This window comes from Eucalyptus grandis, chromosome 8 (assembly GCF_016545825.1).
Source record: "Eucalyptus grandis isolate ANBG69807.140 chromosome 8, ASM1654582v1, whole genome shotgun sequence".
Classification (NCBI taxonomy): domain Eukaryota; kingdom Viridiplantae; phylum Streptophyta; class Magnoliopsida; order Myrtales; family Myrtaceae; genus Eucalyptus; species Eucalyptus grandis.
In genome coordinates, this window is record NC_052619.1 from 47,982,838 (window position 1) to 48,127,016 (window position 144,179).

At 38.7% G+C, this 144,179-nt stretch overlaps 4 protein-coding genes, 2 long non-coding RNA genes and 1 other non-coding gene across 7 annotated transcripts; 5 read left to right on the forward strand and 2 right to left on the reverse strand.

Annotated features, from left to right (window-relative positions):
• The first annotated feature begins 22,544 nt into the window (after positions 1–22,544).
• Positions 22,545–29,464, forward strand: LOC104417366 (disease resistance protein RUN1-like). The gene is made up of 6 exons (XM_039298917.1): positions 22,545–23,235; positions 23,742–25,042; positions 25,824–26,919; positions 27,929–28,051; positions 28,161–28,231; positions 28,317–29,464. Exons 3-5 carry the CDS (start codon positions 25,978–25,980, stop codon positions 28,167–28,169), a joined length of 1,074 nt encoding a protein of 357 aa, XP_039154851.1. The 5' UTR covers positions 22,545–23,235; positions 23,742–25,042; positions 25,824–25,977; the 3' UTR covers positions 28,170–28,231; positions 28,317–29,464.
• LOC104414827 (disease resistance protein RUN1-like) lies at positions 22,628–25,039 on the forward strand. Its single transcript, XM_039300049.1, has 4 exons — positions 22,628–23,023; positions 23,157–23,239; positions 23,742–24,433; positions 24,513–25,039. Exons 1-4 carry the CDS (start codon positions 22,628–22,630, stop codon positions 25,037–25,039), a joined length of 1,698 nt encoding a protein of 565 aa, XP_039155983.1.
• A 3,536-nt stretch (positions 29,465–33,000) lies between the features above and the next one.
• On the forward strand, positions 33,001–34,169 carry LOC120286601. Its single transcript, XR_005545247.1, has 2 exons — positions 33,001–33,174; positions 33,518–34,169. It is a non-coding gene; the product is annotated as an uncharacterized LOC120286601 (long non-coding RNA).
• A 27,197-nt stretch (positions 34,170–61,366) lies between these two features.
• On the forward strand, positions 61,367–70,543 carry LOC104417367 (disease resistance protein RUN1). The gene is made up of 6 exons (XM_039300050.1): positions 61,367–61,420; positions 62,106–62,256; positions 62,516–63,038; positions 63,531–64,620; positions 70,322–70,411; positions 70,529–70,543. The coding sequence occupies exons 1-6, from the start codon at positions 61,367–61,369 to the stop codon at positions 70,541–70,543; spliced, it is 1,923 nt and encodes a 640-aa protein (XP_039155984.1).
• Positions 70,544–70,812: 269 nt separating this feature from the next.
• Positions 70,813–73,179, forward strand: LOC120286644. The gene is made up of 2 exons (XR_005545299.1): positions 70,813–72,052; positions 72,861–73,179. It is a non-coding gene; the product is annotated as an uncharacterized LOC120286644 (long non-coding RNA).
• Positions 73,180–82,568: 9,389 nt separating this feature from the next.
• On the reverse strand, positions 82,569–90,118 carry LOC104414828 (disease resistance protein RUN1). The gene is made up of 7 exons (XM_010026021.3): positions 89,843–90,118; positions 89,667–89,764; positions 87,969–88,500; positions 85,207–85,290; positions 84,898–84,954; positions 83,235–84,360; positions 82,569–83,105 (listed from the first exon to the last, which is right to left on the reverse strand). The coding sequence occupies exons 3-7, from the start codon at positions 88,439–88,441 to the stop codon at positions 82,848–82,850; spliced, it is 1,998 nt and encodes a 665-aa protein (XP_010024323.1). The 5' UTR covers positions 88,442–88,500; positions 89,667–89,764; positions 89,843–90,118; the 3' UTR covers positions 82,569–82,847.
• Positions 90,119–124,588: 34,470 nt separating this feature from the next.
• Positions 124,589–124,667, reverse strand: TRNAC-ACA. Its single transcript has one exon. It is a non-coding gene; the product is annotated as a tRNA-Cys (tRNA).
• Positions 124,668–144,179: the final 19,512 nt, after the last annotated feature.

A 144,179-nucleotide genomic window follows, 5' to 3' on the forward strand; every position in this document is an offset into this window, starting at 1 on the left:
CCTGTTGTCTTCCACTTGTAAGTTCACGTTCAACCATTTTTCCTTCGCTTTTAAGCTAGCAATGTGCATCCAAATGTGTTACTCGGATCAACGACGGTAGCGAGTCCCTTGAATATAGCACAAGACTATCCAAAAAAAATAAAAAATTGCCGAGGCAAAATAAGTCTTTTAAAATAAATCACAAGGAAAACTTATATATCAGAATTGACTGTTTGTTCCAGTCAGCTGTACACATCTGACGTATGGAGAGAGGACAATCAATACAAAAGAACAGGAGGTGGAGAGAGCTCGCACCGTACAATTTAATGTTGATTCTGTTATTTATACACACATCGACACAACGCACTATCAAAATTGCCTTCTATTTCTGAGGTATTCTATTTCTATCTACACCTTCATGAGTAAAAGAAGAAAAAAAGCAGCGGAGGCTAAAACCATCTCCCATTACCGATGCGCCTACCCAGAAATAGAATGCAGAGAGTTCCATACCCTCCAAATCGTGCATCAATCCACTAGTCATGTAGCTACTCCCGTATGGGTCTTGTAAGTTCCTTTTTCATGACGGCTTCTCTTGGATAGAACATAATTGCCAGCACCAAAGAGAATGTAAGGCCAACTATCCCGCTGAATGGTTGGAAAGGATGAGTCCCCGTTATCCAAAGGGGGAAATTGGGGTTGTAGATCAAAAAGCCACCTGATTGGAGTGTAACTTGAGACTAATATCCCTGCACGGAGCCCAATTGGAACACAGAGGCTACCTTCACTAATTTGTCGAAGCCCGGCCAAGCTTAGTGGTAAGAGCCACAGCCCAGGTATTGCCCATGGAGACCTGAAATGCGGCGGATAAGTCAAGTATCTTTGATGTTGACTCAAAGGGAAGATCAGGTTATAAGAAAATTGATCAAGTACATGATGGAAACATGAACTAGGTTCGAAGCAGACGCTTTAACCTAAAAGAGAAAGGATGAAAGATCAAGCTAAGAAGAAAGAACGTTGTCCTCATTGTAGCTGCTAAAGAATGTGACATGACAATAACAGATCTAAGCCTTTCAAGAAGGCAAGTTTGGCAAGTCATAAGTTTGCCTTCATCGTCAGAATGTTTATTATGTAAACTTCTCTCGATAAAAAAAAAAACAAAAAATTTGCAAGCATGTTCAATCTAGAACCAAGATTTCAGTAAGAACAGTTTAGCAAGTGTTGCATGATTACTTCAAAATAGAAAAAGGTGGTCACCAAGTTACAACCTGATTTCGGGAGTGCTGATTTGCTTGTCATATTTTGAGTAACATGCTTTTCCCCGGAGCCCAATAGACATTTTCCCGCAACAAATGAAGAACAGAAAACTGAAGCATGACTTAATTAAAGCAATGTACGTCCGGAACAGGAGAATGCAAGCCTTGACAAAATAATTCCCGGGTGATATCCAAGATCAGCAGCAATGTCTTGATTAACCATGATCTGAAAAACAACTCTTCCACAAGGGCAACGAAGTTGCTGAACAAAGACCTCGACCAACCAAGATGAGAATTTGCCCATATGACTTGAGCCTTGTCATGGCATCTAAAGACGATGAATGAAGAATTGGAGGCCAAGAAAAACTCACGCAGCCTAATAATGAATTAACATACTGTATGGACAAAACAAGCAAAATTCCCCCAACCAAACTGCTAAAAAAAGCTTGGATCTGCAAACAAAAAGCTGAAATGAGCTCATTAAGAAGAAATCCCTGGGAAACATCTCATGCATAGCAACTCTGATGAAGTAAAGCCGTGCAGCACCACGAAGAATTTTTAAAAAGAGAACGAACTGCAATGAATCTTAGGTCAGTAGCAAAGGCATATAAGAAGAAACCAAACAGCTGGACTTGTTTGAACCACATTATTCAAGCTCGTGATATTCAACTCACTGCATTAGCTTTTCAAATGGAACTTGAGTTTACTAAAATTTGCTTTGAATGGTATGCAAGCCAAATCTAGTATTTAGTGACTGTTATAATATGTCTAATGGCTTTTATTATGGCATTTACACTCTATCCATGGTCTCTCTCTCCCCCTCCCCCAAAGCACACACTATTTTTTGGATTGGGCTCCCTCACTAATCATCTTTTCATCAAAGTTTTTGTTCTTGTTCAACTCTGCTCTAGTTAGTATCTTTAAAGAGAACATGAAACTCAATGACTTGTCGGTGAAACTTCTATAGGCGGGGAAAAAACCTAGGACCAAAACCTGTTTTGCAAATTCCAATCCCGTTTCATGAAAGGCCTTATGTACTTCCAATAAGCCATTTCTGGTTTCAGGATTGCCACCACTCTGTAGGATAGGAAATAACAATGGATTACTATATATTCTTCTAATCTGCATAAAGGAGAGATCACAAAGCAAAATACATGCACGCACCTTTGATATCACAATAACTAGGGTAGAAGAGGGCTTAGGACCAAGGTGCGCACTTTGATGGTCAATTCCAGTCGGATCTGTGTTGTCAATGAATCTAATCTGCCAAAAGTAAAATTGAGATATCATCTAGACCGTCAAAAGTCAAAAAGTCGCTAACACAGGGTATTCACCCAATGTGCCGAGACTCATAACTAAACATTCATCCATAGCTTGTAACTTTACTTAAATCTGATGCGCAAAATCTAAAGGACGAAGACAGAAGACCTATGTACAGTTTGATCAACCAAAGTAGATCTTTTTTCATTGTGCATAAGTGAATCAAGCAGCATATACACTTGCTCCAAATAATGGAGGAGAAATGTGAGCAGGAAGTATACAGGGAAGGGAGTTGGATCATTTTCATATCTATAGTGATGAACTTGCAACGAAAAGCCCAAAGTGGAATGATATCACGACTAATCCAAGTAGGAAGAATAGCATTAAGAGAACTGCTCACTTGAGGGAAGAGTTGCCAAGACTTGAGAAATAATTTTAACTAGTAGAAACGGCAAGAAAGGATGAAGACAAACAAGCCACCACCAACTCATCTACAATGTCTGAAGACACCTTCAATGGAGGATTATCGGGAGCCAATGCCTTTGCAATAAACTGTGGCCCAAGAGTTGAACCCCCAATTCCAACTGAAAGTACTTGAGTAAAGCGATCCACGGGAGAAGTAGGAGGGGGATTAACTTGCAAATTAAGCATCAAACATTATCAAGTCAATCATTGCGTCCGTGTCCAATACAATCAGCTTGCACCCTAAAAAAAACTGAATTTCATGCTGACATTAATCGGGAAAGCAGTAGTCATTTTGAAACTACTGCGTCTCAGAGTAGGAAATTTCCATACACAGTCATTTCAAGTGACTAATTCGTTAATGAGCTCTCATCTATTCCACTAGAAACCACTTCAATTTATCCTCAGCTCACGCTTTCGGGAGCAACTAAGACAATGTTCACATTTACCGAAATCTGACACAGGCAACTACGATAGCAAACCGATAAAAAAAGAAAAAAGAAAAAAGAAAAGCAAGAAACTACAGCCTCTCTTACCACACAGAGAGCAACAATGAATGGAATTCTAGAACTGACCTTACCACTGACCACGTCGGTAGCGAAATTGCAGATGGCGTCGAGTGTGCTCTCAATTTGCACCTTTAGGATCGGGTTGGCCATCGCGATCTACAAGCTCTGTCTTCCTCAACCAGTGGTGCCCAACCATGTGGCCCTCGTTCGGGTTTGCCATCGCACCCTTCTCCAGCTCCTCCATCGCCTTGAACGCAGCCTGGAACTGGGGCTCCATCTCCTTCATGAACTCGTCCGTGAAGCCGATCCAGCTCACGTCCAGGAAAAGCCGTAGCTCCTAATGCTGGTACAGCCGATTCACGTACCTCATCCATAGCAAGCGGAATCCTTCTCCAACCCATGCCTCTCCTTCTTCTTCACGCCATCGACCCCGCCTAGGTCTGCGGAGATCTCCCTTGCGACCGAGCGGCCTAGCATCAGAATCAATGCCTAGTCAGCGGTGGGGAGCCTGGTGCCGCTTGGGAACGAGACCGAGGCCGCCTCCCTCCTGCCAGAGGCCGATGGCTTTGCGGCGGAGGCTGGCGGGACGGGGAGGATGAGCAAATGCTAGAGACGGAGGATGCCAGAGGCGGATGACCAGCGAGGCTTTTGGGCAGGCGTAGGTGGAGCCAAAGACGAGAGGTGGAGGAGGTGGGATGCACGGAGAAGGATCCGAGAAAATATTAAGTGGTTTCAAACTACCATGTCACTCGTCTACCTGGCGTGTGTTTTCCATTCAAATTGCGCCATGTGCCCATGACATGGAATTAAAAAATTTGAATCCTAGCGCTCATTTCTCTCTCCTTTAGACTGAGTGTAGGACTGCCATAAGTAAAATTAATGCATTGCCTTCTCTCTCTTTCTTTGTAGAGATGAGGTCCTCCTTCGGGACCTCTCTCTTCTGCAACAAAGGCCTCCATCTCCATCCTCTCCTCCTCTCCCTTCCTCCTTCTTCATCTTTCCGCCTCCTCATTGTCTTTTCAGCTCCGGCTCCAAAAACCACCCACCGGCCTCTCGAATGCTCCTTCGTGTTCTACTCTTAGTTCGATCCTGATTTCCGGCTTGATACGTCGCCAATGATTTTGAAGCGGAACTAGGCTGCGAGGAGGAGGCTAGATATTTTAGTAGTAGCACTAAGTTCTGGGGTTTTGACGACGGCTGCAACGGATATTGAGGCAGAGGGCTAGAGAGGACTATGGACAACATATGCGAGCATGAAGATATGTGATGTGCTTAAACTTCTTGTTTGTCTGCTTCATCATCCGTTGGGTCTATATTTGCAAGCGGCGATGCAAAACAGTTCTATCCTTCTTTCTTGTTCTTTAGTCGGAGCCCTTCTTTTAATTTTTTTTTTCCTCATTTTATGTTTGCTTTTCCTTTTCTAAATGTGAGGATTCTACAGAAAAAATCTACCTTCCTGCTTAATGTTAAGAAGTATTATTAAGCAGGTGGAATCACGAAGCTTGATTTTGGGACTTATACACAAAAATGCTTAAATGAATTTGGAATTCGTTTTCGCTTAGTCTTAATTTTGAGCGGTAGTGATACTGCTGCAACAAGAGCCACACAAGTGATGCTTAAAGGGGATGATCACTAGTTCAAGTTAATACTTTGGCCTTCCACAAAGCTATTCCGGGTTAAAATTTCACCAATGATACATGATTAAAAAGAATAATGGAGTCATAATATTTTAAAAATCAAAAGTCTACAGATTAGGCTAATCACCAATAGAGGTGATGGTGGGGGCACTGTCAAAAAAAGGAAGAGCGCACATTTAAGGAATGCGTCATTGGAGATACCACAAATAATTTTCTTGAGAATATAGGCTAAATTTGTGGGCAGGTGATTTCCTATCGTCAAAGATTTGGCCATATCAATACTGTCAAAACAAGGAAGCATATAGAGATGAATTTCTTCAAGTGATCAAGCGTGCATGGAAAGAGTTCAGTATTAGATATGGCAAAAACAAACTAACAAGGCACCCGTTTACTCAACCAAGAAAAAGAGAAGAATTTGTTCCAACTTTTGAAAGACAATCTCAGCAATTAAGCACAAAATAACAAAAAATAAAGAGGAGACGTGGCCAATATTCTACGTTCACTTTGCCTAGCCTTTTCCGCCATTAGGCCTTGATGGTCACTGCTCCGTGCCATTACGATGTCAACACTCCTCCCAACCAAGCCAAGTCCGCTTCATTCCATTCGATGCCATCAACGTGGCCATCATTGCAGCAACGAGTTCTGAGCCACGCTAAACATAAGTTTCCACCAAAACTAGAGAAACCAGCCAGTCCGGCCAAGGAAAGGAATATGTCGGAACATAGTCGAAGGCTAATGGCTTTGCCATACTTCTCTCTCTCCTCTACCAAAGAGGAAAACAAGAGAGAGAGAGAGAGAGAGAGAGAGAGAGAGAGAGAGAGAGAGAGAGAGAGAGAGAGAGAGAGAGAGAGAGAGGCTCCTCCGCCACAATAGCCCTTGTAGCCATTGCCAGAATTCCAAAACTCAGTGCCACAACTGAACTATCCAACCTCCTCCTTGCAGCCTAGTTACAATTCAAAATTGTTGGTGACATATCTGAGCCGGAAATGGGGATCGAACTAATAGTAGAAGATGAAGGAGAGTTCGAGAGGCCGGTTGATTGTTTTTGGAGTTGGAGACGGAAAGACGAGGAGGAGGCGGAAAGGCGAAGAAGAAGGAGGAAGGGAGAGGAAGAGAGGATGGAGATGGAGGCCTTTATTGCAAAAGAGAGAGGTCGTGAAGGAGGACCTACAAAGAGGAGAGAGAGAAGGCAATGCATTAATTTTTACTTGTGTCAATCCTTTACTTAGTCTGTAGGAGAGAGAAACAAGCGCTAGGATTCAAATTTTTTAATTCCACGTCATGAGCACGTGACGCAATTTGAATGGAACATGCACGTCAGGTAGGCGAGTGATGTGGTGGTTACAAACCATTGAATATTTTCTCCAAACAGAGGAAGTCTCAGTCATTCTTTGTTCTTTTAGGAGGAGAGAGAACCCAAAAAATTCAAGTGAGGAGAGATATTTTGAGCGGGGTATTACGCATTTATTGACCCTTGACTCGTCCTTTTTTCTGTAGCGGAGCAAAGTTGAGCCATCCGATAGGTAGCCCTTCCATTTTCCATTAGGTCCCGCTCACGAGACACGTGTCGGTATCTCATTGATAGATGCGCACCACGTGAGCGGATGACGTGGCACGCTCATACCATTGAATATTTTCTTAGGCAAGGAGAAAAATGGACAAAAGTAGAAAAATGACAAAGCTGTGCTCTTAAAAGTTAACCATTATTTGGATTTTTTTTCAAATAAAAGTACTAATATCATTGAGGGTGTGAAAATTAGTTGAACCAGCAAGTCTTTTGGTAGCACTTGTAGGTGTAAAATCATAAATACACTAGGCACGGTGCCGAAATACGCTCTTGGATCGCTTACGGAGGTGGATTAGTTAAGGTGAACGAAAGCTGGGGAGAATGAGGCTGCATTTGTTTGTATTTCTTTTTTTATTATTATTTTTAAACACTTTTTCTGTTTTTTGTTCCTTGAACAAAAAGGAACAGAAATGCGTTTGGACGTTTTTCTGTTCCTTTTTGTTCTTTTGTTCCAGGAACAAAAAAGAAACAGAAACAAGAAACACAAATTTTGTGTTTCTTGTTTTTTACAAACACAAATCAGAAACAAAAAGGAACAAAATTGTGTTCATTTTTTATTTCTTGGATAGTGCTCGAACAACGCCTCTCTCCCCCCCGCGACGAGCTTCTCCTCCTGCGACCTGCGACGAGCAACGAGCTTCTCCTTCGGCGACCTGCAACGAGCTTCTCCTCCTGCGACCTGCGACGAGCGTCTCCTCCTGCGACGAGCATCTCCTCCTGCGAGTAGAGAATTCCATCGTCTTCTCCGGCGCCGACAGTGGCCTCTGTCTCGACAGCCGCTACTCCTTCACCAGGTAAACGTGGTTACTGCTCCTCCTTCACTGATTGTCTTCACTTCGGCGGGAGCTCGAGTGTTAGGGCTCGCTCGAGCCAGCGCTTGCCTAGATCTGCGAGCCGCTTGCTCGAGCGAGTCTCACAGATCTGGGCGAGCGTTGCTCATCCAGATCTGCGATAGCAGCTCGTCTGCTCGCTCGAGATCTGGGCGAGCGAGCAGAGCAGCGAGCGTTGCTGCTGCTCAGGCTCGAGCGAGTAGAGCAGCGAGCGTCGCTGCTGCTCGAGCTCGGCTCGAGCGAGCGAGCAGCGAGCGTCGCTGTTGCTCAGGCTCGAGCGAGCAGAGCAGCGAGCGTCACTGCTGCTCAGCTCGGCTCGAGCGAGCGAGCGAGCGTCCCTGCTGCTCGGGCTCCAGGCCGAGCCGCCCGTGTGTGTCGAACTGGAACCATCGGTTCTTCTGCCGTGCCCAATGGTGCTGGCACCGGTGATAGGGAAAGGGCACGAAACGGGCCAAATATCTAGCCTTTGCTGGCGTTCCTCGACACCATGACGAGTTGCTGTTCTATTGATCTTTGTCCCGCGATCCCATTGTTACGTGGCAAAAAACGATGCCCTATCTAGGCCAATATCTTCCAGTGGGTATTTTCCTAGTCTTTCTCCATTTATTGATCTATTAATGTCAATCGAAGTAGTTAGCAAGAATCATGCAAATGCCTGAATCGAGCGAGCGAGCAGCGAGCCCCGCTCTGCTCTCTCGAGCGCTCAACAAATGAGCATAGAAGTTATTGTTGCCAAGCGAGCGTCTGCTGCTACACTTTTCATTGTGTGTGGACTATCAATTGACAACATCGGGCATGACAAAATAGCCTTTTATCACTCTCAAAGTTCTATACATTATTGTTTCTTTAATCTCAATCTCTATGACATCATGTAGATCTATGGATTTGTGGCTGAATATATCAAAGTGATGTGAATCAATGTCGAAGTTATTGTTATTTATTTTTCTGCCTTTGTGTTAAAGCTTCTCAATTTGCGTTTTGTCCCATATTGCTTGGATTTGGTCTAATATTAGTATTTTCTGTGTGTCTCTATGAACCCTTGCGACTCAGCCACATTTTGATCCAATCGGAAGTCGAGGAAGAAAAAGGAAAAATGGGTGTTAAAAGTGAGAAAGACAAAAGGAAGAAGATGACGCCCGAAGAAGAGAACGTGTAGAGGGGTAGACTAAAGGGGAGGAGAAAAATAAAAGTGAAAGAAAAGAAAAGAACAGAAAAAAAAGGCACGTGAGAAGAACAACGTTGTCGACTTGTTCATTTAGTACATTCTTTGTGAATCTATAAGAACAACGTTGTTCGACTTTTTTTTTTTGTAGGAATGTTGGGGATTATACACTTATCAAATCCAATGTGATGTTTCCGACTTTTGTAATTTTGTTTTTAAGTATTCACTTATCAAATCCAATGTGATGAAGTTGAACGATGAACTATATTACTTCATTATTGTGATGTTATGTATGAAAGGGTCTACGTAGAGATCTATGCAGTATTCTTCTTTTAGGTAGCTCTTATTGTGGGATTTTACTTACGAAATTTTGTTCCAAGTATGCACATGACCATGTTCAAAAGTTTGTCTTCACCAACCATGAACAAAATTAAATTGATGAGCATTTCATTAGAGTGATAATGCAATACCAAGTTTACACTTTATTGAAAAAAAAGGCACGTGAGAAAAATTTGGAACAAAGTTTATTTATAAAATTTTCTTTAGAGTATGCACTTATAACCATGTTCAGAATGATTGACTTTACTCACCATGAACAAAATTAAATTGATGAACATTTTATGATAATGAGAATTAAAAGTCAAGTTTACACTTTATTTAAAAAAAAATAAATGGGAAAATTTTGATACGAACTTAAAAAAATTTCTTCCGACTAAGCAAATATGATCAAGTTTAGAATGTTTGTTTTCACTTAATATGAACAAAATTAAATTGATGAGCATTTCATGAAAATGATAATTCAATACCAAGTTCACATTTTATTTAAAAAATAATAATTGAATAGAAATTTTGTACATTACCAAACGTGTTTTTTTTTCATTCCGAAAACAGAAATTTTATACGATTCAAACGTGTTTTTTTGTTGAAATTGTTAAGAACAAACACTTTTTCTATTTCTGCATTTAACAATTTTTAAATAAACGCAAACAAACGCACCATGAATTGCTTGATCGTCAACCCGGCCTTGAAATTAGAAGGAGGGACCCTAAACTCATTTGAACTCTCGAGTCCAAGCCCACATGAGCCCGGCTGCTTGATGAATTTGGCCATTACCCCTTCGGCCTGGCCAACACTTACGTGTGAGATATTTATGTGCCATTCCCGATGGGGAGACACTATCGAAAAGAAAAGTGATTAAAGAGGAGCAGCTTCGGCCGGACCCAGACAAGGGGCAAAGAAGGCTCGACCGAGCATGGAAAGGACGAAGAGAGGAAATAGACTTTAGCCGGCGCTCATCAATGGAAGTGAATCTCAGCTGGCGAAAAGAAGGGAAGGCCAATTTTGGCCACAAATTCACATAATCTCGCCAGCAGAGGGCACACATTCTCAGTTGGACAGAATATGTTCGGCCATATATTCACATATTCTCTGGATAGAACTCATGGCTGAACGCATTTCGCGCAAGACTCATGGCCAAAGAGAACTCACTAGGCCAAATACTCTTTGATCACGCACATGCCAGGTGAAGACGAGAAGATACTCGGCTGAGATCGCATAGACTCACGCTAAACATGTTCATGAGAGGACGTGAGAACAAAAACAGAGATTGTATACTCAAAGGAAAAAAAAAACAATTCGTCATAATGCCGATTCAAGTAAAACCATAAAACTCCAGATCAGGTATGATGTGGTTATCGATGAGCTACCGATGCTAAAATTTTCTTATCGATCAGCCTTTGGCTGTGCTCTCTGCTTCTGAAATCTGAAGAAGAGGACGAGCACGTTTCACAGTCAAATGCATGCGAGCGTTTCTCACAGACCCGTGACCGAAGCAAATCTCAAAGTTCTAGAAGGACTATTGTCAAGCTCCGTCGGTGAGCAAATAGCAACCACGACTCCATTCCCAATCAGGTAGGCACTCCCTCGAATATTCTGTCTTTCCCTGCTATTTGGGAATCAAGGACATTGAGTTCAATTGACAAATTCGCAGCTCAATCGTGTGGAACCGAGACTGATCTGTGAGAGATAATGATTATTTAGAGGTTGATATATCGTGTCTAGACTGTAAATGACATTGAATCCTATTCTGGAATTACTTTTTCAAATTGCATATCAGCCGTTCGACAAAATGCCTGAATGGAGTACTAAAATGGATTTATGAAATTCGACAATTAGAGCCTCCTTTTATGCTCGATTTGTTCTTAGATTGTTGAAATTGATACTAAATCTGTGTTTCTCTTTGATTTTGTAGCATATCGTTAGATGAACGAGTCGGCTGTGATACACCTCGGCGAGACGCCATTCCTTTAGCCAGAGAAAGGCCACGGTTAGAGGCCACCACAGTCAATTCTTTCTTCATCGTTTGAATGTGCATATGTGTGTTTGTTTTTCTAGAATTGGTTATCGTTTGAGATGTATGTTCTCGGTTATCTTGACGTTGCTGGGACTGGTATGGTGTTAGCCGAAGATGATTTGGTGATGGTGGGCAACATTGGATATCGACGGGGGACGGTTTGGAGTTCTTGCGTGAGTTCGTTTGATGAAGTTTCAGTGTTGAGCTCGCCGCGTTGGAGAGCTCTTGGTGAAGTCTCGGGAGGGAAGAAGGGCAAAAAAGGAAAATAAAGAAAAAAAATTAGAAAATAGAAAAATAAAAATAAAAATCGAAAATATAAAAAGAGGCTGCATATGTTGAATTCGGGTTGGGTCAAACTTATAGGCGGACCGGGCTAGAATTATCAAAGGACTAGGCCGAGCCGAACAATTAATTTCAATGTTTGGGCCATACTCGGGCCAAGCTCTAAGTTTGACCTGAGGTTACACTCCAACCCAGACTGCTAGGGTCTGGGTCAGGCCAGTGGTTGGCACCGAGTTAGCCGAAGTCCATTTTCTAAAATTAAAAAATAAAAAATGGAAAATTTAAAAAAAATTAAGAATTTTTTTTAGAAATTAGATACTAAGAAGGTTTTATTAGATTTTGGTTTTAATTCTAGTTTTAAACTAGTTTAGCATAAAAAATGTGAAAATCTTTTGATGACAATCGGACCTAAAATTAAATAAGCCTTTACGACTTTACAAGATTATTTGTGAATGATTTCTTTTTTAGAGACAAGTTATTGTTTGTGCACTTTCTTTTACTTTACTTGATTGTACACTTTCAAAACATTGGTTTTTTTTTTTCTTCTTTTTTAGAATGGTTAGGATGCATTTTAGGATTTTTGATTGGTAAAAGACTGCCCTAACACTTTGCTTAGCAAATAGTCAAGTTTAGATATCAAAATGGCACTAGTTAGATCATTAGTGTAATTAAGTCCTTGATCCTTGAATCTCTAGTTCCTTAAGAATTAAGATGAAGCTCCCACGTCTCAATTGGTTTCTAATCGACCGTAAATGACTAGAGGCGACTCTTAAGAATATTTAGATTGTTGAGAACTTAAAAGAAATTGCGTGTTAGGTGAGGTATGACATTATTGATTAATGAACCTTTTCTTAGATAGTTGAAAAAATGATTTGTTCGAATTGTATTTTCAATGAACCACTAGGACTATCTCTTCTTGGACACTTCTAAACCTATATTCTCGAGCTTGGCCCCTCGGCGAGTAAATCACAACAGAGATCATGGTGTGATTTTGGAGGAGTAACCGTTTCCTAGAGACAAGTTGTTGTCATGGCAACGTGAAGATGTGGAGCCAAAAATCATGAAGACAAGAAGATGTAGTTGAAACCCCCTAGAGAACTGCATGTAGGCAGTTCTGTTCTAAATACTGTATAAATTAATGCTCGTATAATGTTGGTTGTTCTTGTAATGTAGATTCCCCTCAGAACAAACCACAAAAACTTGTTATTCTTCAATTCTCATACACCAATTGTAATTTTCAGATGTTTTGTCATTAATTAAATTCAGATGTGTATCTTAATTGTAGCTTCCAGATCTTCATTGTCGATTCAATTCCGGCGTTATAACTTTATGTCATTTTATTTTGTTGCTGATCGGCCAAGCTTTTTATGTCATTAGACTTCATCGTTGATTAAATTCCAATGAAAGTTGTTCTTGGTGTTCCATTGATACAACACATGTCTGGAATCACCACAAAACTTGTCTCATTTTAAAAAAAACTAAAGAATGAACTTTGTTTATAGATATCTCATTGTTGACCAAATTCCATTGATACATTTTTTGTTTAACGTCTGGTGAGACTTGTGTGGTTCGAGTTGAGGAACTGCGATGGTGAGGACAAGGAATCTGTTAGATACTTATGATGCCATTGGCAACAATTAGTTGCTGCAACATGGCAATGACGAGATAAGGCATTCTGAATCATAAACCACTCAAGCATAAATCATGTCCCCAACACAAATCACAAATTGGTACTGCTTACTCAAATCTACAGTCCATTAGCACTTTGGTATATGGGGTGGAGGGTAGATTTAAATCAAGAGTACTGGTTTGACATTTTTCGTTAGACGAAAATTAATTTGGATAAATTTGTTATAAGAGTATCAATTTGAGATTTTCAATGGTAGGGAAAAAAACAACCAAAAAGCCCAACTATATCCATTGTAACACATTTAGCATAAACTTTTTTTTTTAGACATAAAAAATTCTAAACTTATACTCGTGGGATGTATTTAGCCTAAACTAGTCCTAGATTAAACCGTACAAAGTTTTTTGAAAGAATTTATGTTGTTGTGTATGCTAATACTTAATAAAACACTAATTGAAATTCCATGGTATATATTATCCATGGATAGGATAATTACGTTACTTTTTCTATTAATTCCTAAATATGCGATATTCAATCTTTAAAAATGCTAGAGCAATTTCTCATAGAACTTTTTATTTGGCTTGAACAATATGACAAGATTTATTTCTTCAAATAAAAACCAATGCTCTCTCTCAACATTTTTTCCCCTCTAGTTGCTCAATTCATGGAATGTGATCTAAACCGCATCATTATTAAAGAGGAATAACATGCTGTTAGGTTAGCAATGTTCCAATAAAAATTGATGTCATTGATTGTGCATCGACTATGATTTCAAATATAATATTAAGTTGAAAAATTGTTGATGAAGCGCGAGAGGTGACAAAGAGGAATCTCTTTAGTTAGGCTATAGCAATAAAGCAAAGGCATTGGCTAAACAAAGTCAATGCCATTTGTGAGTATCCACTAGTAATAGGACATTCTGTTGTCTACGAGGAAGTAATAAATAGGATCTCGATCAAAACGTGGGATCTGAAATATAGTCGACGAATAAATAATATGATTGGCTGTGAGAAGCCAATAAAACTAAGTTCACAAGGGGGGAATAATTTACATTTATCAACTAATAGCCGAATTGGTATTAGTCGAGTCAAAAAGTACTAACATCAATTCACTAAGTTTAAGTGAAATCAAATCCATTAGAGGGACAAAAATAGCTGGAACAATTATTGTAGTCAAACTATTATGAGGGAACAATTATCAAAGGTTTGATGGACAATTGCGGTCAAGCATTAATTGAAGTTGAGTCAATTAGTTATTGCAGTCAAGCTCCCAAGGGGATCAATTATACCATCAAATATGGAGCCGAAATTTGATTTCAATGAGTGCAAATAGTTATTATGAGAGGCTAGCCACCCATCGGAGTATACAAAGAGCACGTGAGGAAATGATGCGCACAAACATCCGAAAAACAAGATTTACTGCGCATGAGGAAATGACACGCACAAACACCCGAAAAACAAGATTTACTTCTGTCAATGCACTTGTTTACAATTTATTTTCGCTCGTTTCACAGCGATTTATTTCTAATCATGCTAGTTGTTTATTTCTTTTTATCCATCAACACGTGCCCTCATTCCTTTGGAAAGACGTGTTGTCATCAGTCGATTCATTTCATCAGTTTTTAAACCCATTCATCAAGTGTTTTGTTCATTTTTTGGTGCATGGTTGTTTGTCAAATTGACGTACAAGAATTGTGATATTTGACTAAGATTGTCGATCAATCAGAGCGCAATAGTTCCTTCTATCGAATCAATGAAACGGAGAAGTATTTTAGCTTTGAACTGGATTGGCACAGACTTGGTCAGTGATCCTCACTGTAATTCCTACTCACAATCATAGGAGCAAGTGGTCTCATGTGAATTCTCAGTACACGTTGTGCCAATAGGATTTACAGCTTTGATTCATCAGTAAATGTTGAAGTAGTTAACTTTCAGTTTTTACGTGTCTTCAATAATGTAATAGTGGAGTCCTAGTCAATAGGAAATGGCTTGTTTTTGGGAGTTTGTTTCTACACATGTTCTGGTTAGTGGGGTATGTTAGTGGGTCTTTGTTGTTGTTATTCTGTAGCTATTTTCTTGCTACCTGGTTTGGATGCTCTGCCTATTTAATAGGCTTATGTTCTGATGAATAAAGTAACAGAGTTACAGCAACAATTCTCTTGTGTGTCTTCTTCTCTGAGTCTATTTGATTAAATTTCAACAGTAAAGCCATTTGATATTTGTCTGCTAAACTTTGTCGTGGAACTTTAAGAGTTTCTTACTTAAGGAAGTCATTGCCGGAGTTGGCTTGGAATGGATATATCCACTACGGTTGGAAGTCTTGGAATTAAGTTTAGTTTGGTGCACTTCTTGTTCCTTTTTTTTCCTTTGGTTTTTCCTCTTGAAATGTTGTCGAAGTTTCTGTTATAGCTTGTCCGAATCGAATCATATAATTAGTCGATTCAAATGGCGTCGGCTAATAATATGCATCATTTCAACAAAATTCCAGCAGTATAGTGAATGAATGCTATGGGAAGATAAGAAGACTAAGAAGCCCATCCATGTTTTTCGGATACAGAATTTCTTCACCTTTTCCTCTTCTTTTTCGGCAAAAATGGGAAAAGAAGAAATTGCTGCCCCAAGTTCAAACAGACTGATTTCTGATTCTTATCATCCATGGAAAGACTCACGGTACAACGTTGGACCTTGGAACTGAGCATATAGAATGGATGATTATATATGTTTAGGAAATTTATGGTGTTTCATGTATGTATTATCATGCATTTTTTTGGATATGCTTTTCCTCCCCGTTTTTTTTTTCTTTGGTCGTATTTCCTCCCAGTTGGTGCAGGGCCAAAAAATCATTCTGGCTTAGAGAAAATGAGACCTACAATGAAACATTTACATGCTCACTTAGTGGACAGTTGCCTTTAGGATCATGATCGAAAAAAAGCATGTTAGTTGATGATCGAACGAGGTTAGATACCGAAAGGGCACTAATCGTTTGATTAGTGTAATCAAGTCTCCGAACCTAAATTTTCTGGATACGTAGGAAAAGAAGGTATACTCCCGTACGTCACTTGGTTTCTAGTCGACCCGAATAGACTAATGGCGACTCTTTACTACAAAATTCTTATGAACACCCCAACGTTGCGTGAGGTATCGGTTTGGGAGAGCCCGTGCCTAATCACGGACCGTGAACCTGTCTTTAGGTAATACCCCTAAACCTATTCCCTCCCCCAAGGGATAGGTCGCGACATTAAGCTAAAACTAAATTCAGCCCCTATAGTTGTGATGGCTAAATATACGAGCCTCTAAAACGAAGTATACTTTTTGGTTCCATACTATTAAGAAGGATAAATTTTAGGGCTTTGTTACATGATTTTAGCGTCACAGCTTTTTTTTTTTTTAACGAAAACTCAATTACTTTTGTCTTATTTTCATTGAAAATCATATGAAAATATCAAATTAAGACTAATTACTAATTGGTGATTTCTACATTTAGAAATTTGCCTGATTTGATTGACATTTCCATTAAGAATAATTTTACACCGTATGCAACAATTGCATCTTCATTTTCAGTTCAAATCCGTATACACATATTCAGGACCATTCTTTGGAAAAACAGGCACTTTTAAATCTTCTAACTACTACTTAACTCACTATTTAATAGGCAAAATATTTTGAAAAGTTAATCGGAATTCTTTCAATTCTAGCAATCCTAACAAGTTCGCATGACGTTGATTGTAAGGGGCTGTTGGTATAGGGGGAAGGCTATTAGTATTAAGTGTCAAACTCAACTCTAAAATATTAAGGGCCTTTAGAAAAAGCTCCTTCAATTATCGGTAATAAAACAACCAATAGCAATTATAAACACTTACACACACATAAATGTGCGTGCATCAAATTGAAAATCCACGTCATTTAAATTTTAGTTAAAATGGAAATGTGAAAAATCATACTTAAGAACACGAACTAATTTTATCGCAAAAATAAAGTACATGGGCTACAGGTCTACCTTTTTCATCTTTTTGGTGGTCCTAAGCATGTTCGACTATAAGAAGAGTAGAGAAAATAGAGCTAGACCGAATTGTGGTCATGCTGAGAAGTACTATGACTTGTATTTTTGGTAATATTTATTATAAAATTACAATACCTAAAAATTGGATTAAGTGAATGTACGTTTAATCTAATATTTTATTATTGATATTGCTCTATCATTTGAGTAAAGTAAACGCAATATTAACTGGAGGATTTGTATAGTTTATCATTATCCTTTTCTAGTTGATGATGCTCGAAAGCATATAATTTATTATGTATTTTTAAAGAAGGTAGACTTTTATCTAGTGTTTTCATTTTCAAACAGATTGAGAATTCTAGTTTATACCACTTCCTATAATATTTTAATTCATTTATCTAAGCACTCCTATCTTTCTAATTTGAACCTGGAAGGAGTTTTCATATGAAGGAAGATCACCCAAAGTAATCTATTTTGCAAAAAGAGAAGGCCTATCGGCATTATGAAAAGGTAGGAAATACCCTTGTCTTAAAAACACCCTTGGCGTGCATGTATGTGTTAATCCATAGATGATAGGCTGAGTTATTATATGCGTTAATTATATTAAAAAAATAGGTTATAAATAGATTTAAATATAATATTGGTGTTAAATGTGTTATAACTTAAAACCAAATCTATCTCTAAGACTTTTTCTTCATTCTCTCTCGCCCTCATTTGATATTGCGTTCACTCACTCCACACTCTTACTCCAATTTGGGTATAATTTTTTCTAGATTGGGTTAAATATGAAATATTTTGACAATATGAGTTGGATTGGATATGAGCCAGATTAGGTATGGGTCCTTAGATTTGTATTATATGGAAACGAGTCAAAACATGTTAAATGGTTCTATTTTTGGTTCGACTTGGCCTACCTATTTGATGGGTCTAATACAAGAGGGAGTATTTTTGTTATTTTGGAATATGAATTTATAATTCTAGCCTCACAATTATTTGAATTTCGAGGGGCCCACATGCTAAGCATGTGTTTACAAATGTCGCTCCATGAACACTAGGTAGGATACTAGGGGTAATTAGTTTCCAGTTCGAGTTAGTTTCACCTAGGAATTGGGAATCAGATCGAGAGAACCAGTGCCTAGTTTTTGGGACTGAGAATCGGATCGGGATAATTAGTTCTTAGTTTTTGGGACCATGGACCAGACCGGATGGTCTTGGGATCAAGAATCAAATTGAATCGGCCAGTTCGATCCAATGGAACCTATCACTTAGCAAAAAAAAATAATTTTTTTTAAAGGTACTATAGTTGTCACTATTTTTAAGAAATCGAAAAAAAGGAGTAAATCACCGCTTCCATTTTTATGGAACCGAGAACTGGATCAATGCCCCCGGAAACCAAACCAAATTGGTTGGTCTGGTTTGGTTTGAGCTGTTCCCAATTCGGTCGATCCAATATGCTCACCCCTATAAAATACTATTTAATCAAAATATACGTAAATTAGATCAATAGGCCATTTCATCTGGCAATATAAAAGTGATTTTGGCAGTCTAGGGATGCTCTATTCTTCGGGCTTAAGCAAGGAAGTCGGCAGATGATTTTGTGCTAAAAAGCAAAAGGTGATCAGTGTAAATTCACTTGCCCATCTGCAAGAGTCATTTGTAGTGGGCCAAGGCATAGATAAATTTATGAAAGAGTGCCTTAAGGATATTTATTCAACACTAATTAAATAAACTTTATAAGTTCCGCCCAAGATGGATTTTAGTGGTCCTTTATAAACCACTTTTAACCCATTTAGTAAGCACACTTTGGTCCTCCTTCGCCAATCTCATCTTTCTATTCAATTTTGTGACTCGTGACCTTCTCCCTTTGGTTACTTTGCTTCTGTAATCGTTAAGTTTTACTCAATCTCTAACTCACACAATTGCACTTTTGAGGAAACCCAAACTTTTGCTACCATTTGCACACTCCCGTCATAACTTGACCATCGAACTCCCTCACTATATAATTGACAAGTTGGGTTGGTTTATGGAGCAATCCATTTTTCAAAGGCAACAATTTAAGGAAAAAAGTTGATAAAACTAGATTTCGACTTGGGTTGAGTTTGAGTCAGATGCGAGATGAGTATGAATCACTAAATTTATATTGAATATAAATGGATCTATTTGGATCCGACAATGTCCGACCCAACCCACCCTTTATACTATTTAATGAAAAGATTGTTAATTAGTCCAAGTGATTGGGATCGATGGGCAATTTTACCCAGCAATATAAAAAGAATCTAATTGCGCTCTGTTTTTTTGTTTTTTTCTTTTGGTAAAGTCAAAGTAGAATTTCATTCGGTTTTGATAACATTTCATTTGCACCTACCCTCACCCTGCATCCAGAAAAGAGCTCGGCGAGTGGGTGGACAGACCAGCTAGGTTATGCATTCGTTCGTAACTTCGTATTCACCCCTAGTGCAAGGAAGTTGGCAGATGATGTTCGGCTTAAAAGCAAATGCAGATCAGAGTAAATTCATTTACCCACCTCCAAGGGTCATCTGTGGTGGGCCCGCACGTGCTTCCTGCATCTTCGTCAAACATTATTACATATTCAAATAACAATTATAAATATGCAAACCTACGGGAAAGGAATAAAGTAGAAACAAGACCGGTCGGCTCTGAAAAGATAATTTACGTTGCACGTCCCGGTGCATCGAGCGTCGTTATGTCCATAGGATTCTCTTCTTTTGTACTTCTTTTAAAATACCGCATGGTAAGATTCCAGGAGCCAGTCCTCTTGATCCGTTCCTTGTATTCATTTTATTGCATCGCCAAGACATAAATATATCCATAAAAAAGCAAATTCGAGTAATGAGTGTCTCAACAAGACTTATTCGTTACCAATTAAAGAAATTTTATGGTCTTTTTTTTTCCTCATATTATATTTAATCAATACCTCTAGAGTTTATTTGTTAACTGGTCAAATAGTACCTAATTTTCTTTTTCCGGAAAAAAATTTGCTTGGTAACTTTTTTGTTCCCAGAGCATAATCAAGAAATATACAAAAGTTGCTTATTTATTCCTGTGATCAATTCTAGAATCAAATCAAATTTTCTTCTCTCTCTTCTTTTCCTTTTCTCTTCTTCTTCCTCATTGCTAGTTGGGCGAGCTCGCCGAAGCCTCAACTAGGGTGAGGCCTAGCAAGGGTCGACCTCACCCAAATCTGGCAAGGCCGAGCCTTTCCAGGCGTCATTGCTAGCAACTATGAGACTCGGCCTCGCCAAGCCAGGGCAAGGCCGGCCTCGCATTGGTTGGGTGAGGTCAAGCCTTGCCGATGGCCAGGCAAACTTACCCAGCCACCTGCGAGGCTCTGGTGAGGTTGTTGGACCATACCCGATCGTCACCGATGGCTAGTGATCGGCTAGAGAAGAAGAAGACGGATGGAAAAAGAAAAAAAATAAGAGAAAAATAAAAGAAAAGAGAAAAATATAATAAGATTACTAAAAAATTAAAAGAAATTCTAAGTCATAAAAGAATTTAAAATTGTATCAAATGCCTTTCTATCCTAGAAGTAGAAAATTTGGATAATTACTAAACGTATTCAAATGCTCAGAAACTCGTCTAGGGAACATAATAAAAAAATCATTTGTAAGCAAAAATTATTTCGGGAAATAGAATGGTTACCAAATAAATCCTTAGTAGCTTGACCAAATCATAAAAAGAGAAGATTTTTTTTTTTTGGTTGAAAATTTTCAATTAGGATAAGAACTAAACTGGTTGAGGATAAATTCAGGTCAAACTTGGATTCTAGAAAAATTGATGACATAATATCAATTTTTAGTAAAAAGATTATTATCACTCATCTATGAGCTCACGTGACAATGTTTTGTGGTTAGAAGGTTGTCATGGTTAGTTCTTCAATATATGTAAGTTAATACAAAACCATAATTTGTCCCTGTAGCTTTGAACTTTTGATGGCTAAATATACAAGCCTTTAAAACAAATTATACTTGTTGGTCCCGTGCTTTTAAGAAATAACATATTTTAGGGCTTTGTTACATGGTTTTAGTATCACAGCAAGTTTCTAAACTATTTTTTTTTTTTAATGAAAAGTCAATTACTTTTGTCTTATTTTCATTCAAAATCATATGAAAATATCAAATCAAGACTAACTTTCAATTGTTGATTTCTACATTTAGAAATTTGCCTAATTATATTGACATTTCCATTAACAGATATACTTTTAAATCTTCTAACTACAACTTTAACTCACTATTTATAGGCAAAATATTCTGGAAATTCACTCGAGTCTAGCAATCCTAAAAGGTTCACATCACATTGATTGGAATGGGTTGGCATCGCAGGAAGGCTATTAGGCATCGAGGCTGTCAAATCTCAACTCTTAAACATGAAGTGCCTTTAGAAAAAGTTCCTTCAATTATTGGTAATAAAACAACTGATAACAATTATAAACACTTACACACATCTAAATGTGATGTATCAAATTGATAATTCGCATCATTTAAATTTTAGTTGAAATGGAAATGTGAAAAATTGTACTTAAGATCCCATCATGAATGGTACACATACTAATATTGCAGCAAAAACAAAGTACATGAACAAAGAGCCCATTTACCATACACTTTAGTGCCAAAAATTTCAAAAAGTACAAGTACCATAATCGGAGAAAAATAAAATATTTAAATGCCAATAGTGAGAAATTCTGGCCAAATTGCTAATGTAGCATTCTTCTGGTGAGATGAGTGCAAAATGACGTTGTGCAATGAAGTGCTCCGACTTGTGTGTTTGGTAATATTTATTATTAAATTACAACAAACCTAAAAATTGGGTGGGATAACTTTTAAATAGTTGTTATAACTATAGAGATGTCACGGCTATAAGGTGATTGTCAACCACCTTGTAAAGATTGCGACATCTATTTTCAAAGTTAAAGCTGCAATGATGAAAATGTACTAAAAATATGATGAATTAGAATATTCTGAAAAGTACAAGGACTAAAATGGTGACTTACATTTAGAGGCTTATATATGGAGGAGCCACATGACATAGCTAATATTGATTCAACAAATTCTAAGTAGAAATTTGATAGAAAGACTTAAATTATCACGCCAGAATAGTGTGATTAGAATCATAATCAAAGAAAGAAAAATGGTCAAAAGTATTCTTCCAAATATATAGGTTCCAGGAATGTAATTTTCCTGGAATTAATTATGGATCTAGTGTCATTTGCTGCTGTTGATATGTCCAAGAATAAAATATAAGATCTCATGTGGGGTTGTCTCAAAGATCGGGTGCTATTTCGACCGCACAGCTGTGTGCTATTTCGAATCCTTCTTGAATCAACGCCTAGACCTCACTTGAGCGTGCTGGAGGAGATGGAGCCCGCTCCCACGTGGTGCTTTACCCGTTTCTACCCCCACGGCAAAAACGGCAGGCCTCTCTCACGAATGAGAAAGTATGTATATGTATATACCACCTTCTCCGCTAAGGCTTCTAGTTCCCTCTTCTCTCCCCCACAAAGTAAAAATCCCAACATAACAAAAACAAAAACAAGAACCAAAACAAAAATGGTAAAAAGAAAAAAGCTCCTCTGCTCGGGCAAATAAAAAGGCATTTTCAAATTTTGCGGAATCATTTCGATATCCTTCGCACTTGAGAGTCCGACTTCGGAGGAGAAACTACGGGCAGAGTCAGTCGGGGCAAAGAAGAAATGCGTCGTCTCGTTCTTAGCAACCCTTTCGTGGCGGTTGTCGCACCGATCCTTCTCGGTGTGCTGGCGCACAAGGTTCTGAGTAAGAGGAGAGCAAGTGCGCTAAGAGACGCGGATGATCAGCATCCTGGTACGCCTAGTCCTCCGATCCAGCCGAGTGAAAATGACTACGACGTGTTCTTAAACTTTCGAGGCAGAGATACTAGAGAGCGCTTTGTCGACCACCTCTACTGTGGCCTCGTCAATGCCGGGATCTGTGTCTTCAGGGACGATGCTGAGCTCCTCAAAGGCGAGGATTTGAGCTCAAATCTTCAGGAAGCCCTTGAGAACAGTAAGATTTTCATCCCGATTATCTCTGAGAATTATGCTTCTAGTAAATGGTGCCTTGATGAACTGGTTCGCATGATGGAGTGCCAAAAACACTTGGGGCGGTTAGTGTTGTCCATATTCTACAAAGTGGAACCTGCAGATGTGCGATATCAAACGGGTCATTTTGGACAGGCATTTCATCGTTCTCATGGGTGTTTAGCCCAAAAGGTGGTTGTGCACAAATGGAAGCAAGCTCTTGGAGAAGTCAGTTCCTTATGAGGATGGGAAGTTGCTAATGGGTAGGTACTTTGACGATATCAACACCAATCAAATCGTAATTTTCTTTATGGATCCAATTCGTTCGTTTTAATGATGGAAGTTTTTTGCTATAATACTTTGCCTTCCTTTATGCAAGGATTTTCTAGCTTATATTTTGCTTATTTCTACCTACATAAAGGCAGCATTACTGCGTTTATCTTTACGAATAAGAATTTGATAATTACGACGACGGACGCCTCTAAAAGAACCAAAAATAAATAAAAGAAGAAGAAGGAGAAAAGGAGACTGCTTGAAAAGCTTCATTAGCCTCAATCTCTTTCTAATAAATTACGATATTTCTGAAAAGAAGTTATGAGTGGGTCTTGTGGAGCAACCACGGGATTGCTTTACCCCTTTCCTCTGAGCAAATAAAATAAGAAATGGCAGTGGCGAAAAGATTATAAGTTTTCCAAATTATCCCCGAGTTCTATTGTTTGTGCTATCGTTAGATAATACTTATGTCATTGAACTCATTTTTATTTGACAGGAGTGAAGGAGAATTGGTAGAATTGGTTGTGCACAAAGTTTTGAAAGAGTTGAAGAAAGCGGTGGAGTTCGTTGTTAGTGATTATCTGGTTGGCATTGACAGTTCTGTGGAGGAGGTTATGGAATTGGTAAATAAGAATGCCAGTGCTACCTTGCGTGTGGGAATTTATGGAATTGGGGGAATTGGTAAGATGACTCTTGCCAAAATCATATACAACAAGTTGTCCAATCAATTTGTGCATCGTAGCTTCATTGCAGACATCAGGGAATCATGTAATTGTAATGGTATTAATTACTTGCAAAATCAATTAATCTTTGATATGCAGAAAGAGAAAATTCAATTTTGTAATAGCGACGAAGGAATCAAGTACATATCATCTAGGTTAAAAGATAAGAAAGTTCTCATTATTCTTGATGATGTGGATACTGCTAATCAGTTAGAGGCTTTGGTTGGAAATCCTGTTTGGTTTGCGTCAGGAAGTAGGATTTTTGTTACCGCTAGAAATGAGAGTGTTCTTGATAGGACCGGAGTGGACATCAAGTACGAGCATAAGCAAATGGATGAGGAGCAATCTCTTATCCTATTTTCTAGACATGCATTTCAAAGAGACTATCCTCCAAGTGAAATTTTAGCTCTCTCTCGTTGTGTGTTATCTACAACGGGGGGAATTCCCTTGGCTATTGAGGTTGCAGGTTCATTTTTGCGTGATAAACCATCACCAATTTGGGAAGAAACAATACAGAAGATGCAAAATATACCTTCCATGGACAGTGCAAGCAAGGTCGAGGATAATTGATGTAGAAGTGAAGGAGGATCGAAGAAATGTGGAAGATGCGAATCTTGCCACGTATGGTCCTTCCATACTGCCAAGTGAAAATGATTATGAAGTGTTCTTGAGTTTTAGAGGTGTAGATACTCGAAGAGATTTCACTGACTATCTCTACAATAGCCTCATCGATGCTGGAATCCGTGTCTTGAGGGATGATGATGAGCTCCCCGTAGGTGAGAGATTGAGCGAAGAACTTATGCAAGTCATTAGGAACATCAACATTTTGATCCCAATTATCTCTGTAAATTATGCTTCTAGCAAATGGTGTCTTGATGAACTGCAGGAAATGCTTAGGGCACCTAGTGTTCCCTATATTTTACCAAGTGGAACCTGCGGATGTCCAAGGTCAAAAGGGTCGTTTTGGAGAAGCATTTCATTATTCCGGAAGGTGTTTCGATCCAGAGTCTACGGAGGAATGGAAGCAAGCGCTGATAGAAGTCAGCTCCTTACGAGGATGGCAGTTTGCTAATGGGTACTTCATTCTTTAACCAGCACTTTATTTACTTTGACGATGTCAACACCAGTCAAGTCATAATTTTTTATGGATCTGATTCATTCGTTTTAATGATGAAACTCCTTTACTATAAAATTTTGCCTTCCTTTATGCAAGGATTCTCTAACTTATATTTTGCTTATTTCTACCTACATAAAAGCAGCATAACTGTGTTTATTCTTACGAATAGGATTTGGATTATTATGATGACTTACGCCTCTGAAAGAACCCAAAAGAAGAAGAAGAAGACTGTCTTATTGGTTTAGTAAAATATTTTCCAGTGCTTTTTTTCCATCTCGAACACATAATTTCTATCTCGTACATCTGCGCAAAATAAAACAATTTTCTTATGCTGAGGAAACACATTTGTTCTTCATCTTCATGTCGAACTCCACTTTAGATTAATTAACATCATAGAACATAGATACTCAAAAGGGAAAATAGAAAAAAATACTTCCTATTATGATCCATATCCTTAATGGACCACAGATTTTGAACTTCTAGTCGGATCCTTAATATGTGCAGAACTTTAAAGCTTCATTAGCCTCAAATCTTTTTCTGATTAAGTACGTTTAGAGTAACCTTGAAAAGAGGTTATGGGTGCATCATGTGGAGCAACCACGGGATTGCATTACCTACTTTTATCTTAGAGATAAGATAAGAAATGGAGGTGGGAAAAAGATTTATAGGTTTCCAAATTATCCCTAAATTCTATTTTTAGTGCTATCGTTCATATCATTGGACTCATTTTGTTTGACAGGTCTATAGGAGAATTGGTAAGATCAGTTGTGCAATATGTTTTGAACGAGTTGAAGAAAGTGGTGGAGTTGGAATTTTTCTAAGAATTTGGTTGGAATTGATAGTCATGTGGAGGAGGTTATGAAATTAATAAATAATAGTTCTGGTGCTACCTTATGTGTGGGAATTTATGGAATGGGGGCATCGGTAAGATGACTCTTGTTAAAGTCATCTACAACAAGCTATTGAATCAATTTGAGCATTGTAGCTTCGTTGTAGACATCCATGCATCATGCAATCGCAATGGTATTAGTTACTTGCAGAATCAATTAATCCGTGATATATTGCGAAGAAATATTCTATTGCATAACACAGATCACAGAATCCGCATCATCTCATCTGAGCTTAAAGATAAGAAAGTCCTCATTATTTTAGATGATGTGGATACTGCTGATCAATTAGTGCCTTTGACTGGAAATCCTAACTGGTTTGCATTAGGAAGTAGGATCTTTGTTACCACTAGAGATAAGAGTGTTCTTAATAGGGCTAGAGTGGACATCAAGTATGAGCTTAAGGAAATGGAGAAAGAGAAATCTCTAATCCTATTTTCTAGACATGCATTTCGAAGTGACTCTCCTCCTAGAGAGTTTTCAGCTCTCACTCGTCTTGTGGTATCTATAATGGGAGGGCTTCCCTTAACTCTCAAGGTTATAGGTTCATTTTTGTACGGAAAACCACCAAAAATATGGCAAGAAACGATAGATAAGATGCAAGAAATGCCTCAAAAGGAAGTGCTAGAAAAGTTGATGATAAGTTATGAAGGATTGGAGGAGGATCAAAGGCAAATGTTCCTGGATATTGCTTGTTTTCTAATTGGGAGTGATGCAAGAGTTGCGTACCACATGTGGGATGCTTGTGGCTTTTCTGTGGAGGAAGGAATTGGAGTACTGAGATTTCTGTCGTTCATAAGTATTGGGAATAATCATGAGCTCATAATGCATGATCAAATGAGAATTCTTGGTAGGGAAATTGTGCGTGCAGAAAACTACCACAAACCTCATGAATGTAGTAGATTGTGGGATTACGAGGAAGCCTTGGAAGTGCTAGAGAGCAAAAAGGTAACTTTCTATTTTTCTTTTGCTCCCGTAATCTATGTTCTCTTGTTTTAAATGATGTCAGTTATTGTGCTGGTATTATATTATTGACGTGATTAGGAAAAGGAGGTTGCTCTTTCTTAGTAAGTACTGCAGTTTCTCCTCAAATTTCTACCTTTGTAGTTTAGAAAAGACATGACCACGAACAGCGAACCCACTCACGAACACAATGTAGATAACCGACCAGCGAATGCTTCGATGTAGATTTTTTCAGTTTCGTAATTAAGCCCAATGTAACTGAGGTGACTCTTATCCTGTGTGATTGTTAGCGAACATCTATGATATTGTTAACTAAATCCAAAATAATCATCCTCATTAATTTTGAAATTTAGTTAATGCAACTGAAATAGAATTATCAGTCATCCTCGTTGATTTAGTAAGTTATACATCAGTTATTTTGTTGTATTCGTAAGTCACTTGTTCATGCTCATTCATATATCATCTTAAATGACTTTGATAGGAATATTCAAGGAAGAGAAAAGGGGGAAAAATCACTAAAACGTACAAACTCCTCTTCCTTCATGTGATATTACAGATGTGCGCGCTCTTCTTCTTTGTTATTATTATTATTTTTTTTTTTGCCCCTACTAGTCAGAGAGCGCACAGATTGTTTGCGAAGACAAAAGGTTAAGAGAATAAGTAAAGAAAAAGCTACGTTGGAAGATTTGATTTATTTTCGAATGACCGTTTTCAATTATCGGGGATTGAAATTTTTTAAATTTGATTTTGAAAGTGTCGGTGAAATTGAAGAACCATCTCGTAAATATCTCAATAACTTTCAGTTAGGGTTTTGTCTATTGTTTAATGATGGCATTAATAAATTTTTGCATGGACTTTTATGGAAAATTTTAGGAATGAGTCTGAAACTGAACATTGGTATCAAGTTTACTGGTATATTAAGTAGAAATAATTGATATTATTTCACTGAGTTGGTAAGATGCAACATTTGTGATCCTCGATTATGTACTTGCAGGGAACTAGAAGGATTCAAGCCATTTGTCTAGAGGAAGGCAACTCTAATTTTATATATGATCAAGGGAGCTGCACATTTACGGATGAACTATTTAGAAACTTATCGAACTTGAGGTTTCTTCACGTGAGTGATGTGAATCTTGGCAGAGATTTTAGTGATTTATTTTCTCAGTTAAGATGGCTCAAATGGGGGAACTGTCCCTCAAATTTTAAAGCACGCAAATTTCATGCAGGGGAATTAGTCATACTCGATTTGCCAGGAAGCCCGATTTCAGATGTCTGGTAGGGATGGCATTCAATGATGGTATAATATAAAAATACATTCTTTTTGTTTTCTGTTGAGTGGGAATAACTCCTTGTTGACCCCCATGATATATTCTTTCTTGCAGATGGCAGAAAAGTTGAAAGTTCTCAACCTCACAAGTTGCCATTCCTTAAAAAGGACTCCTTACCTCTCGTCTTTTAAAAGATTGGAGATTTTGATCCTCAGAGATTGTAGCAACTTAGAGCAAATTGATAATTGTATTGGAGACATGGATAATCTCGTTTCCCTGGACTTGAGTGGATGTTCTGGTCTTAAGGAGCTCCCGCTTCAAATGGCTAAACTAGAACAATTGAAGGAACTTCTTCTAGATGAAATAGCAATGCAAGAAATACCTTCCTTCATCGGTTATCTAAAGAAGCTAGAGACACTTAGTGCCAGGGACTGCAAATCATTGATTGGATTTCCGGACTCAATAGGCAATTTGGTGAATTTGTCGACCCTTGTCTTATCAGGTTGTGTTGAGCTTGCAACACTTCCACACAGCATTGGGTCCCTTGAGAATTTGCGGTGCTTGTCATTGGGAAGCTGCCAACAATTGAGAGAGATTCCTAGCTGGATTGGCAATTTGAAATTGTTGACTCAACTGGACTTGAGTGGATGTTCACTTATTCAACAACTACCGCCTCAAATTGGTGAACTAAAACAACTGGAGGAACTTCTTCTAGATGAAACTACGATACAAGAAATTCCTTCCTTCATTAGTTCTCTAGAGAAGCTAGAGATGCGGAGTGCCAATAATCGCAAATTAACTCTTTAAGCTGTTTAGTGAATTTATCGACCCTTATCTTATCAAGTTGTGTTGAGTTTCCAGATTTCTTGGCAGCATCGGGTTTCTTGTGAATTGCTTATCATTGGGATGCTGTGATGGGTTGAGAGAGATCCCCACTCAATTGGGAAGTTGGAATTGTTGACTCGGCTAGACTTATCACGGACAAGGATCATGGAATTGCTTGAAGGGAGTTCTAGATATCTGTAACAATAGCATAGAAAAGCTACCATATGGTATTGGAAGGTTGAAAGAGCTCTAAGAGTTATATGCATGATAATGCTCGAATTTGGGAGGGGAATACCAAGCATCCGTAATCTTTCTTCTTTTAAGTTGAGTGCATTTTGATTTAATGCCCAATAATCTAGAATTTGTGTGGATTTTTATTCAAATGAGTAGTTTGTGATTTAGGTTGTTTTCATGATGGAGCAGAAGCTGCAGTATCATTTTTGGTCTCCGCCCATATGGTGAAGTTTAGGACCATATCGATGTTGTTGATGATAGTGTTGTCTACACATCTTCCTTAAATGGCACCCTATCTGCTACTGATGCTTGGAAGAATGTTAGGAGCAATAGTATTGAATAAATTTTATTGGAATATTTAAAATAAATTATACTGTTATCTAATAACTTAAGTTTTTAGAACAGTTTACATTGATTTTATAAAATTTCACATGATAGAATAGGTCACATTTGTCTCCCCAATTAAATTTACACGCTTAGTGCTAAGTAGAAAGATCAAATTAAGTGTGGGGGGGAGAGTGTGAGAATATTTAAATAATCGAAAAATAAGAATGAACTATAAATTATTTTAAAAGAAAATGAAAACTTGACTTTATTTTTTCGAAAGAAACCATGTAATATAAGGGATACCTAGCAGCTTGGGTTTCGATTGCAAGAGTTGAGGTTTCTCGTGTTGTGGAAAACAAGTAATTGGAAGATAAAATAAATAGAGAGAAAATCAATCGCATACCAAATTTATATGATTAAGTTGGTGGGACTTATTCTCCGAAGAGAGCACCAAATGATTTCACTATAGATCAAACGATGTAATGAAGATCTCGATTATACTTGAGTTACTCAAGCACTCTCATTGTATCTTAACTTACAATTACATTTAAAAACTCACATGTGTTTAGTCTTCGCAATTTTTTAGAAAATAATATCTCAATTTCACAAATGATATCACAAATCTTACCGCAAGATTCATGGACTTCAAAACACTTGCAATTTCTTCATGATGTAATTCACGAAGAAGCAGTCTTTTTAATACATTTTATTGAAGATTGTTAAATAATATCAATGTAATGTTTTTTCGTTAATTTTATTCTATGATTTAGGTAAGTGAGTGTAAGATGTGAAATATATACTTTCCGTTGTTAATTTTATTGTAGTATTTGGATTAAGTCAATGTAAGTTTAATTGAATTATTTCATTGTTGAATTTACTCTATTGGTTTAGTATAGTAAATGCAATATTAACTAAATAGGATTTGTGTATATATATATATTTCATTTTTTAGTCGGCGATGCTCGAGAGCACACAATTTATTATTTATTATAAAGAAGTTAGACTTTTGTCTAGTATTTTCATTGGCAAAACAGATAGAGAAATAGGATTAATGCAACTGAACCTAAATGAGTTATATTGGAATGCAGTCAATCATTTTGATCTTTTTATAATTTTTTTTATTTTACTTTATATAATTTTTATATGTGAATTCATTTTTGCTAGCAATTCTGTCACTCTAATTTGACCTAGAAGAAGTTTACATATTAGTGAAGAATGCTCAAAGTAATCTACTTTTGAAAAAAGAAAAGGCTAATAGGTATAATGAAAAGGTCGGAAATAACCCGGTATTGGAAACAGCCTCGCGCATATGAGTAATATTTTGGAATAAGAATTTATAATTCTCGCCTTGCAAGTATTTGAATTTCGAGGGGGAGGTGTGCAAATGCCAAGCATGTCCTCATAGCATCAGTCAACAAATGACTAGTCAATCACACACCAAAAAAACTACTATCTAATCAAAGATGCGTTAATTAATCCAAAAATCGTTCTGATTGATAGGCATTATGAAAGCAACTTCCGCAACCCAATGACGCTCTGTATCTCGTTCTCTCTTTGTTTTTTTTTTTTTTTTTTTTTGGGTAAAATCAAAGTAGAAGTTCATTTTGTAATGTCATTTCATTTGCATTTCACCTTCCACCTACCCTTTTGTAGATCAAAAGGTGATGGGTGTAAATTCAAGACCTCGGTGGGTTGGGGGCCATCAAGGTGATGTACCGTCCATCTTCACCCTTCATACAAGGCAGTTGGCACTTGATTTTCCGCTTCAAAGCAAAAGGTGATCGCTGTAAATTCAAGTGCCCATGTGTGGAGGTCGTCAGTGGTGGGCTAGCATCTGCTTCTTGCTTCTTAGTCAAGCATTAGTACAGTACAAATCTGCCGGTCCATGGGAAAGGGACGAAAGTAGAAAAATAATAAAGCTCTGCTCTGAAAAGTTAACTTATCTTTAAAAGAGTAAGCGTTTTTATTTAATTTTTTTTTTTCAAATAAAAGTACTAATATCATTGAGGATGAGAAGACTAGTTGAACCAACAAGTCTTTCGGTAGCACTTGTGGGTGTAAAATCATAAATACACTAGGCCGATGTGCTGAAATATTTTGAGATTGCTTACGGAGGTGGATTAGTTAAGGTGCACGGAAGCTGAGGGAGAATGAATTGCGTGATAGTCGACCCGGCCTTGAAATTAGAAGGAGGGCCCTAAACTCATTTGAATTCTGGAGACGAAGCCCACATGAGCCCGGCCGCTTGATAAATTCAGCCATTACCCCCATCGGCCTGGCCAACGCTTACATGTGAGATTCATTTGCCGTTCCCAATTAGGAAATACCATTGAAAAGGAAAGCAACCAAAGAGAAGCAACTTTGGCCGGACCCAGACAAGGGGCAAAGAAGGGTCAACCGAGCATGGAAAGGACGAAGAGAGGAAATTGACTTAGCCACACTCATCAATGGAAGTGAATCTCAGTTGGCGAAAAGAAGGTAGGGCTAATTTTGGCCACAAATTCACATAATCTCGCCAACAAAAGGCACACATTCTCAGTTGGACAGAATATGTTCGGCCACATATTCACATATTCTCTGGATAGACAGGGGAACTCACGGCTGAACACATTTCGCGCAAGACTCACGGCCAAAGAGAACTCACTAGGCCAAAAACTCTTGATCACGCACATGCAAGGTGAAGACGAGAAGATACTCGGCTGAAATTGCATAGACTCACGATGAACATGTTCAGGAGAGGACGTGAGAACAAAAACAGAGATTGTATACACAAAGGAAAAAAAAAACTATTCATCATAATGCCAATTCAAGTAAAAATTGAAAACTCGAGATCAGGTATGATGTGATTATTGATGAGCTATTGATGCCAAAATTTTCTTATCGATAACCATGATTATAGTTGTTGATATAGATAACAATTAGTCGACATATTGAAGGAAGCGAAGACATTGTTTAGAAGATATCAATTGAACAAGATAATATTCAAGAAAAGTAATTTCAAATGCCGTGGTAGCTAAGTTTATAACTATTAATGGATAAGGTAGATGAAAAGAGGGAACACGATGATTGAGATAATTCAAAGGCAAGATTGTTAACACCTGATTTTTCACAAATGCATCAAATATATATTTTGAAAAAAAATGGGGAAAGGAAAGGAAATAACAAAACTGGCCCAGTCAATCTTTTTCGGTCCAGTTCATTCGTCTCGGGCCAGACCATTTCGTTCTGACCCAGTTCATCCGCATAAAAGCCGATTTACAAACCTAATTTGGGCAGCCCAGGTTTCGTTCAATTCACTGTCTCAACCCAGCAACTGAAAAGTCCACAAAAATTAATTAAAGCCCGAGCCCATCCGAACGAAATAAATAAAAAATAAAAATAAAAAACCAAATCCAGCCTTTTCCTTTGACTGTGCTCTCTGCGCTTCCGAAATCTGAAGAAGAGTACGAACACGTTTCACAGTCAAATGCATGCGAGCGTTTCTCACAGACCCGTGACCGAAGCAAATCTCAAAGCTCTAGAAGGAATATTGTCAAGCTCCGTCGGCGAGCAAATAGCAACCGCGACTCCATTCCCGATCAGGCAGGTAGGCACTCCCTTCTTTGAATGATTCTGTTTTCCCCTTCTATTCGGGAATCAAGAACGTTGAGTTCAATTGATGAATTCGCGGCTCAATCTGTGGAACCGAGACTGATCTGTGAGAGATAATGTTTGTTTAGAGGTTGATATATCGTGTCTAGACTGTACATGACATTGAATACGATTCTGGAATTGGTTTTTCGAATTGCATATCAGCCGTTCGACAAAATGCCTGAATGGAGTATTGAAATGGATTTATGAAATTCGACAATTAGAGCCTCCTTTTATGCTCGATTTGTTCTTAGATTGTTGAATTGATACTAAATCTGTGTTTCTCTTTGATTTTGTAGCATATCCTTAGATGAACGAGTCGGCCGTGATACACCTCGATGAGACGCCATTCCTTTAGCCGGAGAAGACCGCGGTTAGAGGCCACAATAGTCAATTCTTTCTTCATCATTTGAATGTGCATATATGTGTTTGTTTTTCTGGAATTGGTTATTGTTTGAGATGTATGTTCTCGGTTATCTTGACGTTGTTGGGACTGGTCTGGTGTTAGCCGAAGTGGTGGCCAGCGAAGAGGACTTGGTGACGGTGGGCAACATTGGATGTCGACGTGGGACCGTTTGGAGTTCCTCCGTGAGTTCGTTTAATGAAGTAACAGTGTTGAGCTCGCCGCGTTGGAGAGCTCTCGGTGAAGTCTCGGGAGGGAAGAATGGCAAAAAGGAAAATAAAGAAAAAAGGAAAATATAAAAAAAGCGGCTGAATATGTCGAATCTGGGTCGGGTCAAACTTATTAGTGGACCGGGCTAGAATTATCAACGGACTAGGCCGGGCCAAACATTTAATTTCAATGTTTGGGCCATACTCGGGCCAGGCTCTAAGTCTGACCCAAGTTTAGACTCCAACCCGGACTGCTAGGGTCTGTGTCAGACCATTGGTTGGCACCGAGTTAGCCGAAGTCCATTTTCTAGAATTAAAAAATTAAAAATGGAAAATTTCCAAAAAATTAAGAAAAGAATTTAGAAATTAGATACTGAGAAGGTTTTCTTAGATTTTGGTTTTAATTCTAGTTTAAAACTAGTTTAGCATAAAAAAATGTGAAAATCTTTTGATGACAATTGGACCTAAAATTGAATAAGCCTTTACAACTTTACAAGATTATTTTTGAATGATTTCTTTTTTAGAGACAAGTTATTGTTTGCGCACATTCTTTTTATTTTAATTGATTGTACATTTTCAATACATTGGTTTTTATTTTCTTTTTAAGAATGGTTAGGATGAATTTTAGGATTTTTGATTGGTAAAAGACTACCCTAACACTTTGCTTAGCAAATAGTCAAGTTTAGATATCAAAATGGTACTAGTTAGATCACTAGTGTAATTAAGTCTCGATCCTTGAATCTCTAGTTCCGTAATAATTAAGATGAAGCTCCCACATCTCAATTGATTTCTAATCGACCATAAATGACTAGTGGCGACTCTTAAAAATATTTAGATTGTTGAGAACTTAAAAGAAATCGCGTGTCAGGTGAGGTATGAGTTTGGAAGAATTTGCGCTATTGATTAAAGAACCTTTTCCCAAATAGTTGAAAAGATGATGTGTTCGAATTGTCTTTTCAATGAACCACTAGGATTGTCTCTTGGACTCTTCTAAACCTATATTCCCGAGCTTGGCCCCTTGACGGGTAAGTTGTGATGGAGATCATGGTGTGATTTTGGAGGAGTAAGTGCTGCCTAGAGACAAGTTGTTGTCATGGCAACGTGAAGATGTGGAGCCAATAATCATGAAGACAAGAAGATGTAGTTGAAACCCCCAGAAAATTGCATGTAGGCAGTTCTGTTCTAAATATTGTATATACTCGTATAATGTAGGTTGTTCGTGTAATGTAGATTCCCCTCGGAACAAACAAACAAAACTCTTTACTCTTCAATTCTCATACACTAGTTGTAGTTTTCAGATGTTTTATCATTAATTGAACTTCGACATATATCTTAATTGTAGCTTTCAGATCTTCGTCGTCGATTAAATTTCAGCGTAATAACTTTATGTCATTGTATTTTGTTATTGATCAGCCAAGCTTTTTATGTCATTAGACTTCATCGTTAAATAAATTCCATTGAAAGTTGTTCTTGGTGTTCTATTAATAAAACTCATGTCCAGAATCACCACAAAATTTGTCTCATTTTAATAAAACTGAAGAACGAATTTTGGTTATAGATATTTCATTGTTGATCAAATTCCATCGATGAATTTTTTTTGCATGTCTAGTGAGACTTGTGTGGTTCAAGTGGAGGAACTGTGATGGTGTCGACAAGGAATCTGTTAGATCCTTACAATGCCATTGGCAACAATTAGTTGCTGCAACATGGCAACGACAAGATAAAGCATTTTGAATCATCAACCACTCAAGCATAAATCATGTCCCCAACACAAATCACAAATTGGTACTGCTTACTCAAATCTACAATCCAATAGCACTTTGGTATATGGGGTGGAGGGTAGATTTAAATCAAGAGTACTGGATTGACATTTTTCATTAGATGAAAATTAATTTGGATAAATTTGTTATAAGAGTATCAATTTGAGATTTTCAATGGTAGGGAAAAAATCACCAAAAAGCCCAACTATACCCATTGTAACACATTTACTCTAAAGTTTTTTTTGTAACATAAAAAAATTCTAAACTCATACTCATGGGATGTATGTACCCTAAACTAGTCCTAGATTAAACCGTACAAAGTTTTTTTTGAAAGAATTTATGTTGTCATGTATGCTAATACTTCCATAGTATATATTATCCATGGATAGTGTTGCGATTAAGGGCGAGCAATCGAACAAAATATAGACGGAAGAAGAAAAATAAATCGGACACCAGATTTACGTGGTTCAGTCGTAAAGACTTACGTCCACGGGGAGAACAGCAGCGAATTTCACTATAGATCAAGCGATACAAGGAGATTACACACTCAAGTCACTCAAACACTCTCTCGGTGTTTCCCAAACCCCAATTTAATCCAAACCCAAGTCACGGCACAAAATTATCACACAAGCTCAAAACAAACGCTGAAAAAGAACTCATTTTCTTGATCGCACTTCAGCTTGAAGACATGCGGCTTCTCCTTTTCTCTCGTACGGGTGCAGCAGCAACACCTTGAAAAAGAAGACCTCTTTTGCGGCTTCGTAGGGTTTATTTCCACATAGACTTCGGCCTGTACGTGCTGCAGCCGCAAAGAAAAAAAAACCTATATATATATAAGTATGCCCAAGGTCAAAGTTTGACCTTGGGCCCCACCAATTTCAATCTTCACGGAGGAACTTCACGCCAAAAGGGAAACCTATTTTATTATAATACATGTGCCTAGATTTCCTTTTTCAAAGGAATTCGAAACTGCAGGGGTTCCTTCTTCTTTATTTTATTCTTTTGTAATTCCTTCACGAGTCCACCAAATTTCGCATTTTAGCAAACGCTCAAACTCGAGTGATATTTAACAATCTCCACCTTGGCTCAACATTTGAGCCAAATAACAATCGCTTTGTAAAAATTCAAATTCTGCTGCTACTTTCCCATAGCCCCCAATGGGCTCAACCGCCACAGATATCATCCAAGTCCAAGCATCGCTTGAAGTTCGCCATAATTGAGGACCTCATCAGAATACCAACTCCACATGCACCTTTAACTGCTCCGCAAGGATTTTCTGACGCAACCTCCTTAACCGCAGATAAAGTAAAACCATTATTGCATCCATATCTATCAGGAGATCGAACACGTACCTTGTTAATTTCAGCAGTTACAGCAACCGTTGGCTCTGTAAGCTCCACCTCACTATAAACACCATCTGTGTCAATTACTTTGATAATGCTCGTACTCGCTACCTCAGGAGTCTCTGGTCGCAACTCCACCTCAAGCTGAACACCGTCCAGATCCATATTAACACTGCCACAAACACTCCTAGCCAGAAGTATTGGAGACTCATCAAGGGTAACTTTTCTGCTGTTAATAGGTGAATTTATATCCGAGCACCACAACTGATCGCCTCGCTCACCTTGTGCATAGCCATGGAATATGCACCTTACCCTCCAATGGAGCTTACTATTACTCACTCGAAAATAACACGGGCAACCAAACATTCTAAGAATAGAATAATCAGCAACATTACCTGACAACACTTCTTCAGGAGTCTGCCATTCAATAGCAGTTGATGGGGATCTATTCACCAGGCAGCTTACCGTACTTAGCACATCAGCTAGGATTCTCCTAGCAATACCAGCACTAGAGATAATTTTTCGGACCGTCTCTAGTAATGTTATGCTCATCAATTCTGTAGATTGTTGTGATTTATTGGCACTAGTGCGGTGTTTTAATATGCCTTCTTTCATGCAGAATTTATTTGCCAGCTCCGAGCAAAACTCCATGATATTGTCAGTCCGCACATGCTTGATCGACTTACCAGTCTCCCTCTCGATCAAAGCTCTTAGCTGCAAGATCCTGACACCAGCATCAAACTTATGCCTTGGCACAAACACCCAGGTCTTCCTCGAGCAGTCAAAAGACTCTCGAACAGATGCATCTGACGTCTCCGCAGCGAAATTTATCACTGTCTCACCTTGAAGTTTATACAGGCCATCGTGCTTAATTCCTTTCATTATCACCAAGGCATCTCGAACAACCTTTAGAACTCCACATTTTGAAGAATACCTGCAACTAGTTGAATCTAGGGCACCAAAGGAAATTAAGTTCTTTTTCAATTCTGGAACCTGCCTCACTCCAGCCAATGTCCTCATGATACCATCATGCATTCTGATTTTAACATCACCAACACCCAGAACATCGCACTCAGCGTTGTTCCCTAACTGGACTTTACCACTACCCATGCACTGATAAGTGATAAACCAGTTTCTATTTGGTGTGACATGAAAAGAATAATCGAAATCCATAATCCATCCATCAAGCGATGAATCATTAGTGACAGACAAGACATAATCGGCATTATATGCTATAGCTGCAACATTATCTGCAGAATCAACCATAATTCCCTTACCCTTTTCGTTCTTCAGCTTAAGGCAATCCCTTTTAAGATGCCCCCTCTTGCCACAGCTCCAACAGACAACATTAGCAGTCCTAGATTGACTACATCTATTCATATTAGTACTACCATTACCCACACGTGTTACAGATCTTCCTCTATTTTCACCTACTAGAGCACTAGATACAGATTCACCAGATTCTCTTCTACGAATGTCCTCGCTCAGAATCAAATCTCGAACCCCATCAAACGTCAAACTTGTTGACCTAGAGGAATTACTAACAGCAGTAACGGTAGTATTCCAACTATCAGGCAATGAGGATAATAGAATCAAAGCACGTACCTCATCTTCAAAATCAATCTCAACTGAACTCAATTGACTAATAATCACATTGAATTCATTGATATGATCTGCAACTGACGCACCTTCTTTCATCTTCAAGTTAAACAGACGTCGCATCAAACAAACCTTGTTGATCGCAAAGGGCTTCTCGTACATATCTGACAAGGCTTGCATCAAATCAGCAGTGGTCTTCTCCTTCAGAATGTTAAACGCAACGTTACGAGCCAATGTCAACCGAATAACACCCATAGCTCGTCTATCTAGCAAATCCCAATAAGCTTGCTTCATCATCTCTGGTTTCTCTCCAAATAAAGGCAAGTACAGATTCATCTAGTAAAGATAATCTTCAATCTGCATCTTCCAGAAACTAAAATCATTCCCATCAAATTTATTGATTTTTACTTTTACTTCTTCGGTCGCCATCGATTCGCTTCAACTCAGCCAAACCTAGCTCTGATACCACTTGTTGCGATTAAGGGCGAGCAATCGAACAAAATATAGACGAAAGAAGAAAAATAAATCGGACACCGATTTATGTGGTTCACCATAAAGACTGCGTCCACGGGGGGAGAGAGCAAAGCAGCGAATTTCACTATAGATCAAGCGATACAATGAGATTACACACTCAAGTCACTCAAACACTCTCTCGGTGTTTCCCAAACCCCAATTTAATCCAAACCCAAGTCACAGCACAAAATTATCACACAAGCTCAAAACAAACGCTGAAAAAGAACTCCTTTTCTTGGTCGCGCTTCAGCTTGAAGACATGCGGCTCCTCCTTTTCTCTCGTACGGGTGCAGCAGCAACACCCCGAAAAAGAAGACCTCTTTTGCGGCTTCGTAGGGTTTATTTCCACAGAGACTTCGGCCTGTACATGCAGCAACCGCAGAGAAAGAAAACCTATATATATAAGTATGCCCAAGGTCAAAGTTTGACCTTGGGCCCCACCAATTTCAATCTTCACGGAGGAACTTCACGCCAAAAGGGAAACCTATTTTATTATAATACATGTGCCCAGATTTCCTTTTTCAAAGGAATTCGAAACTGCAAGGGTTCATTCTTATTTATTTTATTCTTTTGTAATTCCTTCGCAAGTCTACCAAATTTCGCATTTTAGCAAACGCTCAAACTCAAGTCATATTTAACAGATAGGATAATGACATTACTTTTTCTATTCATTCCATAGTCTCCCTAGGAATCGAACCAAGACAAGCTGGGTTGGGTTGGTCCGGGTTGACCCTGGACCGATGCTCACCCCTAGTTGTCTAAGTTTCAATTCCTTCTTTAGGTGTATTGTACCGTCCAACACCTGCCGCTTTCGCTTGTACATGAGTAAAATAACACGAGTATGCGCAGGGGAAAAACGTCATTCTTGTTCTCTGATTCACCACCTACCGGAAATAGACAGCTATCCACGTCAAGGAACAAAAACATCGTTGACCAACTTGGTTCGGAAGCTCAGTTTGCGAACCGATCCAGTAAGACTGAAGGCCCAGTCTCTAGGGCAATTCTCGTGGACATACGGCCCATATTGCTTACCACGACGGAGTATGTAATTTCACTTCATTCATCTATTTTTGTTATTGACAGTTGAAAATTATGAATAGCAATACGATGTTTGAATAAGTTAGAAGGGGAAAAGGTACTGAATATTTGTACAAAAAGTCTAGCGTTGGAGATTATCAGATTTAATGTGAGAAACGAAAAGTCCTAAGTATATGTACTTGAATGCTTCAATGGATAAAGGCAGGATTAGAATCCAGTATTGTCTTTTGTTTTCAATACAATATCAGATTGTTCTTGAAATAACGAGAAATTCACTACTATATTTTATCACTCCACCATTTACCCAGTGCGAAAGCTCTCTCTCGCATGTGAGGTTCTTTCTCTTGTCTTCGGGGAGGTCTCTACGTCTCTCATGGCGTCTACCTTCCATATTTTGTTTTTTTCCTTGTCCAGTCGTTCTTGATTTTCTGTCCTCTATACACATTTTCCTTCTGTTTCAAACTGTTTACGTATTTTTCCTCATTCACATGATTGACAGTACCTAGAGTTGCTCACATGCCTTTCAATATTGCTTACATGTCATCCTTAAATTGCAAATTTCGATACAAGTTTCAAGATTTAATTGCATTTTTAATAAATGCTTGGGACTTATTTGAACCAAGCTCAGTTGCACTTTTTAATGAAGGTGTTGGACTTGACTGAATAAATTAGAAATTTTAGAATTCGATTTGATTTCGTATATAAAATTTGAGATTTGGGGTATGATTTTCTCCATTTTCTTCTTACAATTTGGTACCATTGACGTTGTTTGTACGCTTTTGTAGAAGAAGGTGACAAGTTATTGATAAAATAAAAAATGAAGAAGTGATTTTCATGAAGAAAATAATTATTTCCCTTATGGGACTAATCAATCAGCTTTGATTGCCGCAACCTTCCGCAGAATTTAATGAACTGCATGGTGATGGTTATTCCTTTTCAAGGAGGTGCTTATTTCTTGTGCTAGCTCTCTTAAGCTCTATGAATTACCATTTGAGTTTCCATTTCAGAGTCATTTATCAATTTATTCACTACCTAGAGTAGCGTCGCAAGTCCCCGCGCGTGCCTTGATCCGGATTTGTCTAGCGCACATCATTGCGATATTCAAAGCTGATTGGGCACGGGCCGTGTACCACTTGAATAGGGTTCACAGGCCATTACAAGGTTTCTTGGGCCGTGGTCCCTAATGTCAACCTCAAATGTGCCTTGTCTAGGTAAATTTATACAAGTGACAATGCTATGTTTACTCCTCTTAACTCATTGTTCGTGCAATTGTATTCTTATGTTTAACTTTGCACAATTAAGTCCCTTTAATTTGATGATTTTTTTTTTCACAATTTGATGAATCATATCCTTTTGGCATGTACACTTATTATATGCTAATATAACATGCTAATGTGGCTTTTTTTCATTAGCATTGCTTGCGGTAGATTGTGTTGGGTTTGGTGATGAATAGGGTTGTCGGAATGGAAGGTTTATTTTTGAATCTATTTGTTAAAGTGATCTTTGTCATCTGGATTTTTCGAAATATTTAATGCCAGTATATGTAGTTTTAACGTCATACATCTTCTTGAGAATGAGTTGAACTTATCTGAAATGGCTAATATGAGGAAACGTGTTTTATGTCTCCACATCGATGAAGAGTTGAACTTTGTTGGACTGACCTTGACTTAAGGTGCATCAAGTGCATAATCGATCAATGGGTTGAATTGATGCTTCTCTAGTTTTATGAAATGATGCCACGTAATCAATTTGACTTCTTTTTTTGTCGGTAATCAATTTGACTTGAACTGATGCAATATTAATCTGACTTTAAGATCAATTTGCAGGGGCCGAGGAAGGGTATCTGCGGCTGCTAAGGGCGCGTTTGTTAACGATTCTGTTCCCGGGAGCTGATTTTGACTAGAAATGATTATTTTTTATTCTATTCCCGGGAACTGATTCTGAGTAAAAAAGCGCGTTTGGTAACTGTTCAAAATTTTTTATTCTGGAATAGAATTGTGTTTGATACCGTGTTAATTGATTATGTTCCAAATTAATTTTTTAAAAATTTTTAAATAAATTTTAAATATTTTTTTTACTTTTTTACTTTTTTTTTCTTTTCTTTTTCCTTTTTTTTTCCATTTTTCCTATTCTTCTTCTTCTTCATTTGGCCGGCGACGCTCACCGGAGCGTCACCAGCCCTCGGCAAGGTCGGCCTTCGTCAACCGAGCCTCACCGGTGGCCAGGCAAGCTTCACCGGCAGTTGGGCGAGGCTCACCCAGCCATTGGCGAGGCTTGCCCAGCCACCGGCGAGGCTCGCCCGCCTGCCGGTGGCCGAGGCCGGCCTCGCCGGGGCTGGGCGAGGCCGGCCTGGCCACCGGCGACCGGCGGCGTACGTGGCGGCGGGCGATGGCGAACGACAACCAGGATGACAAAAGGGAAGAGCGAGGGTGATTCTTTTTATGATTCTCGGACGGAGAATCAATTTTTTTTTTTATTCTCAAATCTTGTCCAAAATTGTTCTCGGGAACAAAAATTTTACCAAACGCGATTCTCGTCCCAAACTGATTCTGGGAACAAAAAATCAGAATCTGGCACTGTTTGGCACGTTGCCAAACAGGCCCTAAAGGAGTTCTTTCTCTGATCATGGCAGAACCTTTGAGTCAACTACAGACAATATGCATAGAAGTACTCCTTCATAATTAGAATTTATATCGTTAAAATATGTTTTGAATTTAAACTTATAAACAAATTCTAATCTAAAAGTGCATGCGGATATTTGAGTCATATTTTCGTAGATATGGATTCCTTAATTTGGAAAGCCATATTAGACTTGGATGTTGCAGAATAATGGAGTTTGAATTTTTGGTCAGCAACTAAGAAAAGGAAATTAATTTCCACTACAAGTCGGTCCACGAAAAGCGAATGAGGAAACTAGAGAAATTGACTTCTATTATGATTTGGTCAAGATTCTTTACCATATATATGAAAATAACTATAGCATGATTGTCATAATTATTTTTTTCCTTACTTAAAGAGATATGAACCTCCGAGAAGAGAAGGCCATAACTTGCAACCTTTTTTTTTTTTTTTGAACAAATAACTTGCAACCTTAGCATGGCAAAAATAAGCCCCTGAGCATTATCTCTATTATCTTTCTCACCTTTTCATAGAGATATGGACATTGGGACCCTGGAGTGCCAAAAGTTGGCATGAATGGACACTTAAGTGCCAAAAGTTACGAAAGTGACACTTAAGTGTTAAAATCGAAGCAAAATGGATCACTTGAGTGCCATCGGCGAGAAAATTCGGTAGAAACGTTGACGTGGCAATTTTCCGGTGAGTTGCATGCAAAACGACGTCGTTTTGTATACCGATGTGGCTAAACTGTGTCAAACGATGTCGTTTTGGTGCTAACATGGTAAATAATTAATTAATTAATTAATTAAATTTTAAAAAAGGAGGGGGAGGGCTGAGCAGCCCTCGCCATCGCCACCTCCCCCTCCTCCTCCCCTCCTTTAAAAAAATAAAATAAAATAATTAATTTTAAAAAAAAAATTAATTTAATTAATTATTATATTAAAATCTGAATTATATCAAAACGACGTCATTTTTTTGTGTGGTTTGCTGAGTTAGTCTTCTAGCGAGCCATGTAAGGGAAAAATTAATAAAAAATTACCACGTAAGATTTCCTGCGAGGTTTGCTGGATGCGGCACTCAAGTGTCCTATTTTTCATAAAAAATGACACTTAAGTGTCAATTTCGTAAGTTTTAACACTTAAGTGTCAATTTATGTTAATTTTTTATACTTAAGTGTCCCTTTATGTCAAGTTTTGACACTTAAGTGTCTCTTTATGCTAAGTTTTGACACTTAGGGTGTTCTTTTGCGCAGAGATATGTGTTTAAGGTAGGTTTACCATCTGCGCTTGATGCCTCGAGGCACAATATACAGACTGCTGAAGAGCTCATCATTATTAACAAAGATTCTCTATTCTGCTTGGTGCTTTAAATGACGACTTAACGAATCTCCGATATTGATAAATTTCATAATTATCCTTATTCGCATTAGCAAATGATATATGGATGAGGTATCAAAGGAAAACATCCACGGAGGTAGAGGATCTCAATCCATTATGTCATTTGACAATACCTTTTTACTCATACTAGTGTTGGACGACGTGCCTACACGTGCCTCGGTGATATAAGTGTCTTTAAAGAAAGATCACAATACTTACACATGTGTCTTGACATTTATGCGAACCTTCCATTTTTTTCTCATTTCAAATTTACTAGACAACCACCTTGTACAAACTAGGGGTGTGAATCGGACCGGGTATACCCAGTTCCTGGATTGGCACACCCAGAAAACAGGGTCAGGAATCGGTTTCCAAAATACCAGTTTAAACCGATTCAGGAACAAGTTCCAAGTGATTACCCACCCGGAAACCGGTTCCTATACCGATTTTGGAAGTAGAGGTCCAAAACTTTTTTTTTCCTCCCGATTTCTATTCTTACTTCCGCAATCACATGACGTTTTTCCTCTTGACTCTCTCAAACACATACGGCACTCCTCCTTTGTCATTTCTCTTCCTTCCTTGCTTCCCTCCCTCATTGGCTCCCTCTCGCATTGTCTGATGGACGGACGATGTTTGTTGTTGCCAAATTCTTGTGTATCACATGAATTGGCTCACATAATTTCTCTTTTGTAGGAGGAGTTATACTTGCATAAATGAGTAGCTTTATGTAGTAATTGTGGGAATAAGACTAATATTAGCCCATGTTTGTTGCTAACTCTTTGCTTTATGATTTTATTTATTATAATTAGCTCAGAGATCCTTAATTTTTCGTTTAGTAAAAAATTACAAGTGCTTAATGTTTCAATACAAATTAGGATGATTATGTTATTTTCTCGCATATTAATATAAAATTAAAAGTTGTATGAGATATCAAGAGATTACAAAACATGTTATAGTGAAAACAGGGTTGACCCTGGAACTGGATTGGAAAAACAGGGTGGGTCGGATACATGGTCCAATATAAACAGGATCGGGTATAGGGTTCAGAAAATGGGTACTGGTTATAACAGGGTCGGGTATAAGGTCCAGGTCTAGACCCTACCCACCCTGGACCCGATCACCCAAACAAGGAAGAATGCCTTGTCGAAAAAGGAAAATGAGGAAGATTGCACTAACAAAAATCATAATTTTTCTCAAAGCAACAATATAGAAAATTAGGATAAGTAATTAAGAAATTTTTTTTGAATAAACAAAATAGCAATAATTAGAAAAAGTTTGGTAAAATTTGTTTTTTCACCATAGGCCCCTTGGCATTCATTTGTACTAGTATGCTTTGTCCCCTTTAAGTAGACCTGTTAAACTGGTGGTTGAATCAAGTCAAAAATGATTTGACTTAAGTTGACTCGTTTAACTCGTGTTAAACTCTATCCAAGTAAAACAAATTTAATGACTCAAATTTGACCTGACCATATTATTAAAACACTTCCATATTTAACTCAATTAAGAAAAAATCATACCCAAACTGAGGTAGGAGCACGGAGTAAGCGAATGTAAAATTAAGTGTAAGCGAGAGAGAGTGAAGAGAGAGAGAGAGAGAGAGAGAGAGAGAGAGAGAGAGAGAGAGAGAGAGAGAGAGAGAGAGAGAGTCATTGAGGTGGGTTGGGTCTAAATAAATTGTGGGTCAATTTAATAGTCATATTCTTATGGGTTTTATCATTCGAAACCAATTAATGACCTATTTACTATATATAACTAACCCATACAACAATAAATTCCATCAAATATATGTTAAGAAATGGGTCTAAAATCCATTTTGATAGATCCACCTTTAGGGAAGGACATGTTGGATTTAATTTTGTCATTGAAGTACCATTTGATTTTGTGAATAGCATCTATAAAATTTTAATTAAAGACCCCAAAAAAAAACCAAGAAGTACATGCTAGATTCATATACGACACATTTGATCCATGTGTTTTTCTCATACGATACCTTATGTGATTTTTATTTTGAATGGCAGATTTGCAATTGAAAAGTGGCATCTTGGCCATCAGGTGAAAAATACAAAATGACACGACTTGTGGAAGAAAGGACTACATTCTCAAAATACGAAGTCTATTCATCTTTCATAATTTTTAATGGTTTATGATTATTTTGTATTACTACATCAAAACTCATGAAAAAGGTCACAATAATAATTAGAAAGTCTAACTCAAAAGTCTAAGCTTATAAATGGAGAGAAAACATATGAATATAAAAAGCATACAAGATCAAACTCTAGTTTATGTGTGAAAGATATACTAGAATATTTAAAAATTAAATCATGTCTCAAGCTTTTAGAATAGTTGATAGTGATTCTACAAAATCTTAGAACGATTTCTTCCAATTTTAAATTGACCTTGTAACAAATAGATTGATTTATTGTATTAATTCTCAGTAAAATAGATTCATTGAATAAAATAGTCTAAGGCCAAAATTAACTCTAATACAATAAAATTGGATAGAATACGAATCGAAATATTTTTAACTTAAATATATATATTTTTATTTAATTTAAAACTCGATGCTTTAATCATCTTATCGGTTTACAATAAGCACATTGGAAATTATAACACGAAATAACTATAAAAATTTTATATTTAAAAGATATGATTACATCACTTAAATAATTTTTATTAATTGGATGATATTAATTAAATTTAGTGAACGTTATTAAAAGTAGAAATTTTATGAGGTTGATAAATTGATATATTGATTGCGTAAGTGAAAGGTGATATATAATCGATTATACCTAATCATATACGTATTTAGCATGTCCCATCACCCAAATTATTATTTGCATACTAATTCATTTTATTATTTCCCAGTTCAATTTGTTTCCTTGGATAAATGAGCTTATAAATAGGAGATAAAATTAAGAAATAAATAAATATGAAGAATCAATTATGTTTTCATTTTTGTTTTGAATAAGTTAGATTCTTATTTGATCCATTTAATCTCTTCATTTATTTATACTAAGCAGCTTGCCAAACAAGAAATAAGACAGCATATCAATAGAAAAAAGGCATAGGAAATTACGATGTGATTATTTAGAGGTCCACTGTTAGCGTGACACTAATCCAATGGTGAACGTGTAAGTTATTTTTTACATCAGCAATAGATCTAATAAAAGTCCATTAAGATATATGAATATAATCTGTCGTTGTCAAATTCACTTCACGGTTTTGATTAATTGTGTGTAAGATATGAATATGATCCTTATGATGTCAAAATTATAGCATGCCTTAGATTAAGTGAATGTAAGTTTAATTGAATATCTTATTATTGATACTACTATTAAGTAAAGCAAACACAATTTTACCTAAAGAGGATTTGTATGATTTATGTTTTGTTGCGAGCCGACAATTAAAGAGGTTAGCGTTTTCATTGTCAAACAGATTGATGTATAGAAAAAAAAATATAACACGACCATAACTGGGTGATGTTAGAATACGATATATTGTTTTCATAGTTTTATAATTTGTTCAATTTTACCCCATATCCTTTTTATATTATAATTCATTTTTCGTTAGCAATTTCATCTTTCTAGTTTGACTAAACTTGCACGTTCTATTAATTAAAAAGAAGAAGAGAAAACTAATGAACAAATGCTCACATGCTCCAACTGTGATCTCTCTCTATTCTCAGCCTTCGATGTTGGATTACCACATGCGCCTTGGCCCAATACTTTGAAAAATTTCCAACTTTAGCTTGTGTCCCAATTTTACCTTTTATCTTATAAAAAACCTTCAACTTTAGATCCAATTTAAATTCTACTCTATACTCTCTTTTTTTTGTCTTGTAAAAACCCTCAACTTTAGATTGAGTTTCAATTCTACCATAAGCTTTTTTTATCTCATAAAAAAACTTCAGTTTCAATTTTACTCTAATTTTTTTGTCTCACAAAAGATCATTAATTTTTACTTGAGTCCTAAATTTGTCTCTATTAACCCTCTATCAAAATTGCCCTTAGTGATTTTGCGCTAGGTCTTCGATTTCTTGTGTTTGGGAATGTTTAGTTGACACTTGGGACACTCATGCTCAGGAGTTTTTCATTTCTTGGCCGTAAAAGTTTGTGGCTTTTTTATTTTTATTTTAATGAAAATTGGGATTGGATGGAAAAATTGGGACAATTTAAAGTTGTGGGTTTTTCATAGTATACAAAAAAAAATTAAGGTAGAAATGGGACAAGATTAAAGTTGAGGGTGTTTTATGAGACAAAAAAATAAAAAATAAAGATAGAATTGGGGTTGAACCTAAAGTTAAAGATTTTTTTACAAAATTAGGTAAAAATTTAAATTTGGAGACTTTTTGCAATATTAAGTCCGTGCACGTGATGTTAAGGCTTTGTTTGGCAACTTGCCAAACAATAACAATTTAAATTATTTTGTTTTCGGGAGTAGATTTGGAACAGAAATTCGTTTGGTAATATTTTTATTCCCAGTAAATTTGGAACATAATCAAGAAGTAAAAAAAAAAAGTTGAATTTTTGTTCCTAGGATTAATTTTAAAATCTAAGCCAATCCATTTTTTTTTCTTTTCTCTTCTTTCTTCTTGTTCTTCTTCCTCTCTTCTCTTCTTCAATTGCTGCTTCTGCTGTCGTCATCGCCGTTGCCGTCGGCAACCAATCTGGCTAGGTTTGGGGATCTCACCGGAGGCTCGCTAGGCCAGGTTGAGGTCCGGCAAGGTGGGCCTCGCCGGGCCTCCCCGGCCATCAGCGAGCCTCGGCCAACGAGGCGTGGCCTTGGTGAGGGCCAACGATGCTTCAGCGAGGTCGCCGGCCCTTGTTTGGCCAGTTGTTGGTCATCCCAAGGCTGGCGACCGGCAACCCTTGAAGAAGAAGAGGAGAAAGGAAAGAAAAAAAGAAAAGAAAAGAAAGTAATAAAATTATTTAAAAATTAAAAGAAAATGATTTGAAATAGAAATTTTGAGAAAGGTGCTAAACGCAATTCTATTTCAGGAATTGAAATTTTGGACAGTTATCAAATGGCTTAAAATATTTAGAAATTATTTCCAGGAACAAAATAAAAACTATTTCTAATAAAAAATTATTCCAAAAAACAGAAATGTTACTAAACGCATCCTAAGTTGCCAATGACTCACGTGCTCCTATGCAGGTGCTTCAATCGAGAATCTGGGATCTAGCTCAAACAACTTGACATGCCTTTTCTTTTTATAGAAAAATAGAAAAGAAAGACTAACGACCAATACTTGTGCGCTCCTGCTGCCAACGCGCATAAGGCATCGACAAAAATATATCGATGGTCGGATTATGTAGAATATTTTGTTAATGAATGCCCACGCGACCCCTTCAATGAGATATTCAGACAATGAAAGTTCACTATTTTTATAGAAAAATAGAAATGTTGTTATGAAAAGGTTGGCACCGTTTATAGCTGTCGGTCAGTCAATGACTCGTCCATGAATAAACACCATCATTCGTTTAGTCAAAAGGCTGGCTCGCATGTTCAACCAGCAATAGAAAAAGAGATGTCCGCAACCCAATGAAGCCTTGTTTTTCGATTTTTTCTTTTGGTAGAGTTGAGGCAAAATTTATTTTCGATGGGTTCTGTCAAGACCTAATCTCGGGTGCACTACTTAGGGTTTGGCTAATGAATTACTAAGTTTAGACTTAGCTCAGGCTCTCCCAAGTCCATATTAATTCGCGACTTAGATTCAAGTTGAATTTTAATTAGGAGTCGCCACTAATCAATTTACGGTAAATTGATTAGACATGTAAGTAAAATAATGGGAGAATTATTTTATTTCTATAAACTAGAGATTTTGGGTACGGAAACTTGATTACATTAGATTTCTTTAATGCCATTTTGATACCATTCTTTTTACTTATAAAAATATCTTTGCAAGTAATGTGGATTTATTTTAATCTAAATCACTATCATGAAATGGGGTAATTAAACAATCAAATGACTTACACCAAAAGAAATAAACATACAAAGTAAACAATTATTTTTGGGTTTTCTCTTACTTTATATAACATGCACTTTAACTACATAACCTAACTTTATAGACAATCAATTTTGAACCTAACATGAAAATTATTTGACATGCACCTAATATTTTTGTATTTTTTATTATCAAAATTCGTATTAAAAAAACTAATTAAATTGTCTAGAAAGAATAATTTTATAATATGTTTTAGGGGTTATTGACTTAAACCCTATTCTATCTTAGAAAACTATTTAAAATAAAATTATTAAAATGTGCAAAGATTATCTAAGGCCTTATCTATAAAAAAAAATTATTTAAATCAATCCTAACCTATTCCAAAAACTATCTAAACGTGTAATCTAAAAAATGCAATCCTAACTTATGAAACCATCATTTTCTGATGCTAGATTTGAATTTTTTTTTTCAGTGTTTTCCAAAACAAGCACTTATCAGATAGACATTATAAACAAGACACTCAGGATATCCATCAAATGAATAATTAAAATCATCGAAAAAATAATTTGTTATCTCATGGATTAAATTAACGATTATTTTAATCCTAAACATCACAACATATAATAAAGTTCAAAATAATTAAAAAATTTGATCCGAAGTCTTACGAATCGAATTAATAATTATAATGATTTAAGAGTCAAAATATTATCAAAGCCAAAAAATCAATATAATTAAAAAATGATTCGACATCTTACGAATCAAATTAATAATTATAATAATTTTTGGCAACAATACTCTATGGATAATGCCTAAAATATTCAATATCACAATGAAATCAATCTGACTTTAGCATATTTAAATCAAATTGGATTAGCTCGGTATCTAATTTGAAGCGCGCAATCAAAATACGGATGGTGCTTAGCGTTACGACTTGACTTGGTGGACGTCGGACTTGTTGGAGGACGTCCGAGAGAAGCCAAGCACGGCAACGAAAGGGTTTTGCTAGTCGTGGTGGTATGCCACTTGGGAATTTATCAGAAACCTGCAAAAAAAAAAAAAAGGAGGACGGTGGAGCCGAACACCTGCTGCAGCGTTGGAAAGCGGGAGTCGGTGGCAACAAGCGTCGGTGACGGGCGGAGGGCGGGCGCAGCAGCAGTGGCGAGCGGACAGAGGTGGCATGGGCTGCTGGTGTGGCGGCGAGCTACTGCGGCCGAATGTGCAGGCGGAGGCGCGGCAGCAGGTGAGGTGCGAGCGTTAGGCGCCGAGCGCGGCAGCAGTGGTGGCAGGCGAGAACTCGAGGGGTAGCAGTGATGGCTGGCAAAGATGGTGGCACACGGACAGGGGTGACGCACGAGCAGGGGCGTGGGCGTCGAGCGCCGGCGCAGGTGCTGCTGGTTGCGAGCACCGAGTGTTGCGGCGACAGCCCCTTTCCGGCGATGGATGGAGAGCGGCAGCAGCAGCAGAGGCACCGAGGTGCAGCGACGAGCGGACGAGCTGGTTGCTATAGCATCGCAGAAGGGCGAGCGGTGCTCAGGCAGAGGGAGGCACGGGCAAGCGACGGCAGCAATGGGGAGGGGGGTTGCAAGTGGAGGCGAGCTGCTGTGGGCGTTGCTCGGAGGCGCTACAAGCGTCGCAGACGGCGACCAGCGACGGATGGGTGAGCGGTGCTCGCCGGAAGGAGGAAAGCGGCGGGCGGCCCACTGCGGGGCGGGGCGACCAGCAGCAGCTCTCCGAAGAAGATGACTCCTTTCTCTCTTTCCTCACGTCCCCTCTCTCCTTTTTCCTCTGACTTCTTCTTTTGTCTGCAGCTTGTCAGAGAAGAAGGGAAATTACCTTTCTTTGGCTTTTGAACGAGATGGGTTCTCTAAACCCAATGTCAACTTCCAAGCCCTTTCTAATACAATGAAAAAGGCATGAAAAATAGACTCGGTTGATTGTTTACAAAAAGAGCCCGGACGCTTCTCTTTTGTTTTCCACTCAAGAGGATAAAGAGAGAATCATAAAACCACTGGTCGTGATGGTTTTGCTGGGTGGGCTTTGGGCCTTTGAGGGAGAGGTTGGGAGTTTTAAGTCTCCGCGACGCAAGTTGCAAGGAGGCTGGTGGGCCATTAGGTGATTGACGCATGGTGCCGGGATGGTAGTCTCCTCGCTAGTGACACCATGGGGTTTACGTGACGGCTGTCGGCTAAGGTGGTTCTTCCAGCATAAAAAAAAAAGAATAATAAAAACAGGCCCGTGGTCTTTTGCAAGTAACTTGTTAGTTCTGAAACAATGTGAACCAAAGATTCCAGAGCACTATTATGATTATAATCGCCACGCCTTCTGGGTTCAAATGGGAGGGATACCTCCAAGGTGGTTGAGAGAGGAAGTGCTTGCTGATTTGGCTGAAAGAGTTGGAAGGGTTTAAGAAATACAACTGAAGGCAAGAGGAAATGGCCCAAACGAAAGCTAGTAAGGTGAGGGTAGATATGGATTTGAGTTTACCTTTAAAATCGGGGGCTATATTGGACATTGGGAATAAGAAGCTGTGGGTGGAATTTAAGTATGAACAACTTCCACATTATTGTTACTCGTGTGGGAGAATTGGCCACTATGTTATAAACTGTGAGGAAATTCCCTATGAACAGACTAAATTGGCAAAAAAATAAGGCAGGAAAGTACGGACCTTGGCTAAAGGCGGAAGTACGTGATCATAGCCCTCATTGGGAAGCCTTCTATGGTAAACTAGATACACATTTAGATGCTGAAGAAGTAGTTCCGGAAATGCTTGCATCAGGAAATGGCATGGAAAGAGAGGTCAGCAATGAATCGGAGACACGGGCAACTACACCTCAAAACAAGAAAAGAGTAGAATGTTTCTCTTCCCAATATGTAATAGAAGGTGCAGCTATGGAGTCAAGCAATAAAGACAAAGGGAAACAGATTATGTGCATTGATTTTCCTAAAGCAAAGATTCAGACAGAGGAAAACAACATCAACAAAGGTTTGAAGATCCAGAAAACTAAAAAACAGAAAAGATCAGCAGAAATAGCATCTGCTCATAGATGAAATGGAGCTTTTGGAAACCCCTGTTCAGATTGTTAAGGAAAGAAGAGATTGGGCTCTGGTGGCTAGCCCTAATAAGCCACCAAAGACGCCATGAAAATCATTTACTAGAACTGTCAGGGGTTGGGCAACCCCTTGACGTTCCAAGAGCTAAGGACTTTAGTTGCTCTCGAAAGGCCTACCATGGTTTTCTTAATGGAGACTAAGAACAATGAGTCAATGGTTGAGGATGTTATAAAACGCCTCAAGTTCCCAAATAAATTTCTAGAGAATCCAGAAGGCATTGCAAGAGGATTAGTATTAATGTGGAGTGACGAGGTGGAGTTAAAAGTGATCTCCAGCACCAAAGCTTTCATTGATGTTGAATGCCATGAGCTAACTAGTGGCTGTCACATGCGAGTAACTTTCCTCCATGCTCCTACAATTTACGGGGAGAGGCTACTCCTATGGCATAAATTAAGAGAAATACAATCATAAAAATTTCTTCCATGGATTTGTATGGGGGATTTTAACGAAATCTTATATGCTTGGGAGAAGGAAGGAAAAAGGGAAGCTGATTACTACCGAATAGCAACATTTCGTGAGCTGTTGAATGGTTGTTCCCTAATGGATATAGATAGCAAAGGCTATGCATTTACTTGGACAAACAACAGAGCAGGGAGGATTTGGTTAAAAAAGATTAGATCGAGTTCTTTGTACCATGGATTAGAGGGTGACCTTCCCAAATGCTGAAGTTCGAGCTCTCCCGGTGTCGGATCTAATCATAGCCCACTTCTTGTGCTGCACCCTGAAAGTAAGACAAAGAAAAAACAATTCAGGTTCGAAGCATACTGGCTGGATGAAGAAGAATGTAAGGAGGTTATTCAGCGAACATGGCATGAAAATGCTCTAAATGATAACAGCTTTTCAGCCAAAGTTCAAGATGTCTCTAAAGCTTTAGTAACATGGAGCAAAAACAAGTTCCCTAATGTTGCCATTCCCATAAAAGAGTTGAAGATGACATTAATAGAGATAACAAATAGACCCCCAGAAAGTTACAGCAAGGAGGAATATCGGCATATTGTGGATCAAACTGAAAAATTATGGAGACAGGAGGAAAAGTATTGGGAATTCCGGGTGCGCATCAATTGGCTAAATTGGGGAGATAAAAATACAAAGTATTTCCATGCCACAACAGTGCAAAGAAGGTAGAGAAACATAATTACAATGCTGAAGATAAATGAAGATACTTGGTGCAGGGAGCCAAATGCAATCAAGCAACATATCAGGGACTTTTATCAAACACTCTATGCAACGGGGGGTCCGAGGAATTTCAAACCAGTCCTTGATTAGTGTCCTAGTCCAGTCAATGATGAAATCAATGCACAGTTGATGGACAATGTGAAAATTGAAGAAGTAGAAGAAGCGGTATTCCAATTGGGTTCACTCAAAGCTCCAGGGCTCGATGGTTTACACGGGCAATTTTACCAGCATTATTGGGAGGAATTACAGCATGACGTGTTTCAGCTAGTACAGCTCTTCTTTGAGACAGGTATTATAGACCCCTCCCTAAACCAAACACATATTTCCCTCATATCGAAAGTAAAAAATCCAGAAAGCATAAATCAGTTCAAACCTATCAGTCTATGTAATTTTAGCTACAAAATCATAGCAAAAGTATTGGCAAATAGGCTGAAGAGATGGCTTCTAGAAATAATTAATCCTAAACAAAGTGCCTTAGTACAAGGTCGGCAAATTCAAGACAATATATTAATAGTTCAGGAAGTAATTCACCAGCTCATAATTAAGAAGAGAAAAAAGAAGTTTCAGGCCATTCTAAACAAGTCAGAGTCCCGATCATAGATAAGATAGGGAAATATCTTGGCAACCCAACGGATTGGGGGTAGTCAAAAAAAGAAATGTTCGCCTGGATCCTAGCTAGAGTAAACACGAAGATGGAGGCATGGAAAGAGAAAATCCTATCCAAAGCAGTTAAAGAAATGCTCATTAAAAGTGTCGTACAAGCTCTTCCTCAATATGCAATGTCAATCTTCAAACTACCCATCTCAATATGTAAAGCAATTGAAAAAAGGATTGCATCCTTCTGGTGGAGAACCAATGATACAAGGCGCGGGTTGCATTGGAAGAAGTGGGAAGTTTTGAAAATGAGAAAGGATGAAGGAGGGCTCGGATTCAAAGATCTCACAAATTTCAACAAAGCAATGCTGGGTAAGCAAGCTTGGAGGTTATCCCAATCTCCCTCAGCTATATGGAGTAGAATTCTAAAGGGGGTTTATTTTTCGAATGGGGATATGTGGAAGGCAGGAAATAGGGTAGCGCCCATCTTGGGGTTGGCAAAGTATTCTGGCGGGGAGAGAAGCTATTGAAAAGGAGGTGGAATGGAGAGTAGGTGATGGCTTGCCAAATGTTGATTTGTTGTTGATGACGATGAAAATGTCGTGTGTTGTAGAAGAACCTAAAAGCTTTTTCCAAAGAAATGTAGACACCAACCATGTAAAGATATGCAAAAAATCTCACTGCACTAGGATATTTTTCTTGTGTGCGCTCTCAATTTTCACTTCATAAATTTTAGGGAAGTGATGTCTAATGCAAAATCCGCAAATAACAATATGCACATGTCGTAGGTTAATAGATTCTTGGCTGTGAAATAGCTTATGCAGTGCCTAGTAAACTGAGAACATCACACCTGTCTTCATTCTAGAGATTGTTTTCACGATACTATTAACTTAATTAGGGGAAATCTAGTTAGGAAAGGGGCAAATAGGGAAAACAGAAGAAGCTTAGAATATTTTTTAATAGATCAAAAACCTAGTCTAGCATATTTCAATGCTTGAAGTCTCTATATAGTATACCATGAAACAATTGATGTGGTAGTGATTTGGGAGTGGTGAGAATGCACGAATTATATACTGAATGTTCACTGGGTATGCTTGAAAGTTTGGCTTTGAAAAACAGTCGAAGCAAATCCACGAGATCGAGGATTTTCTCCTTACTTGCAAGGAGGAAGGAGAACCTCCTTGAAATTTACTAATTTGAAAAAAAGATATTATTTTATATATTTTTTTCTATTATCTAACCTATTAATTTGTACTTGTCTAATGTTATTTTTTTTTCTCATTAGAAATGGATCACAATGATAGAGAGGAAATTTTCACCATTCTTATATTAGAGGAGATGAGCCTCCAAATGTTGCTTTTGTGTATGATGTATATGCTAGTAGTGTCCACTGCTGCAGAAAGGCACTATCGCAAGCATATATTGAAGGATCGGACATTTATTAGAATCCAAGCTCGTTTAGATCACCTTGACTGCCTCATTAAGAGCAATGACTTGAATTGTGTGGAACAACTTAGGATGGATAGACGTACATTTACTCTACTATGCAAGTTGGCACGTACAATTGGTGGATTAAAAGAAGATGGACTTGTAACTATAGAAGAACAAATGACCATGTTTCTACATATACCTGCCCATCATGTGAAAAATCGAGTCATCAAGTTTAGATTTATGAGGTCTGGGGAGACAATAAGTAGGTATTTTAACTTAGTTTTAAATGCGGTGATAAGAGTGCATAGTGTGCTTCTTGTCTCACCTGAACCAGTTCCAGAGGAATGTGCCGACGAGAGATGGAAGTGGTTTAAGGTATGTTTGTTATGCTATTTCGTGGACTAATTTAATACTTTAAAGAGAATGTTATTTTATTAATTTTATGTTTCTAGGGTTGCTTAGGAGCATTAGATGGCACATATATAAGGGTACATGTTCTAGAGGTTGATAAACCGAGGTACCGAAATAGAAGGGTGAGATTACGTCCAATGTATTCGGAGTTTGCTCACGTGACATGAGATTTGTTTATGTTTTACCTGGATGGGAAGGCTCAGCAGTGGATTCTAGAGTGCTTCGAGATGCTATAGTTAAACCCAATGGTTTAAAGATCCCCGTTGGTAAGATAAGCCTTTATCAATATATTGCATTATATGTATTGTAGGTTTTACAGGTTCTAAGACAATTAATAATATCATCATTTGTTATTAGGTAATTATTATCTTGTAGATACTGGATACACAAATGGGGAGGGCTTTCTTGCTCCTTATATAGGTACTCGATACCATCTATCTGAGTGGACAGAAGTTTGTACACCAAATTCACCCGAGAAGTACTTCAACTTGAAGCATTCTCAAGCTAGAAATGTCATAGAAAGATGCTTTGGTCTACTTAAGTTATGGTGGGCTATTCTTAGGAGTCCATCTTTTATCCAATTAGAACGCAAGGTCGAATAATCATAGCTTGTTGCCTTCTGCACAACTTGATAAGAAGAGAAATGGCTATTGATCCAATCGAGGCACAGTTAGATGAAGTTTACCACTATTGAAGATGTGGAAACAATTGATGTTGTCAAGCAGTCAGATCATTGGGCAACATGGAGGCAAAATTTGGCAATACAAATGTTTAATGAGTGGAATGCAAGTCGAGGACATGGAGGAGTTGTATGATTTTATATTATTTAAAAAAATCATTTGTTTTCCATTGTTGCAAGACTTGCTCTATAAGATGTTTTTTTTTTCTCATTTCTATTAGACATGCGTAATATGGTGTTGATTTGTCATTATTGAGACATATATTTCCTATATGATGTTTGAATTATGACTTTATCATTTTAAATTTTCTCTACCACGTTATCTTCATCATTAAATTTTCTCTACCATGTTATCTTCCATCATTAAATTTTCTCTACCATGTTATCTTCCATCATTAAATTTTCTACCATGTTTCTTTGCCTCTGTCTTTTATTTTCATAAATAGTTTCTGTCTCTTTGGCAAAAAACCTAGCCATGAACTTAAAAGAAGCCTTAAGTCAAGATAGTTTGCATCTACTACTTTATATGAACGTGAACATGAGTTTACTTTGGTCAAAATGCAGCCGATACTCAACAAATGTAATGTACTTTACAAATGCGAATTGTTCAGAGATCGTTCATTAACGTAATTAACTGTCATTGCATCCTCGTGACGGCTAGAAAAAAAAAACGAATGAACTTTGGACTTTATGCTTTGTTCTAATTGGCATTTGTTTAATTTGGTATTGGACCTATAACAAAATGGAAACAAATGAAAAACTTGTAAGAGGGAAAAAGAATTCATGTTTCAAAGTGAATATATATATATATATATATATATATATATATATATATATTGGGTAAAGAATATATTGAAATTGAGGTTATTCTAAAAACGTTTGATGTTAAAGGGGTATCCAAAAGATTATTTCAAAGGAACGGAAAAAATTATTACAATGCGTAATCATGAAATTTGATGAGAATCTATTAATTTGAAAAAGATATATTGTTTTGGATGATTTTGTAAATATTAAACCTGCAAATTTGTACTTGCCTAATGTTATTGTTTTTAAAATATCTGAATTTAAATCCGTAGTTTACCAAATGATAGATTAAATAAGATATGAAGATATCCGACTTTAAATTTGTAGTCCACCAAACAGTAAATTGGGTAGGATATGAGAATATCCAACTTTAAATCCGTAGTTCACCAAACAGTTGATGGGATATGAAGAAATTCATGGATTTCTTATCCTATCCTATCTAGTCATATTCTGTTTAGAAATTCGGACGACCAAACACAGCCTAAGATAATTGAGACAGGAATATTATAACAAGAAAGAAGAAAAATAATTTACTAAAGAAATTTTATAAGTATTCATGAATATTATAAATACTTATTCAACATTACTAAAGAAATTTTATAATTCTCAATGTACGGATTTTCTTTGTCATAATTATATGTAATGAACACTTTTAGTAGCTTGACCGAAAATTCATAAAAAGAATAAGTCTATTTGAATTTTTTTCAATAATAATAATAAAAAAGAAGTAAGAAATTCTTGGCCTCGATGGCAAGCCCAAATAGCCGTCAGCCTTGCCCTCAGTCAAGAAATGACTCATCTGATAAAAGATACTGGTCCAAGTCGTAGAGAGAGATGGACATTGCACAATATTACCCGGCAATTTAAAAATAGGCTTTCGCAACGCAATGATCTCTCTCTCTCTCTCTCTCTCTCTCTCTCTCTCTCTCTCTCTCGCTCTCTAGGGAACTCCAATTAGAATTTCATTTCGATTGATTACATTTCATTAGTATTTTATATACCATCAGGTAAATAAATCCAAAAAAGAAGGTTAGAAGGTCTTTATATAGGCTTTGTTTACTTCATGAAAAATGTGAAATTTTGGAGAATAGTTTTTAGGAAAATATTTTTCTAGAGAAATGACAATATTTTTTTTTATTTGATTGAAATCTGAAAATAAGTTAAAAATATTTTCCACCATTTGGTATAAAAATCTTGATTTTATTTTCTTAAGGAAAATTACTAAAACATTCGAATTTTTTTTTTTAATTTTCTTCCTTGACTAGCTGCCAATGACGGCAATGGCCGTTGACTAGTCATATGCGAGGGATGAGCTTGCCTAAGGCCAGCATGGTGATCGGTTGAAGGAGAAAGAAAAGATAAAAGATAAAAGATAAAATAAAATAATTAAAAATAAATTTTTAATGAATAAAATAAAAGAAAATTAAAAAATTAAAATAAGTTTAAGGAGCACGTGCTTGATTTGGGCAAAATATTTTCCTTAATTTATTTATTTTTGGTGAGTCAAACGTTGAAAAATTAGAAAAAAATTTCTTTATTTTGTGAAACAAAGGGAGCTTTATTTATTTTCTTGTTTCATTGGAAGAGAGCTTAGCGAGTTGGTGGTGACCGGTCAGCTCGATGAATTGTCCATCTTCACCCTCTGTCGAATGGATGTGAGCACATACGTTTAATTCAGAGAAAAGTGATGAGTGTAAAATTCACTCGGCCACTTGCAAGCTTTCTTTTAATTAAATTTGCGAGGTGGTGTGCCAGCATGTGCTTACAGCTTCTTAGCCTAGTCCATTTAACTTCTACCGGGTCGGCGCATCCAACGCGGTGCTCAATGATGCCACGTCAATTTTGATACAAGTTCATTTAACGAAGGATATGTCGCATTTGGGCCTACCTCTCTCTTTCTCTTTCTTCACTTACATGTTTTTACTTTTTAACCTTTTTCTCTTCTTCTTACTTTCACTCCACCATGGACAATAGTTCATGAGCGACACAGGTCGCATTTAGGCCTACCTCTTTCTCTCTCTCTTCACTTATACGCTTTTACTGCTTTTACTTTTTTTCCTTCTTCTTACTTTCACTTTACCATGGATGAGGTGAAGGCAGTGTCAGAGGGCCTTGGTCTCTTGGTCACACTCCACCGTGGACGACACACGTTGGATTTGGACAACAATGAATGTAAGACAATGGATTAGGTGAAGGCAGTGTCGGAGGGCCTTAGTTTCTTGGTCAAGGCAAGCATCGACGCAGAGGGTGTGGGAGGACTTGGATAGGAAGTGCTTCCAACCCAGTGCTTAAGTGATGCCGCGTCAATTTTGACACAAGTTCATTTAACGAGCGATATGTGTTGCATTTGGGCCTATTCTCTTTCTCTCTCTTCACTTATACGCTTTTACTTTTTAAAATTTTTCTCTTCTTCTTGCTTTCACTCCACCGTTGGTCAAGGCAAGTAGGAAGTGCTTCCAACCCGGTGCTTAAGTGATGTTGCGTCAATTTTGACATAAGTTCATTTAACGAGCGACATGTGTCACATTTGGGCCTACTTCTCTCTTTTTCTATTCACTTAGGCGCTTTTACTTTTTAACATTTTTCTCTTTTTCTTACTTTCACTTCATTTAACGAGCGACATGTATCGCATTTAGGCTTACCTCTCTCTTTTTCTATTCACTTATGCGCTTTTACTTTTTAACCTTTTTCTCTTCTTCTTACTTTCACTCCACATGGACAACATTTGAGCAAACACGTGTCACATTTGGCCTACCTCTCTCTCTCTCTTCACTTATAAGCTTTTACTTTTTTTTCCTTCTTCTTACTTTCACTTTTACTTTTCTCCTTTTTTCTTAGTTTCACTCCACCATGGACAACAACAGATGTAAGACAATGGATCTCTCTTCTCTCTCTTCACTTATACGGTTCTACTTTTTTCCCTTCAACGAATGTAGGATCTCTCTTCTCTCTCTTCACTTATACTTTTCTACTTTTTTCCCTTCAACGAATGTAAGACACTCTTCTCTCTCTTCACTTATACGCTTCTACTTTTTTCCCGTCAACGAATGTAAGACAATTGATGAGGCAGTGTTAGAGGGCCTTGGTTTCCTGGCCGAGGGGAGCATCCACGGTGCGGGAGGACTTGGATAGGAAATGATGGCGCTGGAGGCTAGAGAAGAAGTAGGTGAAGATGGTGGCGATGTGCCGGAGGTAATGAGCCTAAGCTCGGGATACGATCGACTAAGGTTCTTATCCCCAAAAGAGAACTCGCGAGATGAGAGCAGCCCCGGAGGCTTATAAACAGAGGTCGTGGCTTCTCTGAAGCAATGCGGGACATAACGTACGCCAAGTAAGAGAGTTTTTAGAAAAAAAGAAAGTGGGCTTTGTTCTTTTCCTAAAGACACAGTAGAGAGGAGAGAGACTCTAGGACGAATGAAGAGAGAGAGGATGCAAGGGTGTCTGACGTGTGAATCCAATTGTGACACATGTCACTCGTTGAATGGATTTGTATAGAATTGACGTGGCATCACTTGAGCAGCACGGAGAAAATATTGCATAAACTGAACCCACTTCAGCCGGACGATTCAGCAATTCACACGTAACGAACGTGGCGCGCGTGGGTTTTTCTTTCCCGACGCGCGTCTTTTTGTCACAGAAAGATCACAAATACATCTAGCCAACTCGTTTGCGTTTTAACATCATCACTCTCCTCTTCTTCTCTCTCGTCTCTCCGGGGTAGGCCTTTCACTCTCTCTCTCTCTCTCTCTCATGTTCTTTGATCAATGGAGGACATAAACGGCGCAGCCTCCAAGCCGCCACAGATTTCCGACATGTTCCAGAAATTTGCCCTCGGCGTCAAGGCCAAGACCTTCGAGTTCTTCGCCAACGACGACAGGAAACGCCGCCGGCGGCCGGCGGCGACTCGTCCGGCGAGTTCGGGCTGCTCTACTCCGCCGAGGAGGTCATCACCGGTCGGACGGACGTCGTCTTCAAGCGCGATCACTGCAGAAAGGAAACTATAGGCCGAGAGCTCGAGCGAGCTTGCGGTTTGTCTCCGGAGTCGACGGGATTGCCGAAGGAGCCGTGGAGAGAGAAAATTCCTTGTCGGGGAAAATGAACAGTGAAGAGAGAAAAATAGGAAAGAGGCTTTGCCTGTGGCACCCATCCTTGCAACGCGGCGCCGCTTGTCGATTTATGAATGGTTCGCCCTCATGGTGACGTGGAAGCGCCGGCGTGTGCAATATTTTCTCGACACAAAGGCGTTTCAAACATTGTTCCCGGATAGCCATTTCGATTTCCTTTTAGATTCAGACTTGAAGGAGAAATTGAGGGCCAAGAAAGATTCTTTCGCCGCGTTCGTCGCACCGGTCGTTCTATCTATGATCGCGTACGAGCAACTCCACAGGAAGAAAGCTTGTGAATGCGAGGTGTTCCTGAGTTTCAGCGGCAAAGGTGCTCTGAAGAATTTCGCCGATAGCCTCTACAAAGGCATGGTCGACGCCGGGATCGGTGTATTCAGAAACGACTATTGGCTCCCCCGACACGAGAAGATTGGGTTGAAAGCCATCAAGAGCAGCAAGATTTCAATCCTGATTCTGTCTCGAAAGTACGATTCCAGCAGACGGTGCCTCGATGAACTGGTTCAGGTAATGAAGTGCACGAATGATAGCTCGGGGCATGTAGTCTTGCCCATATTTTACAGAGTGAAACCCGCTGACGTCCGATGTGAAGTAGATGTTTGTGACCCAATGGTTGCGGAGGAACGGAAACAAGTGCTCAAAGAAATCAGCTCCTTGAAAGGATGGGAATCGGATGAAATCGCTGCTGGGTACTCAAATCTTTTTCACCAAAACCTTGTTAAGTTTCTTCTTTTAGCGAGATATTGCTTGTAGCAAAAGTGGGGTGAGTATAAACGTCATATGTCTGCACCTCTCCCTCCCTCTGTCCCTGTGTTTTTGTGATAGCTCTTATCATGTATGGTAAATTACTTTCTATTGTCATTCATAGTATATCTTTTTCAACAGGCCAACAATATCAAATTTTGATCCGAATCCACTAAATAAACAAATTTCGAAATTCATTAGCCACAAGTTTCTTTTAGTTCATTAGAAGTCGTTAGACTTCCAAACAAGAGAAGTTAACGGGGTTTGTCATTTGGAGAAATCCTCTGATTGCTATACCCACTTTTATCTTAGCAGATAAGATAAAATATGGATGCGGGGGAAGCGACAACTAACTTGTTTATTTGCTTTTATGCTCTCCTCAGATACAATATCAAATTCTTGTTGCCATGTATTTGAAATCTTGTTTTATTTGACAGGGATGAAGGACAATTAGTCGAATCGGTCGTCCGAAAAGTTTTGATAGAGTTGAAGAAAGCACTTGAACCAGTTATTACTGAAAATTCAGTTGGGATTAAAAGTCCCCTAGAAAAAATTATGAAATTTTTAGATAGTTGTAGTTCTACCCAATATGTTGGAATCCATGGAGAGGGTGGTGTTGGTAAGACAACTCTTGCTAAAATCATCTACAACAAGCTCTCTCAACGGTTCGACCATTGTAGCTTCATCCCCAATGTTGCGGAATCATGGAAATGCAAGGGTATTGAATATTTACGGAATCAATTAATCTTGGATATACAAAAAAAAATAGAGCATGGTAATGAGCAACTAAGTGCTACCATCTCATCGACCTTTAGAAACACGGAAGTCCTTATTCTTCTTGACGATGTGAATACTAATCATCAATTAAAGGAGTTAGTTGGAGATCGGAACTGGTTTGCTCCACGAAGCAGAATCATTATTACCACAAGAGAAAAGAGTATTCTTGATTGGGCTAAAGTGGACTACAAGCACGAGCATAAAGCAATGGAAATAGATGAAGCTGAGATCCTCTTTGCTAGACATGCATTTCGAATGGACTCTCTACCTGATAAATTTTCAAAACTCTCTTGTGAAGTGCTATCTACTGTTCGTAGGCTTCCTTTGATTGTTGAGGTTATAGGTTCGTATTTATGTGGCAAGAGTAAAGCATTATGGGAAGAGACTAAAGAAAAGTTGCAAGAGTCGCAAGAGTTGCCTCGGAAGGAAATGCAAGAGATTCTGGAGATACTTTATAACGCATTGAAATTTGAACAGAAGAAAATATTTCTGGATATTGCTAGTTTTCTAGTCGGGAGTGATGTGAGAACTGCATCCTGTATGTGGGACACCAGTGACTTCTATTTGGAGATTGAAGAACTGATATTTATGTCTTTGATAAAAATTGGAGATAATCATGAGCTTAGAATGCATGATGAAGTGAGAGATTTTGGTAGGAGTATTGTTCGTGAAGGACGTTGCAAGGAGGCTGACAATGGCCGTATACTGTGGGACTCCGAGGAATTTTTAAAAATTCTAGACGAAAAAGAGGTAACAGCACATCTTTCTTTTCCTTCCCGAGTCCACGTTTTCTTGTTTTAAATGATGTTAATCCTCTAAATAATGTTGGTTCTAGTTCTTCCATTTTATTGTTCTGCTCGCATTATATTATCGAAGTGAGTAGGACTAGACTGTTGTTGATTTTAGCTAGAAAGTGGTCAGTTTCTCCTCAAATCTTAAACTTTACACTCGGTCTGGTAATGGAAAGGATTAAGATAATGACCTCAAGAGAAAAGATAAAAGAAAGGAAATGGTATGATTTTATCATTGCTTGGATGCTTATAAAAGGAAAGCAAGGAAATGAAGAAAATTTGGTCATTTCATGTCGGACGATGCTGGGCTGACGGCACCGTTATTCTCCATGAATAACGGTGCCTTTTTCAACCATAAATGACCTTTGAGGGGATATTGGCAACCGGGTAGCAAATTTAGAAAGAATCTTGAAAAAATTTTGGACATATTCTTATTTCAAATAGATAAGGAAATTAACAAAAAGGAAATATACTTGATGTTTGTGACCTTTTTTTTAATAGATTTGAATAATTATGTAAATGTAAAACTCAGTTCTTATAGTGCGCTTGTGACCTAGGAAGCACCAACACTTTCTAGGAGCATTCAAGTCGTGTCAACACTCCGACACATGTCTGACACTCTTGGATACTCTTGGATATTCTCTGATGTTCGGTCAACACGTATCGGAAAATCCAACATTTGATCAACTTTCTTGATTCTCTTCGACATGCGAGTCGAGAATTTTAATATGGGAGTTTGAAATTCCGACACGTGTCTTATCGCGTGTTATTTGTCGATGTCGGTGCTACTTAACTTGCGACAATATTTTCACATATTATTGATATAAAGAAAGTCATATTAGTAACCCACATGTGTATTTCACTAATTTAATGAGATACCAAAACATTATTGAACAAGTAAAAAAAAATTTGTACACTACAATGAGTCTTGTTCTGGTATTTTTTGAACTTAGACATGATATATACTTATCTAGTTACGATATGTTAAATTAAAATTTGGCTAGCACAATGAAAAAGTTGGCTATACAAAATATACAAAAGGGGAGTGAGGCAAAAAGTTTAATCAAACAAATTTAGTATACTATAAATTTTAGTAATTGTAATTCATTTTGTTAAATGATGAATATAGTTTTTTCACGATTGCAAATGAGAAAAATGTTACACATAATGATGTTGTCAAAAGAAATCCTAAATTCATTTGTCTTATAATAAAAATGTTTGAACTAATCTTTTACATGGAATTTTGAATATTTCATTTTGATAATGCTTTCAATAAAGCTATCTTCAATTCCCCAAGATTTTCTTATTTTCTATTTTATTTAATCTAAAGAATCCTCTGTTAAAAAAAAAAAAAAATCTAAAGAGTCCCACTGAGTGAGATTCACAGATTTCTCAAGGAAACCTGACAAATAAGGGCCTGTTTGGTAACCATCCAAACAGTGCCAAATTCTGATTCTTTGTTCCCGAATCGGTTTCGGCCTAGAATCGCGTTTGGTAAATTTTTTTTTTGTTCCCGGGAGCAGTTGGAACAGAATCAAGAATAAAAAAAAAGTTGATTCTTGTTCCGGAACGAATTTGAGAATCAAAATCAATAAATTTTCTTCTTCCTTTCGGCCATCTCGCGACCGCCATCCACCATCGCCCGCCACCGTCCGCCGTCCGCCACCGCCACCGCCGGCGCCGGCCGCCGGTCCGGCGAGCTCGCCGAGGCTCGCCAGACCGGGCGAGGTCCGCGAGCTCGGCCGGGAGGCAAGCCCGCCACCGGCGAGCTCACCGGAGGCAAGCCCGGCCACCGGCGAGCTCACCGGAGGCAAGCCCGGCCGAGCTCACCGGAGGCAAGCCCGACCCACCGGCGAGCTCACCGGAGGCAAGCCCAGCCACCGGCGAGCTCGCCGAAGGCTTGCCCGAGCCACCGGCAAGGCTCGGCCTCCCGGATCCGGCGAGGCCGAGCCTCGCCGGACCCGGGCGGGCTGGCGAGCCTCGCGCCCCAGCCCCACCGGTGGCGGCGAGGCTCGCCCGGCCCGCCGGTGGCACCGGCAGCCTCGCCCAACCCCGACGAGGTCGGCCCGGCCACCGGTGGGGCTCGGCCTCGCCAGTCTGGCTCGGCCGAGCCTCGCCCGCCGGCTGAGCGAGGCTCGCCGACGAGGGCCCGCCTCGCCGAGGGTCGGCGACGCTCCGTGAGGTCGCCGGCCGAAGAAGAAGAAGAAGATGAGAAAAAGAAAAGAAAAAGGAAAAAAAAAGAAAAAGAAAAGAAAAAAAAGGAAAATGAAAAGAAAAAAATGAAAAAATGAAAAAAAGTAAAAAAAATTATTTAAAAATTAAAAGAAATTGATTTAGAACAGAATTAATGAACACGGTACCAAACACAATTCTATTCCAGAATCAGAAATTTTGGACAATTACCAAACGGCTTAAAATGCTTAGAATCAGTTCCCGGGAACAGAATAAAAAGAATCGGTTACGATCGAATCGCTTCCGGGAACAGGAATCGTTACCAAACGCGCCCTAAGTTGTCCGATTCCCTTGAAAAAATCTCGTGGTTGGGGGAGCACCGTTATTTTCCAAGGAGTAACCGTGCGGTCACCCCATCATTATTCTTTCATGTTTGGTTAAAGAGGAGAAAGAACGGAAAGGACTTTAATCATATTATCATTACTGTTTTGTCCTTATCAAAGACAGTTTTTTTTTTTTTTTTATACACAAGATCGGGGCATATATGAAGAGACACAAAAATATTTGTGTGTCTCTCTTAATCCACAAAATGACACAAATAATCCCCAAACTTCGACCTAATGTATACTATCATCTTTAAATTTTCAATATAAATGTATAAAAAATTTAGAAACCACATTAAATAAATTAAAAGTTCAAGGATGACATTATACATTGAAAAAAATTCAATAATCACATTGAATAAATTGAAAATTCATAGACAACATTACACCTTGGATTAAAATTCATGGATCGTTTGTGCAAGTATCCCTTCTTAATTCCTCAAGATTTGGAGAGATTTGAGGAGATTAGAAAGAGCAAGCAAATTTGGGATGCAAATCACTCCAAATGCCTTATGTTTTGGAACATCTTTCCCCCTTACATTTTGCAAGATCTTGTAGCTGCAGATGCCATAGCGTCGGGGTGTAATTTGACGAATGCTTAAATAATAATATCTCCTATTTCGATAAAAAAAAAAATCCCTTGAACTTAATCTCTCCTACCAAACTAGAAATTTTTTTTACATATATTCTCTTCCTATCTAACCCCTCCACCTTAACCGAGTGTTAAAGTTTACCAAGTCATGGCCCTTAATAGTGAGGTGGAGCTTTGCCCAAAATTGCATCCTAAGGAGCGACCAGTCCCCGTCCTCGCGGAACACTTACTGTTCGGCTTGGGCATACAATGATGTCGTTAATTTTTTCAAGTAGTTATTCAATTGAATATGTTAATGTAGTGACCAGAACTTTAGTTTAAACGTCCTTGCGGATATACGTGAAACTTGTGTTTTGTAAATTGCTTGAATCATAGACATGAAATAAGTAGATTAAGGAATCCTATGCTTTTACATTGTGGACAAATCAAGAAGCTCATTTGCGATAAAATAAGAAAAGCCAGTTACCGAAGTACTAAACTTAAGTCCCCTATTTTCATTAAAGTAGCTCATGGAAAAGAAGTTTCATGCAATTTCGTATCACTCGTAAGTAATAACGCACTAATTAATCTCTGCTAGAACAAATTAGACTTGGAGCATATAAACATTTCCTTTATATTCTTGAAAATTATGCTACTTAAATTTTTTTATATTTTCTTAATTATTAAAAATCTCTCGATCCCATGGGCTTGGCTTTACTTATTATCTAAGAGCACTTGCTAACAACATAACTATATATCAGCATAATGTAGAATTTGACTAGTGAATAATAAATAAAATAGAGACTCCTCTAGTACCTGAATTAAGAGAGAAAAAAAAACCTGACCTAGATAAGCCAAAATGGAAAAAGTATGCTCTTAGTTTTAGCCCTACTTAATTTCTCTCACTTATGGTTCGTGAGTCTTGTGTTTTATCAGCTTTAAGCAAAATACTAATACTTTTACATATACACTTTTCACTGAAACTTTTGAAGATATGTTCACTAGAAATCATAAAACTTGTTACGAAAATATAATTGAGTCTTAAAATTTACAAAAAGTGCAATCATGTTCTAAAATTTATCAAACTAGTACAATAGAGTTCTTCCGTTAACTCCATCCATTTAGACTAAGGAAAAATGCTGACGCGGCTCTTTTTAATATTTTTTCCTAACGTGATGATAACGTGACTAAAACATGAAACACAATGCTAAAATGATGATAAGATTTAGAACTTAATTATTTTTTTTTAATAAATTTTATGATTCAATTGTACTTTCGTAATAAGTTTTAGGACTTATAGTAAACATATTCTAAAAATTTTGTCTCCATCTTGTGCATAAAGAAAATTACCTATTATTCTGTAATGAAACGATTGATATTGGTATAAATACTTCAAATTTGACTTATTTCTTAGTATCTTTAGAATTTAGTGGGGCTATTTCCGCTCTCTATTTGACTACATCCTCTCTAGTTTTACCGCATAGATAAAATTGCCCTTAGTGGTTCTCTAATTAACATTTGTTTCCAATTTTGTTATTTTCCCATTATAAATTTTCTTAAGCTTTAAAAGCTAAACCTATTTCTATTTAGAAATTAAAATTACAATTGCTCTTATCGTTACTTGTCCATACTTTGCTCAAAGGCTCACCTTGCGGTGAATTTCTTATTTGTTAAATGTTGTTTGACAGTCCCTTATAGATAAATGAGATCAGTCTCATTAAAAAGATTTACCTCTAAAACTTCAACAGAGAACTAGGGCAGTACATCTGCAATACTGTACTAAAGGAGGCCTTCCAGTTACTTTTAAAAAAAAGACTCCTCTTAACTCTGGGATTCGCCCTAGTGGCCACCCTTTCAACATGGAAGGAGGAGGTGAGGGGTTCAAATCCCCACTTTCTCACGGAGGATGGGGGTGGGAACGCGTAAGTTTCAGGAGTGGATTTGAACTCTCACGCCTGGCAAGAGGCGAGCAAAAGTCTGAGAATGAGTGTAGAGTAGAAATAGAATAGGGCTGACAAAAAAAAAAAAAAAAAGCTCGATTCTATGACTTCGACCCAAAAAAAAAAAAACTCTGAATCTATGCCCTAACAAATTAGGTGTCTTGATAGTGATATGATTATGAATTTTAAGGACTATGTTTCAAAATCAGATTTCAAACATGCATAGCCTGTGCGTTTACATTAGTATATGTATGTTAATAGCAAAAAGAATATGCCAATTTTATTTTTTATTTTATTTATTTATTTATTTTTATTTTTATGAGAGTAATGTATGCACTCTTTTTCTTGCAATTTGAGAGCAAAGTCATACTACTTTCTTTTGTTCTTTTATTCGTAGGGAGCAGCAAATATTCGGGGCTTTCTCTTGACAAAGGCAACTCAAGGCAAACCGTTGACTACAGAAGTGAACAATTTAAAAATTTGGTGAGCTTAAGGTTCCTTAGCGTAAGTGACGCAAATTTTGTGGGAGATTTCGATATAATATTTTCCAAATTAAGATGGCTTCAATGGGAGAGATTTCCTGAAAAACTGAAGGTAGAGAATTTTGCTGTAAAGGAATTAGCCGTACTGGATTTCTCGAGAAGCATGATTTCTGAGGACTGGGAAGGATGGAAACTTATCAAGGTAAGGATGGGAAAGCGTTGTTTTCTTCTTCTTTCAATAAAAAACCACTTCTAGCTAACCCCATGACACTTTCTTTCTTGCAGTCAGCTGTGAAACTGAAAGTGCTCAACCTTACAGGTTGCGGTTCTTTAGAAAACACTATCTTTCTCTCAAACTTTGAACATATAGAGATTCTGATCCTCAGAAATTGTGACAAACTGAATACAATTTGCCCTTTTATTGGAATGTTGGAGACCCTCGTTTCCCTTGATTTGAGTGGTTGTTCGTCCCTCAAGGAGCTGCCACCAGAAGTGGGAAACTTGAAAGGACTGAAGGAACTTTTCCTAGATCGGACTTATATACAAGAAATTCCAAACAGCATGTGGTCCCTTGTGAATTTGCAGCGTTTATCGTTACAGAGCTGTCCAGAATTGAGACTGAACCGTGACTCAGTTGTTAAGTTGGAATCATTGGCTGAACTGGTACTAGCCCAAACAAATATTACTGAATTACCAGAATCCATAAAAAACTTGCAGAATTTGAGAATTCTGAATATTAGAGATACTGACATTGAAAGGCTACCGAATGCCATTGGAAGGTTGACAAAGCTCCGGGAGTTAGATGCTTCATGGTGCAGAAAGCTGGTTGAGGTAGACCTAAGCATCTGTGATCTGACTTCTCTCCAAAGCCTTGATTTGCGCGGTTGCAATAAGCTTCCAAACCTGCCGGAGCTTCCTTCCAACTTAACAGTTGTCAGTGTCACCTGTAAGAGTGCCAAATTGCCTTCATTTTCTCACTTGAGCCATCTGAAGCAACTACGACTTCATGACTGCATGTATCTCGTATCCATACCAGAGCTTCCTCCAACAACATTGGATCTTGAAATTTCGGGCTGTGAAGCTTTGGAGTTCTTAACCCCACAGGAGGCAGTTGAAGATACCAAAGTGTCATTGAAAAGGTTAGACATCATTCGCTGCAAGTCCTTGGGAAAACTGGACCTTTCCCAATTAAATCTTCTTAGTGTATTATATGCTCTGGATTGCGTAAAAATACAGGAAATTGAAGGTCTTGACAAATTGGATAGCTTGGAAAGCTTGACTATCCACGGCCAGTGTTTCAGAGGGTTGGACAAACCATTTTCGTCCCTTAGCGAACGGGCATATTTTCTGACCACAATGAAATGCTAGGCCTTTCAGATTTGGAGGTTCTTCATAGGTTTAGCGTTCTCGGAAGACTCGAACGTCTTTGGGCGCACTTTCTTAAAAAGGCAGGACCTTTCATATCTAGAGTGTTCGGAGATATTAAATGCTGAAAATTAAAAATATACAGTCATAATTTAAGGTCTCAATAAGTCATAGCTTTTGGAAAAGCTGAATATCTTTGAAAAGTTAGTGGACTCATGTTGCCTTCAGACCCTCAAAAGCGTTGGATATCGTGTCCAACTTGATCCGTACGGTATGATCGTGGAAAAAGTGCTAGATGATGAGAAAAAGCTGCTGATTGGACAAATAGATTTTCTGGGTGCAAGTTACCCAAACCAATGCCAGAATTATCTGGAAGGTGACTAGCGAAATCGTGATTCCTTTGATGCAATGATGCAGAGGCAGACGTGTAATAGAAGTTGAGATGATCCCCATTTTCCTAATAAAGCATGTCAAGCAGGTAAGCCATGTTTTTTTCCTATTAAAACATGTTAGATAGGCTCCTTTTATTTTACAAAATAAACTAATTAAGTAAATATTTTTCATCAAGTGGAGAGAATAATTTCCTTTTCTGAAAAGAGGAAATCCATTTTTCTTTTTCTTTCTTTCACCTCTAGACCAAGCATTTTCTTTCATCAAAAACCTTTTCCTTTTATTATTTTTATTTTTAAAAATTGAGTTTTTCATTATTTTAGTTTTTAATTCTATTTTCTATTTTCTTTTCTTTTGTTTTCCTTTCCTTCCCTTTTTTGGCTTCTTTCTCGGGCGAGGCCCAAGCTCACAAGCCTTAGGCAAGCTTGAACTTGTTGGATTAGGCGAGGCTTGACCTCACAGGAATCTAGCAAACTCAAGCCTCATCGGCCTATGCGAGGCTCACATTCACTTGTGGTCAGTCGCTAGCTATTGTTGAGGCTGACAACTGACTAAAAAGAAACAAAAAAAAAGAACAGAAAATACAAATAAAAATAATTATAAAATTGAATTTTATTGGTAATTTTTTTTCCAGAAAATCAAATCAAATATCAAATGGCGAAAATTATTTTTAGTTCATTTTTAGGTTTCAACAAACATTGAAAAATATTGTCATTTTCTAAAAAAATGACTTTCTGAAAAAAATATTTTTCAGAAATTTCACATTTTTATGAGTTAAATTAAGCCTCAATTTTCAATTGTATTTTCTGTTTGCAATTCTTTTAAGATAATTGTCTACTTCTCATTAGTATGTGTTGTTTGACAGTCTTGTTGTTTTCTGTCTTATATAAATTCAGGGAATAGTGGGGAAGATCTTTGGAGTCAATGTGATGCTTCAGCAGAACCTTTTTCCTCATCTTGCTTGGGGATGAAAATAGATCAGAAGGCCTTCTAAGTACGTTACTCGTCATTAGTCTTTAAGTAAGATCCTTCATCCTCACATGATTTCAATCATGGCCAGCATGCGCAAAAACGCAGATGCAGGACACATGGTTTGCTTTCACACACAATACCTAATGTGTTTCTTTCATTTATGCAGAAAAAGAAGATTTTCAATGTTCAATTGATTCTAGAATTCTGGTATTAACGACAAATACAGACGTTTGATTGCATGAACCCATCGTAACGTGCTGAGAATTCACACTTACAATCGGCAAGTACCGACGCAGCTTGTAGAAATATCTGACTAAATCCAAGAGGTTGGTGGCCTGTCTTGTCGAGGGATTTGACCAAAATCAACGTGTCGAACTCGGATGTCGAACTGCTTCTGGACATATTTTACCAAGTTGATACATCGGGAGACTCGTTACATTCTCTGGCTAACGTAAACTTCTTAATGAGTTTCGTCATGTGCTGAATTTAGAATATTCATCCAATTCTTCTTCTGGAGAACAATCACCTTCCCACTTTCTGTTATGCTAATTTTTTTTCTTAATTGATTGGAAAGATACTTTCGTTTCATTAAAGCGGGGCCCAATTACAAGAGCAAGGCGCATCGAACCCAAAACGTCCCAAAGAGAAGGAGGGCTTAAAAACCCAGCTTTGGGGAGGGGCATTACACCCGGAGGACTTTGTTACCCAATCCGGATATTGAGTTCGGGATTTGATCATACCTCCTTTGTCCAATTACAAAGGAGGAGTAGGTGTTCCACCATCCAAGGTTCTTTTCGACACGGGGCAGATTGGCTTAGGTACTACCTTCCATTTGAATAAATTCACTCTAGTTGGTAGTGCGTTCTAGTAGATACTCCATATGATTAAGCTGATTTTCGGGAGTGTTTTCAGTTTCCATATTTTACTACATAGAGTTTTGGGAGTTTGGTGTGAGGGTGAGGCTTGCTCCGTGTCGTCTAGTTTTAGTCTTGCCAAGTTGATTGTATCCGCTTTTACTGAATAGCATCCGGATTGGTCGGCAGTCCAAACGGCTTATCTCTTGTCAAGGTAGTGGGTGGAGAAATTGCTAGAAACTACGGGAAAATTATCAAAAAAGTCGTAAACCTCTTATAATTATGTCAATTCGGTTATAAACTTATTTTTTTGGCCAATTGAGTCCTAAACATTTTATAATTGTGCTAGATTAGTCCATCTAACCAAAATTGGTCGGTTGACACTGATATGGTAATCGGTTATCTCCGACGACTTTTTTTTTTTTTTTTTTTTTACATAATATATATTTTTGAGATATTTTATTAATTTTTTTTATCTTTTTTTTTTTCCTACTTGTCCTTTGTCCTCCCTCCTTCTTCCTTTGGCCTCGGCGACTGGGCAAGCTCGCCTCCCTAGTTGGCGAGTTCACAAGCAAGGTCCTCCCCCTCTCATGTCGTTGGGCACGAGCTCGTCGACTGGTGAGGCGAGTTCACCCTTGCCTAGTGATGTCTAGGCGAGCTCGCCTGGCTGCATCAATTTGGTGACTGGCCAGCCCTCCCTTCCCGGTCGGTTGCCGAAGCCAAAGGAAGAAGGAGGGTGGAGGAAGGAGGAGGAGCGGGGAAAAAAAAGAGAGAAAAAAAAGGATAAAAATTAATAAAATAAAATTTTAAGAAAATATTATTAAAAAAATGTCTCTAGCGCCGGTCGGGTGCCATGTCAACGCCGGCCGACCAATTTTTGCCGATGGACAACCGACTAATTTTGGCCAAATGGAGTGATTTGGAATAATTGTAAAAGGCTTATGGCTTAATTGGCCAAAAAAATGAGTTTAGAACTAAATTGACGCAATAATAAGTTTAGGATTTTTTTAATAATTTTCCCTAGAAACCACAGTTCATAAAATAATTTCCTTTTAGTACTTTGCTCCATAGGCATTTGGGGCTTGAGTGATTCTCTATGCTTGTTTTCACAACATAACTTTATTAAACATAAGGAGATCTCTAAAGCACAAACCAACTTTTATCTTTCCTTTGCGTCAATGTCTGCCATCTCTCCCAATGTAATCCGATGCATGTGTTTTCCACTGGAATGAAGCTATCTTTTGCTTTATAGCTTTGCATATAGATACTAGGATTTTGAATATGAATTGCCAAAAAATAAAATAAAATAACGAGTAGCATTCCCTGCCCAATTTTCTAAATCTTCTATTTTAGAACAATGTTTAATTATTTTAGTTCGAAAATAGGGACTCGGGCCAGACTCCTAAGCCCGGCCGGGGCGAAGGCCGAAATGACCCGTACGGTCGAGGTTGGGCTCACACAATGAGCCCAATCTGACCCAGCGCAGCTTTCCCCAAAGCCCTAAACTAAAGACTAGGCCCACGTTCCTATTCCGTCCGGCCCAAGCCCTTCTGAGTCAAAACTCAAAATCCTAAAACAAATGAGATAAGCCCAAGTCTCAACAAACAAAATCGAGCCAAACCTTATTGAAAAGAGAATTAGCCCGAACTATATTAAACCCATTTAAACATAGCAGCACTAGAACACGCCCATTACACATATTAAGCCCACATTAAAATCGTTTTCAAATAAAATGATCTATTTTCTGATTTTCCTTCACTATTTCCTTTTATTCATTCCTTATCACGCTTTCTTGCTCCTGGCGTCTTCTTCCCATCGTCTTCCTACTTAAAACTGTCAACGCTTACGCATGAACTTCAGAATATCAAAGCTCAACCAACGAAGCACACATCTCATCCTAAACCGAGATATACACACTTTATCGTCAATTACTCTCAATCACCGGACGACCACCGTCAGCCGCCACATTCATCCATCAAACCTCCACCGACGCAGAGAACAAAGACAGACACATTCTGATGAATGGACGTAATGAATGAATCGGTGCCACTGGGCTTTGAAATTAGCGCTCGGACCGCTGGTTTCTAGCGATGCCAATACAAAGGAAAGATAAGCAGAACAAATACATTCAGTTTCAATTTTAATAATAATGAAACATAACCAGAATTGGATCGGTGCACTAAGAAAATGATTGGTAAGAGGCATATTATCAAACAGTTGGTTGTCAGTTCGAACATATAGCGCAGAGAGAAGTTCGCACGAGTTTGGTTCTAGCATTTCGTCGAGCATGTGGCAAGCACACAGTGAAGAGAAAACATTGAATTTTTTTTAGGACTCGAACTCAGATCTTGACCCAAACAATCATCAAGAAATGCTCAACATCAACGAAATCAACCCCGATGCCCCATTGTCCTCTCCTTTTTTTTTTTTTTTTAAATGCCCGATGGTCCTCTCTCTTATCCTCTTGGCCGCCGCCAGCCACCTGGTCCATCAGCCGAGAATATGAGGCCAAAAAGGTAAGGGTTTCTTCATTTAGGGTTTCGTGTGGCCGGGTCAGAGGCGCTATCTCGAGAGGCGTGAAATTAAATAATTCCAATCCGATGTCAAATATCATGCTCTAATGATTTAACTAGCTCCCTTAGATTGAAATTTCCTAAATCAAATTCGAGGTCATTAAATTTCACTGTCTCTAAATTAAATGTCTAAAATAAGATTAGAAACTACTGAAATTATAATTTTTTTTTTTCTGGTCAAAGGTCAATTTCTTCGGTTTGACCAAAAGTCAATCTTCAGCCAATTTTAGGTAAATTTGAAATCTAAAGACATAATTCTATACACCTATGCTAAATTGACATCTATATACAATTGAGAAACTAAGGACGCGTAACTAATTTTAGTCAAGAAACTAGGCTTGTTGCCAACAAAAATTTCGATCTCGAATTTTCTACTTTTATAAAAATATTTTGACTGTCAAGGAAATTTAGGTGTCAACAAACTTTAAAACAAAATTAATAAAAAAATTATGATACAGTTAAGGAATAAGTTAATGTTGCAAGTAAATATCAAGTAATTGTTCTCAAACCAGTTAATGCAGAGTTTAATTGAGAGCTGACACAAAAGATTATAAGAAAAAACCAATTGACATTTATTTATTAAAAAAAAAGGATAAATGGCGACCGTCCCAGGTGAACTGCCGCAGTTCATAGTGTTATGTGTGATTCTAGCAAATTTTGGCGATGTGCCACAGTCGATGACCGACCAATTTCACAAACTTGAACTTTGCATTGGTGGACTCCTCTTATGTTGACCTAAGTTGACTTGGTTCTCATAGGACGATCCTTGACCCGGTAGCTCAAATAAAAGGGTCCTTGGTCAGTTGGCTTTGATACCAACTATTGAATTGTTTTGCCCACCTTTGGTATAAATCTTTACTATTAAGTGCACTCATACCATTGGCGAGAGCCTTGAAGAACGGTAGCTCAACATTGACGAGAGCTTTGAAGAAGATGTACCATATTCCGGTTTGTTAATATAATAGCGAATTTGGGTAGAAACTGACACGGATATGTTAATGTTCTCAACCGGAGGAATTATCCACAAGTCAATGCTAGATTTATAACTTGATTTTTCATCTAAAACTAAAAATAGGTAAACGGAGAGAAATGTTTTTTTTATGAGCTACATATTTATTGAGAATTGATCAATCCCAAAGTATCGATTACATAGTATGAAATTAGCCGGTGTATTAAAAATTATCAAATTTTCATAAGTAATTTCTTAACAGGTCCTCTTAAGATGCTAATTAATAAATTTAGAGTTTATAAAGAAGATAGTGTCAGCAAGTGTCTTTATATTATATTATTTAAGTACTAAGGTATTAATTGAACATAACCGAGTTTTGCAAGCATATTGGGTTGTTTAACAAATACTCCCAGTTGATGCTCTATAAAATAAAATAATTAAATAAATTAATGCTCCTGGTGCATCCTTTAATAAAATTTTATAGGGATATGTGCAACACAAGTCCTAAAACTTATAAGGAAAGTGCAATTCAGTCATAAAACTTACAAAAAGTGCAATCGAGTCCTAAAATTTGTCAAATTGGTTCAATTGAGTCCTAAAGTTAACACCGTCAAACTGAGTAACGGAAAATGCTGATGTGGTGCTGACGTGGCATTTTAAATAATTTTTTATTATACATGTGGCTTTTAACATTATTTTTATTCTTGTTTAAATTAGATTTAAAAACAGAAAAGAAAAAGATAAATTTATTTAAAAAAACAAAAGCGTGCAAAAAAATAAAACGGCACCGGTGGTGCCCGCCGCCGCCCATCGCCGGAGTGGCTAGTGACGGTCGCCGGCCCCGGCGAGGTGGCTGCCCTCGCTCGAGCGAGGCCTTGCCGGCCCCGGGCGGGCCGGCCACCTCGCCAAGTCGGGCGAGGACGCCCCGGATCTAGGGTCGGCGATGCTTGCCCAGGATCTAGGCATCCCCGACACTTGGATCGGGTGGAGTCGTCGGTGGCGGGCTGGGTGATGACGGTAGTCCGGTGCGCGATGGCGTCGGGGGTCGGCGGTAGGATGTCGGGAACGGTAGCAGCCCGGCACCGCAAAGGGTCACGGCTGTTTCTTGGGACGGCGTCGGGGCTACGGCGGCACGGCTTGGCAACAGCCGGTGCGGCGGCGGCGACAGAACCCCGCCCCCGGAACCCACTCACTCGGATCGGGCAGCATCGGGCACGACGTCGAGAGTGCGACGGAGCTGAATCGGCGTGCCCCGGATTTGGGCGAGCATGGCGACCCAGTGAGGGCCGGCGAGGCCTCTGCGGGAGGGCGAGGGTCACCGGCCCCTCGCGAGGGCCAGCGTGCCCAGATCTGGGCTTCCTCGCTCGACCTGGTGGGGGCGGTCGGGCCTCACCTGGGGCCGGCAAGGCCTCGCCCGGCCTCGCCTAGGGTCGGTGACCGTCGCCGGCCCCTCCGGCGATGGGCGGCGGCTGCGGTGGAAATGCCCGCGGTGCCATTTTCTTTATTTTTTAACAGTTTTGTTTTTAAATAAATTTTAGTTTTTCATTTTTAGTTTTAAATCTAATTTTTTTAAATTTTGAATAAAAAAGAATTTTAAAAAGCCACGTGGAAAATATAAATTTATTTAAAATATGACGCCAGCGCCACGTCAGCATTTTCCGTTAATAAATCTGACGGTGTTAATTTTAGGACTCAATTGAACCAATTTAACAAGTTTTAGGACTAAATTGCACATTTTTGTAAGTTTTAGGACTGAATTGCACTTTCCTTGTAAGTTTTAGGACTTGTGTTGCACATATCCCAATTTTATAAATAAGAATTCCGCTGGACCTGAGGATGGTGAGCTATACAAGTGAATCTTGCGTTTAGAGAAACATGGATCTCAACGCTCTATGATCTCTCGAGAAACGAACTTTCAGAACGTGAGAAATTGTAACTCCTTTTAATTTTTTGTAACTCCTGAAAAAAAAAAAAAAAGGGTCCGAAAATACAATATAAAGTAGCTTTCACGAGTTAGTAATTTAAAATCCATGACGAACGTGTCTTGCACTATTGAGGTGAAGGGCATAAACATTCACAATAGCCCGCAATGATGATGAAAAGAAAAAAGTTAATTTCTGGAAAAGAAAATTGTAATTGAAGCTAAGTACTTAATTTTAAGGTTATTACATTGGAATGGTTTTATACGACTCGTATATCAACCTGACATTATGTTTGTCGATTTTGGAGAAAAGGTTTCAAAATTTGATGAAAACCAAATAAGTTTAGTTTGTTTGGTTCGAGTTCGAGACCAAATGAAACCAAATTGTAGTCTCTACTCATCTTTTATTATTGCATTAGTTGTGTCGTGATGTTTATACAATCGTAATAATATCATTGAAACGTACTTATGAAACTGCCAACGTAGAAATACGTACTTAGCGTTTGTAGCAGAAAACATGAAGGGAAATTCAAATTGAAACAAAAGTAGTGGATAATACAAGAAAATCATAATAGACGACTCACGATTCGCTCATACCAAGATGCGGCATAAATAGAACACTCAAATGAAAATTTTATTACCACTTGTTGGAATTTAGCTCACTTATGCTAATACTGCCATGATGATCTTTGCCACTAATTTCTTGTTTAGCTCCAATGTTACTTGTTCGGCGTTATGATAATTGTATAATAAAGTTGTACTAGACAATTTTAGACATACTTGTACTGAGATAAAAGTATAATTAGAATTAATTTGCAAGAGATGTCTTTTGATGTCATGATATATTTTAGCATTGGAACTCCAATGTTAAGCTTACTAAAGTAAAAGTAATGTTGAGATGACTAACCTCTTAGAAAAGTGCTTATAAATAAACCAAAAGACAAAACTATAAGATTTAACATGAGCTAGGTAAAAACCAAATTATATCTCAAATGAGTTAAGTTTGAGCGTCACAATATAATATAACACTCAAGCAAAATAGTGTCTCCCACAGATCTTATACACACCTTTAGCACTCAACACATATGAAATACATAAAGAATAAGTGTATTATAAGTCCTAAAACTTTTTACGAAAGTATAACTGGATCATAAAACTTTTCATGAAAGTATAATCGACTTCTAAAATTTTTAAAAATTCAATTAAATCTTAAAACTCGTTACAAAAGTATAATCAAGTCCTAGAATTTTGAACAAAAAAATATAATCAAGTTCTAAAACTCATTAAATTAATCCAATTAAGTTCTTCCATTGATTGAACTATTTGAAAGTTGTAAGATTCCATTGCACTTTCGTGAAGAGTTTTAAGACTTAATTGAACTTTTGAAAGTTTTAAGATTCAATTATACTTTCGTAACAAGTTTTAGATGTACTTTTTGAAAATTTTAAGATTTCATTGCATTTTCGTAACGAATTTTAGGACTTAATTGCACTTTTTTAAAAAATTAAAATTTGATTGTCTTTCGTGACAAGTTTTACGATGCACGGATTCCTAGAGTGCCATAAGTTAGTATAAAGGGACACTTAAGTGCTAAAACTTACGAAATTGACATTTAGGATGAAACTTACGAAAGTGACATTTAGGCTGCGCATGACAACGCTTCTTAGTTGGGGAAGAGTTTTTTTTTTTTTTTTTTTTTTCCAGAAATAGTTCTTTTCTATTTCTATTCCGGAGAACAATTTTTGAATAAAATAAGGTATTTGGTAACTAAACAAAATTTGTACTTTATAAATTAGAAAAAGAATAGAAATGCATTTGGTACGAAAAAGTTTCTTTTTTGTATTTATTTGTTTTTTATTTTTGCTCATGGATCGTCGGTCGTTGCCGCCCATCCCGCCTGCTACACGAATCTGCGTTGCCGATCGTCACTTGGCGGCAATGGACAGTGGCCGGCGATGGATGGCAGCGGTGACGGTCGGCGGCAGGCGGTGGTGGATGGCGGGCGTTAGACGGCGGCAGTCAGCGATGGCTCCAGGCAGTTGGAGGTGGCTGCGGCAAGAGAGAAACAAAAGAAAAAGAAAAAAAGAAAATTGGCTTATTTCTATAAATTGTTTCCGGAACACGAAGCTACTTTTTTTTTTGTTTCTCGTTTCTATTCCAAAACTGTTCTCGGGAAAAAAAATAGAGAAATTGTTTCAGATGTTTTGTTAAAACAATTTCTATTCTTTTTTTGTTTCGGGGAACAAAAGAACAGAAATTGAGAGAAACATAAAGTTGTCATGCAGACCCTTAAGTGCCAAAGAAATTGATCACTTAAGTGTCACTTTGGCCAAAATCTAACGTGTCAATTTTTTCGGTGAAGTGAATGCAAAACAATGTCGTTTTGGTGCTAACATGATAACAAATTAATTAAATTTAATTTAAAACTAAATTTATTTAAAACATTTAAAAATAAAAGTAAAAATATTTAAAAAATAAAAAATAATAATAAAAGGGGGAGGCGGGCCGAGGTTTAAGCCCTTAGGCTGCCACCGCCTCCCGCCACCGCCGGCAAGGGCCGGCGACGGAAGGGGGAAGGTTGGCCGGTCGCCGGGCTCTAGCCGGGCGAGCCCTTCTGCTTAGGTCGAGTGGGGTCGCTTGACCCTGGCCGGGGCTCGGCGACCCAGCCCGACCCTCCCCTCTCCGTCGCTGCCCTTCTTGACGGCGGCGTCGGCCCTCAATTGCCTCCCCCTTTTTTTTAATTTTTAATTTTTAATTTTTTAAATATTTGTATTTGTATTTTTAGACGTTTTAAATAAATTTAGTTTTAAATTTAATTTAATTAATTTTTATATTAAATTTTTATCACATTAGCACCAAACGACACCGTTTTACATTCGTTTCGTCGGAAAATTGACATGTCAATGTTTTGGTCAGATTTTGGTAGTAATTAATTTCTCTTCGATTTTGGCAACACTTAAGTGTCCCTTTATGCTAACTTTTGACACTTAAAGCGATCTTTTGCCCAAGTTTTAGATATGCTTTTTGAAAGTTTAAGATGCAATTGCACTTTCTTAAAAGGTTTTAGAACTTTTATTGCACTTGACCTAATTCTTCAAGCTCTTTAATTTTCTCTTCCTTTGTTTCATGTACGGAAGCCTGTTGTCTTTTCTTAAGAGAATCTCTCAGGCTCACTTGAAATGCTCCTCATACCTGTAAAAATTACTGCTCTAAAAGGGCAAGCATCGATCCAATTTGGCTCCATGAAGATGCAACAAATTTCAAATTGCCTTCTCTTCTCCTAGACAAAATCATGGCACACAGGAAGTCCATTGAACGAGCTTTGTCTTCGTAGAGACAAATATAAAGCGAAAACTGAAATTGAATAATGTCTTGTTTATTCAATTATGAATATTATCTAAGCCTATTCATAAACTTTACAGAATGATGATCAATGATATGCAAAATCAATGGAACATGGCACACCCTCAGGAGATAAACGGAATCAAATGAGATATAAAGGATTTCTTAAATATATCTCTATCACGTGGCCTTAGGAATTGGGTTTTCTTTTCTAATCCAAGTTCCTCGGAATGCCACAAAACCATGCGGACCTCAAATCATGGTTCCCCCGGTTATGTAAAAAGGCCTTTGCGCACAGCAAGTATTGACAGGTTGTCTGGAGACGTAAGTTTCAGACTGGAGGCAGAACACTCTGGCCATTCAAACCATCCTAGCTTTCTAGGGAGACAGATAGGATCCCGAAAATTAGTCTTGACATTAATTATAATGAGGAATCTCAAATTTTTCAACTTTGCAAAAGCTTCAGAACGAATATCTATGGTTTCCGGATTTGGTAGTGCCAATACTATGGCATTTACTGCATCTGTCCCCTGCACACATAACAAAAAACCAATGGTTCTATCATATCTAGTAAACGAGTCCTACTCGAATCCAACCTCAACTTTTGGATTGGGCAAGGAGGAACAACAATCTGGTATGTTCATATCATATACTCTTACCTCATTTCTTGATAGTACGTCGATGACATCTTCCCGGCGCCACAATCTGCTACGTTTGGCAGCATCATGACGACATTCTCTGTCAACAATGTTTTTACCCATCAACTCAATCAAGTCATGCACTTTTAGGGTCCCATTCTCTTCCATTATCAATGATCTCTGGATGAGATCTTTTACCCCTGATACTGGAAGACCACAATTCTTAAGAACACCTTCAACGTATGTTCTCTTCCACCCGTTGAAGAAGCAAGCAATGTGGAGAAAAATATCCTTGTTATCTTCATTCAATTTATCATAGCTTATTCTAAGCTTTTTATCGATGGCTTGGTCAGACCTTTTGGTGAAATTATCCAGTTTACCTTCCCAATCTTCTTCTCCGCTAGCAGCAAAGGAACCACCCAACACCACCAGAGCTAAAGGAAGGCCTTGAGCATATTGCAGAGCTCTGTTTACAAGATTTTCTCTTTTTTCTTTGGTCAGGCTATTTACAAGATCTCTCGTTATATTTTTTTCCTTGCTTCTGTAAGCGTGCTTCTCAAAGAGTTCACGAGCCTCATCATCATTGAGACACTGAACTTCATGGATACAAGCTCCAATCACGCTGAGCAGACTCTTATCTGTCGTTGTAATGATGATCCTACTTCCCTCACCAAACCAACTATGCTCTTTAGCTAAACTATCTACTTGGCATATGTCATCCACACCGTCAAGAATAAGAAGAACTCTTTTGCGAAACAGTCTATCCTTTATGAATCTACATCCTTCGGCATCACTGTTCAATGATGTTTCTTTTATCATCAACATCTGGTATAGTAAATTTTGTTGCAAAGGAACCATTTTTTCTGATCCTTGGGAAGTTTCTCTGATGTCATCGATATAAGCAGAGCCTTCGAAATCCTTAAAAATAGAGTTATAAAGGGCTCTAGCTAAAGTTGTTTTGCCCATACCTCCCATTGACCATAAACCAATTATGAAAATTTCTTTCTGAGACTTCATATTCAATTTTGATATCAGCTTCTCCACTCGGGAATCTATGCCAACTGGAAACACAGCATCATCCAAGTGTGTTGGTTTTAGCTGCATCCAGATCTCCCTCACAATGCTTTCCACGAGCTGTGCTTCATGTCTAACAGAAAAGGGAAAAGAAGTTGAAAAGCTTCTTTTTAGCAATCCTAGCAAATGAAGTATTATTATTATTATTATTATTATTTTTAAATTCACAACCTATTTGATTTTCACAACTTTTCAGTTCTCATTCTGGAACTTCATCCTGAAACTTCACATGATATGCATGGGTTTTAGTTCATGATCCAGCAGCCATCGGGTCTTCAACACTGGTTCGCCTACGTTGATTCCCTCTATATTACGATTAGGGATTGGCTTATATTTGCAGGGGTATTTCTGAACGGAGCAAAATAACAGTATCGAGACAACATGATATTTCTTAGATTTTAATTCAGTAGAATAATGACCTTTCGTGTTGTTCACATGTTAGTAGAATGACAACCTATTATATTTTTTTGAACCAACAGAGTAATTGCTATATCTACTGAAATCCCTTATTTTATTTGAGGAGTATTAAGACTGCATAAAAAGATCCTATTCTCACTTAAACAGCATAATGACCATAATTTATCCAAAAGATAACTTTTAGAAAACCTACTTGATCTTCCTGTTTCCTAATTGGATTGGGGTCCCCTCCCTCAACTCCACCGTGACCCTGAAAAATAATGCCAGTAGTTAGTATTTTCCTAGATTCTAATTGAGTAGAATAATGATCTTTTTTGTACTTTTGAAAATATATAAGTAGAATGACAACCTATTATCTTTGTTGAAACAACAAAGTAACGGCTATATTTATTGAATCCCTAGTTTTGTCCAAGGAATATTACGACTATGCATAAAATGTCCTCTTATTACTTAAACAGCATAATGACGCTAATTTGTCTAACGATAACTTTCAAAGACCTACTTCGACTCCTCGCTTTCTAATTGGATGCGAGTCGAATCCTTGGGGGACCCCATGATGGACTCTTTTTGGGGCTCTGCGACGTTCCTGAAAAATAATATCAAGAGTTAGTATCGATTCATATTAAAGAGAAATTCTAAATGAAATAGCAAGAAATCTACGTACTGTTTTAAAATTAAGTGAAGAGACAGGTCAATTTACAAACAAACATACGCATCAAGGAGAATGATCGGAAGTATGCCTGTCATGATGCAAGGTTTTGGAAAATTATGCAACAGGATCATAAAAAATGCTGTAGAGTGGAGAACAGGGATTGGGAATAGGGGTGAGCATGGTCTGGGTTGCACCGATCCACCTCCTAACCCTAGGACCAACTCGCACAATGTTGGTCCTCAATTTTTAGGACCAAGAACCAGCCTTATTGAGCTTGGGAGCGAGGGATGGACCAACCCAATAAGTCAGTTCAATTTCAGGGTTAACTCGGCACCAACCGATATATATATATTTTTTTCATTTTTATACTTCTTAAAAAAAGTGATCAAGGACTGAACCCACCTAATGGGTTCAGTTCGGTTCGGTTCCAGGGTCAAATCGTGACTAATCGATAATTTTTTATGTTATTTTTTGTACTCCCTAAAAAAATGATCAAAGACCGGATCGACTCAATGGATTTAATTACGAGCGAGATCGGCTAATAGAGATGAGTGACGAGTATTGAATGGGGTGAGCGTCGAGCATTGAGCGAGGTGAGCGTCGAGCCGGGCGAGTATTGAGTGATGAGCGGTACAAGTGACCCAAAGCGAGCGAGATGAGTGTTGAATGATGAGCGGAAAAGTTATTTATTTCGATTTTGGCAAATTGAAGACTTAGAGGATATATAAAAACGAAGAGAACGAGTATTAGAGGAGGATGCCATAAGAAGTCATTTATGCCATTTTGGATATCGTGAGGACTCATCATAAAAATATTTTCTTCCTTTGTAAATTATAACTATTAACGCAATAGGAGAAAACATTAAAAATCTAAGTTATTAAAGAACAATATAAAATTACTTAAACTCTTCATTAATGAGCTGTTTAATATTGTTAACATCGTTTATTTTAAAGTTATCTCTATATAAAAAAATTATAATTAATATATTACATATATAATATATATAGAATCAGGATTGGTCTGAATTAGAATGACCCTGAATTCCAAGGACTAAGGACCAATTTGCACAATGTTGGTCCAGGAATCCTAGGACCAAGGATAAACCCAGTCTCCTTGAGAATTGGACCAAGACCAGGAAAGTTGGGCCGATCTAGGTTTGACCCTAGATCGATGCTCACCCCTAGTTGGGAAGGATTGAAATTGGGTTGCACAATGCTGGCCCATCACTATCCAACTAGGGTGCACGCTGGGCCACATGTAGGTTGCATTGTGTAGACTGGCACGCACTGGCTGGACCTAGGCCTTTATGCCAGCGGCCAAGTGTTAGTGAGTGCATGGCTTGGCATGACATTGTGCATCCCACGGTGAGGTGGGCTATGGGCCCATGGCTTAATTGTTGGTACATGTGTAATCGGCACCAATAATGTGTAGCCCATGAAGTACCCGCTAGTGGCATGGCATCGGTACTATACTTGGATAACGTTCGGAAGCCCTAGCCACTTGCCACCCAATTATACCATTTAATCTTGTTTCAAAGACTCTAGGCCAAAAAAGATGATATTTAGGATTTGTTTGGTAACCATCTCAATAGTACTAGATTCTGATTTTTTATTCATGAAAGTAGTTTTGGAACAGAATCGTGTTTAGTAAAATTTTTGTTTAGAAAACAAATTTCTAATTTTGTATTTCCGAAAGTAAATTTGGGATAGAATCGTGTCTGCAGTAAAATTTTGTTCCCAAGAACAAATTTCTAATTTTTATTCCCGAAAGTAAATTTGGAAAGAATCAAGAATAAAAAAAAAAAATTGATTCTTGTTCTGGGAAAAATCTAAGAATTGAGCCATTTTCTTCTTCTTCATCTACCGCCATCGCCATGGTTGCTTTTCGTCGCCATCCGCCGCCGATCGCCAGAACCGGTCGTGCGAGCTCGCCGGCAAGCCAAGCCCACCGGCGGTGGCTCGCCTAGTCGCTAGCCTCGTAAGGTCCGCGGCGATCGCCACTTGAAGAAGAAGAATAGGAGAGAGGAAAAAAAGAAAATAAAAAAGGAAAAAAAGTACAAATAATTATTTAAAAATTAAAAGAAAATAATTTAGAGTAGAAATTTTGAGCACGGTACCAAAAACGCAATTCTATTTCGAGAATCGAAATTTTGGATAGTTATCAAATGACTTAAAATGCTTAGAAATTATTCCTGAATAGAATAAAAAGAATCATTTATGATCAAAAGTTGTTATTGGGAACATAATCATTATTAAACGTGCCCTTAGACTCCCATGGCATTCATCTGTTTTTTTTTTTTTTTTTTTTTTCCATCACATGAGAAAATATTTTATGTGAAGGAAGCGCCATTTGACTATAGTGACTTGGTGTAGCCAATTAATCACCACTGTGAGTGTGTTATGAGCCCTCCCTGGTGCATCACATGTTATGCTCTCAACTCAAAATACTCTTTTGCAGATGGAGTAAGACAACCCCAGACATTCTCTATGTTTCATCCTTTTAGCTTCAAAAGATTGAAGCAGCATAATACTTTTTCCCAAGAAGCAAAAAGAATGGAAATGATCTTTAATGGAAACACAAAGCGAATTTAAGCGGACTAGCAGTCTGCTTACCAATTATTGAATTCCCAACCACATAAACATCCAGCGGCTTCAAGGTTTTCCTTCCATTTCTTCACTATCTCCGAACCACTTCCGTATTTCTTTTCATGCTCATTAAAAAGATCTTCGTTTTCATTTCTTCCTTTTCTTACTGTTCTCGGATCCACATTGTGAAACACTGGCAGAACAATGATTTTTTTTGCTGCCTTGCGGTCCATTATTGTGGCTACCTCATCCAGACACCATGATGAAGAGGCGAATCTCTGGGAGAAAATGATGACTGCGATGCGTGATTCCTCGATTGCCTTGATAATCACATCCGATATCCGCTCTCCTTTCTTGATTTTCTCGTCATCTTTAAATGTGTATATTCCTCTCTGGTCTAGATCCTTGTAGAGATGACTGACAATTCCAAGGCGGGTGTCCGGGCCTCTAAAACTCAAGAAGACGTCATAAGGCCCCTTGGATTGTGAAGGAGAGGCCATTGGAAGCACCAAAGACAGGAGGTCAAGAATGAGCAATTCTTGACTATGTTTGAGGTGGTCTGTTCACGATTTGATTTTGTTGATAAATTCTCATTAGATAACTGGTTGCCCATCTCTCCAGTACGCAAATGCGTAATGACTTTTCTTTTTTGGTGAACAAAGAACAAAGATCTAATTCTGAGACAATTGAGGGAGGGGGGCTAGTGGAGGGAGACACCCCCTTCCCAAAGATTATTTTAATGTGCCATCCAAAGACATTGAATTTTTTTTTTTTTTAGTAGCTAAGTAGTGTCCAGATCAGTTTTTAGTCCACCTCAATGAATAATTTTAAAGGCGTATTTCTTCTAAATCAACCTGTCACATTCAAGATATTTTGAAAACACAATTTAAAGACATACTCTTAAGGGAGCACTCCCCTAAATCTAAGGCATAAAAGATGGATATAAATTTTATGCTGCCTATAAATCATCCCTCGCGGGCTTAAAAAAAGTCGTATTGGGAATAGTTAGACCTATGCAAAAGCAGATAACCAAGATAGATTACTTTAATTATTCCCAATACGGCAAGCTCGAAAGGGCAGTTGTGCTTCGTGGGATGGCAGAGCATATTGTGGGGAAGAGAAGCACTTGCTAAGAAGGTGAGATGGAGAGTGGGGAGTGGCAGGATATCAAAATTAGGGAAGATAGATGGCTGAAATCAGGCATAACTGGAGGAGAGGAACTAAGTGGGGAGCCGCAGATGGTCAATGAGCTGATCAACACAGAGCAAGCGAAATGGGATGAGCAAAAATTGTTTCAAATGTTTGATAAACATATCGCCGAGGAAAATTTTAACTATCCCAATAGAGGCCACCAAGAAGAAAGACAAAGTTATGCGGACTCGAACAAAAGCCAGCACTTTCACGGTCAAGAGTGCGTACAATCAAATTTGGGAATCAGAGAACAAGCAGAACACAACCCAGCCATCATCTTCTTACCAGCACCCAAAAGAATTATGGGGCATGATTTGGAAAATGCAAACACGCCATAAAATTAAAACTTTCATATGGACTCTATGCCATAACGCGATCCCGACTACTGAGAAGTTGTGGAAAAGGAAAATTTTGACTGAACCGGTGTCCTCTCTGTTGGCAAAGCCCGGAAACTATTGAACATATCTTTCTGCTGGACAAATGGACGGTTTGAAATTTAGCCGCTTAATCAAGTTACAAGGACGGGAAACTCACCTTCACCAGAGCGGCTGGCTTCTGTGCTTCGGGAGATGGGGAAGCAACAAAAGATTTTGTTTTTAAAAAACGAACTCCTGAGCCATCGAAGGTAGACTCTGCGTTTGCGATTTGCAAAAGTTTTGAGAGATGCAAAACGGCAAACAAGAAATTGAGAAGGGAAGAAGGGTTCTCACCTGAGCAATGGAAGCCACCGAATAGCAGTGAGTTGAAGGTGAACGTGGATGGCTCCTTAGACGAAATTAGATCGGAAGGGAGTATAGCGTGTGTTTGCAGAGATTATACCGGCAAACTGGTGGATGGGTTTGTGAAAGAGAGTTTGTGCTTCCACAGTTGGGCAAGTTGAAACCCTAGCTCCCCTCGAGGTGTGCAAGCATCTAAGGTAGACTTCTTCTTTGCACTTTGTGGTGGAGCCTGGCAACTTGAACCTGATAAGGGCCGTTACAGATCAAGAACAAGCTTCGTGGGAAGACGAGGGTCTTATCAAGGCCTGCAAGTTAGAGATAGCCCATTTCGAAAAGATGACGCTGGTCCATTGCGCGAGACAGCTAAATAAAGTCCCGGACTGGTTGTCCAGAGCCATAAACGCAACTACCCTTGTAAAGACTGGCTCACTAATTCTCCTAGTGTTTTATGGAACCTCGTTGTCTCTAAGGCCTGTTAGAAGTAATGAAGTCTAGTTAGCTTTTTTGACCAAAAAAAGGGATATATACGCTATAAATCCTAAAATTTATCGCAAAAATGTAATTGAGTTTTTAAACTTTAAAAAAATACAATCAAGTCGTAAAACTTATCAAATTGATGCAATCGGGTCCTTTCGTTAATACTGTCAACTTGTCTAATGGAAAATACTGATATAGCATTTTCAATTAATTTATTTTCCTATGTGACATTTTGTTATTATTTTTCTTTAAATATCATATAAATAATAGTAAAAAACTAAAAGCTAAAATAATAAGAAAATGGAACAAAAAAAGTTGCAAATTGTGGTTGGGGGCTACCACTGCCACCCATTGCTTGAAGGGTGGCAAGCTATCGCCGGCCCCGGGTGAGGGCGACTTTGCCTAGATCCGAGTGGCCGCAGACGGCTCCAGGCGAGGTGTCGCCCGGATCGAGCGAGTTGCACTAGCTTTAGTCTAGGTGTCGCTTAGATCTTGGCCGGCGAGGGCCACCCCTCCTCTTGGCCGGTGATGGCCTTGCTCGGCGGTGAGGGCGCACCTAGGGTCGGTGATCTTCGTCGGTCCCTCCGGCAATGGGCGAAAGTGGCAACCCCTAGGCGGGGATCTGTAACCTTTTTTTTTCCCTAGTCTTTTAAATTATTTCAGCTTTTTAAAAAGTTTTTTACAATTATTTAAATAATTTTTTTTTAAAAATGAAAAATTTCATTGGGAAAAATAAATAAATTAAAAAATATCACATCAACATTTTTGTTAGACAAGTCAACGGTGTTAATTGAAGAACTCGATTGTATCAATTTGATAAATTTTATGATTTAATGCACTTTTTGAAAATTTTAGGATTAAATTGTACTTTTGTGATAAGTTTTAGGACTTACAGACACATATTCAAAAAAAGAAAAAGAAAAAAAAAGATACTACTATCTTTGAAAGGAGGATACTTAGAATGAGCTCAAATTATATTTGCTCTAACTTGGAAAAGTACTTGTGTAGTATCTTTTACATGTCCACAACATTCTCATTCATTATAGATAGAAGCGTATCAAAAATCATAAATCTTGTGTATGAAATAGAATTAAGTCTTAAACATTTCAATAGTTTGATTAAGTTTTAAATAATATTTATTGAAAGGCGTAATTAAATCCTAAAAATTTTGTGGAAGTGTCGCAAGTAATTTTAAATGATATGCAAGCAGTTTTAAGAATTGTTATTAAATTGATCTGATTGTGCTTTTTGAAATATTTAACATGCAATTACATTTTGTGATAAAGGCGCATGACTTGATTGGACCAAGTGAAAGTTTTAAGACTAATTGCATATCCTTTTTGTATTTTAGTTCATTTTTATAAGCAATTTTATCTTTCTAGTTTCGACTTGGAAGAAGTTTACATTCCAATGAGGATCACTTAAGGTTGTTTCAAAAAGAGGGTAAGATTGGTAGTGGTTACAACTATTGGTCAATAAACACCAACGTAAGTATGATCAAGGGTTAATACCATGAGCAATTCCAAACAAGATATGTGACCTAAAAAAACTCAATACGGTGGTAATACATTTAGTTTCCATTAAATTTTATCATCAAATTGTTAAGTTAAATAATATTTGACAGTTAACGGATATACCGGTTTGGGGTTTTACCCTCTATTTGTCACATGTGAGTCAATTTATGATTTTTTGTGGTATTTATTTAATTTAATGAAAATTAACGGAGGTAAATTCATTTTGTGGTCAAAATATTAGTTTGAAATAAAATTATCAAAAATATATTAATTGGAAATGTTTCGTGAATTAAGTTGTTAACCTTATAATCGATCACACATTAAGTAGCTTGTGTCGTTGAGATCGATCAGCAATTTATACCCTGCAATATAAAAGCGTTTTTCGCCACCCAATGTCGCTCTCTAATTTGTCTTTTCTCTTTTCGTAAAATCAAAGTTGAATTTCATTTGGTTTTGATTGCAATTCATTTGCCCTTCACCAACTCTCAAGTATATCCAGAAATCTTGGCCAAAGGGAGAAGGTTAATCAAGAACAGAGCTTAGCGAGCGGGCGGTGGACTAGCAAGGCGATGTATTTGTCCATATTCACCCTTTTGTGCAGGGAGGTTGGCAGATGATGTTTGGATTAAAAGCAATTGAGCAAAAGGGCATCAGTGTAAATTCAGTTGCCCATCTGTAAAGGTCACATTTGGTGGGGCCAGCACGTGCTTGCTCCGTCTTAGTCAAACATTAGTACATATACATACGATATATACATACATACATATATATATGCATGCGAAAGGAATTCCTTTATATATCAATGTGCAAATCCATGGGAAAGGAATAAAGTAGAGACAAGACAGCTCGACTCTGAAAAGTTAATTTAGGTTGCATGTCCTGATGCATTGAACGTCGTTATCTCCATAGGATTCCCTTTATTTTCTTCTTTCTTAGGATCAGTTCGATAATCATTATATTATCGAAAATATTATCTAATCAGAAATAATCTTTTTAATTCTATTTCCGAAAATAAATTTTAAGTATTTGAAAGTGTTTGATAACTAGTCAAAATTTTTATTTTTGAAATAGAATTGCTTTCTCATCTTGTCCTCAAAATTTCTAATCTAAACCATTTTCTTTTAATTTTTTAAAAACTATATTACTTTTTTTTCTTTTTTTTACCTTCTTCCTCAGTTGGTAGCCGGCCTTGGGATGATTGGCGACCGGCTAACGAGGGTCAGCGACCTCGTTGAAGCTCACCCAACTGGTCTTCGGTGACTGGCGGCAACCGATGGGGGCGGCAGTGGAAGAAGAAGAGAAAAGGAAGAAAAATAAGAAGGAAAGAAGAAGAAAAAAGAAGAAAAATTTCGGTTGGCTTTGATTCTGGAATTGTTCTTGAGAACAAAGAATCAACTTTTTTTTTTTTTTACTTTTTGATTCTACTTCAAATCTATTCCCGGGAACAAATTTGTTCCCGATAACAAAAAATTTATTCTTGGAAATAAAAAAACATAATCAAACACTATTTGACCGGTTGACAAACGTGCCTTAAGATTCGAGAAATCAATCCCCTTGATCTGTTCCTTGTATTCATTTACTAGCATAGGCAAGACATAAATATATCCATATAAAGGCAAATTTTATTAATGTTTGCCTCAACGCTACTTATTCGACTCCAATTAAAGAAATTTTATAGTATATTTTTCTCATATTACATTTAATCAATATCTTTTGTAGCTTGATCAAATAAATCATAAAACCAAGAGAAAGTTTCATTTGAAAATTTTCAATTGGAAAAAGAACAAAAATGGTTGAGGATAAAATCAGGTCAAACTTGGTGTCCATAAAAATTTAATGACATAATATAATGGTAATCCAATATTTTACGTTACCATTGTATCAATTATTTAGTAAATAGATTATCATCATTCATCTTCGAGCTCATGTGATAGTGTCTTCTAGTAAGAAAACTGTTATGGTTAGTTCTTCGATACATATAAAATTAAGCTAAAACTATATTTGGTCCCTATGGTTATGATGGATAAATATGCAAGCCTCTAGAACGAATTGTACTTTTCGGTCCCCTACTTTTAAGAAGGCTAACTTTTAGGGCCTTGTTACATGGTTTTAGTGCGGCCACTCTTGTAATGAAAACTCAATTGCTTTTGTCTTATTTTCATTGAAAATCATATGAAAGATGAAGATATCAAATTAAGGCTAATTATTAATTGTTGATTTCTACATTTAGAAATTTGCCCGATTAGATTGACATTTTCATCTAGAATAATTTTACGCCGTATGCAACAATTGCATCTTTGTTTTCAGTTCAAATCCGTATACAAATATTCAGGAATATTCTTTGGAAAAACAGATATACTTTTAAATCTTCTAACTACTACTTTAACTCATTATTTAAGAAGCAAAATATTTCGAAAAGTTAATCGGAATTCTGTCAATTCTAACCATCCTAATAAGTTCGCATCTGTCAGGGGCTGTTGGTAAAGTGGGAAGGCTATTGGTATCGAGTGTCAAACTCAACTCTAATATATTAAGTGTCTTTAGAAAAAAAATCCTTCAATTATCGGTAATAAAACAAACGATAACAATTATAAACACTTACACACACATATAAATGTGGTAATCCACGTCTTTTAAATTTTAGTTAAAATGGAAATGTGAAAAATCATACTTAAGAACACAAACTAATTTTGTTGCAAAAACAAGGTACATGGACTATAGGAGTTGACACCCAAGTTTACCCTGGGAAGCACGTGTTGATCACGAGGAAGTTTTAAATGAAATGCTTTGTTTTAATTCACGAAATCAGTGGAAAGCAGTTTTGATTCATGAAATCAGTAGAAAGCAATTATCGTGAAAGCTACTTAAGCTGAGCCTTGACAGAATTATAGGAGCTAAACTCATAGTTGATGGTCGGGAAATTAATCATCACGTGTTAGGCTATAAGGATGATGTGCTAAATTTGAAGATTAAGCAGGATTAGTATTGGAATTTGAATGAAAATAACTATTGCGAGAAACCTGCGTAGAAATAGGGAAGGTTATTTGCTTGAAGGGCAAGCTATATGAACATCGTCAACAATTCAGAGGGTAGTTGCTAAAGGATAATGATGTCCAGGAGGAAAGAAACACTTGAAGATTACAAAGAGTAGCGCCTAAGAAGGAACTACCGACTAAGGAACGTCAGCTCCCCTATAAATACCATAGTTCTCCACTGAGAAACCCCCCGCACATAACATAATAATCGTCTTTACTTTATTGCATTTTAGTTGTAGCTTTCAAGTTTCCCGTTGTTGATTAGATTCTGGCGTGTATCTCCATTTGGTCCAACATTGTTAATTAAATTCTAGTGTTGTTCCATAAGGTTCAATGTCGTCAATTAGATTACAATGTTGTGCCTATATCCAGGAGTATTGCTGTTGATTTGGTTCCAGCTTTACACCTAAAGCAAGTTGCGACGTTGATTAAATTCCGTCATAGTTTGAGTCTAGAGCATAGGCTGTCTACCTATTTGTGTTCAGATTACGCCATCAATTAAATTCTGGTGTAATTTGTGCTCAGGAGTTATCCATCTTTGAGTTATTTGGGCATAGTTTGTTAGGGCTATATATACAAGTTGGGAATAAAACTCCTTTTTTGCATTTGACATTCTCTGTCCAAACTTAACACAAAACCTGAGTTTCCTATAATAAAACCAAAACGCAGCGTTTGGTGAAATATTATTTACGAGAATCAAAACCGGTGATGTGGCATCCTAAAATTTCATAATAACCCCTGGATACACCATGAACCACGAATAGGTGATGGAAGCGCCATCGGACTATATTATGGTCATTAGACTAATGGATTACAATTTAAGAAGGCCAAGCATTTAATGGACAATTGTTTTGTTGGAAATCTATCCTATGTCTATGTGTGATCAAGGATTATACTAAAGGATGAATTGATGAGAAAATTTATATTCTTGGCCATGTACTTTATAAGTTGGATTACCATCGATTAATGTTGCAAAAATTTTATGGCCATGTGAATATTTGAAATTAAGTAATTATAAGTGGGGATTAAGGTGGATTGTTAGGAGAAGGTGTGGGCTGATTTCTTAAGGCCGAACCAGCCCAAAACCAGCCCACCATTCCCCCATTCGGTCGACCAAGGCTGGCCCAAGCCCGGCCCATTAAGGCCACCCCTCTTTGCATGAAGAATGACAAGTGGCGACAGGGATCCTACAAGTGTCCTTCCCATGGAGCCAAGTGTCCCTGCATGCAAAAGCAAATGATTGCTAGCTAATCAAGAGACTAAGAGAGAGAGGGGGGAGGCGGATTGCTCGAGGGAAACCACCGAGAGAGAAAGAGAGTGTGTCGCGAGAGGGAGACCCGAGCGGGCGGGCGAGAGAGAATCCGAGAGAAAGAGAGTTCGAGCGGGAGTGAGGGTGCTTCGCGAGGAGGAAGGAGACCAGCCCCACCGTGCATGCACCAGCAACCATCGTCGACGCCGCCTAGCACTGCCGTCGATCGAGCCCGCCAAAGCCCCAAGTCGCCGTTGCTTGCTCATTTTTGTTGAACTTGAGGCAAGAAAAGTCCGTTAGCCTACATTTTGCTTGCTGTGGCTGTGTGTGAAGTGTAATGGGTATTGGAGATGCTTGAGTTGTGATGTTGGATGCTGAAATTCGAGTGAATGGTGGTAGTCTTCCTAGAACAAGCAAGCTGTTGCATGTAAGAACAGTCTGACCCCTTGCGATTCCGTGAATTTTATAAAATTATCCAGTTAGAATTTGATTTTTTTTCTTGATGAAAGTTGTATATGAAATCTTGATGAGTAACATAATAAAATTTGAGAATAAATGGACGAGTATTGATTGGGGAAAATGATTTTTCTTTGAAAGGGATTAATCTGGAAAACTGTACCGAGAGTAGGAAGAATTAAATCCATTATATCTTTTAATACAGAGTGAATTTGACTTCGATTTCTTCATGAGAATTTTACCTCTAGGTCTTAAATATGACATATTAAAATTCCATAATTTTATGAGTTCATTTAAGGACTTAATCAAAATTATTTCTGAAACTGTGCAAAAATGGTATTAGAATTTCTTTTACTGTGATGCATGGACCTATGCGATTTCTATGGAGCTTTCTTGACATGGTGTTCTTCATAAAACCTTTTTTTTTAGGTCTCTTCTACAAAATTTTAAATTTTTAGAATTTATTAAGACCATTTACCAATTTTCCAGAATTTTGAACTTAAGAAGTGTAAACTGTTTTAACCGAAATTCGTTTTAATTTTTAAGAACCAACAAATTGCTCTATGAGATGTGGTACCATGAGTTGTCAATTATATAATATGTGTGGTGATATTTGTGCATTTCATATGACATCAAAATTGATGAGATTTTATAAATTTCATGACACTTTTGGCATTATTGCATCAAATGGCATTTTCCAAAGTGAGATACATCCATGTATAATGATAATGATGATACCGTCGGATCCTTGAGTCGACGATGCTCCGGGAGTGTCGGGATGCCCGGAGGTGTGTGCCGGATGTCCTTAGGAGTTTCGAGATGCCCAGAGGTGTGTGCTGGAGGTTCCTCGTGATGCTAGTTGGGGTGCGAGATGCTTGGAGTGTGTGTGCTAGATGCTCGGAGGTGTGTGCCGGAGGTTCCTCGCGATGCTAGGTTGGGTGCGAGTGATATAAGGGATGCAAACACTGGTCCCTGGAAGAAAAAAAAGAGAGATCCTTTTGAGAATTAAAATTGGGAATTGAATCATGCGCATGTGTGTGTGCATATGGCATGATGCATGAATTGCCTATGAAATTGAATTGATACTATTTGGCATTGAGAATGCAAACATGAAGGCATTGAATGGATCTCATGGGGATATATACATGATTGTATGGATGATATGAATCATGTGCGTGTGTGTGCATATGGTATGGAACATAAATTGCCTTAATGAATGGATCTCATGGAGATATGAACATGATTACATGGATGATATGTGCATTTCACACGAAATTGTGGTTGTCTTGCCTGTTGCATTATGTAGTTTGATGGATCTTTACTGCTAAGTGGTTGTACTCACCTCTTTCGGGGACTAACATTTCAGATTGAGAGATGTCTCTATCACCTATCACACATGGTACATTTTATGGCTTACCGTCTGATGTTGAGGTCAAGTGCATGGAGCACCCCTGTGTTGGTGCTCGTGGTCTGGTGTTCATCCGTGTTCGTGTTTTGGTTATGTATGATGTGGGTCTACCTGATGGCCCTGTAGCCCAGGAGTTCCTGTTCGTGCATGTTCGACATGACCGGATGATGATGGGGATGCTACCGCCGCCATCGGCCGATGCACCGGGCCGGGTGTGATTAGAGCGTGTGATTGGTAGAGGATGACACTTTTTGGATGGCCGGCACTGGATGATGGATTGATGTACATGTCTGATGTAGAGTTGGGTTCTTTTGGGTTATAGCCAAGCTTAGTTAAAGCCTTGGCCTTTTGTTGTACCGACTCGTGATGTCCATCAAAGTATGTAAATAAAAGTGGTTCGGCATTAGCTTCTATATTTATGAAAAGTGTAGTTGGTGTGCATTGCATTGTATTATTTAGTTTGAGTACGGGTTAGGGAGATGTCGAGTATGCTTCCGTTATATGAACTGCGCTGGGACCGATTGAGATGATACAAACCCCCATGATTTATGGACCCACTACAATTCAAATGGTATCAGAGTGACATATCATTAGGACAAGTGAAAGGTAAGCGAATTGTGGTGACCCTAGTGGATCGGGGGCCGTGTCGAGGGGTGCCATAGGTGAAACATCTTTTTGGCACGCCTGATGGGACCAATGTGTTGGGTGCTATGCCACGGACTTGGAGTTGTATCAACTTGAATAGCTCCATTGACGAACAATTATTCATGGCTAACAATAACACGCGGGTCAAGTCATCAGCAGCTTAGCTTCCTCATAATGAAGTCGTGAATCAAGTCCAAGAGGAAGGTGCTAACATATCGAAGCAACGCATCGAGGAGAGAAGGCAAGCTGACCTCACACCAATCATGCTCTCTACCATGAGGTGAACGATAGAAGAAACTCAGAATGAGTTCGTTGACTACATGGTTAGAAAAATGGCCAATGTTGTTAGACTTCTGATCATTAATACTTATTACGAGTGTGCTCAAGGACAACATGGGATTTTGACCAGACTAGTTCAGCCTCAATCAGGGCACATCTCTATTTCAACCGAGTATGTTCTTATATCATCAACTTCTCAAATAACTATGAGTAATGTAGGACAGCCTATATCAACATGGCCCCCTCTTAGAATCTTGCAAAAGGGAGAAGTTCTTGCGACTATGCAAGCTGATGGGTCTATTAGTTCAGACGTCCCTACCAATGCTGATCGAGGTCCTGTAGTGCTAATTCCACCCCTAGCTTAGCAGAATTTATCATATGAGAACTCTGCTAAGGGAGAGCATCCAAATCCGACTCTAGTACCTCAAACGAACGTGTTGCCAATCACCATGGAAGTCCCAAGAGTTGTAATGGCCTCAGCCAGGGGACAAGAACAAATACATTAGGTGAATAATCAGTAATAGGCCATTTTAATAGGAGCTCCTAATATTCTACCCCAACTGCTGCCTAATATTTAACCTCATATGTTGCAGCAACCTCCCCCTCTTGCTCAAGTGAGTATTCTTAATCCACAAATAAACTCAGTGCCTGTGAACCAACCACAGTTGCAACTCTATGCGCCACAAGGGCAGTATCATCAAGCTCCTCAATAGAATCCAAACCTGTTGTTGCAACCCAATTACCCAGCACAATAGACTCCAGGGTTCTCTCATTTGGTCCCACTGCAAAATCAACTAGCAATCGATCTAGTGTTAAGAGGATATGAGAATGATGTTATTTGCATGCCTAATGTTTGTAGGAAGCCATATTCAGACTGGATGGATACTATGCCTTATCAAAGAGGTTTTAAGATGCCTAAGTTCACATTATTTGCTAGTGAAGAAGGCTAGTCAACGTTTGAACATATTACTCATTTCCTAGCATAGTGTGGAGATGCTGCTCATGCAGATCATTGGAAGTTGAGGTTATTCTTTTATCATTGTCTAAAACCGCTTTTACTTGGTACACAGCGTTGCCACCAAACTTGGTAAATTCCTGGGAACAAATGGAAAGATTATTCCATTCTCAGCTCCAAAGGGCTGTTCTAGATTTGTCGGTAGTTGACTTGTCGACCATGAAGCAACTAAACAGTGAATCGATTGATCAATTCATCTCTAGATTTAAAAGGGCTAGAAATAAGTGCCTGATCCCTTTACTTGAGAAGACCTTTGCAGATCTTGCATTTACTGGCCTAAAGTTTGAGATCCGCAAAAGAATGGTTGGACAACCCTTCTATGATTTATTTCAGTTATCCACTATAGCCTTTAAACACGAAAACTTGCTAGAAAGATAAAAGGCATGGTAGGTGAGCTAATGTTAATTGGGCCGTCTTTGTAAAAATGGATGAGGATATACAACATGTGGATATAGCAGAAGTTGTTGTTGCTAAAATGATCATAGACCAGCCGTATGTCTGTCGAGCATTGAAGCTAGCCAAAGTAAAGGAAAGTCCAACCTCATGCCTAAAGTTAAAGAACCTGTTACTCTCTTTTGATGCCAATAAGATGAAGGAAATATTTGATTTATTATTGACAGATGGTCAAATAAGAATGACTGACGGATAGAACATTCTGGCTAAAGAAGAGTTGGTAGGCAAAAAGTACTGTAAGTGTAAGTGGCGTCATTCATGGAGTCATAATACCAACAATTGCATAGTTTTCAAAAGAAACATTCAAGACGCAATCAAGCAAGAGAAAATAAAGTTCGTCGATGACAAGAATAAAGCTCCCATGGAGGTGGATGTGGATCCATTCCCCATTATGACTGAGATGATATCATTACGGGTAAAGGCTACAATCGAGAGTCATTGTTTGCTTCGATTTTATTCAAGGTGTAACCGGGTGATTAAATAGGAAGGAGATAATCTCGTATACTGGTGTTGTCGATCTGGTCAAAGAATAGGTTACGAACCTTATTGGTCAAGCTTAAGCACCCAATATCAAAGAAAGTCTAGTACGAACGGGTCAGTTAATCCTATAAAATATTACACTTAATCAAGAAGGAGAGCTGTCTTCGTAGATTCTGAAATCAATGATGATCAAAATTCCTAGCTGTGCTCAGAGTGCAGGCACTGGATTTATTAGCAGAAGTATTACTCTATGAGGTATCAAGCTCAACAAGATGTCATGGTTTCTAACAAAATACGCAATGCGAGCAATTTTGACATAAGAGAGCCCGTTATATATGAAACAAAACCCTCCAAGAAGTTCTGTACCTGCCAAGTGACCACAAAATCAATCAAACGATGATACGAAGAGGAAGACCCTATTATTGGAACCTTAGGAGAACATAGTGGAAAATATGACTATTACATTAGTTATAATCCACCTCATTTTTACTCCCAAGTGGTTAACCCGTTAGGGTGGGGAGCCAAGTTCGATGATGAAGATACGAACCCAATGCCAAATGTTCACCATTGACATGTCGTAAAGATACCTCATGATTTGCCTATTGGCAAATGGTATAGAGTAAAGAAAGCTCAACCCCAAAAGGATACCCTAACTCATACACAGAAAAGGAAGATGCAAAGGAAGAAGAAAATATAAGCACCTTGACCAAGTTTATATTACTTGGGTCAAACCTACAGTGATAATGACCCTCGAACCAAGGAAAGTAAGGCCAAAAAATTTGGTTTGGAGAAGAAAGCCAGAAAATAGCAATACTTCTTCTGCTAGGACTGAAAGGTTGGTCATTAAAGCAACTACTCCATCACTAAAGTGAAAGAAGAGTCCCATATCAAGGTGACTGTCACCATTAAGTTCATGTATGATGCAGACAAAACTTCCTAATGAATTTCGCATGCTTCCATTGGTCACCAAGCTATGCGAAGAAATCCTCACAGATGAAAAAGAGGGGTTGGAGTTTTATTTTGATGCTGAAGAAGTAATGGAATTTGGGAAACTTCCAGCATAGAGCTCGAATCACTTGAGAGCATCAAATATTAATGCTAGAATCTGTTGGGATATAATACGCGGAAACGACAGGATCTTGCAAATTACGTCAACGCGAAATCACCAGAGAAATAAACGAGAAAAATCAAGACACCAGAAATTTACGTGGTTCGGTCCGAGTATCGGTACCTACGTCCACGGGGAGAGCCAGCATCAAATAATCCACTAAAATCGGAGAATCAGAGTTTACAATCGCTCAATTGCTCAAGTGTTTCCCGCACCTAGATTTAACCCTAAACCCCAAGTGTATAAATAACAACTTAATTGGGAATAAACTCACGGCACAAATTACCGTGTGACGAAACTCTCTACGTACGGCTTCGTGAGGCTTAAAGATCTTGGGATCTTCTTCAAGCGGCGTGGATGTGCGCAGCTTCTCACGAACGTAGAGCTTCGGCGACAACGTTGAGCGGCTTCTTTCTTTTCGCGCACACCTACCTCTACGTAGGGTTTTTTTTTTATACGTGTGCCCCAAAAGTCAAAGCTTGACTTTGGGCCCCACGATCTTTCCTCTTTGATTCTACGAAGCAGAACACTTTATCCATAAAGCGTTTCGGATAGGAGCTTCACGCGTGGACTTGTTCCTCACGCTAGAAGAGAGAGACCTCTTCGTACAGGGACTTCATCTCCACGCCTTTTGATTCCACAAGCTTCTGCAAGAAGAAATTTTCCTTCAATTTATTTTATTTTATATTTCCTCTTTTCCAGCGAAAACTCGAGTCATAATTTAACAATTCTCCACCTTGGCTCGATGTTTGAAGCCAAGTTATAGTGATTTGGGGCTTTTGCTTGTCTGATTATTATCTGGAAATTCTGTTATTGCAATTATGTCTGAGAGGAAATCTGAGATTGAGAAGTTTGATGGGAGAAATAACTTTGTGTTATGGAGCATCAAGATGCGAGCTTTGTTGACAACACACGGTTTGGCCAAGGCACTGGATGGTGAGGATGAGTTGCCGATTATAATGAAAGCCTCGAGAGAGGTAGAGCTTATGCAAAAAGTAAAGAGCATAATCCTGTTAAATTTGTCGGATGAGGTCTTACTAGAGGTTATTGAGGAGGAGGATGCCGCAGCATTATGGGCAAAACTTCAAACACTCTATGTGAAGAAAGGTTTGAACAATCGCTTGTATATGCTGAAGAAGATGTTTCAGTTTAGATATACTGAAGGTACGTCTATCGAACCCACCTAGATGAATTTAATAAACTCATGTTGGATCCTCAAGAACGTCGGTAAGATTCTTGATGATGAAGAACGGGCATGATGTTGTTAGCTTCTTTACCGAGTCATGGGAGCACTTTCGATTCGCTGTTGCCGGGCGTACTACGATTACCTCGAAGAGGTAAGTCCGCCTTATTCTCTAAAGAGTGGCGAGAAAGTTGCGAGATGACGGTGCCTGGCGAAGGGGCGCGCAAGCACGATTCGGGGTAGAGAACAACATCGAGAGCCTAGTAGCAGCAGAGGTAAAAGCAGATCAAAATCACGCAATAGAAAGTCCAAGGGACGCGTGAAGTGCTTTGAGTGTCACGAGGAGGGGCACATCAAGAGAGATTGTCCAAAGCGGAGAAATAAAGTTGATAAGCAGAATGCTACAACCAGTGTGGCAAACGTTGCTGAGGGGAGCAATAGGGATGCGTAAGCTGTCTTATGTGACTTGCTACTTCATCGGAGACAAATGGGTGCTAGATTCGGGGTGTTCTTATCACATGACGCCTCATAAGAACTGGTTTACTACTTACCAAACTGCGAGATGGTGGTAGGGTTCTTTTGGGAATAATGCGTGCAGTAAAGAACGTGGGGATAGGGACAATTCGGATCCGGATGCATGATGGGGTGGTTCGCACATTGACAGATGTGAGGCATGTACCGGAGCTCAAGAAGAACCTTATTTCTGGGACACTCGATGACATCGGGTGCGGGTACACCGCTGAAGGTGGAGTGCGAAGGTCTCTCGAGGTGCTATGACGGTGATGAAAGGGAAGAAAGTGAATACTCTCTATCATCTACTTGGGAGAGACCGTGGCCGGAAGTCTTCAGCTGTTTCATCGGTGAGTCGACTCTAACTTGACTCGGTTATGGCATATGCGTTTGGGGCATATGAGTGAGGCAGTATGACGATGCTTTGAGTGAAAGGGGTTGTTGAGTGGTCGAAAAACGAGGAAGCCGGACTTATGTGAGCACCGCATCTATGGGAAGCAAAGACGAGTTAAGTTTACTATAGCTATTCATTCGACCAAACGACCTGTTGAATATATTCATTCAAACGTCTAGGGCCCGTCTTCAGTTCCTTCGAAAGGAGGTGCCCGATATATGCTGACTTTTATCGACGACTATTCGAGGAAGGTATGGGTATACTTTCTGAAGCACAAATATGACGTGTTTGATTGGTTCAAGAAATTTAAGGCATTGATTGAGAAGCGATCGATAAACGGATCAAGTGCCTGAGAACCGATAATGGCATGGAGTTCTGTGGTAAAGATTTTACCGAGTTCTGCGAGAAAGAAGGTATTGTAAGACACCGCACAGTACCTAGGACACCACAGCAGAATGGCGTGGCAGAACGGAAGAACAGAATCTTGCTTGAGCGAGCTCGATGCATGCTTTCGCATGCAGGACTTGGCAAGGAATTTTGGGCCGAAGCAGTAAACATGGCATGTTACCTAGTTAATCGATCTCCATCATCTACTATCGAGTGGAAGACTCCTAAGGAAGTATGATTGAGGAAACCTATTGATTATTCTGGATTACGAATATTCGAATGTCCTGCGTATGCTCATGCGAGTGATGGTAAGCTTGAGCCGAGAGCAAATAAGTGCATATTTATGGGTTATGCACAAGGGTGAAAGGCTACCGGGCTGTGGTGCACCGATCCCGGATCACCCGGTTTCTAATCAGCGAGAGATGTGATCTTCGACGAGGCCGCAATTGTTCAACGAGGAGTTACGAGACAACCAGCGAGAGAAGACAGATCATGGTGTCATAAATGAGGTGGAGCCTCGGTGGAGACTCCGGAGACCTCGAAGGTAACAGAGGTTGAGACTGCAGATGAAGCCGTAGTTCCTGAAGTCGGTGATAGTGAACAACCAAGAAAGCCGGCAAACTATAGCCGCAGATAGAGAGAGAAGGCAAATTAAACCATCGGTACGTTATGGTTATACGAGATATTGCTTATGCATTGACCGTAGGTGATGAGGTGGAGACAGATGAGCCTTCGTCTTACTGCGAGGCGATGGCTAGTTCGGAGTCGTCGCGGTGGCTAGGGCTATGAGTGAAGAGATGGAATCTCTCCATCAAAATCGACATGGGAGCTGGTCAAAGTAACAAAGAGCCAAAAGATTGTTGGAAGTAAATGGGTATTCAAACGGAAAGAGGGCATTCCTGGTGTCGAGGCAACGAGGTATAAGGCGAGACTTGTGGCGAAGGGATATACACAGCGTGAGGGCATTGACTACAATGAGGTGTTCTCTCCTGTGGTAAGACATACTTCTATTCGTGTTTTACTTGCCTTAGTTGCTTCGTAGGATCTCGAATTAGAGCAGCTAGATGTGAAAGCTGCGTTTCTTCACGGTGAGTTGGAGGAGCAGATTTACATGAGGCAACTAGAGGGATTTGCTATTCCGGGTAAGGAAGATCATGTTTGCTTGTTAAAGAAATCTTTGTATGGGCTGAAACAATCTCCTAGACAGTGGTATAAATGTTTTGATACTTTCATGGCTAGTCAAGACTATTCAAAAAGTCGATGGACGATTCTGCGTTTACTTTAGGAGATTGGAGAATGGTTCTTTGATTTATCTACTTTTATATGTTGATGATATGCTGATAGCAACTAAGGATATGTCTGATATTGATGTGCTGAAGAGGCAGTTGAATGCTGAATTTGAGATGAAAAATTTAGGTGCAGCAAAGAAAATTTTGGGTATGGAGATTTTGCGTGACAGGACTGCAGGAGTTTTACGTCTGTCTCAAAAGAAATACATTGAGAAGATTGTAGCACGTTTTAACATGCAGTCGGCGAAATCTGTAAGTACACCTTTAGCGAAGCACTTTAAACTTTCAGAAAATTATCACCGCAGGCGAGGAGGAGGAGGAGCATATGTCCCGTGTTCCTTATTCTAGTGCCGTGGGTAGTATTATGTATGCTATGGTGTGCACTAGGCCTGATATTTCACAAGCCGTGAGCGTGGTTAGTCGTTATATGAAGCGTCTGGTAAAGCTCATTGGGAAGTCAGTGAAGTTGATCCTCGATATTTGAAGGGACAAATGAGACGTGGGTATAGTATATCGGAGGGACAGCAATAGCAGTGAGACCACTGGTTTTGTGGATTCGGATCACGCCGGTGACTTGGATGATTGCAGGTCTTTAGCAGGGTACGTATTTACGCTAGCAGGTGGTGCAGTTAGTTGGAAAGCATCCTTACAGGATCACATTGCCTTGTCTTCGACTGAGGCAAAGTACATGGCACTAACCTTTGTAGCGAAAGAGGCGATATGGTTACAAAGTTTGCTCTTGGACTTTGGGTTAGAACAGAAAAGTGTGGATATACACTGTGATAACCAAGGTGCGATATATTTGGCGTATAATCCAGTTTATCACGAGCGAACGAAGCATATCAACGTCAGGTACCACTTCATCCGAGATGTCTTAGCTAAGGGTATTGTTATTGTTAAAAAGATTGCTACAGCAAATAACCCGGCAGACATGATGACTAAGTCTGTTCCTGTGACGAAGCTCAAGCTCGCTGAGCTCTATTGGCGTCTGTGGAGAGTGAGCGCCCGTCGGGGCGTTGGGAGAGCAGCATGGGTGATGAGCACTATAACTTGGCTTCAAACATCGAGCCAAGGTGGAGAATTGTTAAATTATGACTCGAGTTTTCGCTGGAAAAGAGGAAATATAAAATAAAATAAATTGAAGTAAAATTTCTTCTTGCGGAATCAAAAGGCGTGTAGATGAAGTCCCCGTACGAAGAGGTCTCTCTTCTGGCGTGAGGAACAAGTCCACGCGTGAAGCTCCTATCCGAAACGCTTTATGGATAAAGTGTTCTGCTTCGTAGAATCAAAAGAGGAAAGATCGTGGGGCCCAAAAGTCAAGCTTTGACTTTTGGGGCACACGTATAAAAGAAAAAAAAACCCTACGTAGAGGCGGGCGTGCGCGAAAAGAAAGAAGCCGCTCAACGTTGTCGCCGAAGCTCTACGTTCGTGAGAAGCTGCGCACATCCACGCCGCTTGAAGAAGATCCCAAGATCTTTAAGCCTCGCGAAGCCGTACGTAGAGAGTTTCGTCACACGGTAATTTGTGCCGTGAGTTTATTCCCAATTAAGTTGTTATTTATACACTTGGGGTTTGGGGTTAAATCTAGGTGCGGGAAACACTTGAGCGATTGAGCGATTGTAAACTCTGATTCTCCGATTTTAGTGGATTATTTGCTGCTGGCTCTCCCCGTGGATGTAGGTACCGATACTCGGACCGAACCACGTAAATTTCCGGTGTCCTGATTTTTCTCGTTTATTTCTCTGGTGATTTCGCATTGACGTAATTTGCAAGATCCTGTCGTTTCCGCGTATTATATCCCAACAGAATCAATGGTCGACCCACATCTCGAGTGCTATTCGATGGAGGGTCTACCTTAAACCTTATACCATATCGCTTCTACAAGAAAATTGGACGAAGAGACAATGAGATTATTCCTTCGAATATTCAACTCTCAGACTTTACAGCGAAAGTCTCGGACGTTAAAGAAATATTCATAGCTGATTTAACCGTAGGATCCAAAACCTCCAAAACTTCTTTCTGTGTGGTCGACGTTGATGGATCATATAACTTACTATTGGGTAGAGACTAGATCTATAGCAATTATTGTGTGCCATCGACTCTTCATTAGATATTAGCGTTTTAGAATGGAGATAAGATTCTGTTTTCAATTAAATAAATCGGGCCTTTCATCGATGCGCCTATAGTGCTATTCTCAGAGCTGATCACTACTAAGATAACTAGATTATTTAGGGAAGTCATTAAGGAATTTTAATGCAATAGACTTGAGAATTCGACCAGGAATCGACTATTCGATCGTGCTGATTTGCAGAGATCATTACGACATAGTAAAGATCGACTAGAGATCAGCGATAGGTCGGTTAGACTGAGATGTGTGGGTAAACATGGGTGATTCCACCAAATTGAAAAATTCTCGTCAACCGACACTAAATTGATTTTTCTATCGATTTGGTACCCTGTATCCGTATATAAAATCTTGAGATTTTTACGACCATCGAGAGTCGCCAATATGTTGAAGAGGTTCATTGTGACTCGAAGAAAATCGACCACGGGTCATTTGCACTAAAAATTTCTGAAAGCTACCCAGTAGTCTAGGTTACGCTAAAATCGAGTTACATTGAAATTAACCGCGAATTTGAATTCGATTTCAGAAATTGAAAGTTCTGTCATGTCACGAGTCATTTTAGGAACGTTGACTCATCTTCCAAAGATTTTTTGCAAATCGAGATTTTGGCAGAAAAAGTCGACATATGGTTGTTTTTGTCCGGAAAATTCAGGGGACCGTTTTTTTATCGCATTTTTGGGATATAAGTTAGATCTATTGGTGAGGAAAAATGCCAATTTGATTGAGGATGCGGTGGTGGAATTTATGGGAGCCAAATTGAATCAATCCAAGTGAGAATTGAAGGGAATTTGAGGGAAATTACACCAAAATTCGTAGCCCCCCTTGCTCCATACCTTTGGACCATTTCAATAGCTTCCTAGGAAAGCTTTGTGGCTGCAAGAGGCCATGGATGCCAGCCACACTTGGTGGGACCAAGCCAAAGAGACCAAGAGATGAGATTGAAGACCAAGGTGGGCCCCCCTCCAAATTGTTGTCCCCTTCCTCTCTCCCTCTCACCGTCAACCCCTACCCTTCCTTCTTCTAGAAAGTTTGAAGTCCCCCAAAACCCGGAAACTAGAGCAAAGCACCCCCCTGTTGTCGCAACCACTTGCCAAGCCGCTAGAGTCCCCCTCACGCACTGTTGCTTGCCATTGCACTCTGCACGCCAGTCGTGTTGGTCCCGTGCGCCATTCCACCCTCTCTCGCATCTAGCCTATCCCTCAGCCCAGTCCAGCCACCGTCGCAAGTTGCTCCCGTCGCCTGAGCCACCCGAGCCGCTGTTCGACCGCTGCTCGCCTCCACCAAGTTGTCCGCCTCCTCCTTGGTCGATTCCAGCCCGAGCCGAGCCTGAGCAGCCCCCTTCGACCCATCCACGTGTCGAAACCCAAAGAACCCTTCGGACACTGTTTGACCTGGTTTGGTGCCTTTCTAGACCTAGAAAGGCACACCAACTTTAGAGATTGTCGATCATCTCCGCGTCCCTGTCGTCGTGGTCCCGTTGGATCGTTAATCAAGTGAGTTTACTCACTAATCTCCGCTTACAGAGTTAATTATGCTTAAGGGTTAATTAGTTTAAGTTAAATATGGATTATGTGGATAGTTAGAATAGATTAGCAATTTAATTAATCGTTACTACATGTTAAGTGGTTAGAGTAGTGTAATTAGAGCCTAGATAAGCTCTAGTATTTATCTAGAGTGGTTCGGAATTTTTCTGCGCTCGTCTTGGCTTTTAATTAGGCTTTTCACGCCTAAGTGTGCATTTTTGCTATTTATTGGTAATTATTAATGAATTTTCAAAATTATTTAATTAATTATTAATTTTCGAAAATTAGACCGGGATAACCGGTGATCGGAATTTTATGCTGATTGCAATGGTGTGATTTTTATTTATTTAATTGACTGCTATTTTGTGCAAATTGAGTGTGAGTTGCAATTCTGGGTATTTATCCCAAAATTTAATATTTTCGGTATTTAATTAGAAAATACCGAGCGTCGGTTTACAGCACCAAAAATGGGTTTATGGACTGTTGAAATTAGTGGGATTTTCAAAAGGGAAAATATTGTATTTTGGCTAAGGCTGACCATGTACCCACACACGATTATTTTTATAGGGTATGATAAAAATAGTGAAATTGTTAGATGATCAGGATGGTATATTATATCAGCCTGCGGGCTTGATATGTCAGCTTAGGGTGAGTAGTATACCCGTATACTATATCAGCCTGCAGGCTTTGATATATTAGCTTATGATAAGCAGTATACCTTAGCAGCTTTTGGTGAGCATTGGAAGTATACTATATCAGCCTGCGAGCCTTGATATATTAGCTTAGGGTGAGCAGTCCTTGATATGTTCGGACTTTATAGATAGTATTGATTGAGATGACCGGAGATGGTCTTGATGACATGGAATCGACTTAGTCGATTGATCGATGGTTCGATCTGATTTGATGAATTGATTTTTGAAGTGATTGCTTGAGTGGTTTAATTGTTCTTACTTGCAGGAAGGGATGTTGGAGAAAAACTCCCTTATTATTTTGAAGTTGACAAGACGTTTTCTTCAGTCTAGTCTGAAGTCTTCCAGACTCAAGTGTTAAAGTCTGAAGACCTCCAAACTCTATCGTCAAAGTCTAAAGACCAAAAGACTCAAGACTCAAGTTAACCCTCACTAATAGTTTCTAGATCGACAAAGAAAAGACTTATCTAGATGCAAGTTTATCTTCAAGGATTCGGTTTGTATGGTTTGTAGAAGATCTTACGGCTGGGGATAGCACCTCGTGATCCATTATTCTTATTGAAATCAATTCAGATAATTAGATCTGTTGAAAGGCGAAGTATACTTGGAAGGTTCTACTTATGGAAACCTACATCCTGTCTGTATGGGCGAGCATGATTGGTGGCCTATCATCACATTCCTTAAATGACTCGAGATATTCTTAATTGATTCTGTCCAACGGGTAGATTGGAAGAACTCATTTGGAAAGTGCCGACGGTCGTGAAGGCATGAAGGAGTATATAAGGAAGACACTTTAGTTATTCGAGTGTGTGCGTGAAAGAAGAATTCCAAAGTCTGAAGCTCTCAAGTTCTTTGCCGTTTCAATTGTAGAGCATTACTTGAACTCAAAAGAGTGATCAAACACTTGTGAGACTTTGAAGAAGTGTAGTTGAGTCTCTACACTGTAAAGTCAAGGACATACTACTGTAACATCTCTTTTGATCCTTAGTGAAATCCAACCAGTGGACTGTTACTGTGAGAGAGTGGACGTAGGCTTGAACTAAGCCGAACCATTATAAACTTCGCCTTTATATTCTCTTTCCCTTAAACTCCTTATTTCAATTTACAGCTTCATATAACCGTTTACGTTGCTAGCAAATTACTTTGAAATTCCGCAAAATTTTCTTTATCACCTATTCACCCCCATCTAGGTGATTTTACTAGCCCTTTCAATTGGTATCAGAGCTTGTGTGCTCGTTTTATTGAAGTGTTTTTACTTCTGAGCTAAATATTTATGGCTAGTATTTTGGCTCTAGGTTTTGTTGAAGGCTAAAGCAACACCAGGCCTCCTTACTTTGATGGGAAGGAATACAATATTTGGAAAAACAAGATGAAGGCCTTCCTAAGATCGAAAGATCCTTTGGAATGGGATCTGGTAGAAAAATGAATCATTCCCAAATCTACATTAATCTCAGAAAGAGGAAAAGAAGCTATAGATGCTGGCGAAATGGCATAAGAAGAAATAACCAAGAGACAAGCTCTTGATGCTAAAGTAATCTATTCTTTATACTGTGCTTTATCTCCTATTGACTATAACAGAATTTCATCTTGTGAAACAGTCAAAGAAGTTTGTGATAGGTTGTATGTTACCTATGAAGGAACTGATCGAGTTAAAGAAATAAAAATCAATATCTTACTCGGACAGTATGAAGCCTTCAAGATGAAACTAGGAGAGTTAATTACCGACATGTTTAGTCATTTCACAGAGATTGCGAACGGTCTATCATATCAGGGGCAGCCAATCTCAGGATCAATGAAGGTCAATAAATTGCTGCGAGAACTATCCAAAGATTGGAATCACGTGAAGACTTCAATAAGAGAAACCCAAAGGATCATGCCTCTTACAATTAATGAACTCATAGGCACACTTCAGTCATACGAAGTGGAGCAACTCAATGAGGAAGAAGACCCCAAAGGTAAGAAGTCAATTGCTTTAAAATCTAATGATGATTCTGATGTTACAGATTCTAAAGATGACATGGACGATGAAGAGCTAGCGCTTATGATAAGGAGGTTCAGGAAATTGAACATAAATGGAAGAAGATTTAATTGGAGAAAGCAAGGCACTCAAAAATTCCAGAACAAATCAATTGAGGATGGTGAAAGCAACAAAGATGTGATCCGTTTCGAATGCAAGAAAAATGGACACATCAGACCCAACTGTTCTCTGTTGAAGAAAAAGAAGGGAAAAACTGAGAAATACAGAAAAGCTCTCAAAGTAGAGACATGGAGTGATACTGAATGTGAAGAAAGTGATGAAGATTATGCCAATATATGCCTAATGGCAAAATCAGAATTAGACTCAGACTCAGAGATAGATTCAGACTTAGACTCAGAAAGTGAAATCGAGGTCACTATCAAGAAAACGATTAAATGGTATTTGGATAGTGGCTGTTTGAGACACATGACTGGAAATTCAAGCTGCTTTATAAAACTTGTGCAAATAAAAGGTGGAAAAGTCTCTTTTGGTGGAAACGACAAATGAAGAATTTTTGGATATGGAATTGTAAAGATTGAAAGTCTCACAATCAACAATGTCTCCCTGGTGGAAGGATTGAATTATAATCTACTAGCATTAGCCAACTGTGCGACACTGAATTCAAAATCAATTTTCAAGAAGGAATCTGTTTGGGAACCGGTAAAGATCTTTCTTAATCTTTCACTGGACGAAGACATGGGAATATCTATCTTCTGGATATAAAACCAGAGAGTTCTCAATGTCTAATATCAATTCAAGATGAAACAAACCTCTGGCACAAAAAGCTTGGCCATATTAACATGAAGCAGATTGCTAAGATTTCCTCCAAGAAGCTTGTTTGTGGACTTTCCAACTTGAAGTACCAAACATTTGATTTATGCACACCATGTGTTTTGGGAAAATAGGTTAGAAGCTCTTTTAAATCTATAAATCAAGTTTCTACTAACTGTGTTTTGTAGCTTCTGCATATGGATCTCTTTGGACCAACTAGAACGCAAAGCATTGGTGGAAAGAGATACTGCCTAGTAATAGTGGATGACTTTTCTCGTTTTACATGGGTATACTTCCTGGCAAGTAAGTCTGAAACTTTTTCTTACTTTTCAAAATTTGCAAAGAAAGTTCAGAATGAAAAATGATATGTTATTTCAAGCATTAGGACAGACCATGGAGGTGAGTTTGAAAACCAATATTTGTAAAATTCTGTGATGACTCTGGTTTTCAGCATGTTTTCTCTTCTCCATATACTCTAGAGCAAAATGGAGTTGTGGAAAGAAAGAATAGATCTTTGCAGGAGATGGCAAGAACTCTCTTAATCGAAAGTAATATTTCTACTTGTTTTTGGGCTGAAGCAGTTTCTACAGTTTATTATATTATTAATAGAATATTCTTAAGGCCTATTATGGAGAAAACTCCCTATGAGTTATTCAAAGGAAAGAAGCCAATTATTTCTTATTTTCATGTGTTTGGTTGCAAGTGTTTTATTTTAAAGAATGCAAATGATAGAATTGGTAAGTTTGAAGAAAGATCGGATGTAGGGATTTTTTTTGGCTACTCAACATCAAGCAAAGCCTACATAATATTCAACAAGAAGAGTCAGTTTGTGGAAGAATTTATGAACATTAAATTCCAAGACTCTATGCATAATCAACTGAATCAGACTCATCTTGAAGAATCTAAACCTGCTCCAGACCTTATAAACTCTACCTCCCCTGAAGTGGTTTAAATTCCTGAAGTTCAACATCAAAATGAACCAGAAACTGAAACAGAGGAATAACAGACTCACAAACCAACTAGCAATTGGAAGCATAAGTCAAGTCATCCTAAGGAACTCATCATTGGCTTTCCTGGATGCGAATAGATTCTCTTTTAGTGTCCGAGATCAGGATTATGTGGTGGATGTAGATATGTTGGCCAATGTGATTGGGGTTGAAAGGGGGGATATCAACCCATTAGTGTGTCTATTGCTCATACTACGTTGGAACTTGTTAAGGATATAAGGACAGAGGAAAATGTTTCCTACTCAAGGATGAGTGCATTTAACATTCTGCTTCACAAGATTGTGATTAATTGCCTCCCTCACTGGTAGCAGGATATGAGGACAATCCTCTTTTCTCATGGTCTCCCCCTGTTTCTATGCCTTCAGGTGGAGAAGAGTGTTCCTCATGTTCTGTTTCCGCTTGATCTCCTCTCTCTTCTTCTTTTTCAATTCTTTCCTCCTCTTCATCTCCTTATTCTACTTCTCTTTCCTCTGTTTGTCTTTACTCCGCTTCTCTCTCCTCTGCTTCCAAATTTTCTCTTTCTTCAGTCCTCTGTTCTGTCTCATCTGTGGCCTTTTCTTTTATCTCCATTGATTCTGGAACAGAACGACTCAAGTTCTTCAATGCCATAGTAGAAATGGTGATGTCATCCTCATCATCTTCATCCTCAACGATGAGAGCTCTTCTTTTCTTGGATGGAGCTACCATGGGCTCCTTTCATTTTCTCTTTGCAGCCGAAGAGACTTGATGAGACTTAACAGGGGTTTTCTCCTTAAATTTCTCCAACGCCTTGTTGAGTTCCTTCAGACGCATTTTAGAAACCATTTTCAGTCCCACCACCATTTGATCGCACGATTGAACACAAAGAATTTGAGGAGGCTGAATATTCAAATGTCTGAATAACTTTAACACAAGAGCTGGATAAGGAAGTTGACCCTTGTCCTTCACCACTACCCTGTACATGTGGAACATAATAGTATGTGGAAGAGAAAACTTTTTCCCAGCATTGATGGCATACATCAGCTTTGCCTTTGAGCACCAGATCTAAAAGGCATGAAGAGTCTAGTGCTTTAGCACTTGTTTATGAAATTGAACCCAAAACTGTAGATGAAGCCTTAAGTGATGAAAGCTGGATTGAAGCTATGCAAGAAGAGTTCAGACAATTCAGCATTAATGATGTTTGTGAACTTATTCCTAAACCTAAAGGTAAGTCTATTATTGGAACTAAATGGGTTTTTAGGAACAAGATGGACGAGAAAGGAAAAATGGTAAGGAACAAAGCAAGACTCGTAGCCAAAGGATATACGCAAGAATAATGTATAGACTATGACGAGACATATGCACTAGTAGTGAGGTTAGAAGCAATTAGATTATTACTTGCTTTTACTTGCTACAAAAATTTCAGGTTATTCCAAATGGATGTAAAAAGTGCATTCCTAAATGGGTTTATCCAATAAGAAGTCTATGTGGAACAACCACCCGGTTTTGAAGATCCAAGAAAGTTAGACTCAGTCTTAAAACTAAAAAAGGCTTTTTATGGACTAAAGCAGGCGCCTCGAGCTTGGTATGACAAGTTAAGTAAAATTTTAATTCAAAATGGTTTTGATAAAGGTAAAGTAGATACCACCTTGTTCATTGAGAGAGAAGATAAAGATTTTTTACTTGTTCAAATCTATGTTGATGATATTATTTTTGGATTACCAAATGAAAATCTATGCAAGAAGTTTTCTAAGACTATGCAGGATGAATTCGAGATGAGCATGATGGGTGAATTAACCTTCTTTCTTGGATTACAAGTCAAACAATTGAAGAAGGGAATTTTCATTCACCAAGAGAAATATGTGAAAGATCTCATCAAAAAGTTTGGTATGGAATTTTGCAAAAAGATCGAGATACCTATGTCAAGTTCTTCAAAGCTAGATAAAGATGAAGAAGGAAAGAGTGTAGACCAGAAGTTATACAGGAACATAATTGGTTCACTTTTTTTATCTCACCGCATCTAGAACTGATATTTTGTATAGTGTTTGTATTTATGACAGGTTCCAATCAAATCCCAAAGAATCTCACTTAGCTGCTGCAAAGCACATCATCAAATACATCGCAACAACTCCAAAGCTAGGACTGTGGTATCCAAAAGAAGGAGACCTTACTCTCCTTGGTTATTCAGACGCAGACTTAGCTGGTTGCAAAATGGATAGAAAGAGTACTTTTGGTACATGTCAACTGCTTGGACACAAGCTGGTATCATGGTTTTCAAGAAAACAGAGTACCGTAGCTCTTTCAACAGCTGAAGCAGAATATGTGGCTCTTGGAAGTTGCTGTTTTCAAATCTTGTGGATACGGCAACAACTAAGAGACTTTGGAATTGAAGAATCATGCACTGAGATCAAATGTGACAACACCAGCGCCATAAATCTCACAAAAAATCCAATCATGCATTCAAGGGCAAAGCATATAGAGATTTGATATCACTTTATTACATGTTCAAAATGGAGAAGTTATGATATATTTTATTGACTCAAAGAATCAACTAGCAGACATATTCACAAAGCCATTGGAGAAAAGCTTATTTGAGTCTATTCGCACCAGACTGAACATCATATCTTTTATCGAGTAAAGTCTAGAAGTGTTCAAGACCCAGAAGTAAAGTCTGAAGGTATTCGGACTCAGAATCACTAAGAGATACTATTGTAAGTTATTTCCGTACTAGCAATTTAACTTTTGGATAAAAGTTTAAAAATGTACGATTACTTTTTGAATTGCTATTTTTAGTAACTATCTTTTTGTTTTTGAAATTATGGCAGTTTTTCATTTTCAAAAAGGCAGTCATAATTTTTTCCTTTATGATGATTCGTTTGCTTCGCTTCACTTGCTTTATATACTGTTGAGATTTATCTTCTTCATTTTCATCCTCAAACCCTAGAATACAAAAATCGCACTTGCTCTCACTTTCTTTGTAGTTTATTCCAAATTTTTTTCACCTTTTCGAGCAAGCTTGTGAATTTCTCCTTTAAAGCAACAATGTCTTCAAGAAAGTCTTCGAGAATCGCAAGCAGGGGACCACGGCACATGTTTGAGGGTCCTACGCATTTCGATTTGACTAAGGATGAAGACTCGTCTCAACCATAGCAACCAAGTTGGCAACAACCTTCTCAACAGTGTTAGTCTCCTCCACTAACTCAACCAGAAGAAGAAATTGAAGAAGTTGAACTCGTAAGAACACTAACTCCTAAAGTTGCTTTCAAACTTTACTCTAAGTTGAAAGAAGGAGGCACTACTATGTCTTTGATTGATGAGTATTTGAGAGAAAGAGGTTACAAAAATGAAACTCTATTTTTGCGCGATATGAAGAAGATGGGTATAGCAAAAAAAGGATCGGTTGAAAAAGCTTTTGCCAATTTTCTTAGTGACCTGTGCTTTGGTACGTTCAATCAGCCAGAAGGACAGGATGACAATGATCGAATGTTTACACATTTTCAGCCTCGGATGGGAGTGGCTACAAGGGTTGGTAGTGATGGAGCAAGTTTGTTTCGGTCTAAGGACCACAAGAAACTTTACTCAAAACTGCTAAAAAGAGGGGTGATGAACCTATGAGTGTTGATTTTGATTTCCTTGACTCTGTGCAAGTAAAACTGAGGGAAAAGTTTGCACTTCTTCAATTGGAGCGTTTTTGTTCTGAATCTACAATCGCTTATCCTAAACTCACTGCCTATTTCTACTCGAACCTATCCTTTTTGGATGCAAACAGTTTCTCCTTCACATTCAAGGATAAAGAATTTGTGGTGGATGTGGACACTTTGGCTGACTTGATTGGGGGGTGGAAAGAGCGTGTTTCCAACCAATTAATGTGTTTGTTGCTCACACTACTCTGGAATTGGTACGAGATAGGTTTGCTGAAGGCAAGATATCCTATTCTAGGATGAATGCCTCCAACATCCTGCTGCATAAGATCGTGATTAATTGCATTCGTCCAAAATTAACATCCGAGACTGATGTGTCTCGCTTTGAAGCAAAGTTGATGTATGCCATCAACATTGGCTACAAGTTCTCTCTACCTCACACCATCCTATTTCACATGTACATGACAGTGGTGAAAGACAAGGGACAACTCCCTTATTCTGCTCTTATCACGCGACTTTTAAGACACTTTGACATTAACATTCCTGCACCTTTGTGTTTAACAAGCATTGCTTCGATGGTGATTGGCTTTAAAATGATCATGAAGATGCGACTGAAGGAGCTCAACAAGGTGTTAGAGCGAATGAAGGAGAAGTCTCCAGTCAAGGCGAAACAAGACTCTGCGGCGGCCAAAAGGAAAGGGAAGGAGCCCATGGGCGCTCTAGCAAAAAGGAAGAGAACTCTCATCTTGCAAGATGAAGAAGATGAGGATGAGATGACTTTATCGGCCTTGAGAAATTTAAAGAGTTTTGTTAGCTTTCGTCAGACCAGAGAAGAGACAGAAGAAGGAAGAGAAGAAGAAGAAACAGAGGAAGGAAGACAAGAAAAAGAAAGAGAGAAAGGAAGAGGAGAAGAAGAAAACGAGGAAGAAAGAAAAGAAGAAGAAGAGAGGAAGAGAGAAGAGAAGAAGAGGCTCGTGATGATTCCTTTGAGCCTACCTTGGTTGTATCCTTGTCAAATAACTCAGAACATACAAGGACTAAAACTGTTGGAGTGAAAGGAAAAGAAAAACATCACTCTCTTGCCGAGACAAAATAGGAAGAAGAATTTACTTCTCCACCTATAGGAACAAAAACATGGGGAGTTGCTGAAGAACAAGGTATTTCTTCACCTATTCTTACTAGTGATGTTAGTCGATTTGCAGCAGAAGCAGAGGATGTGTTTACATCTCACCATCCAGAACTAGACTTTGAAGAATTCACTCCTAGTCATAGCTATCAAGCTGTTGAAAATCCCTCCAATCTCAAGTCCCCAGTAACTGATTCGGCTGGTCCTAGCGTTGCTCTAGCACACTCAGCGGATCTTTCACGAATGATGGATATCCTGTTGGATCTAAAGAAGAGTTAATATGGTTTGGACTATGAAATAAAGGATCTCAAAAAAGCTTTCTTGGCAACTTCAGTTTCTTTGCAAGAACATTTACTCACTCTGAAGAATCAAGTGCAAGATACTGTGAAGGGTGAAGATTTACAACAACTGAAGGAGACTATCGAAAAGCTTGAGAAGACAATAAGCTCTATGGGGGAATTCCAGCTTGTCCGCTTGCCCAAACAGCCTTGATTGTCTCACCAATCTTTTCATTCAACTCTTTTGTTTATTCTCCATTTTTTGCTGTTGACAAAAATGGGGAGAAATCGTGCAGATTTGTCTTTATGACTTTTAGTCTTTGATATTTTTTGACTTTGACTTTGAATACTTTAAAGCTTGACTGTTATAAGCTTGATTGTTATCATGATTTGAATCCTTGATGTTTGCAATAACTTAGCCTGAGATACTAATTGTGGATGGATTGCAGGATTAACACGTTTTCTGTGGTAGCAGAATTGATACTATCTAAATTAGCTTTTTATAAGTTACCATGTATTGCTTAAGCTTTGTTTTGCGGGACAAAAGTTTTCAAATCTGCAGGAAAGTTTTGTCACCATAAAAATGGGGAGATTGGTGGAGAAAAACTCCTTATTATTTTGAAGTTGACAAAACGTTTCCTCCAGTCTAGTCTGAAGTCTTCCAGATTCAAGTGTTAAAGTCGAAGACCTCCGGACTTTGTTGTCAAAGTCTGAAGACCAAAAGACTCAAGACTCAAGACTCAAGTTTACCCTCACTGACAGTTTCTAGACCGACGAAGAAAAGACTTATCTAGATGCAAGTTTATCTTCAAGGATTCGGTTCCTACAGTTTGTAGAAGATCTTACGGCTGGAGATAGCATATCGTGATCCATTATTCTTATTGAAATCAATTCGGATAATCAAATATGTTGAAAGGTGAAGTATACTTGGAAGGTTCTACTTATGGAAACCTAAATCCTATTTGTATGGGCGAGCATGATTGGTGGCCTATTATCACAATTTTTAAATGACTCGAGATCTTTTTGATTAATTCTGTCCAACGGGTAGATTGGAAGAACTCCTTTGGAAAGTGCCATCGGTTGTGAAGGCATGAAGGAGTATATTAGGAAGACGCTCTAGTTATTTAAGTGTGTGCGTAAAAGAAGAATTCCAAAGTCTGAAGCTCTCAAGTTCTTTACTGTTTCAATTATAGAGCATTACTTGAACTCAAAAGAGTGATCAAACACTTGTGAGACTTTGAAGAAGTGTAGTAGAATCTCTACACTATAAAGTCAAGGACATAATTCTATAACATCTCTTTTGATCCTTAGTGAAATCTAACCAGGGGGCTGTCAGCGTGGGAGAGTGGACGTAGGCTTGAACTAAGCCGAATCACTATAAATTTCGTGTTTCTATTCTTTTTCCCTTAAACTCCTTATTTCAATTTACAGCTTCATATAACTGTTTATATTGCTAGCAAATTACTTTGAAATTCCGCAAAATTTTCTTTATCACCTATTCATCCACCTCTAGGTGATCTTACTAGCCCTTTCAAGGGACATGGGTCAAGGTAAGTCTTCTGACTTGTACTTGTGCTTAAGCAACCCTTAGGCCATATTTTCTTCCTAGTCGAGACTTAGGGGGTGAACTTGCTGAAACGTCGTCTCACCCCGTTGTGGGATAATATTTACAGGTTCTTAAGATGGCAACTCCTCCTGAGTATTTTGGACAGCCGAAGAAGGTCACTAAGCAGAAGTGTTTCATTCCGCTTCATGGAGACCCAAGGGGATGGGTATATGAGTTAGTGAAGTCCATGGTTTGGGTCGATGCGGGTATACCCAAAAAGGTGCCCCATCAATATAGATCATGGTATCGTCAAGAGCAGAATGGACAGAGAGAGGGGCCCATACGAGAGTCCAAGGTTCCTTTGTATGTGTTGGAGGTAGCTTTTGGGAGAGGCATGGCCGATCCACCAGGTGGTTCCGTGGTGGACTCGTGTCTGTCAGAGCCAGGGACCTCGAAGTACTCAGTTGAAGACTCGACTAATGAGAGGATCTGTAGCCTCTACCCCTCCCCCTTTTTACAGACCTTATTTATAGATCGGCTAGTTTTGTAAACGACTTGTTATGATATGTATATAAGTGTAATTTGGTTTTGAAAAATTCATGGCCCTACTTTTCTATCCCATTTGAGTGTTGTCTGGGGATTAATTATTCGTTTCCACATGTGCATTAAAATGAATGGGTCGGCGATGCGTCATGGGATGTCGTTATTTAATCGACCACAGAGGGATGGGCACACGCTCGGAGGATCGGGGCGTGACACTTGTGGATGGCCATTCAAGGTCCAATAAAATCTTTATAGCAGAAGAAGATGTTCACAAAACCGCATTCAAATACCTAGGAGCAATTGGAACTTTCGAATGGGTGGTTATGCCTTTTGGGCTAAAGAATGCAAGCGCGACATACCAAAGGGTAATGAATTTCATTTTACACGACATGATTGGTAAGTTCATGGAAGTTTATATTGATGACGTTATTGTCAAGTCAAACCGGGTAAGTCATTTGACTTATTTAGAGCAAGTCTTTACGAGAATGCGAAAGTATAAATTGAAAATTAACCTTTTGAAGTGTCCTTTTAGAGTTAAAGCTAGCAATTTCTTAGGATTTCTAGTTAATCAAAGATGAATTGAAATAGATAAAAATAAAGCTAGAGCAATTCTAGAACTAACATCACCAACTACCAAAAAGTAGCTTCAAATGATATTGGGCAAGATAAATTTTCTGCGTCGATTTTTGCTAACCTGTCAGAAAAGGTCGAAGTATTCTCCCCGCTATTGAAACTAAAAATTCAAGAGAAGTTCGTGTGGGAAGACAAACATCAATGTGAGTTCGACCAAATAAAACAGTACTTCAGCAACCCTCCAGTTTTGATGTCACCCAAGGCGGGTAGGCCGTTGCAACTGTATTTGTTAGCCACTGGTACTACAATCGGATGTATGCTGGCACAGGAAAATGATGAGGGAAAAGAGCAAGCAGTTTATTATTTGAGTTGAATGCTGAATGCTGAATGATGAAGAGATAAGATACACAGCTATTGAGAAGCTGTGTTTGTTATTATTTTATACTTGTACAAAATTACGTCATTATATGCTATACACTACGGTACATGTGATATGGTAAACGGGCGTAATAAGCACATGCTGACTTGACCAATAATAAGATGTCGAATTGCAAAATGGGCATTCATTCTTTCAGAAATTAATTGAGTCTACGTCTCGCTTAGGGCTGTTAAGGGACAGGCAGTGGTATATATTATCACCGAGTACCCAAGCATACAGGTTGAAGATAATACAGAAATGTGCGTTCAGGTAGTTCCTTGGACTTTATATTTTGATGGATCAAGTGTTGCTGGTACAGCAGGAGCGGGAATTTTAATAGTTTCTCCTAAAGGGCATTGGTCGAGAATAATGTTCAAGCTTGGCTTTAATTGTTCAACTAATCAAGCAGAATATGAAGCATTAATTGTTGGCCTAAATATTTTGGCTGACATGAAGGTGCGGTTTATCAAAGTAACAGGCGACTCCCAGTTGGTTATAAGACAACTATCTAGAGAATACCAGTGTCTCAACGAGAATATTATTTCTTATTATATGATGGCAAAACGCCTTTTGAATCATTCCGATGATTGCGAATTGGTTCATGTAAAAAGAAATTAGAATGCGGAAACCAATGAGTTAGCTCAAATGACATTTGGTTAAAAACTATCTAAAAAATTAGCAGACCATATTATCATCGAGGTAAAGACATTACCTTCAATTGACAATAGAATCATGTTGATTCAAGAGGCATAGGACTCGGGTAGTAGGGCAACAAGTCAGGATTTGAGGATCCCATTTATCAACTATTTGAAGACTCAAGTTGCCAATGACAAAAAATTTAAGAGAAATGTAATTAAGTATTTGTTGATTGACGATGTTTGTACCAGAAAGCTATTGATGGTCTATTATTGAGATGTTTAGGGCCACACGAATCTATGCTTGTAATGGCTGAGATACACGAAGGCATATGTGGCGCACATCAAGTTAGGATCAAAATGAAATGGTTATTGCATCGACCATGCTAAAGGATATGAAGCATGTAAAAAACATGGCCATATCCAGCATGTGCCGGCCTCAGTGATGAAACCTATAGTCAAACCTTGGCCATTTTAGAGGATGGGCGATGAACATAATTGAGAAGAGATATCCACCATCATCTAAAAAGCATAGTCTTATATTAGTGGCCACCGACTACTTTACGGAATGGGTTGGGGTTGCATCATATAAAAGTATTATGTAAAAGACGGTGAAAAACTACATCGATGAACATAGTATCCATAGATTTGGCATTCTTGAGTCAATAACTACAGATCAAGGAACAGTGTTTATCGGATGTGAGGTGTTGGGTTTTACTAACTCGAGAGGTATCAAGATGATTCATTCAACACCTTATTACACCCAGGCCAACGGTCAAGCCGAAGCTTTCAATAAGGTAATTATCAATCTAATTAAAAAACATTTGGAAGATAATCCGAGGGAATGAGATTCTTTATTGTTCAGAGTCTTATGGGCCTATCGAACATCTAAGAGACCGCGACTGGAGTTAGCCCATATATGTTGACATATGGTCAGAAGATTGTACTACTATTTGAGATTACTGTTCAATCATTAAGGGCAAGATTCCAAGGAGAACTAGCCAAAAAACAGTACGATGAACTCATGTATGGTAATATTGACGAGTTGGCCGAAAGTAGAGCAGCTGCTTTAGAAAAATTAATTCTTCAAAAGAACAAGGTCGTGAAGGCTTACAATAAGCATGTGAAAGAGAAAAGATTTGACATTGGCGACTTAGTGTGGAAGACCATTTTGCCAACGAGCATGGATAATAAAAGATTTGGCAAATAGTCGCCAACCTGGGAAGGACCTTACGTTATTACTAAGGTTTTTTCTGGAAATGCTTATCGTTTGATGGAAATTGATGGTAAGGAGCTATGACGTGCGATAAATGGAAATTTTTTTAAGAAGTATTGCCCAACACTGTGGAAAATGCAAGGAAATGAATAACGCACAAAAAGGGAACACTATTATAAACGGCATATTTACAGCCCTAGCCAGAAGGTCTATTCTAAACCTAGATGTCTTTTGAAGTCAAGGACATAACGAGAGAGAGAAGATTCGAGGCGTTGGTTCCCTTCTCTCACTGGGGCGCTTCCCTTCTCTAAGTCATGCATTGCTTTAAACACATCTTGCCGCTCTTCCTCCAGACAATTTAGGATGGCAGTCTGGGCATTAATAAGGTCGTTCATCTGGTTGATGAGGATTTCGGTGCTTTTAAGTTGTGGGTCAAGCACTTTTCAGGTGTTCTTTTGCACCGCTATGTCATGTGCAATCTTTTCTCTCTCTAGCGGGTTGTGATTTTTCTCCAACATCTTCACTCTTACTCGACCATCAAGGAGATTGCTTCTGTGAACATAGTAGCTAAATAATCCCAATGTGTTACATAAGGTAGATATTGTATAACTGTTCGATTTTCCGCAATTTCTTCCATTCCTTTGTGTAAATAACCTAATATTGGTTCACAATCAATAACATCTTCACCATCTAGAGTAAGGATGAGCCAACCATAGCCTTGGGTCCGCTATCCTGATCATGATTTTCCTACTCCCATAGGGAAAGGTCTTTCCCTTTTTGGGCCAATTGTGGGCGAGGAGGGATTCGAACCCCCGACACCGTGGTTTGTAGCCACGTGCTCTAATCCTCTGAGCTATAGGCCCCGCCCCGTCTCCACTGGATCTGTTCCCGGGAGTACCCTAAAAAAAGAGGAACATTTCCTCTCCCTAGCCATTTCGGGTTAAGAAGATGTGAAAGTGCATTTCTCTCTATAATAAGGGTGCGTTCCGAGGTGTGAAGCGGGAGAGAAGGGATTTCAGAATTGGGGTTTTGAATAAAACAACATTTTCTTTTTTTTTTCTTTTTCAATATATATGAAAAAGTAGTAATAAGAATGAGAGGTGTTAAACTTAACCTATGTATATACATATACGTACTGAATACTATCTCAAATGATTAATGACGACACGAAAAAGCACTATATGTTTGGAATAGATTCCATTTTGAGAGAGTTGAAAAAGCTCTATCTCGTTGAAAGGTTCTATACATCTATCCTTTCTCAACGCATTTCTTTAGACAAAGACTCCGTTTGCTTGAGCAAATAAAACTCTATCCTAGGTTTGGGCTATTTCTATTTCTCTTGTCTTTTGTATTCTTCTCTTTTTTCTTCCTCTCTTTTTTTTTTTCTCTTGTGAAGTGTGTTCATGTATGTCCTATAGATCTACCTGTTGTTGATTGGAAATTGGAAACTGGTATACGAAAGAAATGCTTGCTTAATTACAGTATTGATTTCGGAATTTGTATTTTTTGTGGCTCGAGGTATAATGACAGATCAAGAGGCTCGACTAGAAGGAATCGGCGGAGAAATTTTGTGTTATATATGGTAATCTTTCTGTTCTGATATCCGAATTGGATCCGGAATTTACTATTTGTCAAAAGAAAAAAGGGTGGGTTAGTTGATATCATTCCTACTACATTAGGTGATACTTCTAGGGCTTTTACCTAGAATGAAAGAACAAAAAAAATGGATTCAGGAAGGTTTAATTAATGAATCACTTCTCCTTCTCGCGATAATGGTATGTATGCTCATGAAGGATCCGATGGAGTTTTACACGTATACTATGGGGGGAGAGGGGCAAAATTGAAGTAAGTCGTTATGATTCAAGCAGAGGGCGTATAATTTATAGATGCCACAACAAGGATTCGAATGATTAAGTTGTTTTTTCAACTTCAGCATTCCCTTCATGGGGATACAATTTGAGGTTCAACATTTCAAGAAACTTATTTTTCTTCCAATAAATAGAGTCAGAATTCAGTTAAGGAACGACAACTATGAAAAAAAGGGCCTCTGTTCGTAAAATTTGTGAAAAATGTCGACTGATCTATAGAAGAGGACGGATTATAGTAATTTGTTCTAATCCGAGACATAAACAATAACCCGAATGAGCATTCAAATATCTATCCTACATTCATTCGTGAGGGTACTCCTAATGGATTGAAAGACCATATCAACAGGTCTTCCATCTTGCAAATAAGGCATATCTTGTCTAGGTAAAATTTTGGAAATGATACCTTTATTTCCATGCCTAGTGTCCGAGTAGATACTCTTACTTTCTCTCGAACCATAATAATATTATTTGATCAGATCATTGAATCGTTTATTTCTCTTGAAATTTCTTTCATTTTGATTTTTACACATGTCTTTTTTTAGGAGGTCTATAGCCATTATGTGGCATAGGGGTTACATCAATAGATGAATAGTCATTCGGTGAAAAATCATTTGAATATTTAATTTTCTATCGGAATAAGCATAGAGATCCAATCACTAGATCATTAACTAATAAAATAAGGAATGAGTATTGAAATAAAAGGATTTTCTTTTGTTTTGCGAGAACCATACTGCGATGTGTGATTTGATCGAAATTCTGATTTTACAGATTCGAAATGAGAAACTGTCATCCCAGTCAACTGAATTGGGATGCCCTAGATCTGACGTGTCTCGTGAAAGGAGTAACATGAAGCTCCAACAACATAATGGAGGCAGTCAATCAATATAGATGGATCTGAAATCTGATTCAAATCCATTATAGCACCTATGGGTACATAAGAAATGTATGGAATCGATTCTTTTTAATGAATAGATCTGATCGCAACTTCAAATATGGAATTCAAAGGGATCAAATAGGGAAGTCAAAATATGAAGAAATAGATATGCCTAGATACTTTATTCTATGGATAAAGGATCTAATTGATAGAGAAAGCACCGTAAATATCAATTAGACTCTTTTTTAATGATTTAATCTTTATGGAAAAAAGAAAGAAATAAGTATGATAAAAAGAAAGCGAGTCTTAAGTTATAAAAAAATTGAATATTACATCACACTATTTTCGAGTTTGTTCTTTTTTCGATAGTACCCTTAAATAAATAAAAAAATTATTCATCCCCTCTCTCTAAGGAGAGGTTGGATCTTTCTTTGATCTTTATTAATATATATCCTCTTTCTTTGGATTAAAAACAAAACGGGACGCACATATGAAAATAAAAGTTCAAAGTATTCTATCAAAGCAATTATGTGAAATTCATTTTGTATCATACACCTTTCCCGGTAAATATATAGTACTCTATTCTATTACACGGATCAGGAGCAATTGAAAAAGCCAGACCTAGTAGGGTATCGATATCTCTTGGAATCCTAAACTAAATAGGATACTACCAATAATCGTAGCAATCCACATATGTACTCCGAGCATTCACCAGTTCATCGTAGGTTGCTTCTGCACACCCTATTTCCCCTTACTTGCATTGGTGAGCATGCCGCGCAGCCGCATAGGAATCAATCGTCGATTGGTTGTCTTGAAATGATTCGAGATCGTAATCAAAGGCGACCATGAATTCCTCGAATCTCCACCTAAAGGGATGATCTTCGGGGAGGTTGGAAGGCTGGCAATCCCACACTAGCTTCCGGATGGTCTAGATGGTTTTTGGTTCTTTGTAGATCACGACCAAGGTCAGCATTAGCTTGGAAAGCAGATCCTTCTAGAAGGCGAGGAATTTGTTGTTTGATGAAGAAGAGGCAGAGGAAGACGATTGGCTTGCCATGGTTGAAATACGAAGTAACGTAAGCAAAGGAGAATGTTTGAGCAATGCGTTTGATGAATGATCTCGCTTGGAATCCATTCCTATATATATATATATAGGTGGACAGTAAGAATTTGAAGAGGTACGATTTAGAAACTCTTAGCTATAACGAATTTCTTGGGAAGGGATGGTGTCCATTGATAGATCGACGGGATTCTAAGCGTCTCGAATATTGAATGCAAATATGAATAGGCGTATTCAAAAGGCACAGATATCAATCCATGTTCGTTCGTTTTGAATGAATTCTTTGGCGCGCGGGCTTATCTGTAAGCAGTTCAGGATACGAAAGGTCCCTTGATATTGTGAAGTGTGAATATCGATCAATATTTTCCCAAGCTAGGCAATCTCATGAATATATCTTTAAGTAGCCCTAGACGCGAGAGGTGTTATTTAATGATTATCCGGTTTGAACGGACCCAATATGCATATAAATCCCGAGCGATCCAAGATATAAAAAAAACCAAATATCATTCATGCTTCATTATATTTACAGGGAAGACAAAAGAAGAGCTTAACAGGATCTATTCATCTAGACCCAGATAACACTTAAATCTCGAGATAAAATCGGCCAGATGTCTCTCTATGTTCTCATTTTCTTCAAGAGCTTGGTGATAAGCGAGGTGTTTTTCTTCTAGAATTGACGCTGTTCGAGCATTGAGTTCGTCAAGGTCCATAAGTGCATCTTCGCACGCTCGGACCCTTACTCCAAGGCTTGTTATCAGCTGTTGGCAGATGACGGTTTCTTCCTCAAAGTATGGCCAGTAAAGTGGGTACCCCGAGAGGCACGGTATGATCAGGACTCAAGAGTTGTAATGCTTGCCTTTTCCACGGCCACGTCATCCTTGTAGGCCGTTATCCATTCTGCCATTTTCTAGATGTCGTCTATGGCTCGCCGCCATCCGTTACGAATCCCGTGGAGGTATAGGTTGTAACCCATGCCCCTTTCCACTTCATCTTCCAACTTGCGGAAGGAAGATATGGTGCTCCAGTTTTTGATTGACGAGTCTAGCGCCTCTGCAAAGAAGCGGTAGAATTCATTATAGTCCTTCCTGAAGCGGTGTGAGGGAGGAAGATGGCTAGGCTCGCCATCGAAGACGAGTTTGATGACCTCCCCAAAGTTCTCAGGGTTGTTGATCAGAAACGCGAAGGTCGGCGTGAGTTTTGCAAGGAGCCTTTTCCAGTGATTTAGAAAGGCTTCTCGAGAAGAGGTATTGCTAGAAGAGGAAGGAAAGTTCGCCATAAGTGCTGGAGCGAGGAGAGCTTTGAATAGCTTTGGTTAATTCTTTCAACAATCAAGTTTTAGACGTGGGAGAAATTTATCAGCACTCACTAGCATATATATAGTGGAGAGAGGAAATCTCAAAGGTTAGAGTTCATGACGTGAACGTATGAGATCGCGTCTAAAGGAATGCAAGTCTCAAATAAGGTACAATTATTATAAAGCACTTAATACAGATGCAAGATAATGATGGAGAACCGATAGTCAATGGTAATATCTATTTATTATCTTATACGCGTTCCAAGACTTTCGTTAATAGTACCGAAACAGATGAGTAAATTAGAGCAATAGGACAATCCACCGAGATTGAATCCACGATTATCATGAGATACACTACGGATACGGTGCAGTTGTTACCGAAGATCATAAATAGAGAATATTATGGTTATGGATAGGGGCCATAGTGTAACATTCTCGATTTCAAGCTCGTAAAGATCAGCCATAAGGTCCAAAAGGGGATCGATCATGGGCCATTGGCCATGGATCGATCGGTTCGATGGGCAAAGAATCACAGATTAGTCATGGTCTGACCGACCAACTGACCGATCGACTAGTCACGAACTAGTCGAAGTGTCAGTCGTGACTTTCTACCGACCACACCAATGGGATAAGATCACTAGCTCAAAAGATGACTTTTTGATCATGAGAATTGGTCACAGGATAGTTTTGGATTGGTGGATGGTCATGACCAATCATAGAGCCCGGTCACAGGTGGTTCCGCTTGGCTATATACTGATACATGGACGATTCGATGCGATCAAATGCAATTGTCTTCCAACCAAAAATATATCATTCCCTATTTAATTCTTAGAGATCGGAAATGATTCTTGAATTGGTGATGTCCGATCATGGATCGATAATGCATTGACCATAAGCCATACAGATGGATTGGGTGCTGACTGAAATGAACTCGGGGATAGACCAGCTATTCTGTCACTAATTCTAAGGTCCATGAGTGCCTTGGCTTAGTACTAGGCCATGGGAAGCCTTAGGATTGGCCTTGAATCAACCAAAAGACAACCGACCCTTTAGGCCGACCAACTGTCCAAAGGAACGGTTTGGGTAATGTAACATCCTGATTTTTGGGTTTTGATTTCGATTGGATAAGTTGGGCTTTTCATCGACGCAACTATAGTGCTTTTCTCGGAGTTGGCCACTCATGAGATAATTAGATTATATGGGGAAGTCATTAAGAGATATTAAGGCAAATAGACTTGAGAATTCAACCAGGAATTGGCTTCTCGACCGTGCTCATCTTTAGAGGCCATTACGGCATAGTATAAAACCGATTTAAGATCAGAGATAGGTCGGTTCGAATGATATGTGTGGTTAATCGTGGGTGACTTCACTAAATTGGAAAAATTCTCATTGACCGGCACTAGTTTGATTTTATTGTCGTTTTGGTACCCTGTGTCTGTATTTGGATGCTTGAGATTTTCACAACAACCGAGAGTTGCCAATGAGTTGAGTGGATTCATTGTGGTTCGAAGAAAATCGACCACGGGTCATTTGCCCTAAAAAGTTCTAAAAACTACCCAGTAGCCTAGGTCACACTAAAAACGCGTCGGAGTGAAATTAATCGTGAATTAAAGTTCGATTTCAGAAATTAAAGATTTTGTCATGTCACAAGAAATTCTAGGACCCACGACTCCGTCTCAGAAGGTTTTTTTGACAACCGAGACTTTTTAGGAAACAGTCGATTTAGGACCCTTTTTGCTAAATTAAAGCCGAGGATTATTTTGGTCGCACATTTGAGATGCAAGATGGATTTTTGGGTGAGGAAAAATGTCAATTGAGGCATTGAGGTACTAATTGAATTTATAAGGGTCAATTGAGGTGGAATTGAAGTAGACCAAGTATCCAATTGAAGCCAATAATTGAGAAATTCGTAGTTCCCGCTTCCCCCTAGCCAAATGGACTATTTCATGAGTTGTGAAGAGTGTGTGTGGGGCTCAATTGCAGCCATGGGATGTTGGCTTGATGGACAAGCCTTGAGGGACAAAAATGTGGAAGAAATAGCCATGGTGGAGCCCTTGTCTCCCTCCAACCCTATCTCATCTCTCTCTCTCTCTCTTCTTGGCTGGCCAAAACACTCCATTCTCCCTTCCACACTTGCTGTTCGACCACCACAGCAACCGAAGGAGAAGAAGCTGTAGCCGTCGCACGGCAAGTTGTTGCCGGAGACCATTGTTTGCCGTGCATGCTGCCCACGCTCGCCCGAGCTGCTGCCCGCGACCCCACCTCCCTCATGCCGTCCAGCTACTCTGCACCACCGTTCCAACCCTGGTTCAGCCGCTGCAAGTGGTTGAGGAAGCCCGCCGGAGTCCCCATTTGGACCGAAACCACCACCGTCGTCCATCCCCGAGCCTTGCCGTGCATCTCAGCTTGGTTTTCTTTTGTTTTCAGCCAAGAATAGAAGGTTTTTGAAGTGGGTTTCCAGCACGCTTTGGAGGTCATTTTGAGGTGTTTCCGAGCCCCGAACCTTAGGCCCACTTTGGAGAAAAACATCCCCCACGACGTTCCTGACGTTTCAATCCGAACGGATTGTTAAACGGGTGAGTTTAGCTCACTAATCCTCGCTTAGTAGACTAATGATGCTTAAGGGTTGATTAATGTTAATTAAGTATGATTAGGTGGGTAGATTAGTTTAGATCAATTAAATTAGTGACTTAATGATGCATGTTAGGTGGTTAGACTTAGTCATTAGCAAGTAGATAAGTCCTAATATTTATTGAGCGAACCTCGGTAATTTTCCGGGTCCGTTTCGGCTTCCAATTGGGCATTACGGGCATAAATTGGATTTTTAGTATTTATTTATTAATTTTTGAAATTAATTAATTAATTATTTATTTTCTGGAAATTCAACCGGGATGGTGGTGACTGGGATTTTATGCTGATTGTCGTGGTGCTGTTCGCTTATTTGATTGAGCTTTATTTTGTGTTGAAATGAATTATTTGTGAATTTAGGAATTATTTCCTAAATTAAATAATTTGAAAATCAATTGAAAAATAACCGGGCATCGGTCGATAATGCCAAAAATGTTTTGGAGGACTACAGAAAATAGTGGGAGTTGTGGAAAGGAAAATATCATATTTTGGCTAAGGCTAACCCTGTGCCCACGCACGATATTTTATCGGATATGAAAAAAGATGAGAAGAAATGTTGTATGACGTGGCTCGGCGATTAATACATCGCTTTGGCAAATAGGTCGTCTCAGAAAATGCACGTGAATCGTTGATTATATACATCACCTAAAAATAGCACGTGGCTTGGTGTTTAGTACGTTACCTTGGTGTATAGGTCGCCTTAGAGAATGCACGTGGCTCAGTGATTTGGTATATCGCCTTAGAGAATACACGTGGCTTGGTAATTAGTATATCACCACTTGCCTTAGAGAATGCACGGGGCTCGGTGATTAGTATGTCGCCTTGGCGTATAAGATGCCTTAGAGAATGCACGGGGCTCGATGATTAGTATGTCGCCTTGGCGTATAAGACACCTTAGAGAATGCACGTGACTCGGTGACTAGGTATACTATCTTGGAAATTGCATAGTATGGATGGAAATGACCATGGGATGGTCGGAGTGACATGTAATCGATTAAGTCGATTGATCAAGATATCGGTTCAGGATGATATGTTTGGGTGCCTATTGAACTGTGCTGACTTGCAGGTGGGATCTGAGGCCAAGGTAAGCCTTCTGACCTGTGTGTGCTTAGGTAACCCGTATGGCATATTGGTTTCCTAATCGAGTCTTAGAGGATAGAACTTGTTGAGACATAGTCTTATTGGTTATTGTATAACCATTTCAGGCCCTTAGATGACAACGCCTCCACCTCCTCGTCCTCCCATGCATTTTGGTATCCTTGAAGAGATCACCGAAGTAGTGTTTCATTTCCCGATACACCCTCACCTAGAAGGGCTAGAATATGTGTTGGTAGAGTTCAAGGTTTGGTTTGATGTGGGTAGAGATGACTTGGTGCCCCACGAATATCGATCATGGTATCGTTACTACCATGATGGGCGAAGAGAGGGTCCCATTCCAGAAGGTGACGTGCCTTTGTACGTACTGGAGGCAGCATTTGGGATGGGGACGGCAGACCTTAAGGATGGGTTGGTAGTGGATGCCAAGGATCCCAAGCTCGAGGGTGATTTTGAGTCACCGGTATACTCAGCCAGGGGTGCTAACTGGAGTGAAGAGGAAGGGGAGATAGTCGAGCAAGAGGAGGGATCGGAGGAAGATCAAGAGTGGGAAGAAGCAGATGAGGAACCTGCAAAAGAGGAACTTGAAGAAGAAGAAGAAGAAGAGTCTGAGGGACAATATGAGGAGGATGACCTGGAGTATGACTCAGATGAGGACTAAGACCTTCGCGTTTTGCAAACCTTGTGTAAATAGATGTATAATAGACTAGACCAATGTGAATAGTATTGTAATACATTGTGAGGTTTGCCATGTATAAAAGTGTGGTTGTGGTTTTTCAGTTGTGAAAAATATGGCATACTTTTCTATCCCATTGTTTGATTGTCTAAGGATTTTAATTATGCTTCTGCATGCGTATATAAATGAATGGGTCGGTGACCTTCCTAGGACGTCGCAAATTAATCGACCAAATAAGGGATGGGCGTGTGCCCGATGATTGGGGCGTGACAGGTAAGCATGGGGTGTGATGGCCGAACCTCCGGTGTACATGATTCGATTTTCAAAGTGTACATAATGATCATTTTTCCGACCCCGGAACCAACTTGGTTGATAGAATTCTCTAAATTGCTTTCTTGGGAAGAAAAAGACAAAATAAGGAAAATTCTATAACCCCTTCATTAAATGAAGGGGTGATATGTCCTTTGAATATTCAAAAGTCACGATGGCAGCCAAAATATCTTTGGATATTTTAGAAAAAGGTGGCATATACGTGGACCAATTAGAAAGTGATACACGAGCCCTCATTAATGACCGAAGGTTCTAAAAATTGCCGAGTTGGCAACTATGGCACCGTTTTTTTTTATTATCAAACTTCATTAAATGCATGATACAAGTGGTCAAATAAAAAAGAGACAAATAAACCTTCAAATGATTAAGTTAGGCCGTTAGATCTCCACCTAATAAGCCTAGGTGTCTCATCTGAAGATTTGGTAATGATGGCTTGAGATTTGCCTTGGAGAAGAAGTTGGTAATTCATGCTTAGGTGTCCTCTAGAATCTTAGGTTATAATGACCCTAAAATATAGCTTTGGTGAATAAGGCCAGAGCCAACCAATTAAAAAATGACATTAGGCATCAAAGGGGCTTATGTGTCTTTTAAGACCATAGGCACATCATGAGCCTAAATTGAACCTTGGAGAGCAAGCCAATAGGTGGTCCAATAAGAAGATGACAAGTGTTCTCTTAGGATCCTAGGCGTGCCATCTTGCAAATAGGCTTGCCACCTTAATGCTATAGCCGTGCCACTCTAAGAAACGTGATTAGACCGCTTGGATGAGTAATGATTAGCTTGGTGCCTATAAATAGAGGAGGCTCGCATTCATTTACACCACTTTACACTCCTTGCCATTCACACATCATTCTCCCCTTTCTCTCCTTTCTCTTGGCCTCGCTGTGACACCCCGAACCCTTCGCAAGTCGTCACCGGCGCCAATGTTACACCTTATTACCTTTCTGCTTTGAAGAAGATGCGTCCTAATTCATAGACACATTTTTTTTTAAAGACAAAACGGTCCTAGCGCAACTCATTAGCGGAAGCAAATTAAAACATCACCGTCTCTCGCCCTACCAACCATGATACAAATACACACCACTAATCACCATAATTTTATAAATAAGCCACGACACTTTATTTACATATATTTTCAAGATGGGACTTCTTTTGGGTCGGTACAACAAAAAGGAAAAGCTAGGACTCAGCCACGTCCAGCCTAAAACCTCAAAAAGAACCCTCGACGCTCAACATCACATGTGCACAACCCCCATCATAAGTGTCGGCTAACTATCCCCAAAAAGATCCAGCTCCTACTTGTCGCGCACGGGTCTCACACCCAACCCGGTGCATCGGGCGGTGGCGGCGGCAACATCCTCGCACGCTCCATCCCGACGAACATGCACGGATATGAACTCCTGAATGACAGGGCCCCCAGCCAGGCCTACGTCGTACATCACTGGACAGCATACTCGAATAAAAGTCAGTCCAGGAACAGAGGGATAGTCTATCTCAGCACACTTGACCTCTACATCGGATGGTAGACCGTAAAATACTCTCCGCGTGACGGCAGGAAGCGGCATACTGCTAATATGAAATGTGGGTCCTCAAAGGGTGAGTACAACCACTCGGCGAGATAGGAAATCAATAACAACTCAATGCATCATGCAATCATACATGCATTGCGGCGCTACTTACCTTGAAGCCATGCGCATACTATCATGCATCATCATATCAATTTATAACACATACATGTGTATCATCATTGTATCATACATGTCATCATCATCATGACATCATTACATTACACATGTCATCATCATCATGGCATCATTACATCATACATGTCATCATCATCATGACATCATCTCATTACACATGCCATATCATATGTCATCATCATTATCATCATCATGCATATCATATCATGCATATCATCATGCATATCATATCATGGGTGATCATCATTATTTCACATCACATATCATCATCATCATCATCATCATGCATTTCATCATGCATATCATATCATGGGTGATCATCATTATTTCACATCACATATCATCATCATCATCATCATGCATATCATCATGCATATCATATCATGCATATCATATCATGCATATCATCATGCATATCATCTCATGGTTTAATTTCCACTTTTAGCTTTCAATTTGATCACCACATCACCCATTTCTCAATTCATCAATTTTATCATCCCCTCGGGCAAAGACCTCCGAGGCTTCCGCATTCAGCCTCCCGGCCACCGGGCATCCGGCCCCCACATTCCAGGGCATCTCGCATCTCAACTAGCATCATAAGGCATTCCCTTCGGGCATAAACCTCCGACAGGGCTTCCGGCATTTACACTCCCTGGCCAGGCATCCCACACCCCAAATCCTGGCATCGCGAGGCATTCCCTTCGGGTAAAGACCTCCGACAGGGCTTCCGGCCCCCCACATTCCGGGCATCCTGAATCTCCCAGGGAATCCGGCAATGCATCTCTATACATTCCGGCCTCATCCTCCACCACAACCACTTCCTCACTTATCATCATCCACATTTACCATTATTTTGATCTCAATTTATCATGGCATATGGCGTGACATCAAACAAGTCATACTTGGCATAGGATTCACACATGCATCACAATCCAATGTCATACATACACCAATATCTCATCATACATGCAACAATGCATAATTATTTATTAATAAAATCAATGGAATTTATGGCCAATAAAATAATCCATTTATTTTTATTTTTATTTTTATTTTTATTTTTTTATAAATAAATATTAAATTCAATATCTATAAATTCCCAAAATTATAAAAATTCAAGCAATCATTAAACAAACCAATAGGATGACAATTTCATGCAAAATTCATGGCCAAATTGAATTTCTCACAATTTCACAATTTCCACAAAACAGCACATAATATTCGGATAAAACCAGAATGCACAGTTTCCGAATAAATTCGATTAAAATATCTATATGGCCTCCAAAAATTACGAAATTTTACAGAGTGATATCCAAGACATTTTCGTACAACTTTCCTCAAGAACTCCAAGCCAGATTATTTTTATATTATTTTATACAACCTCACGAAGCTTCTGAATCCATTACCGCATCGTCCAGTGTACACATCTCCGAAATATTGAGATTTCACCTACCTTTTCTCTTTCGTTTCCTCTGAAATTTAGATATGTTATACATAAAGGTGTTATCTACAAGTTTCACGAAGAGATCTAGGTCAAATAACCAGAGTATAGTCATCATCTATGTCCATGAAGTCTCGGGTATCTCGGAATACAACACCAGAATCATCATCTTCAAGATCTAGTCGATTTACTAGGCTGTACTTGTTCATTTCACTTCAAATTTGAGTATGTTGTATTTTAAGATGTCTCCTACAACTTTGATGAAGAAATCGAAGTGAGATTCTCATCACAAACCAACATGCAATCACGAATCCAGCAAGAGGTCAGTAAAAACTCTCCAGATCTGAGGTTTCCGTATGATGAGACTTTAACCCCTCAAATCTCCATAATTTTCCACGAAATTTCAGTATGTTGTAGTTAAAGATGTTAACTACAACTCTCATGAAGAAATCGAAGCCAACATCGGACTCTAAATACACATGCAAGCTCAAACAAGTTACTGACTCACACGATCCGAACACAAACAGCCATACCATTCACACACAACTCATCCATGCTTCGGTATTGCTCATCTAACACCTAAAAACTCAACATGCAAACGACATACAAGCATGCAAGAGAAGCTAGAGGACTTCCACTTGCCTCTAGGGCGGATGGTCAACGGCGTAGGGCGGCGAACACTGCGGCACACGGCGGACGGACGGCGGTTCCCTCCTCCTCTCTCTCTCGGCCGCTCCTCCCTCTCACACGGTCTCTCCCTCTCTCGCACAACTCTCTCTCTCTCTCTCTTGGGCGAGCAAAATGGCCGGCCACCCTCTCTCTCTCCCTTCTTATACCCCCTAGAGCCCATCATTGCTAATAATTACATGCCACTTAAATGGACCAATGCATGGCATCCTAGTCTAGGCCAATGCATGAGGGTCTTGTGCCACTTGTCCAATTGAATTTTGAATTTGGGCTTGGGCTTCTTGGGCTTGGGCCATCCGGCCACTCTTGGGCCTCCTCTTGGGTTGGTCAACGGCCCACTTGTGGGCTTTAATGGGCCGGCCAACTTGGCCCATTAAAGTTCCACTCTTGGGCTTAAGGCCCAATCGAATTTTGACCCCCCTTTTTTTTTTTGAATTCTTCTATATATATATATATATATATATATTTTGATTTCAATTTTCAACATGGCCAAGCATAAATTATTAATCTATCGATTTTAAATTCTCGCAATCATAAGCACAAATCATCTAATTAAAAAGGCTAATGGCTAAAGCATAGGCCATGGAAATTTTATCACCTAATTAGAGACTTTAACACACCTTATGGCTTGGCTTTGAATTTTGGGATGCCACACTCGCGTCCTCAACCCACCAAGCTAATCTAAGTCGGTCCTCGAGGTTTGCCAAGGTAAGTAAGATCCCTATTTCTCCTCTAGGGCGGTAGTCTCCATTGTCGAGTCTAGTTAGGTGCTCACCCATTAAGTTGTGGGTAGGATGTTGGATCTTTTACATGGTTTTACTCATGATTATGTTTGAAGGTGTGCTTGAGTCATTCACATCCAGAATAAAGCCGAGGTTCACTCGGGTTGAGTTCATCGCAAGACAAGGCCGCTCAAGCTATAAGGCCTTGAATAAGCATAAATGGTGTATCGGTTCCAAGTCTCGCTTTGAGCAGGGATCGCCCAAGACCTCAGGGTCTTAAATTGACATTGAGGTGTGTCGATTCTATGCCTTGTTCGGTATGGGGATCGCCCCAAATCCATGAGATCTTGGTAAAGCACTAAAGGGTGCCGATTCTAGGGATTTGATTTGGTGCAGAGACTTTGTGCTTGGTGTTGAATCAAGCCATGAGCCGAGGGTTATTCATGGTACGTGGTATGATCACATGGCGTTGAAACTAAGGCCCGTCAAGCTTAGGATCTTCACCTAAGTGAGGTGTACCCAAGTCTTGAGGTCTTGGATCGATATTGAGGTGTACCGTTTCTGAGCCTTGTCCGATGCGGGGATTGGCGTTAAGTGATTGATTCAAGTTACAGACTAAAGATCGTTCTCGACATATTTGCTAGTGAAGTATGAGAAATTCACGACACACACGAATGAATGAGTCTGCCTCCGAGCCATGCATGTGTCGACTAAGGGAAAATATAAGAACCGACTTGTGTGATGCATTTATGCATGCACTTAAAGAGGAAAAAGCACTCGTCGCCACACAGCTTTGGTGGCGATGCTTCATTCATTGAGCGCGATGCCTCGGTTGAGTCGAGATGCCTTGGTTGAGCCAAGATGTCTGGGTCTTGAACCCAGAAGCCTCGGGAAGTTAACCTTAAGAAGCCTCAGTTGAGCTGAGATGCTCTGGTCAAGCTAGGAAGCCCATCAAGAAATTGGAAGCCCCAGTCGAGTCAGGAGAGTTTGGTTGAGCCAGGACAACGCTAAATGAATTTGCATGAATGCCGGTATATGCATAAGCATGATATGTTGATATATTTATTGATAAGCCAAAGATAAGTATGCATTGAAGCATGTTGCGATAAACACTTGCATGTAATCAAGGGTAACAACAAGTTTGCTATTGATTTGTCATCAACACTGTTTGTGAGTGTTGTACTTGCTAAGCTTCGATGATGAGATGTTTTCCTAGTAGAGAACTAAGAATTTTACTTACTGAGTTTCCCCAAAACTCATCCCTCATCTTTTAGTCTTGTAGGCATGTAAGTCTCACATCAGTTTTGGGAGCTGCAGTCACACTAGAGGAGATAGGATTTCCCTTGGCCTATGTGGAAAACCTATAATTAAAAAGGAAATAAGGCCCATAGAGAAAGGGCTTGTAAAAGTATTATTATAATATAAATCAATTTGTTTTGTGTGATTTATGTCTCAGTCTTTCAAATGTTGTTTGTCTAGAGAGTTATTTGTTTACGTTTTCACATGTGCATGATAATAAGATAAAAAATAAAATAAAATTGGGACGATGACGAGCCTAGGACATCGCGAAAATAACCCTTATCGTTCGTGACCTTGGAGATGGAGTTGGGGTCATAACACATAGCATACAAGTGTACTAGTGATGACATCAGAGAAAACATATCAAAAGACAATCCTACGTCAAGATTATGCCATTGATGAAAGGGCTAGTATGGACACCTAGAGGGGGGTGAATAGGTGTGAAAACAAATTTTCACAAATTTAGTAGAAGTAATTTGCCTTTAGAAGATAACAGACTATGAATGAAATTAAAACTTAAACAGTTAAATAAAGCTACGAATTAAATAAGGAGTTCAGGGAAGAGAATAAGAACACAAGGTTTATAGTGGTTCGGCATAGATTAAGCCTACGTCCACTCTCCCACGCGACAACTTACTGGCTGGATTTCACTAAAAATAAAAGAGATTTTACAACAAGTGTGATCTTGACTTCACAAAGAAGAATCTTTACTGGTCTCTCACAAAGTCTCACAAGAGTTTCTCTCTTTTGTTTATAACTTTGAGCTTGATGAATGAAATAGCAAGGAACTAGAAAGCTTCAGACTTTGAAAATTTTCTTTCACGCACACACTCAAATAGCTGAAGAGTCCACCTTAAATACTCCTTCATGCCTTCACGACCGTTGGCACTTTCCAAAGGAATTATTCCAATCAACCCGTTGGACAAAATTAATTAAGGAGATCTTGAGCCATTTGATAATTGAGATGAAAGCCAGTCAATTATGTTCGCCCATATAATCAGGATTTTGGTTTCCATAAGTAGAACTTTCCAAGTTTACTCGCATTTCAAAAGATTTGATTAACGGAATTGATTCTATTAAGGATAATCAATCACGTAAGTGCTGTATCCAACCAAAAGGCCATCCATAATCAATACGAATCGAACTCTTGAAGAATTAAAGATCATCTCGCATCTGGATAAGTCTTCATTCTTCAATAGCATTTAGTCTGGAATTTGTCAGTGTGAGCAAATTTTGAACCTAAAGTCTGGCAGTTTTCAGACTTTGACACTTTAGTCCGGAAGTCTTCGACTAGACTATGGAAATGTTTTGTCAACTTCAAAATAGTAAATGAGTTTTCTCCAATAATTTCCCCATTTTTTATGGTGACAAAACTTTCCAACTAAAAGGCCATCCATAATCAATACGAATCGAACTCTTGAAGAATTAAAGATAATCTCGCATTTGGATAAGTCTTCATTCTTCAGTAGCATTTAGTCTAGAATTTGTCAGTGTGGGCAGATTTTGAACTTAAAGTCTGGCAGTCTTCAGACTTTGACACTTCAGTCTAGAAGTCTTCAGACTAGACTATGGAAATGTTTTGTCAATTTCAAAACAGTAAATGAGTTTTCTCTAACAATCTCCCCCTTTTTGATGGTGACAAAATTTTCCTGCAAATTTAAGAACTTTTGACCTGCAAAACAGTTATTAGGCAATACATGATATCTTATAAAAATAATTTGATTAGGACTTGGATAATATCAATTCTGCAACAATAGAAAACATGTTAATTTTGAAAAGATAAGATGAATAACTATCCAACCATAATAAGTATCACCAAAATAAGTCACTACAAGCGTTAAAAAGTTCAACAAAGAGGTTCAATAGTCAAACATAGTCCAACAATCAAACCAACAATCAAACCAAAAGTCCAACAGTACCAAAAGTTAAGTCAAAAGGTTTAACAAACAAAAAGAGTTAAATGAAAAAGAGTCAAACGTTAAATTTGCACATTCTCCCCCTTTTTGTCATCAGCAAAAAGTGGAGAAAAATAAAAATGCAATCAAATCAAGTGTTTTTGGGGATGTGAACGATATGAAAATCCCCCATAGACCGAACTGTCTCCTCCAGCTTTCTCACAGTCTCCTTTAGCTTCTCAATATCTTCACCCTTAGCAGTCTTTTGAACTTGAAGCTTAAGAGCCTGTACCTGCTCGTGTAGAGAATCTGTCATAGGCTTCAAAACTATGTGGAGGTTCTTGATTTCAAACTCCATCCTATATTGCTGACCCTTCAACTCTAGAAGAAGCTCTAGCATCATTTGAAAGTCTACTGTAGGTTTGGTTGATGCACTAGGTCCAGCCAAATTAATTTCAGGAGTTTCGAGATTTGAGGGAATTTCAACATGTTGATCACCAAGACTTGGAGATGATGCCTTAATATTAGTTTCAGGAATTTTAGAGGAATAAACATTTTCTGGATCGATAGGAGAACGACTAACATCATCACTAGTAAAAATAGGTGAAGAAGAAGTACCTAATTTCTTAGCAGCTCCCCCTGTCTTTGTGGCTACAGGTGGAGAAGAAAATCTTCTTCTTGTTCTTTCTCAACTTCAACTTCCAAATGATGTTCTTTTTCTCTTGTATCTCCTGTAGTTCCACTCCTAGTTTTCTTAGAATCCTTTGACAAGGATACTGCAAATGTTGGTTCAAAAGAGTCATCTTGACCCTCTTTCTCTTTTGCTTCTCTTCCTTCTTCTTCTCTTTCTTCTCGGCTTTGTTTCTTCTCTTCCTTCTCTGTTCTCTTCTCTTCTTCTTTCCTCTTTATTCTCTAGCTGCTCAAAACTAACAAAACTCTGTAGATTTTTCAAGGCAAATGCAAAGAGAGTGATATCATTCTCATTCTCTTCTTCATGCTGCAGGATAAGGGCTCTTCTCTTCTTGATAGGTGCACTCATAGACTCCTTGCCTTTTCTTTTCTGTGTGGCAGAGTCTTGTTTTGCTTTGCTGGGGGACTTCTCCTTGAAGCGCTCTAAAACTTTGTTCAGTTCCTTAAGCTTTATCTTTGACACCATTTTCAATCCTATCACCATAGGGGCAATGGTTCTAACACAAAGAGATGCTAGAAGCTGAATTTGAAAGTGTCTGAACAATTGACTGACTAGCGCAGAATAAGGGAGTTGTCCCTTTTCCTTCACAACAGTCTTGTACATGTGCATTAGGATTATGTGTGGCAGCGAGAACTTTATCCCATTACTGATGGCAACATTAGTTTTGCTTCAGAACGAGAGACATTTGTCTTAGAGGTTGACTTGGGTCGATGTAGTTGATCACAACCTTGTGCAGCAAAATATTGGAGGCAGTCATTCTGGAATAGGAAATCCCACCTTCAGCAAGTCTGTCCCGAACAAGAAACATTGTTGCATGACCAATAGACACATTTATTGGTTGGAAACTCCCTCTTTCCACACTAATAACATCCGCCAATGTGTCCACATCCACCACAAAATCTTTATCCCTCATAGTAAAACGAAATCTATTCGCATCAAGAAATGACAAGTTCTAATAGAAATATGCAGTTAATTCGGGGTAAGCAACAAAAGTCTTAGAACAAAATTTTTCAAGTTGAAGGAGAGTCAGTTTCTCCCTCACGTTCACCTTTAAAGAATCCAAGAAATCAAAATCCACAGATCGAGGGTTCATCACCCCTCTTTTCAACAATTTCGAGTAAGTCCTTTTATGCTCTTTAGAACAAAATAAACTCGTTTCTTCAACACGCACATTAGTGGCAACATCCATTATAGGCAAAAAATTCGCATACATTTTTCTCACCATCATCCTTCACTTTTGGCTGATTAAAAGAACTAAATCAGGGATCAGCGGGAAAGTTAGCAAACGTCTTGTCTGCCGTTCTTTCAAGTGCAATACCTAATATTTCCATTGTTTGTAAGAAATGTGTCTCATTCCGATATCCTCATTCTTTCAAAAACTCATCAATAAAAATCATGGCAGAACCACCTTGCTTTAACTAATTGTAGAGTTTAAAAACAAACTCAGTTTTGACGTTCTTACGGGTTCAACATCTTCCAAGATCTCCTCTTCCACTTGATGATGCGGAGGATTTTGAGTGGCATGCTTTGGAGAATGACGCTGTTGAGAATGTTGTTGTTACTGTTGAGGAGAATCTTCTTCCTCAGTCAAGTCAAAATGAGTAGAACCCTCTCGCATATTCTGTGGTTCCCTGTTTGCGATCCGAGATGACTTCCTTTGGAAAGACATATTCAAAGTTGAGGAGGATTCCACAAACACGTTTGGATGAAAAAGATGAAAACTTGTAGAACAAGTTCGAGAGTGAAAAACTAGAGAGTAGAAAGAAGAGAGTAGAAAAATTGTATGCTAGGGTTTAGTGAAAATGCTCGAAAGGAATACGAAGTATATAAGGAAAATGAATGGTCACGAATAAAAGGAAATGAAACGAGTCATAGAGAATTACCTTTTTCAAAATAACAAACTGTCTTTTTCAAAAAATAAAAACTGCCAAAGATTAAAAAATTCAAAAAGATAACGTCCAAAAATAAAATAGATAGACAATGATTCGAATAAACTTACCTTTTCATTCCAAAAATAAAATACCTAAATTTGAGACTTTCTTTTACTAAAGTAGAGACTAGAAAGTCCGACTTTAACTTTAACTGGTAAGTAAAATATTCAGTTTGGTGCGAATAGA

What these genes read in the sequence shown, in the direction of transcription:
- LOC104414827 (XM_039300049.1), top strand. Translation starts at nt 22,628, where the DNA reads ATGCGTCGTCTCGTTCTTAGCAACCCTTTCGTGGCGGTTGTCGCACCG. An exon ending in GGGAAGTTGCTAATGGGTAG is followed by an intron (nt 23,240 to 23,741) that starts GTACTTTGACGA and finishes TTTATTTGACAG; the next exon opens with GAGTGAAGGAGAATTGGTAG. An exon ending in CTTGGCTATTGAGGTTGCAG is followed by an intron (nt 24,434 to 24,512) that starts GTTCATTTTTGC and finishes TTCCATGGACAG; the next exon opens with TGCAAGCAAGGTCGAGGATA.
- LOC104417366 (XM_039298917.1), top strand. Translation starts at nt 25,978, where the DNA reads ATGTGTGGGAATTTATGGAATGGGGGCATCGGTAAGATGACTCTTGTT. An exon ending in AAGTGCTAGAGAGCAAAAAG is followed by an intron (nt 26,920 to 27,928) that starts GTAACTTTCTAT and finishes ATGTACTTGCAG; the next exon opens with GGAACTAGAAGGATTCAAGC.
- LOC104417367 (XM_039300050.1), top strand. Translation starts at nt 61,367, where the DNA reads ATGGCGCTGGAGGCTAGAGAAGAAGTAGGTGAAGATGGTGGCGATGTG. An exon ending in ATGGTGGCGATGTGCCGGAG is followed by an intron (nt 61,421 to 62,105) that starts GTAATGAGCCTA and finishes CAACGACGACAG; the next exon opens with GAAACGCCGCCGGCGGCCGG. An exon ending in AAATTCTAGACGAAAAAGAG is followed by an intron (nt 64,621 to 70,321) that starts GTAACAGCACAT and finishes GAAAAACTGAAG; the next exon opens with GTAGAGAATTTTGCTGTAAA.
- LOC104414828 (XM_010026021.3), bottom strand. Translation starts at nt 88,441, where the DNA reads ATGGCCTCTCCTTCACAATCCAAGGGGCCTTATGACGTCTTCTTGAGT. An exon ending in TTAGAAAGCGAGGAGTCGAA is followed by an intron (nt 84,955 to 85,206) that starts GTAGGTCTTTGA and finishes ATTATTTTTCAG; the next exon opens with GGTCACGGTGGAGTTGAGGG. An exon ending in ACGTACTATCAAGAAATGAG is followed by an intron (nt 83,106 to 83,234) that starts GTAAGAGTATAT and finishes TTATGTGTGCAG; the next exon opens with GGGACAGATGCAGTAAATGC.